General features: G+C 53.0%; 1 protein-coding gene across 8 annotated transcripts; it reads right to left on the bottom strand.

Moving 5' to 3' along the window:
- Window positions 1-10,682: 10,682 nt before the first annotated feature.
- On the bottom strand, window positions 10,683-116,886 carry SOGA1 (suppressor of glucose, autophagy associated 1). Of its 8 annotated transcripts, none has more exons than XM_043495523.1 (15): window positions 115,987-116,884; window positions 95,697-95,921; window positions 87,406-87,564; window positions 75,667-75,729; window positions 68,599-69,852; window positions 66,996-67,151; window positions 63,447-63,572; window positions 62,172-62,402; window positions 60,456-60,593; window positions 57,416-57,583; window positions 52,005-52,256; window positions 51,029-51,085; window positions 50,184-50,254; window positions 35,839-37,279; window positions 32,536-34,905 (listed from the first exon to the last, which is right to left on the bottom strand). In XM_043495523.1, the coding sequence occupies exons 1-15, from the start codon at window positions 116,650-116,652 to the stop codon at window positions 34,756-34,758; spliced, it is 5,157 nt and encodes a 1,718-aa protein (XP_043351458.1). In that variant the 5' UTR covers window positions 116,653-116,884; the 3' UTR covers window positions 32,536-34,755. The 8 variants fall into 8 exon arrangements, with proteins under 8 accessions (XP_043351461.1, XP_043351463.1, XP_043351458.1 ...); XM_043495521.1 differs by having other exon boundaries at window positions 66,996-67,154; XM_038369290.2 differs by having other exon boundaries at window positions 60,486-60,593; window positions 66,996-67,154; window positions 115,987-116,883.
- Window positions 116,887-142,593: the final 25,707 nt, after the last annotated feature.

Consider the following 142,593-nt stretch of genomic DNA (forward strand, 5'->3'; position numbering starts at 1 on the left):
GTAGCCCTTCTCTGTACCTGCTCCAGTTTGAATTCATCCTTTTTAAACATGGGAGACCAGAACTGCACACAGTATTCTAGGTGAGGTCTCACCAGTGCCTTGTATAACGGTACTAAAACCTCCTTATCCCTACTGGAAATGCCTCTCCTGATGCATCCCAAAACCGCATTAGCTTTTTCACAGCCATATCACATTGGCAGCTCATAGTCATCCTATGATCAACCAATACTCCAAGGTCCTTCTCCTCTTCCGTTACTTCTAATTGATGCGTCCCCAACTTATAGCTAAAATTCTTGTTATTAATCCCTAAATGCATAACCTTACACTTCTCACTATTAAATTTCATCCTATTACTATTACTCCAGTTTGCAAGGTAATCCAGATCCTCCTGTATAATATCCCGATCCTTCTCCGAATTGGCAATACCTCCCAGCTTTGTATCATCTGCAAACTTTATTAGCACACTCCCACTTTTTGTGCCAAGGTCAGTAACAAAAAGATTAAATAAGATTGGTCCCAAAACCGATCCCTGAGGAACTCCACTGGTAACCTCCCTCCAACCTGACAGTTCGCCTTTCAGTAGGACCCGTTGCAGTCTCCCCTTTAACCAATTCCTTATCCACCTTTTGATGTTCATATTGATCCCCATCTTCTCCAATTTAACTAATAATTCCCCATGTGGCACGGTATCAAATGCCTTACTGAAATCTAGGTAAATTAGATCCACTGCATTTCCTTATCTAAAAAATCTGTTACTTTTTCAAAAAAGGAGATTAGGTTGGTTTGGCACGATCTACCTTTTGTAAAACCATGTTGTATTTTGTCCCATTTACCATTGACTTCAATGTCCTTAACTAATTTCTCCTTCAAAATTTTTTCCAGGACCTTGCATACTACAGATGTCAAACTAACTGGCCTGTAGAGATACATCATATATGACCCTGCTTTCCTTTCCTTCCCGTTTAAACAGCTCATCTCAGCTCTTTACCCAACCCAGCCATGTTTCACCTTTGCTAGCCTAATTTCACACAGAGTTTCCAGTCTCATAAGAAATAATAGACTAAACGAAAGTGAGAGAGCTAACAGCAGAAGTATGATAAAGGAACTCAGACACTTCAGAACTTGGGGGTGACCTTACTGCCACATTGTCTCATCCTGGGCTTTGCCACTGTCAGTCGGAAGACCAATGAACTTGGCTCTGGTTCATGAGTCAACAAAAATGGTAATAAATATCAGGGACTGGCAATTTATCTCTCTGCACAGGAAAAACAATATGTTCATAATTATTTAACATCCAGATGCACTGGTAAAGGAGTCACACATATACCTATAATCTGGGAGGCAAATTACCAGTTTGATAGAACATATTAAACATGAGCCAAACAAAGAACAATCTTTTCCCTGGATTGGGACAATTAACCTTATAAAAATGCACTCGCTTCCCAGAACTGATTGTTTGTCACTAGCTGTTCTGATAGCTGTTTCTATTCAGATGGAGATTTTTAGTAAAAGTCGTGGACAGGTCACAGGCAATGAACAAAAATTCACCAAAGCCGTGACCTGTCCCTGACTTAGCTGACAAAATGGAGAGGGAGGAGGGTCCAGCCCCTTGCCCAGTGGCTGGGAGCTGGGAGGGACCCCTGACTGAGGGGCTAGGAGCTGGGGAGGGATCCCCTGCTGCCCCGCAGAACTGGGGGGATCCCCCTTGCTCTGAAGGGCTGGGAGCTGGGGTGGGGGTGCCACTGCCTGTGGCTGCTGGGTGTCCCCCACTGCTCAAGTGGCTGGGCTGCTGTGAGAGGGCCCCTCTGCTGCCAGCAGTGGCTGGGCTGCTGCAGGGCCCCAAGATTACTGAGGTCGTGGAAAGTTATGGAATCCATGACTTCCATGACCTCCGTGACATACTCGTAGCCTTAATCATGAGCACCTGGAGTCAACCCGCCGCTGAGCTGAATGAGGGCTGATCACTCCCCTCAGCTCTAGTGTGTCTGTCTGCAGATGCAAGACAAAAGCAGCACATCAGTTCAGGTTTGTTTGGGAACTTTCCTTCACAAATGTATGGTCTAGAAGCGCCATTTTTAAAAGTGAAAGCTTACACAGTGCAGGAAGAGCTGGGTGAAAAGTGAAGTGCTGGCGTGGGGTCTCCCATCTGAAGGCAAAACTGATCAAACCAAATATGTAAAACAGAAAAACCAACAGGCTTTCAGTGAGGGCCACCCTGCTGATGGAGTCCCCATTTCTGGGCCTAAACCAATAACCTCTCTGTGGAAAGGATTCCATTTCACCTTCTGCAGGGTCTTGTTATTCAAACAATAGATTTTCCTCTCCAGTGAAGCAGGGTCAATAAGGTTCCTATGGGATTGGATTAATTAACAGGGCGTGGTAACAGAAAGCAAGTTATTCTCGTGGAAAGCATTGTGCAAGTATCTGTACATACACCGTTGCCTGCCAGCCTGCACTGCGTGACTGGAGCATGATTTGGGTGTCTGGGAGTGTGAAGGGGTGCCCACCCCAGCCAAGGCCTCAAAAGGTAAAATAGGCCAATTATCCTTTAGCTGCACCTGGCGGGGAGCCAAGGCCTGGTAAGCCCAATGGATGATGATGCCCAGCTGGGGGAGAACCCAAGCAAGGCTTATAAAACCAGGATGTGAGCTGGAGGGCTGCAGTTACTCCCTAGAATGAGGAGGGGGAATTGACTACGTACACAGAGGAGTTCTAGGGGGACAGTAAGCCCCGGGGTCCTATCTTGGACTACAGACTGGCAAGTACCCAAAAGTGGATAGGAAAGAGTCCAGGGAAACACCAAAACAGGGTCGGAGTTTGAGCAGACTGTGGTTGTTGGGCATAGGGTCCCCTGGGCAGGAACGTGAAGTAGTTGGCGGGCCTGGATTCCCCTGCCAGCCACTGGGAAAGTGGCACAGACTGGGCAGTGGATTGGAAGACTGAGACGGCAGATAGATCATTTGGCCAGTGGGCCTTGGCTACCCAAAGAGGGCAGAGCACATTGACCTGGCCGGAGGATTACATGGATTACAAAGGGAGCAGGAAGGTAAGAGAGTGAGCAAAATTAGGTCCCTTCTACACTAGGTAAAGGAATCGGGATGGGGAATAACATGGTAGCACAGAAAGTAAAGGGATGTCTCAACCTTGCAGCGTGGATCAGACTGAACTGGCTTAAACTATCATGTTGCAGCTTTGGACTCTGAGGACTGAGAAGCACCCCAGTCTGTCCCAGTAGCTTTTGGCTTCTCGCAGGCATTCGGTGTAGGCAATATCCAAGTAAGATCACCTGTGCACACCTGGAGCATTCAGTGCATGGACCCTGGATGGGCAGCTGCTGCTGCACTTCAACAGAAAAAATTGGAGTCTCTTGCCCGCTGTTGGTGAACTTCTGACATTGCAGGAACATACCCGCCCCTCACACTGACAGCATGTGCTGTACAGACCCTTCCATCACCATCTCCAAGGTTTTAGCCAACCCCCATCACAGCCAGCTCTATTGCCAGGATCTGTGCCCTGCCACACGTGCAGGCATTCAGCATAGCAAGCTCCAGGGCACCCCGCTCAGGAGCTCACCCAGGGGCTGCTTCACATTTATCTTCCCTAAATTATAGTCATAGTGATTTATTTTTACAAATGGCCCAGCTTGTGTGGTGCTCTCCAGAATGGACAGACGGATGGCCTGGGCCTTCTGCCCCGAAGCCAGAATTTTCAAAAGAGCACCGCACCCATGTGTGGAGAGCTCAGCACATTGAAAGGTGAGGTGGGAGCTGAGCTCATCTGAAAATCTGGCCATGCTTGTGGGTGCTGAGCCTTTGAAATCTGGCCCCATTTTATATCCACAATCACAGGGGCTGGAACTTGGGGTGCAGGGGGTGCTGCTGCACCCCCTGGCTTATAGTCATTTCCATCATATCCAGGGTTTTACAGTTTGGTTCACTGGCTCTCGCACCCGCATTATACAAATTGTTTCAGCCCTCCCGTATGCAATATATAAATGTGAAACCTTCTGTGAATGTAGCATTAAGGATGCACACTTGAAAGGAGGAAAACAAAGTGTGAATGTGAAACCTTAACTCTGCCCCTGTAACAACCAGACAGTATTGCTAACTCTTGCTGGCTTATGATGAGATTCACAATATTTAGTATTTTCTTTACAGCTCCTGGAGTCAGGTGGTTACATAAAACTTTTGGCGTTCATTAAAAATAAAGTATGTTTCTACCTTTGTGGTTATGGAGAAAATGACACCCTGTATGGCTCAAAAACCAGGCGACAAAGACTCAAACTTTATTATTTTTTAAGATCTTGTGATTTTTTTTAGCCAATTTCATGGTTTTGGGGGGGCTTGACGCTTAATGTTTGAGCCCTTGGGCTTGGCCATGCTGTGTCAATCAGCCTTACCCACACCTTTCCTGACTGAGGCGTGTTAACTGAGCAGCCTTAGTGTTGCATTCCCAGGAGAGCTCCTTTATTTAACTCTCCTAAAGGGGTAAAAAAACCAAAGTCTATTTCTCTAGCAGGCAAAGCCCAGGCGCAGGGGTAAGCTGTATGTATGGTGCCTGCCCAGGCTGAAGGGTGAGCACTGCCTGGGAGTACTGCCAGCTAGCTGGATGTTTCCACACCCGTATGTATACTTACCCTGTAAAGGTGCAGTCTGAAACATCCTTCAGGGACATTTAGAGACTCCAACCATCTATCCAACCCTCACAGCTCCTTGCTGCCCCCTCCTCCCATTTTGGGGGGGATTTTCCCCACCCACACTTAGACATAGGGAGAAACCGTAAATACCAAATATATTCAGGGGTAAGTTGACAAGCTGCCCCCTAACTTATATCTGCAAATTCTTACACTAAATTAGTTGTCATCTCAGCAGAGTATATACAGGTATTTCTGGGAGCACTGGATCATCACTACAGTGGAAGGGGAGCTGTAGGAGCAGTCCCACCTGAGAAAACCCATTCCCCAGGCAGGGGAAGAGGAGCAGCCATCTTTTAACACAGCATAGTGAGTTCATAAGTCTCATGCTCCCTGGGCTTTGCTGATCCACTCCTGCAGCTTTTGTACATTTCACTGACACAGGTTGTGCACCGGGGGGCAGGATCTGTCCCCACAAAAGAAGCACAAACCCTGACTAGTAACTGCTCAGCTCATGAAACCCAAATCAAAAGATCCCTCCCTGAGAAATGAAACAGCACTGGCAGTGTCCCCTTCCAGAGGCTAATCCACCCATTGGAGGAGTTCCCGGTCTGTTCAGGGACAGTTCCCAAATGAGAAAGGGGCAAATGTGTTGCATATAATCTTCAGTACGAAGGGGTCAACCAGCTCTATTCAAGGCTCTAGACCAAACCATAGGAAGTCAGCTGCCAGCACATTGGGAAAAACAGAGCAACCCCCGCCTGCCTGTGACGCTTGTACCGTGGGGGAATACCCTGCACCCCCATGTTCATCCTTATAATATGATTGTGTGGTGTCCAATGCAAAGTTGTCATGCCGGGTGTCTTCGGAAGGCTCATGATGCACTGAGCATTGTTGTTATAGTAATGTTATAGGTTGTAATTTCATGTATATAGTTATGAGGTTGAAAAATGTGGCTTAAAACAAGCCCAGGCAAAACTCTCCAGGAACAAAAGGGCAGTTCACACCTCATCAGGGCATGTATGGGACAGACCCAGCCCAGCCTCACAGGAACAAAGGATGCTGACCTAGGCAGCAACAAAGGATCTGTTGGACTCTTGAGTGAGTCACCCCTCTTCCTTTGGTCAGTTTAGGACTATGATGAGGTAATGCTCACCTGACCCTGAAGTGGGGGAAGCAAAGCCAAGAGGGAAGACAGAACATGATAAAGGGGAGAGATGTTTGCCATGCTCTTCCTCTCTCTTCCACCTCTATCTACAGCCACTGCCACCAAGCAACTGAAGGAGAGAGCCTGGCTGAAGAGCAACCAGCCAGCCTGTGGTGAGAAGCATCTAAGTTTGTAAGGGCACTGAAAGTGTTAAGATGAGCTTACAATACATTTGCTTTATTGCATTTGACCAAATCTGCTTTGTTGTGCTTTGACTTATAATCACTTAAAATCTACCTTTGTAGTTAATAAATTTGTGTGTTTATTCTACCTGAAGCAGTGCATTTGGTTTGAAGCATGTCAAAGACTCCCCTTGGGATAACAAGCCTGGTACATATCCATTTCTTTGTTAAATTGACAAACTCATATAAGTTTGCAGCATCCAGTGGGCATAACTGGACACTGCAAGATGGAGGTTTCTAGGGTTGTGTCTGGGACCGGAGATATTGGCTAGTATCATTCTGTTGCACAATCCAAGCAGCAGCTGTCCAAAAGTGCTCCCTTGCTAGAGGCTGTGCGTGAACAACCTAGGAGGGAGGCTCTTACAGTGGATCAGGGTAAGGCTGGCTCCCAGAGTCGAGGATTTGAGTGACCTAGCAGATCACCAGTCCAGATAACACCAGGGGAACATCACCCCCCAACCCAAGCTGGTTTGCTAAATAGCCTGAGCAGAAATGTTCCCCAGTAGAACCCTCACTGTAGCAATCAATTCAAAACCCAGGCAAACCCTCCCAACTACACAGTCAGTGAGCACAAGCTAGACTGAGAGCAAGAACCACTGTGCAAACCATGTGTCAGAGGAGATCCTGCACTGTAAGGCATTTTCAGCCTTTGTTCAAACCACGTTCTCCAAATATCAGAAATGACAAGAAATCTCCCATAAGCAGCCTGGGAAAAATGAGTCGGAAAGAAACTAAAGAGACAGGGGAAGCAACCTGCCAGATAATCCCTGATGATAAATGGTCACAGTAAAAGTCAGCTTCTACCCCATGTGAAGCACCCTCCTAGACAGCTACTCGACTGACTATTTACTGTTAGCAGCAACAGTATCTCAGCTATGGCAGTTCAGTTCCTGAGCAGGCTTGGTGTGGAGATGAGGAGTGTGTAGGGAGGAAGAGCCAGACAGGCTGAGGGTGAAGGGGACAAGGTGCTCTGGTGGTAGGACACTGCCGGGCTCTGGAGACCCACATTCAACGACTCGACTGCAGACTTCCTTTGTAGGTTGGGCCAAGTCATTGTCCATCCTGCACCTGGGTTTTGTGGTCTGTAAAGTGGTGACGATACTTCCCAGGGTGCTGTGAGGGACAAATCCATGAACGGGTGTCAGGTGCTTGCGTCACACAGGCCATGGATGGACCCAGACAGACAGAGGGTCAGTGAAGGTTGTTGTGTCCAAAATAAAGCAGCAGGTAGTGCTTTGTGTCCTACTCAGCAGCACTTTTGGTTCCAGAGCCCTGCAATAGCAGGGGAGCATTGGGGGACTCACTGCCACTGCGGTTGTGACTTCCCTGCACAGGTAGCCCAGGTACTGCAGATCAGATCGGAGCTGGCAAACACTGAGCTTGCCCTACACAAATTACCATGTCCTCACTGGTGCTACTCTCACCTTCCTCTCTCATTAGGGCTTCTAGGGCAGCAGCTCCCTGGTTCTTTGCGTTGCTGTAAGCTGAGCCGCTCTGGAAGTATTTCCCAGTGATTGTGGGAGAACTCCTGGGTACCTGGGGAGACTCGTGGGAAGGCGTTGGAAGACTACCAGCACTTGAGTGATTTAGCCTGTGTCCTCATGGCACAGAGGATAGGTTTCCTGCCCACGTGAAAGCATCACCATGGTCCAGCCTGTATCCCCAGCCAGGCAGCTAGTTGCAGTGTAACACACCACCAAACACTGGTGCACGAGCTTGTGTGTGGCCAGGAAGCAGGCGAGGGGCAACAGCTGAGAATGAGCCGAGTAACAGCAGTGGAGACATCCCCTAAGAGCCAGGAGTTCTCACTCCCCTAAAATTCCACACAAAACAGCCCTGTAGTGTTGCTAACCCAAGCATTCAAAAGTCATGAGACTGGCTTAAAGAGAATACATTTGAGGTCTTTTTATTTGCCTGCTGGATTCTGAGCCTTTTAGCAAAAAGAAAAGGAGTACTTGTGGCACCTTAGAGACTAACAAATTATTAGAGCATAAGCTTTCGTGAGCTACAGCTCACTTCATCGGATGCATTTGGTGGAAAAAACAGAGGAGAGATTTAATATAAATCTCTCCTCTGTTTTTTCCACAAATGCATCCGATGAAGTGAGCTGTAGCTCACGAAAGCTTATGCTCTAATAAATTTGTTAGTCTCTAAGGTGCCACAAGTACTCCTTTTCTTTTTGTGAATACAGACTAACACGGGCTGCTACTCTGAAACCTGAGCCTTTTAGAGGTCACATTTTCATGAGGGCTAGAAACTTCCTCTTTTTTACATGAATGCTGCAAGTAGCAATGCAATCACCTGACAAGGAGCCAGGGCTTTAAAGAGAAACACCAAATAGCACGAGTTTCACAATAAACTTGCAAGAGTTGCCAACGGCACCCACTAGCCAAGTGGGGTTCTTGGTTTGTCTTTTCTGGCTTGCTCAGGCCCTGCAGGGCTGCAAGCTGGGCTGTGACTGGCTGTTGGAGGTGGCATTTCTCCTGTGTTCCTTTGATGGAGTGGGTTGGCAGCGGCTCAATCAGAGAAAGCTGGCATTGTCAGGAGTGCTGGACCCCAGCAATATGGACCGTAGCACTGCAGGACAGGGGAGTGTGGAAACCTGTACCAACAGAGGATTGGCTTAGCTCAGACACAGCTAAGAGGATGTCTTAGCTAAATGGATGAATGGAAGGGCTAGGCCCTATTGCAGCTGTGTGAAATCAGAGACGGGCCACTGGCCCAGCTCAAGGCCTGCGTTTTACTGCAGTCTGGTTCCTTCTGTGAGGAGATTCCTGAGTTCAGCTACTGAATGAAGCAGCAGCTGCTGTACTCTTCCAAATATGTTGAATCATCCCTGGGTGACAGAGAGCTGATGGTATAAATGACATATTTATCAGCTTACCAACCAAATCCAAGTCCCGCATCTAATTGCTGCCTGCTCAACAGACCCATCTCACTTGAAGGTTGATTACATATAACTGGACACTGGGAGGCAGTGTGTTATTACTGATCCGCTTAACATAGGCAGATTGGTGCCTCAGAGGTGTGGTCAATAATTAGAGCAGCAGACTGGTAGTCAAGACTTCTTGGTTTCTCTTCTTGACTCTCACCGCTAACGCACTTTGTGAGCTTAGGCAAGGTCCAAATCTTCGAAACACACACCAGCCTTTGCACAGGCTTGGCTGGAGCACATAGAGCATCGCCTGTGGGTGTGCAAGTCAAGCGTGTAGGTGTGCAAACCCCTGACCTGCACGTGAGACTCGGGTGTAGCCTGTGTGCAAGCCAGGCACCTGCAGAACTTGCCCGGGTACTGCTGAAAGTGTAAACCTTAACTTCTTTGCGCCTCAGTTTTCTCCACCAGTAACATTGAGATGAGGAGGCTTCCTGCCCACCTGCCATGTGGACTGTGGGGGCTCATGTCCGTCCGTCCATCACTATAAGATCTCCAGAGGGAAGCAGCTGTTGGGAGGGGGATTAATTGTAACCCTTCTGCCCATCAGAGTTGGCAGCAACAAGGGCTGGGTTCAGTATCTAGGGGTTCCGTTCCAATAACACAATACAAAACCGGCTCGAGCCCCCACACAGTGACCTGGGACAAATATATACCACCACCACCACCCCCTGGGCGCCTCTAAGAGTCAATACTTCCCTTCTCGCAAGCACTGAGTCTGTGTGTAGCAAAAGCCTCTTAATAATAGAAAAAAACAATGTGGCATTAGTTGGGGAAACACCACCAACAGGCTTCAAACACAAACCATGAGCAAAAACCTACCCCAAGCAAATTGGACCGTTGTCCTTTCCCTTTAGTTCTTGAGTCCAGCAACCCAAAAGTCACCAAAAGTCCAACAACCCCAAAGTCCAGCAACCCAAAAGTCTGTCCTTGGTGAGTCCAGAGTTCAAAAGTTCATCTACAGAGTTTTAAACCCCCCCCCACACACACACACACAGCCTGTGTGGAAATAGGAAGGGGGAAAAGTAAAGGGGCACCTTACGTGCTCTGACAGCCAACTGCCCCACCTCTCCATGGGTTTCTGCTGCAGTCTCATCACCAACCATCCTCTCCACCAACTGCTCCTCCCCAGCAGCTGTCCTGCAAGCCACTCCACCAGCCGCTCCTCTCCAGTAGCCATCCTGCAAGCCACTCACCAATATATCTTCAGGCTCCCTACTACTTAACACACTACTCAGTAATTTCAGCTCATAGAAGAGAAACCCCCAGTGCTGGTACACCATTGGCCCAAAGTGAATTCAGCTCTGCAACCAGATTCTTAATCAAATCAAAATTAGCTCTGCTATTACACAGGGGAGATAGGGCAATTGGCATTTAGGGCCCACCACACAAAGTACCCGTACCCGTACCATACCCATACCCATACCCATACCCACCCTCTCTCCATTCATGGAGTTTTGGAACCCATCTCCTTGCCTAGCGAGTGTTACTAAGTTGATGGCGAGTCCCTCCATCATCCCAAAAAGCCAAGTACAGTTCCACAGTCATTTATTCACATAATCAGGATAACAACACTTTATTCTTCCTGCCCCAATAACAGAGAAACTGGGGATCCCACAGCAGCCAAAGTGACCATCTAGGCGGGGTGGCTGTGCCTATGCAAATGAGATCAGCCCCTGAAGTTCTTTCTACAACCTGCCACAACTCACCAGCAGGTCAGGGTAGATCTCATCCTGGCTCCGCTTACATCTGGTTTCTGCTGTTCCAGAGAGGGCATGTGTGAAGCAGTCTCCTTGGAATTTCAGGGCGACATGCTGGTTTCCCACAGAGGACTCTGCACCTGGGATTTCAGAAATCCCTGTTAAAGGACATGCTATCCCTGCAGGCCCCTGCCCCTGTGACTGGCAGTGATGTAGCCCGTACTGACCCACGGACACTTGCCAGCCGAAGGAAGGGTGTGGCTTTGGGCAGAGCATGGAGGGGCTGTAACCCTGCCCATATTTCTAGCACTTTGGTTTGAGCCAACATTTCCTCTCAGTCTCTCTGTTGGCTGAAGCTGCAGATACGCGTCTCTGCTCATCTCTGCCCTGATTTCATTTTCCTCCTGCTGCTTGTTTACTGCCTGGTCCTTTACCTGTGGCAGGTCCACACTGCTCTGAAGGCCAAGGCTCTCTGCCATCGGCCATGGAAACAGAGCCTGTGGCTCCTATGGAAACGGGAGCAGCTAGAGGCTGCCTGGCCCCTATGGAGTTAAGGCTCTGGAAAGGCTGCTGCAAGCCAAGCCGGTCACATCAGCTGCCTGAACAAGCCCATTGATGTGTGGGGCTGCCCTCTCCTCTCCCCCACGGGGCCCGGCCCAGCCTCGGCCATTCCTGTAGTCCCCAGGCGGTGGCCACCTCTTCCTGACACCGCAGCCTGGCGGCGCCTGGCTGGGTCTGACTCAGGGGCATGCTGGGGATGGGTGTCTGTCTCCTTCAGGCAGGGGCTGGGTGACCTGTGCAAGGGAAACGGGCCAGACCAAGCCCTTCCCCGAGACAGGAACCAACCTGCTATGATGTCAGTACCGGGCAGTGAATCGTTCCCAGGCGCTGTGCTTCCCTGCAGAGCAGGGCCGAGTCGGGGCTGCCAGGCAGCTGTTCCCCCTCAGCGATGGCAGTTAAGTAGGGAGGATTGTCGGGGAGCCTGAAGACAAGCCGGTGTCTCACAGGCAGCGCCAGGGGACCATGTGGCTCTGACCAGTCATGCTCAGCCCAAAGGCCCTGTGGAGTTGAGGCATCAGAGAGGCCTGCAGTGTGGGGAAATCCCTGGGCTCTTCCTCCTCACTCCCATGAGATGCGCTTCCTTGGGTGAGGGGTGGGACTCCAAGGGTTCCGGACAATGTCCTTCATCTAACCCCCTTAGGGCTCACCCGGTCAGCGGCAATCTGGCACCAATTGATGGTACCGGCTCAGGCCAGGTTAGCTAGTTGCTTCCAGCATAGGGGAGAGAGAAGAATGCAGAGGAAGCCTAGTGTGTGAGGGGACAGAGGCCCAGGGGCCCCGGGGGGCGGCGCAGGCAGCGAGGGGACAGCGGGCATTAGCTTTGGCATGCCCAGGGAATGCGCGAGTGCACCAAACAGGCAAGAGGCAGGGTTTGTTAGGGCCAGCGGATGAGGTGGGTGTGGTTCTGCACAGCTGCTCAGGGAGGGGGACGCCTGGAGTCCCAGTGGTATTTTGCTGGTGAGCAGGGCGCATGACGGTGCAGTAAACAGCCTGACACGCAGGAGAACAAGCTTTATTCCCTGGCTTCAGGCTGCAGCAGCATGAACAGGCTTTGAGCCCTCTGCCCCCTTTCGGCCCGTTGCGGTTTAGGGAAGCGCTCTCCGTTTGGTTTTACGTAAGCAAGTCAGGTCTTCCGCAGCCTGTTCAACTCCATGGACAACTGGAAAAGCTGGACTAAAATTCAGTTAATTTGTGCTTGAAACTAGCCAGTGGTTTAGGCCCTCAGGATTCCTCAAGACTGGGCTGGTTTTAGACTCACGTTAGCCTAGAATTTCATAACGAAGACACGATGCAGACGGGGATGCCTTTGCATCCCTGCCACGTGTATCCCAATGCCAGGTGGTTTGTACCACAGCCACCCAGAGGGCAGGGGCAGATTTTAGTTATGGGACAGGATTAGAGCCCATGGTTTGGGCCAACTTTTAGGGGATGGGGGAGGGAATGGAGAGTCAAGTGCCCCCCAGATTGGCTTGCCGGGGGGCAAGGAGGGAGAGGGGCTCTGTCCTTCTCTCCCTGCGCCTCTCCCCCCTCCCACCCCCAGCACATTCGCCACTCTCCCTGGCAGCTGCATGGGGAGTGGGACCCGCATCTGCCTGAAAGAGCCTGGCTGGGAGGCAGCACGCCGGTAGAGGCGAGGGGTGGGCTCCGGCTCACTCAGCCCCTGTCCCCAGCAGCTGAGCCCAGGCAGGGTGCAGGCCACCGCTGCCTCCCAGCCAGGCTCTCTCAGGCAGAAGCGGCTCCGTCCTGCCCCTCATGCGCTGCCAGGGAGAGTGGCTGAAGGTGCTGGGGGGAGGCACAGGGAGAGAAGGACAGAGGTTCCCTCAGCACCCATAGGTAACATGGATGAGGAGAGTGCAATGGCCCTGGGTGGGGCACAGGGCGGGGGGGGTGTCACTGGGCAGGGGAGACATCTGGCGTCACATGTCCTCCCCCCCTCCCAGCATGGGGAAGCACAAGTTGTCTATGGTTAGAGCCCACATTTCTGACTGGACAGGATGAGAATCTAGGGTTGGGGGATCAGAAGTGGTTTACAGGCCGCTTTTTGAGATGAGATGGGGTAAGAGCCCATTGTTCAGGACTGGACTGGGTTAGAGCCCCCAGTTTGGGATGGATGGCATTAGAGCTGGCATTGTGGGATGGGATGAGGCAGAGGCCACGGTTGGGATGGGACGGACAGACTTACAGCCCAGGTTTTGGAATGGAATGAAGTTAGACCCTTATTTTAAGACAGGATATGGTGAGTGTCCCCAGTTTGGGATGGGCTGGTGACTACAGCCCACGCTCTGCGATGGGACAGGCATTAGACCTGTTGCATTGAGATGGGACACACCCAAGCACACATGTGGGTGGAAGGTAGGATAGCCCACGTTTGGGATGGAATGGGGTAAGAGCCTACAATATGCTAATGGGCTAGGCTGGGCTGGGATCAGAGGCCATGTTTTGGTCTGGGCTGGACTTACAAACAATGGTTTAAAGAAGAGATTGTTAGTGTCCTCATTTGGGGTGGGACAGCATTAGGGTTCCTGTTGTGGGCTGTGCTTAGATCTCACATTTTGGGATGGGACTGTGGTTAGAGACCCTGTTTTAGAGATGGCACAGGATTTGGTGGCTGGGTGGACGTGAGGGGGACACTCACCTGTCATGTGCCTCCTATTGTCTGGGTGCAGTGCTGTGATCTTTCCCCCCCACTCCTGGTGCCCCCATAGGTCGCTGACCTCACTAGGCAAGCCTCCAGCCTCAACTCTCTGGCCAAGTCACACAGCCAAAAATGGATGAACCCCTTCCAGGTAGCAAAGGGTTCAACCAACTGCCTGACCTCACAGGGTCCTCAGCCCTGCCTCTGGGCCCTTTAAATCCAACCATTTGCTTGGGCTTCTGAACACGCCTGGCCCCTTCTCAGGGTTAGGCCACTTGGACAGTGGGGGAGCCCAACCTGCCACTTCTCCGGGCTGCAGCCCAGGGACCTACGAACAGCAGCTATGTGCTGCTCCCTGCAATCCTCTGTTGTTGTTGCTGCTTCTTCTTCTTCTTCTTCTTCCAGTTACAGTCTCAGGCCTCTCGCTCCCAGGACCAGTAAACACAGCCTGCGGCCAGAACCAAGCCCCTTCTTCACCCCTCCACTCCCAGCCAGGGACTAAGCCACTCAACCCCTGCAGCTCCTTTTATCAGAGCCTGCTGGGCTCCAATTGGTTGCTTCCAAGAAGCCTCTCTAGGAAGGCCTGGAGGACCCACCTCCACTGCTCCTTCCTGCTGCGGGGTGTAGAAGGGCTGAAGGGCGTTCAGATCAGGGCCACAAAGTATCTGGTGCACCCTGTCCCAGTGGGATTGGGGCCCACAGCTCAGGATTTGGGAACTGGGGAGTTGGGGCCCATGGCTCGGGATTTGGGGACTGGGTGGGGCCTATGGCCCAGGTTGTATTTGAGTTCTGAGCAAAGACTAAGTGATTGCGTTTCACTGGATTTGTTTCACTATGGGGCAATGTTATCACTCGGGTCTGGCAGACCCTGGGGCTGAGTCCCCATCGAGTAGGGACACTGACATACTGGGGTAGAGCAAACAGATCTGAGAAAGGTTGAGGGGATACCCCTGTGCGTCCATAGGGGCCTGAGGGCAGGACTGGCTGCCAAGCGTCACACAGTTCTCGTTCTTCCCCTATGGGTGCATCAATGCTCCCAAAGCTCCATCAAGCAGGAGGGCAGAGCCAGGGGTCCTAGCTTGTCTCCAACTCAGCATATTCCCACCGACCCACTTGCCTCCTGCACTTCCTTCCTCCTGTTAAGGTTCCTTCCCCACTCTGAACTCTAGGGTACAGATGTGGGGACCTGCACGAAAACCTCCTAAGACTTACTTTTTACCAGCTTAGGTTAAACTTCCCCAAGGTACAAACTATTTTACCTTTTGCCCTTGGACTTTTGCTGCCACCACCAACGTCTACCGGGTTTTTATTAGGAAAGAGCCATTCGGAAACGTCTTTCCTCCCAAAATCCTCACCAAAACCTTGCACCCCACTTCCTGGGGAAGGTTTGGTAAAAAAACCTCACCAATTTGCATAGGGATCACAGACCCAAACCCTTGGATCTTAAGAACAATGAAAAAGCATTCAGTTTTCTTAAAAGAAGAATTTTAATAGAAGAAAGGTAAAAAGAATCACCTCTGTAAAATCAGGATGGTAAATACCTTACAAGGTAATTAGATTCAAAACATAAAGGTACAAAAAGACACAAAAACAGGAATATCCATTCTATTCAGCTCAGCTTATTTTCTCAGCCATTTAAAGAAATCATAATCCTAACGCATATCTAGCTAGATTACTTACTAATTCTAAGACTCCATTCCTGTTCTGTCCCCGGCGAAAGCCTCCCCGAGACAGACCCAGACCCTTAGTTTCTCCCCTTCCAGCTTTGAAAGTATCTTGTCTTCTCATTGGTCATTGTGGTCAGGTGCCAGCGAGGTTATCCTAGCTTCTTAACCCTTTACAGGTGAAATGGTTTTTCCTCTGGCTAGGAAGGATTTTAAAGGTGTTTACCCTTCCCTTTATTTTATGGACACCTCCAGACTAGCCACGGGAGATATATTGGGCTCCTGGTGGCTGGAAGAGGTGACAGCCACCATCCTGAGCCATTTAGATCAAAGATGCTAATAGCAGAGATCCGCGTTTCTGTGAACCTGCATGCGTCAAACCCTCTGTGGTGATTATTAATCAGCTCATTTGACCTTGCAGTGTTAGGGGACAAGGCCAATAGCCTTTTGATGATTCCAGAGAGACGGTGCCAGGAAGATGAAAGGGCTCCTGGGAGAGTGGATGAGCACAATGCTGATTTGAGTTTCATCAGCAAAGACCTGGGGAACAAACTAATATGGGACAGTGCTTGGCAGAGCCCCAGGCTGTGGCTAGGATGGCCCTAGCAGGGGCATGTATTGCTTGTGCTCAGAGCAGGACTGCATCTCGTCCCAGCCAGCCCTGGTGGAGAATCTCCACGTACCTGCTCATCTGAGCTGCAAAGTTCTCCCCAGCCAATGACGCCTTGGGCTGAGCTGGTTACGGCAGGTCAGTTTTCACAGCCAGTGGTACACAAGGGAGCAATGTGGCCAGCATCACATCTGCCTGCCTTTGGCTGCCCCGACCAAAGGATTGGCTACCCATGTTGCAGCTGGCTGTCCCCCATTTAACTCGCCCCCCAGCTATTCTGCTGGCCCAGACAGCTGCTGGGGGGGACATTGAGTGTCCTTTGCCCCAAGCCCACAGACCCTGCCTAGCACCAGGCCAGTCACTCCCTTCCCACGGACCCTAGCTCTTTGCCCAGGATCTTGGTGTGAAAGTTAGTGCTAGACAGGGAGCCCTGGAGCTTGAAGGCATCTCTCCATCCCCCAGGACAGGCCTGGCAAGGACAGCACCAGGGCAAGCTTCCCCAGCACACTGCCTCCCAGCGTTCTGCAGCATTGCTGTCCCCAGACAGTCAGGTAGCCTGAGGCATGCCTGCCAACGTCATGAGACTGATTTAAAAATCAAGGAGGATCAATTTCAGCTCTGCCTTCTTCGCGATCCACCACATTTGCTGGATATTCTGCTGAACTGATCCATAGTGAAATAGCTAACAATACTGACATTTATGGGTCATCGTTAGACATTTTAATTAAGACACCAGTGAGATGAATGGGGTTGTTCACACCTCACAAAGGTATTTTTTCAGGTTCTCAGCAGACTCAGGCAGACAGGTTGTATTTGAAAAGTTTTTCCCACCCAAGGGGTGTTGGAAAAAATGAAAAATTAAACCCTGCAGATACTACGGTGCCCCAAGGGGCTTTATGGCAGCCAGCAGGCTGCAGGCCAGCAGCATTGCTCTTGGGAACAGTGCAGTTGTTAGAGGTGCTGTTTGCTCTGACACAACGTTAAGAAGATTTAATGGCTCTTTTAACAGATTTATTTTAGATTTTTCTTTTCTACAATAATTCAGTGTAAAAAGTCCCAGTTCCATATACAACAGTTTGAACATTTGGAATAAGAAATCCAGCTCAGGGAGACTGTGTGACACCTAGAATCAGCTCATTTTCTAACAACACAGGTAGAGAAAACCCAATAGAAACTAACCAGAAGGAGAACATTTTCAACTGGAATGCTTTACAAATGGCAAGAAAAGCCCCTGGCCACAGCCCCAGCAACCCCCAAGTAAATATTTACAGAGGATCATCTCTTTGGACACATCCCCATGGCAGGGAAAAGGGACCCAGACAGCTGCAGCGGCCACATGCCTCGCTGAGCAGGGAGAAGGGGCAACTCCCTGGGAATCTTGTAATGGTTTACAAACGGGTTTCTCTTTTCCTCAGTGGATCCAGCGCTGGAGTTGTTCTCATAAATTTGCTGTCAAACACCCTTCTGTCCCCACATAGGCAACATCTAGCAGCCCCTGGGTACGAGGGATGAAGCAGCCCCAGGGCAAGAGGCAGTTTCCCCCCTAGGAAAGGGTATTTGCCTCCCTCCAGGTGTGCCTGTCTGCAGGTGATGAGGCAGGCTCTGTGTGCATGAAGATGTGCTTGGCACAGGCCTGGCTTCCTGGGATGACCTCAGTCGGCGTTTGCTCAGTGTGGGTTTCCTAGGAAGAACAGGAAGCATATCCTTCCCCTACAATAAGGAGCAGTCGGCATGTGGCCTATGGCCTAGTATGGGGCATGGAAAAGCCCATCGTAATGCGATGGGTAGGGAAATGTCCTCGTCCCCATTATGTCCCAGTTCTGACTATGATGCAAGCCCACAAAGAATACTGAAACTGGTTGAACACCCATGTTCCAGGGGCTCGATCTGAATGAAAATGAAGTTCTCAGTAGAAGCTACATAGTTTGGGGCAGTTTTTCTCGGCTAAGTGCAGCCGAGCGGGGCAGCCGCCAGGAAGCTGGTTATAGCTCTCTGACCCTCTCCTGGCTCTGGCTGCAGGTTAGAGCACCCTCGGGGCTGCTCTAATGTGTGGCCAGTTGGCAGTTGTCCCCAAGGAGCTGAGCACAACTGGAGTGCAAGAGACGCCACCCGCCCCGCTCTTTATCCCTCCCTGTACCCAGGTAGGAGCTGCTACCTGCTAGGGACTGCCCTCATTTTGTTAACCAGCAAGAAGTGTCCCCACATTTGGAGATATTTCTCCAGGTGAGATTTTCATGCAGACAAATTGCCATGGGCAGAAGGCTGAGGGGGCCCCAACAATCAAGGTTGGAGGGGGCGGATGCTGAGCTTGTGTACTGCTTTGGAAGAGTCTCCTGCCACATTTAAAGTCATGTCCCCTTGGCAGGATGTGTCTTGCTTGCTGTGCTGTGTTGCTTTGGCTGAGGGTTGTTTTCATGGAACAAAATTTCTCATTGGCCCGGAGGGACACTGGAAATGCAACATGTGCCTGAGGCTAAATGAGGGTGAGAAACCCCTGCCCCAAGCCTGGTCCCTGTGAGGGGTGCAGCTCACATCCATCTCTCAATCTGAGCTCCAGGAACTGTGGAAGGGGCTGGGGCTTGTGCTTTTGGGTGTCAGAGCATGGGGAGGCATGGTGGGCTCAGAGGCCTAGGAGAAACACTAAGGCATCAGGGGAGCACCAGAGTGGGAAGCCCCATGGGGAAGTCAGAGAATTTACCCAGCCCAATCTGGAGCATCATGGAGAAAAGGGATGTTTGGGAAGCTTGGAGGAAAGGAATGTGATACCAATCTTCAAGCAAAGGGAAGGAGAGAGATCCTGACAATTACTGTGCTGGAAGGGTAATTTATTATGGAATAGCCAAGGCCAGAGTGGCAAGAAGAAGAGGCTGAGGGGGAGATTACAGGGAGATGCTGCTGAGGACTACCGCAGGGAAAGGCAGCATGCTCACTCCCCAGGCAGGAGGCAAAGTGCTTCCAGCATGCACTACAAAGCCCTTCCTCTCGCTACTGCAGTACCTCAGGGGTTATTCAGCCTGCACTGGACGCAAGCTCTGGCCTAGAACTTGGGCTCTGGCCTCTGAGGGGAAATGGAAGAAGAGTTAACAGAAGGGCAGAGGCAAGTAGAGAGATGGTTGGAGAGGAGGAAACAAGGAGATCAGCTGGAGAGAGGAGGATGTACAAGAGCAGGTCACAAGACTGATGGAGTTAGTGGGGGAAGCACCAAGTGGTGGGTGGGGAGGAGGGTCATGAAGTGAGACAGATGCATGAGTGGGGTGGGGGGTCCTGGAGGAGTGAGACAAGGAAAAATGGAGGCGGCATGAGAAGGTGTGATGGAGAGAAATGGGGAAGTACAAAGGTGATTGAGTGAGCTGGGTAAGCATGAGGGAGTGATGGTGGAACCATGAGGGATGCTGTTGGGAAGTGGTGGTGGTGGAAGAAGAGAATCAGGTGGGACAGATGGCCAGGAGGAAACATGGGGGTAGGTGGGAGATGAGGAAGGTCGAGGGGACAATGATGGAGGGAGTCAGAGACACCCTGAAGTGGGGAACTCAGTGGGGAATGACAGCGGGTTATAAGGAAACCTGGTGGACAAGCAAGGGGTAGCAATGGTGGGATCTGAGGAAGCATGGAGGTGTTGTCTTGTGAGGAGCAATTTGGGAGATGAGGAAGCACTGGGTAGTCAGTGGAGAGTGATGCTGGGAGATGAGGAAGCATGAGAGGGAGTAAGGCAGGAGAGATGGCAGCTGATGAGGAAGCATGGGGACAGCTGGGAGGCAAGGAAGCACAGGGGAATGAATAAAGGGGAGAGTTGGGGCCGCTGAAGAAGTATGGGGGGATGTTAGGGGAGAGGTGGCAGCCTGGGGAGAGGTGGGAGATGAAGATGCACAGGGGAATGAATAAAGGGGAGAGATGGTGATGGATGAAGCAGCAATGTGGGGGTATCATGGGAAGATGACAGGAGATGATAAACATGGGGCAGTTGGAGTGGAGAGACAGTGCGAATGAGGAAGTCAGCTGGGGTCAGGTGGGAGAGATGGCAGGAAATGAAGCATGAGAGACACCATGAGGGAGAGGTGGCAGGAAAAGAGGGGAAAAGGACAGTGTGGGCAGAGCTGGTGGCAGATAAGGAAGCATGAGGGGGTGCTAAAGATGATAGAAGATAATGAAACATGGGGAGGGGCTTAGTGGGAAGGGAAAATGGGAAATGCAGGCACACTGGGGATTGTCAGTGGAGAGCAATAGCCATATATAAGGAGGCACAGGGGTGTGAGTAAAAACAAAATGATTGGAGGGGTGAAGAAGCACGAAGTAGAATCAAGGGGAGTGATAGCAGGACATGAGGAAACACAGAGAGGGCAGGATGGAGAGATGGGGTCATGAGGAAGCATGAGGGGGAGTCAAGTGGGAACGATGCCATGAAAGGGGATGCATGGTAGATAGGGAGGAGGAGAGGGTGTGAAATAAGGAAGCATGGGGAGGTCAGAATGGAGAGAAAGCAGGAAATGAGGAAACACGGGGTTGGGAGGTGAGGAAGCATGAGGGGTTAGTGGAGCGTAATGATTGTAGATGATGATGTATGAAGGGGAATCAAGGGGGAGTGATGGTGGGAGTCAGGCAAGAGAGATGGCACCACATGAGAAGCACGGGGACAAGTCAGTGGAAAGACGGGTAGATAAGCTGAGGAAACATGGAGGTGGTTGAGTGTGAGTGATGGAGTGAGATGGGGAAGCAGGAGGTTGGGGGTCCAGGTGAGGCCACATGGGGACATGAAGAATGCCAATGGGACTTGAGGAGGAGCAATGGAGAAAGATGGGGAAGCCTGACGAGGAATTGGAGGCAATGGTGGAGATGGGGAAGCAAGAGGAGGAATGGGGGTGCGGGTGGGAGATGGGGAAGCACAAGGAGGGAATGGGAGCAATGGTGGATGATGGGGAAGCATGAGGAGGGAATAGGGGTGAGGGTTGGAGATGGAGAAGCAGGAGGAGGGAGTCCAGGGCCGAGGGAGGGTGGGAGATGGGGAAGCATGAAGCAGGAATTAGGGGGTATGGTGGAAGATGAAGCATGAGTAGGGATCGAGGGTTAGTGAGAGAGAGAGAGAGAGAGGGGAAAATGTGAGAGATGGGGGTTAGAGGAGCAAAGAATGGAGATGGGGAAACATGATGGATGATTTAGAGGTGACTTGTAGGGGGAGGGGAAGCCTGAGTGTTTGGGGGAGTGATGCAGGAAAATGGGTTCAGGATATGGACTAAGGAACAGAGGAAATACAAAGGGGACTTACAGGAGCAATGCAGAGAGACCGGGTGGCAGGGGTGGGTTGAAGACATGATTTGGAGAGAGATGGGGAACACAGGAAGGGAGGCTGTGGGGAGCAATAGAGGGAAGCAGAAACACAGGGGTTGGCAGGGGAGAGTTACAGAGGGAGATGAAGCAGCATGAGACACAGTCAAGTGGGAGAGGTGGGAGAAAATGAGGAAGCACAAGGAAGTTTGGGGGACAGATCCTGGCAAATGAGGAACACGAGGGGTAGTGGAAAGGGGAGTGATTGTGGGAAATTAGGGAACAGGGGGAGTGAAAGGTGAGCGATGGAGGGAGATGAGGGACATGAGGGGGATGAAAGGGGAGCAATGGTGGGCGATGAGGGAACGGGGAAGTGAAAGGGGAGCGATGGAGGGAGATGAGGCAACATGAGGGGGAATGAAAGGGGAGCATGGTGGGAGATGAGGGAACGGGGGAAGTGAAAGGGGAGTGATGGAGGGAGATAGGGAACACGAGAGGGAGTGAAAGGGGAGCGATGGAGGGGATTGAGAGAACACATGGGAATGAAAGGGGAGCAATGGTGGGAGATGAGAGAACATGGGAGGAGTGTAAGGGGAACATAGTGGGAGATGAGGGAACATGGGGTGGTCATTTCAGAAACTATTGAGAGAGGATGACGAAGCACAGTGAGGAAGTGAGAGGACGAGTTTGGCTGCAAATGAGGACACATGAAGGGGAGTCAGAGAGAGATGATGGTAAATTAGAAAACTGAGGTCTTGACAGGTGTGATGGAGCAAGACAGGGTAGCACAAGGTGAAGGGGTCAAGGTAACGCCATGTGAGCAGGTGGGGAGGCACAGGGCAATTGAGGGGGAGCCATTAAAGATGGGGAAGCACAAAGGAGTTCAGTGAGAGACTTTGGAAGATGAAACATGAGTGGGGAATGGAGGGTGAACTGGCGTGAGACAGGGAACAAGAGATGGGAGATGGGGTAGCAGGAGGGAGAATGTAGGGAGTGATGGTGGGAGATGGGGTAGTAGGAGGGGCTGTACAGAGTGATGTGGGAGATGGGGTAGCAGGAGAGAGGACGTAGGCAGCGATGGTGGGAGGTGGAGACACAAGAGGGGGCTGTAGGGAGTGATGGTGAGAGATGGGGTAGCAGGAGGGGGCTGTAGGGAGTGATGGTGAGAGATGGGGTAGCAGGAGGGGGCCTGTAGGGTATGATGGTGTGAAGTGGGGTAGCAGGAGGGGGCTGTAGGAAATGATGGTGGGAGATGGGATAGCAGGGGTGGGGCTGTGGGTATGATGGGAGATGGGGTAGCAGGAGGGGGCTATAGGGAGTGATGGTAAGAGATGGGGAAGCAGCAGGGGGCTGTAGGGAGCGATGGTGGGAGATGGGGCAGCAGGAGGGAGAAAGTAGGGACTGATGGTGAGAAATAGGGTAGCAGGAGGGGGCTGAAGAGAGTGATGGTGTGAGATGGGATAACAGGAGGGGGGCCGTATGGTGTGGTGGTGGGAGATGGGGTAGCAGGAGGGGGCTATGGGGAGTGATGGTGAGAGATAGGGTAGCAGGAGGGGGCATTAGGGAGTGATGGTGAGAAATAGGGTAGCAGGAGGGGGCTTGTAGGGAGTGATGGTGGGAGATGGGATAGCAGAGGGGGTTGTGGGTATGATGGGAGATGGGGTAGCAGCAGGGGGCTGTAGGAGCGATGGTGGGAGATGGGATAGCAGGAGGGGGCTGAAGGAAGTGATGGTGGGAGATGGGATAGCAGGAGGGGGGGCCGTATGGTGTGATGGTGAGAGATAGGGTAGCAGGAGGGGGCTGTAGGGAGTGATGGTGGGAGAAGGGGTAGCAGGAGGGAGGATGTAGGAGGGTGTGATGGTGGGAGATGGGATAGCAGGAGGGGGCTATGGGGAGTGATGGTGAGAGATGGGGAAGCAGGAGGGGGTGTAGGGAGTAATGGGAGATGAGGTAGCAGGAAGGGCTGTAGGGAGTGATGGTGAGAGATGAGGTAGGAGAAGGGGGGCTGTAGGATATGATGGTGGGAGATGGGATAGCAGGAGTGGGCTGTGGGTATGATGGGAGATGGGGTAGCAGGAGGGGTCTGTAGGGTGAGATGGTGGGAGATGGGGTAGCAGGAGGAGGCCGTAGGGAGTGGTGGTGGGAGATGGGGTAGCAGGAGGGGGGGCCATAGGGAGTGATGGTGGGAGATAGGGTGGCAGGAGGGGGCACCGTAGGGAGTGATGGTGGGAGATGCGGTGGCAGGAGGGGGGCGCTGTAGGGACTGATGGTGGGAGATGGGGTAGCAGGATGGGGCTGTAGAGAGTGATGATGGGAGATGGGGTAGCAGGAGGGGGCCGTAGGGAGTGATGGTGGGAGATGGGGTAGCAGGAGGGGGCTGTAGGGAGTGATGGTGGGAGATGGGGGTAGCAGGAGGGGGGGCCCATAGGGAGTGATGGTGGGAGATGGGGAAGAATGAGGGGGGGGTAATGGAAGAGAGGGAAGCACTAGCGGGCACCCATGGGAGTGATGGAGGCTGCAGTCAGGTGGACAGAGGTGAACAGGTATGATGGGGATCAGCAGGAGGCATCAGAAGGTTGTGGGACGGGCTGGGGCAGAAATGGAGGTAGATGGGGGAAGACGGGAGGCCCAGTGCAAGTCTTTGTGGAAGCTGGGGGCAACAGAAAGGAATGAGTGGTCTGGGGAAGCGTTGGGGGGGCACATGGTGGCCTGGGGGAGTCCCATGGAAAGAGGCACATGGCTGAGCTGGAGTGGGAGCACTGGGAAGGAGAAGGAATATGGGGGGGGTGGAGGGTGAATTGAAGGGCAGGGGAAGCCCGAGGGGAGGGCCAGGGAGCAATGGGGGAGCATGGAAGCTGAAGGTGGGGTCTGGGGAGCAATGGGGGAGGTGGGAAGTCACTGGGGGACCAGAGGAAGGGCTGAGGAAGCAGCGTGGTGGGCTGTGTCCCAGGCTCACAGTGGGCATGGCGGTAAATCTCCGCACTGCCAGGTCTGGTTTCCCCGTGGCCCCTGGACTAGGCTGCGCTGGGTGGTCCAGTAGGCACAGAGCCCACTGGCTGTGCATGGCTGGGGTGTGCGGTGCCTTCCCGGCACTTGGCAGGTTCAGGTGCATTCTGGGAGCACCGGGCCAAACCCTGGCAGGTATTTAGGCTCCCAGCACCTGTGGATTTCAATGGAGTTCAGTGGGAGCTAGTCAGTAACAAAACCCATTTGAGGCCCGAGTGCTGTGGGGTCTCTGGTGAGTGTGTGGGGCAGTACGCGCATATGGGGTGTGTGCAGGTTGGGTGGGGCCCACATTTGCACTGGGCTCTGTGATGGGGGTACCTGTATGTACATGGGTTGCTGTTGTGCCCTCAGGGCTAGGCCCCTCTGTGTCACCCCTGTAACATCCCCCCCACCCCAGGGGGTGAGCTGTTCTGGGGGTGGGAAGGGTGCCAAGCATAAACACCTGCCTTGCTACAACAGTAGTCCTGGTGGGTACATACTGCCTGCCCCCCACCCTGCGGCCATGGGAATACTCTACCTGAGGCTTAGCTTGGGGACGTGGTCCCTTGGTCCCTGCAGCCCAGACCCGAGATCAGGGGTTGGCAAACTTTTTGGCCTGAGGGCCACATCTGGGTATGGAAATTGTATGGCGGGCCATGAATGCTCACAAAATAGGGGATGGGGTGCAGGAGAGGGTGAGGGCTCTGGCTGGAGGTACAGGCTCTGGAGTGGGGCCAGAAATGAGTTCAGGCTGTGGTAGGAGGCTCCGGGCTGGGGCCGGGGTGTGTGTGTGTGAGGACTCCAGCAAGGTGCAGGAAGGGGATCAGGGCTGGAGCTGGGGGGGTTCAGAGGGCAGGAGGGGGATCATGGCTGGGGAGGGAGTTGGGGCGTGGGAAGTGGTCAGGGGTGCAGGCTCTGGGTAGCACCTCAAGCAGCTCCCAGGAGCAGAAGCATGTCCCCCTTCCAGCTCCTACACGGCGGCGTGGCCAGGCATCTCTGCATGCTGCCCCGTCTGCAGATGCCGCCCCTGTGGCTCCCACTGGCCGTGGTTCCCAGCCAATGGGAACTGTGGGGGCAGCACCTGCAGACAGGGGCAGCATTTGGAGCCCCCGGCTGCCCCTACACGTAGGAGCTGGAGAGGGGACATGCCGCTGCTTCCAGGAGCTGCAGGAAGCCACAGCACGTGTGGAGTGGGGCAAGCCCCCGACCCCATGGAATCTCGAGGGCCGTATTAAAATGTCAAACAGGTGACCCATAGTTTGCCCACCCCTGCCCTAGCTGAAGGGATGCTCCAAGATGTGGGACTGGCCAAGGAGCAGCAGCTGGAGAGGGTGCAGGCCAGGGCTGAAGGGCTGCTCCAGCCAGGAGCACTTGGCAAACGTGCGAGTGTAATTGTGTGCCTGTTTGACAACGTGTGTGTAGCCGGGTGTATCCCTGGCCTGGGGCTGGTTCAGCATCTGTAACCCAGGCTGAGGCTGGCTCAGGCAGACGTTGCGGGAAGTGGCTGCTGGAAGCGGATGGGAAGGGACAGCTGGGCACCAGGGCCTTCCCGAGCCTCTCACACCTAGCTCTCGTGTGGGGTGCGGCCAGGCCAGGAGCGCTGCAGGCCTGAGGCCGACCGCCCCAGCTGGGCAGGGTTACTGGGGGCAGATGGAGGGGCAGGGGTAGTGAGAGCCAGAGCTGTGGAGGCCGTTAGGGCAGGTGTTGAACACAGAGCTGCCAGAGACCCCTGCACGCCACCCAGCCATGGTGGGAAGCTTCTGGCTGTTCAGCAATCCATGCGGCATGGTGAGGGACTGGCTCTGTGATCTCAGCTGCTCCATTTCCAGGGCAGCAGCTGGGCAGCCCCGCAGCAGGGAAGACTAACAGGAGTGGAGGATCAGCATGGCTTCCCTAGCAGAGGGAGGCCGTTCCCCATGGCACAGCATGGCATGAGCAGCTGCTCCTGTGGCCAGTGGCAGTTTGCAGCCCCCAGCCCTGGGAATTTGCTGTCATGGCTGCTGAAGGTTTCCAACCCTCCAGGATTGTCCTGGAGTCTTGCGGAATTAAAGATTAAACTTTTAAAATTGTGGCATGTGATGAAACCTCCAGCCCAAACTGGAAACCCTATGGCTGCTCCAGTTCAGGGACAAGGGAGGTGAGGCTTTATCCTTCTGCCCCATAAGCCAGTCCCTGCTGTGCCAGCCCCTGCAGCACCCTGGGCAGGCCGTCTGCTCCTGCCTCAGGACCAGCAGGGCAGCTTGGCGTAGGTGCCATGCAAAGCAGAGGGGCTTCACCGAGTCCAGCCCCATTGCGGGGCCACGCAGCAGCAGAGGTCAGCCTGGTGCTCGCACAGAAGGAAAAGGCTAAGCAGATTTTAGCACCGGGCCCTGGCTCCCTTGGTCCAGTTCTTTCTGGGATCAGCTGTGGAGGAATGGGAGCCCTGGTGCCCCTCAGCTCCCCTGCTGAGGGTGAAGTGGGGCCGCCTGGGAGGAAGGTGTGTTCCTTCCAAGGCCTGGCCAGGCAGCTGTTGCTGCTCCCAAATCAACCAGCAGGGGGCTGTACCCCAGCCCACTCTCTTCCGCTGGCCGGTTACGCCCCACTTCCAACAGCTGATGCACGGCTTCAAGGTCACCTAGAGCAGTGCTTCTCAAGCTATCTGATGTGGGGTACCGGCAATTTTTCCCCAATGTGCACACAGACTGGCACCGGTCTGCAGACCACCACTTTGAGTAGCACTGACCTAAAGGGCAAGAGAGGTTCCTGAAGCCGGAGTGCACCAGCTGGAGGCCAAAGACCCTTCCCAGCTCCTCTCTCTGTCTCCTGGGAAGAGTCTGTCAGCTCAGCAATGGAAGCACCCCTGACCTAGACCCCGGGAGCTGCTAGGGCAGCATGGAGCCAAGAGCAGGATTTTGCCTTTCCCTTGGATCGAGAGGGTGTCAGGGAGCTACTCTGGGGGCTGGGCCCCTGACCCAGGGGTCAGCCAGGCACCCTGCACACATGGACACAGAAGGTAGCTCTGGGGGTTTCATTTCAGAGCTCGCAGGCCCTTTATTTTCTACCACACAACACACAATTGTACAGACCGAGAACAGAGTGAGTGGGGAAGCCCCATCATCAGTGGCAGTGAAACTGCCCTTCATGTGTGTGGGGGGCTATGCAAAAGGAAGGGGCGAGCACATGGAACCCAGACCCGGACACCTGAGGCTGCTAGGGAAACAGCAACAGGGGCTGAGAAAACAGTCGGTAACAGCCTCTCGCCCTGCCCTATCCGTGAGCTTTGCAGCAGGACAGACCTTTGGGAAGAGCTCAGCTGGCTTTTCAAAGCCCAATGCTGCAGCAAGGAAGAGCAGGGAAAGGCTGCGATGGTGCGGGTGGCATGGACAGAGAGCTCTGCTCGGGAACAGCTTACCCGGCACGTGGCAGGGCTGCAGGGGGAATAGTCCCCCAAAGGGCAGCTCTCCTCTCCCACCCCCTGCAGGGAGAAACCCTAACCCACTGAGATGCATGGAAATGACATGAAATCAACAACACGTCCCTGTACACACACCCTTCCCCGCAGGAGACGCTGGGAAACAGGACCTGGCTGACTGAACCAAACGGGCAGGTGGGAGTTTAAGCAGCCAAACTGGCTCATCTTTAATTTCAAGTATGCTATTTTCAGAACGGCTGGCACCCCGGGCTGCAGCCAATTGAGGCTCAGCTCAGGCTGAGATTCTGCTCTTTCAGATTCCAAGCAGGGAGATGACAATGTCAAGTGAAAAGGCTGCGTATTACACACACCATGGCTCAGGGTTGCTCTCTCTGCTACTTCCCCGCATCCTTCAACTGACTTTGCTGAAGCAAAGCCTGGCTTCTTTGCACACTTGTTGTGGTGGGCCAACAGGTGGCCAAGACAAGGCCCTGGGCACATGCCCAGTGCTGTCCCTCCCAGCCACAGGGCCACACATGGCTCATCACCTCCACCCATGGCAGAAATGCCCAGCACTGCTATTTACAGGACAGGACAGACATGACGAGTATCACAAATAATTAAAAAGGCATTTGTAAAAATGAGAAACCACATTCCAAAAAGTAGATTCTTTAAAAAAACCCTAGTTACCAATGAAAATGCGAAAACCCATCCCAACAAAATATTTACAGTGGGTGTTATCGACCACATTAACAACACTCCCCCAACCCCCTCCCGGGATAGACCCCCACGCCTGCCAAACGCATGCAAAAACTAACGAGAGCTGCACTAACCACCACGCTCCCACAGCTCGTTGCCTGCTAGTAGGTTGGACAATAGCTGTCTGCTCTACCTCTTGCTCCTCTCAGGTGAGAACGTGCCCAGACCTTCTCTGGCTCTGCCAGTGGAAGGACACAACCTAAGACCCACCCATAGTCATCAGGCAGAGTAAGGCGACTTGTGCAGAACCAGCTGGGCCACTGCCCTCCCCTCACTAACAGAAGTGCACAGAGCGTAGCCCTCAGCTGCTGACAGAGAACAAGACTTGGCTGTGGTACTAGCATACACCCTGCCTGAGCGCAGAGCACAGCCTCACAGGAGGGGAAGCAGCTTCATTTGCAAGGCCCCTCTATTCAAGGGATAAATACACGAGTTTCTCCTCATCCCTAGGGTGGACTCATCCCTGGCTGCATGGCTGTTACACATTTGAGTGGATGCGTTGTCTGGCTGGAACCCTCCCCACAGGTTTGGTTGGTACCTCACACACCTACCCACTGTTGTTCTGCAAGCCCTGGTGTTCTCCACACTAACGCTCACAATCCTCTATGGGGAAGATGTCTGTACTCTCTCCCAGAGCAGTGCAAAGAGCAGCAGGCCGGTAATTGGACTTCATTAGCACCTAATGCAACGGGCATTTATTTTTAACTGCAGAAATCTGCTGGCATTGAACGCCAGGGCTTCACAATAAAGTGCTGATGCCTTCCAGGGCTCCAAGCTGATAAACACTGGCTCTTTATTAACGGGTGGCTTGTTTGCACTTCCTCCCCTCCCCTCCCCCAAATGAGACTCCATTCCCAGCCAAACAGCAGTTCTGGTCCTGCGCAGGGCAAGCCCATAGTCCAATTGGTATTTTTAACTCATCTACTATCCTCCCAATTTAGCTAATTTCATTATTTTTAAAAATTCCTTCAGCTCTAAAGTTCGTGCTGATTTAAACTGATCCTGCCTTGTGCTCCGCCCAGGCCTGCAGCCCATTAGATCAGGTCAAACCAAAAGGAAGGGATGTTTGCAAGACACTTGTAATGAGCAATTAACTAAAACAGCCCCCCAAGGAGCTGGGGTGTCCCAGCTGAGACTGTGAAACCGAGTAATGGATTCAGCAGGTGCTGTTAGCGACAGGGCCAGGGCTCCCCGGCCACCACATATCTGCTCGGGGATACAAAGGGGCTAGGGGTAGCTCTGGGGCCTGTGTTGTGTTTTTAAACATTGAAGCAAAATGCTGTCACATACGGCTCCCTGGCACAAGTAGTGGGCAGGGCGGTGGGTTGAAGAAATTATTTCCCAGTTGCAGGCTGAATTAAAACTCTGCGCACATACATACATACATACATACATACACACACACACACACACACTCTCTCTCCCTTTGCAATATTCTCAGAGACTCGGGGGAGGGAAGTCAATCAAAATGCACCAGGAGCCGTGATGATAAAATGGGCCAAAAAGGGAATTTATAGTGAGCACAGGGCTGCAATGGAGGCTGATGCTGAAACACAGCGAGGGGTGGGGGGAACCTGCCAAGGCCCGGGAACCAGCATAGAGAGGAGCAGCTGGACTCCATGTCTGATGAGGTCAGCTTTTCTCACACCACTTCCAGCACAGCTGGGCTTGGGGAGGGCTGGAAATGCAGCCAGGAAAAGGGTACCCCCCCCCCACGCAGTGGTTGCCATTGCCAGTCACAACCAGCAAGTGCTGAAAGGCAGGAAAATGGCATGCTCTCTCAGCCATTAATTAAACTCCCTCCCCCCGCGGTGCCAGGGCTGTGTTGGGGGTCAGGGCCAGCCCGCTCCATGCTGCTGGCTTGCTCTGAGGTGGGCTGTACAGCCCAGTCCAAATATCAGAGGAGCCCCCGGGGGGGATTCAAACTCACCCTAACTGCTAGGAGAGCGAAGCGGAGCACAGCATGGGGCTTGCTGTAGCATAACTAACAGCCCTGAGAAGAAGGGGCCAGGCAGTTTGTGCTGGCTGTAACACCCTCACCCACCCCCTGAATTTGAGATGTGGTTTCCAAGCACCTGGATCAAGCTGACCCGGAGCTTTGCTGTGGCAGGTCACCTGTCCCAGAGCCCCCAAGGGACAGCCCTCCCTGGCTCATTGAGCATTCCCTGCCCGAATGCACCCTGGACACTCCCCAGCAACAAAAGAGACACGAGATAGGGCAAGGCTACACTACAAAATTAAGTTGAGCGTAGGCTGTCTACACTACAGATTACTTTGGTGTAAACGTCGCTCGGCAGTGTGAATAATCCACACCCGTGTGATGCAAGTTACACTAACCTAGGCGCTGGTGTGGACAGCGCTGTGTTGGCAGGAGAGCTACTCCTGCTGACACAGCTACCGCGGCTCGCGGAGGCAGGAGTTATTAAGCCAACAGGAGAGCTCACTCCTGTCAGCTTAGAGCGTCTTCACCAGAAGTGCTACAGCGGCGCAGCTCCATCAGTGCAGTGCAGACAGTCGAAGTTGCGACGACGTACAGCCACTGCAGTAATTAAACTGCCTTTGCATGTCCACACTGTGCTCCTTGTGTCGCCAGTGCGTGTCCTCACCAGCAGTGCTTGCACCCATTTAACTATCAGTGTAGGGCATTGTGGGAAGGTTTCTGAAAGGCAGCAAAAGTGTCTATACTGACCTAACTACATCGACCTAAGTGCTCTCCCTCTCACGGAGATGAGTCATTGTCAGCATAGTGGGCGAGTTACATTGGTGGCAGCTACATTCTAGTGTAGCTGCTTACAGAGTTAGGTCGCTGTAAGCTGACTGTCATGTAGATCAGGGCTTAGAGGCCTGGGAATGGATTTAATTGCAGTATTAAATGCAGCACGAGAAGGTTGGTTACAGACCTACAATCGCTTTGCCTCGCTCACTCAATGGCAGTGCTACAGCCTCCTGCACAGACAGAAGCGTTTCTCCAGCGGTGCTGGGATGTTTAATTGATTCTAAGGCCTGAGGGGACTGTTGTGATCATCTAGTCTGGCCTCCTGCCTACCACAAGCCAGAGCTCTACCCTGCATTCATTCCTGTTAGAACTAGAGATCTTGGGGGGAAAAAAAATCCCCTTGGTTTACAAACGGCCAGAGATGGCTAATGCCCCCCCCTCCCTGGGGACTGCTCCAGCAGTTAATCACCCTCACCCCTGACAGGTGCCTGGCAGCAGAGAGCAGGGGAATGGCTGCAAGAAGACACAGAAGGCTGCAATAAATGCTGCATCTGAAGGGGGCTCAGGGAACTTGCTCCGATCCCTGGGCCCTTCACTCAGCCTTGGGCAAAGTGGGAGTCAAATGCTACTGGCTGTGAAGCTTTAGCAGAGGCAGGCTAGAGAGCTGCCATGCAGGTCTATGCACTGTGATCCCAAGTCGCCCTAGCCTTTAGTACAATGGGAGAGCCCAAAACAACCAGAGTCCCTGCTCAGCTCCAGCTGGAATGGGGCATGCTGGCAGCTGCAGTCTGCTCTGGGTTTTGCCAGCAAGGTGTGGCCTGCATTGCCAGCATACGCTGCGTGGCCCAGCCTTGCAGATTTCGCTCTGCGGAATCTTCCTTCCTCACCAGAACCTGCTGCAAAGCCAGTGAAAGCCACAACAACCTTGCCTTTGATGCTAAGTGAGCCTGGGCCTGGCTCAGCACCTGCTGCTATGGCCCCCAAAGAGGTTCAGGGATATTTAATTAGAGCTCATTAACATGGCTTGGCCTGAGAGATCTCCAGGCCATCCCCAGGCCAGCCACATAAAGCAGGTGCCACATAAAGCTGTCTGGAATAGGAGCTCGGAGTGTTTCTGTACCTTTAATACAAAGTCCAAATGCCCCCCTTCCTCTAGTGCCCAGGGCCCAATGGAAGGGCAAATAGCTCAGTGGCATCAGTGATAGGATGGAGTCTGTTCCCTGTCACAGCTCACTAAGTCCTGGAACTTTTAGTCTGGGCAACCATAGCAAGTTGGGCACTAAGCCTTGGGTGAGGATCACACTGGGAAAAAAGGCAGCCCTGACTCTCTACACCAGGAATTACCCTGGCCCATGTACTTGTACCACTCTTGTTACTGTGGTGTCTAACCAGTGCTAAGGCACAAATGCTTGGGCTTGGAGGCAGCAGTGCGTGTGCAGAGAAAACCCCATCCCTACAGAGGACACGAGCCAGAATGCAGCACCCGCACAGAGAAAGGGAGCAGAAAGGGCCAGGAAGAAGTGAGCGGAGGGATCCCTGAGGGGCCAGTGTGAGTTGCGGGGCAGAAGCAGGGGTCCTAGAGCTGTTTGGCCACTGAGTCAGAGCCAGGCTCCCAGTAATGGTCGGGGACCATCAGACTGAATTCCAGCCATGGCCCTGCTGCCCTCTGCCTCCTCCGGGACGGAGGCGCCCCCCCTCTCCAACCGACACTGCCCTGCTGGATCTCCCACACCAGCCACACTCAGACACAACCACAGCAAGCTCCAGGCTACCAGGCCAAACACACAAACAAATGACCCTGCGGAGACCTCTGCGAATTGCATCATAAACCATGCACAAATACCTTAAATAGTGAGACCCAGGAGATCCAGACGACCCTCAACATCCAACCACACCTGCCAGACACTGGGTGGGACACAACCTAGGGAAATGCTGCCACCTTGGCTTGAGCCACTGTCAGACTCACTGTAACTAGAACCTTGCTCGGACCCAGCTGCGAGGGGCAGGGGAAGGGCCCCAAGGTGTGCCTGGCTTATCTGGACCCCAGGGTTTCAGTGCTCTTGGCAATGCTCCGCAGGGGAGGGGAAGGGAGAACGCACAAACTCTCTCTCTCACACACACACACACACACACACACACACACACACACACACACACACTCTCTCTCTCTCTCCCCCTCTCCTCCCGCACAACCCCCTGGAAAAGGGAGAACACACGCTGTACTTCCCCCTGCCCTATGCTCTGCGAGGCCGCTAGGTCCCCTTTCTACTGCAGTCTATACGGTGCTTCCTGAGATCAGGCTTTCAGAGGCCAGGTGGCTGTACAGCTTCTGACTCCAGGATGCCGCTAGGCGAGCCAGAGACAAAGCGAGCTGCTGCAGCCACTCGGCCAGCGCTCTAGCTCGGGGAGCATTCCAGAGAGGGCAGCTTGCTGCAGCCTCCTGCACTGGACAGTCTGGGGCTGGGGTGGGGAGTTAAACATTGTTTGGGTGAGGAGAAGGGCCTGAGCGTGCCCCGTGCCTGCCCCCGTGATCCTCCCCTCAGCATCCCTCCAGCACAGGGGACAGGCACTGCAGCGGCTGATGCAACAGCAGGGCAATCCACTCTGGGCTGGGTTTGCACAAAGCCCCAGGCCGTGGGGGAGGGAGGAGTGTCAGCGAAGGGGCGTGCCAGTGCCACTAGAAGACAACATGGCAAGGGAGACAGAGTGAAGAGCCTCACACACAATGATCCGCTTTATACAACACGCCCCCACCTCCCCCAGGGCGCGTGCCCCCCAGGGCTCACCCCCGGCCCGCAGCCCTGTCTGTCAAGTGCAGTGACAGTATGCCCGGGGCACTTCCTCTCAGAGCTGACCCAGCTGCTCTCCGTGCTCCGGCTGCCGATTCCTCTCCAGGGCGCTTGTCAGCAGCACGGCCCGAGGGAGTCCCAGGCTCAGGGCCTTGGCTTTGCCGGCTCTCCAGAGGCTGCTGCAGGGTGGTGGTTCCTAGTTCCCGCATCCCAGGGCAGGCAGGGCCCATCTCTTCATTCCCCCCCACCCCCTGCCGGCTGTCCGTCTCCCTGAAGTGCAGGTCTCTGAGGAGCCTGAAGGGCAATGGAAATGGCCCAGAGCTCCCCACCCCAGGCGCCGGGGACGCCCTCCTCTCTCCTGGAATCATCCTTCCCTTGCAGGAGCAGTGAGGCTGGCAGGCTACTTCCTGGGGGTCAGGAGACACCCGCCCAGAGTAACTTCCCCTCCATCCCTGGAACTGGATCCAGGCGTAACGCGGGAAGCCTCCGTTCCCGACTATCCTGCAGCATCTGCTTCTTAAGCGCCCCCATCAGCTGGGGAACAGTTAGGAGACAGATGTGCATGCGCCTGTGTCTCTGCAAGAGCGAGGGGCCCACTGGGACCCCAGCACAGCTCTCTCGGGGCAGGCAGGTCCCACAGGCTGCGGTGGAGCTGGCGCAGACGGGAAGCGGGCTCTTTCGGCAGGGCCGCAGAAAGCAGACACGGCTTAGCCCAGTCCCCGCTGCCCTCACTCACTCACTCAGAGGCCCTGCCTTCTCCTCCGCCCGGCTGGGGTCAGAGGGGTGCAGCTTGCACTTGGAAGGGGAGTGCCGGACAGCTGAGCGGGAAGGCCGGGCGAAGCAGGAGGTGAGGGACTGGGAGCTGCAATCACATGCTGTGTCCTGCAAAGAGAAAGGGGGGGTGGGATTAGAGGTGTGGAGGGCTCAGGGGAGCTGCAGCTGGGACCAGTCTGATACCCAACCAAGGGCAGATCTCAGGCTAGGTGCAGTGCTAGCAGAGGGGACTCAGCAACACCCAGCTGGGAGCAGGACCCCCTAGGGCAAGCACTGGGTGAGCCCAGAGGCAGAGTGCCTGCCCCAAGAGCCAGCTCTTTAGGGCGTGAAGCCGTGACACGAGTGCAGGCTGAGGTCCCCTGGGCCGTGAGTGTCTTGACCCAGCCCCATGATTGAGAGCGTGGACCCAGCCCCCGCGTGGGGAGCAGTCTCCGCACGGGAGAAGCCAAGGGCTGAGCCAGCAGGGCCCCTCCAGGCTGCAGCACAAGCCTAGGCTGCTACTGCCTGAGCGTGTCTGGCTGTCAGATGCACACAGTGTTACAGCCAACCCCACCAGCTGCAGGAACAGGTCTCCTCTCACCCCTCCAGCCCCCGGGGTGGAGAGGGGCTGCACTACGCTTCAGGCTGGGGAGGAAGCTATCTCCTCTGGTGGGTGCAGAAGCTAAACAGATGTTTGCTTTGTCAGCCAGCTCTGTCCTGAAGTCGGTCTCATTCGCTAGGGTAAAAACAAAGCTGCCAGGAGATGTTGGGAAGGCCAAAAGTATAACTGGGCTCAAAAAAGAATGAGACAATTTCATGGAAGCTACGTCCATCCACGACTATTAGCCAGGATGGGCAAGAATACAACCCCATGGTCTGGATGTCCCTAAACCTCTGACTGCCAGAAGCTGGGCCTGAATGACAGGGGATGGATCACTTAATAAACTGCCCTGTTCTGTTCATTCCCTCGGAAGCATCTGGCACTGGCCAACTGGCAGAGACAGGATACTGGGCTAGATGGACCATTGATCTGACCCAGTCTGGCCGATCTTATGTTCTTACCTCATTGGCTATCACAGATGTGATGTCCAGGTCCCTTGGGGCCCCGTCTTTGCTCCCCTGGCTTGGGGAAGATGCCTTGGGCTCCTCGCTGCTGCTTTGCTTCAGGAGTTTCTTGTTTAAGCTCCGAGAGACGTTTTCAGATGGATGGCAGGTGACCGGCTGGGAGTGATCCTGCTTTTTGGTGCCATCATCTCCCAGTGATTCTTTCTTCTCTGGGACAGAAGTGGGGCTCTGAGCCCTCCCGCACACGTTCCTGAAGAACTCTTGCACAATGCCGTATTTCGGGGCTTCTGGTTTGGCTTTGCTCTCTGGACAGCCTGGTTTCCAGATGGACTCTGTACTCCCGGAATGCTCCACAACATTGAACAAGCTGGACAGGCCATCGTTGATGTTACTGAGGACCGGGCTGTCTCTGGTTGTGGTTGACCTAGCCCAGGCTGACCCATTTTGCTTACTCTGATGAAGATTCCACAGGCTTCTGTCCTTTGAATTGTCGAGCTTGGAGGAAGACCGTCTCTGGAGCTTCGGGGACCCATACTTGGGAGAACAACAGGGCCGTTCGATCCTGGAGTGGACTTTGTCCAGAGACGAAGAAATCTGTTTGCTACGCACAGACATCAGGGAGGAGCTGCGTGGGGACCAGCTCTTGCTGTGGAGGTTTCCCCGGGGCATGTCTGTCTGCAGACCGACGCTCACCATCTGAATGGTCTGAGTCCCAATGCTCGTCAGCCCCGTGGTCTGACTGGAGGCGCTCTTCACCTTCCTCTCCAGCGAGCTGGAGCGGATGGCCTGTCGCACACAGTTGGTGATCTCTTTCATGTCGTCGCTCATGTTGCCGGAAATCTCAAAATCGTGCAGGGAGGATGGGAACCGGGGGCTGGAGGGCCCAGCCTTGTCGGCACTGCGGCTGTCCAGCAGCTCGCGGTGCTGCTTCGAGAAGTTGCACAGCCACCTGCTGTACGTGTTCTCTGAGCTGTCGGATTCCTCCAGCTCTGTTGGCTTGGCCATTGTGAACAGGAAGCCCGGCTCAGTCATGATCTTCCCCTCCTTGTTGTGGATTAGCGGTGCCTCCAGTCTTCGCACCACCGGAGGGCTGTAATAGATGCGGATCCCGGTCTTGTCTGGTGCCGTGTAGCTCCTCTGCATTTGCTTCTGGGCTGGATCCTGCCCAGAGAGGTTGTTTGCCCGGGAATTGTCCCATGAGGAAATGCCCAGTTTGTCTTTTTCCAAGCTCTCAGGGGCAGGTTGCTCTGTAGTCACATATGTACAGTTTTTGGGGTGGACTCCTGCAGGGTCTGTTATGCCATTAGGCAGCAGCTGTGTGGCTGGGGACCCCTTGCCTCGTGAGTGGTCAGGGATCACAGGGCTGGTCTTGCCTGGAAGGTAGGGAGAACAGTCGAGCAAGCTTTCGAACTCAGACATCGAGGAAATGGACTTTGTCCTAAGTGGAGAGAAGAGGGGAGTGGTCAAAACGTGCGGGAAAGGCAGGTAAAGAACTCGCATAATGGCGGCTCTTTGAGAGCTGTGGCTCCCACTGTAAGTACACACGCGCCCCATCCACGAGACCGAAAAGTTTGGAATAGCAGTGTCGGTTAGGCCTGCACTTGTTCCCCCCTCCTGCTCATGCTCCAATACAAGGGCCCAAAGCACATGCCGCTGAGAGCCTCCTGCAGTACCCTCACAATTCAAAGCCCATGTTCCTGAGGGCTCCGAAAAGTGAGGGTGGGTCAGGTATCCATGCTGACAACAACATCTCCAAGAACCGCAGTTACTGCAGGGTAAGTAACTGTTCTTCCTTCTTCAGTGGATCTTGTGGTAGATGAATGGACCGTGGGGGTGAGGAGTTTCAGCTGTATCACTCAAACAGGGACTGAATCAGAGACTCTCAGCAAGGTAGGGCTGGCAGGGATCTCGAGGGGGTCATCTAATCCAGCCCCCCGCGCTGAGGCAGGACCAAGTAAAACCCAGACCATCCCTGGCAGGTGTTTGTCCAACCTGTTCTTACAGACCCTTAAAGACCCTTAAAGTGGGCATTCCGCAGCCTTCCTTGGAAGCCTGTTCCAGCGCTTAGCTACCCTTACTGTGCTGATTACTTTTTGTCCTACCTCCTGTGGACATGGAGAACAATTGATCAGATCTCTCTAGAACGGCCCTGAAGACTGTCTTACTCGTTTCTCAAGACTAAATATGGCCAGTTCTTTTAACCCTTCCACATAGAGCAGGTTTTTCTAAACCTTTTGTTTTTTTGCTCTCCTCTAGACTCTCTCCAATTTGTCCACATCATTCTTAAAGTGTGTTTCCCAAAACTGGACACAGTACTGCAGCTGAGGCCTCATCAGTGCTGAGTAGATACCTCCTATGTCTTACACCTCCTGTTAATACACCTCAGAATTATATTAGCCTTTTTTGCAATTGCATCATGTTGTCCAATATTCTATTTATGATCCATTATAACCCCAGATCTGTTTCTGAAGTATTACTGCTGAGCCAGTTATTCCTCATTTTGTATTTGTGCATCTGATTTTTCCTACCTATGCGCAGTATTTTGCCCTTATCTTTATTAAATTTCATCTTTTTGATTTCAGACCAATTGTCCAATTTATCATGGTCATTGTGAAGTCTAATCCTGAACTCCAAAGTCTTTGCAACCCCTCCCAGCCTGTTGTCATCTAAAAATTTTATAAGCACACTCTCCACTCCATTAGCCAACTCATTAATGAAAAATTTGACTAGTACCAGAACAGCACAGACACTGTCGGGTCCCCACTAGATAAGCTCTCCTAGTTGGACAGTGAACTCTGGAAAATGTCTCAGAGTACTGTTTTTCAACCAGTTGTGCACCCGCCTTACAGTAATTTCCTTTAGACCACACTTTCCTAGTTTGCTTATGAGAACATCACGTGGGATTGTGTCAGAAGTCTTATTAAGGTCAAGATATATCAGATCTACTGCTCTCCCCCTCCCTCATCCCATCCACTAGGCCAGTGACCCTGTCAAAGAATGGCTCTTCCAAACTCGTGATCTGCCCTGGCTGCCATGTCAAGGATGTAATATTTCTCAAAAGTCAGTGGGTTGCTCCATGTTCCAGCCTTGCCAATGTCAGAGAAGACACATTCCTGGAGCAGGTGGAAGACAGTGCCTGTGGCTTGGTGGAGTGTGTGGTGACGTATGGAGGGTGAGGCTCACCAGCCATCTGCCAGTAGATGGAAATGCACAGTGGGATCTACTTAGAGATTCTCTGTGGCAAGATGGCATGGCCTTTCGATGGGCTGGGGATGAGTCCAGAAAGGCCTGATGCCTGATGGCTGTGGTCCTGTTAAGATAGTAGAGAAAAGCTCTAGACAGGGCCAAGGAATATGGCTTCTCTTCCCTCAGGATCAAGTGGGGTTTGGGAAGGACACTAACAAGGCAATTGATGGGAATGTGGAATTCCGAGGCTGCCTTGGGGATGATGCACCATCAGGTCCATATGGAAAAATGCGTAAGGCAGCCTAGCCATGAGGGCTTGCGCAAGGATCCGCAAAGGGACTTGAGCATTGCAACACCTCACTTTTCGGCACCCAGAAATCACTGCAATCAATCCACAGAGCCTGAGCTAGGGGCCCAGGCTCCCTACGCAAGGCATGGGGGAGCTAGGCACCACAGAGTGGGATTCACAGAAGCCAGCACACTGAGCAGCGACCCGCCTAAGCTAACCCAATGGAGATGCTGACGATGAGAGGGTGTGTCCTAAGCCTGCCCCCCTCACAGATTTGGCGCCTATGGCTGCTTGTGATCCTGGAGCCAGGCGCCATTCGCACCTAACTCCACGCAAGTGAAAGGGCTCTTCCCTCATAACCATACTCCCGGCGGTTGAGGCATTCACCTGGCATGTGGGAGACCCCGGTTCAATTCCTCCCTCTGCCTGATGGGGGGGAAGGGATTGGGATGGTGTTTCCCATCTCTTGACTGAGTGCCCTAACCACTGGCTAAACATTATAAAGAGGTCCTTGTCCTCTGGCCATTGGGTGTGGAGTTAGGCGTGCTCCGGGTCCACCGACTGGATCAGGCCCTGCAGATGAGGTAGGTGTGACCCTGCCCATCTTCCCCGGCCTGAGGATTGCGCTGGGGTTAGATGTGAGACAGACATCCAGACGCCTGCCGGAAGGGAGGGGTGCTTTGCTGAGGAGGAAGGCTGGTGCCCTCTGATGTATTGGCGTGGTACTTGGGTTGCCTTGGATGGCAGGATGGCTCCACTGTCTTGATGGAGGTTGAGGATGGTATGGGGTTGGGGCATAAACCCCAGGGAGCACAAGACAGCCTTGGAATCTTAATGGGTGTAAAGCGCCATCTGTCTGCTCCTTGCCATCGAGGGACAAGGCTCAGTCATGGCCTGTTCCTCTCTCAGGGTACCAATGCCTGGGGCCACAACACTCAGTGCACTGTCACAGTGGTGGCCATAGACTGAGCTGCAGTGTCAGAGGTGTCCATCACTGATGTAAGGCCACCTTGGCCACCAACTGGCTGTTCTTAATGACCTCCCTGAACTGCTCCCTGTTGCTAGGCAGAACCTTTGAGAGGAAGGGCGCGACCCAGTACAGCCCGGCAATTAGCTACATTCAGCTGAGGCAGAGTACGATGTGCTCCCAAAGAGGTTGAGCCTTTGGGGTCCTTGTCCTTCGGGATACTCTTACTCAACTGAGACTGTTCGTGTACCACTGACATGACTGGAGAAGCCTGGGCTGGGGTGAGCAGACACACACTTGAACCCTGTCAGAGACTTCACACAGAGTGTTACTGCGGCAGGCATCTGCCACAAGGCCCTGGCCAGGCTGACGAGTCTCTCATTCAGGGGGAAGACAACCCGGGCTGGACAGATGGCAGAAGAGAGGGCCCTCAGCTGGAAGATGGGGTAACAATGCTCTGATGATGGTGAGGATCAGCTGATCCCCTCTGGAGGTGGCACTGGTGTTTATGGCACTTCTGCTACCGGGGATTGAACTGCTGAAGGCAGGTTCTTCGGCACTGATGAAGGTCCTGGTTCTCCCTGGGATGCATCCTTCATGATAGGCATCGACGCTGAGGCACCACCAGAGTCTGCCTCTGACACAGGCTGCTCGTTATCAGCAGCCCTCGGGCTGCGCTTGGCATGGTTGTTTTATCCCCAGGGGCTCTACGTGGTCTGTCCTTATGGGAGGACACTGAGCTCCACCTGGAGTCTGGCTCTGTGCTTGGAGCTTCCTCCTGGTGTGGCTTGAGAACAGGAAATGGTACCTGATTTGGCGCTGTGGGGAGTTTCAGTGGGGGTGCCAGAGCAGGGTCCCTTCTCAGCATTATCTTCTCCATGCTGGCATTTGGCACTGTGAGTCTGCTAGACGGGACACTGGATAACACAGTCTACTAGCAGGGCTCTGGGCACGATCCTCAGGCTTTGATGAGACTCCACAGATTGCTCCAGAAGATGGGCCTTCAGCCACGTCTCACAACTTGGGAGTCCTAGCCCAGAACAACAGGTACTCCAAACCCTGGCTCGGTATGTGTGACTCTCCTAGATATTTACTGTGCCCAGCTTTCAGCGGGGAGTCCTTCACAGGACGGCCAGGGCTTGACACTTTTTGAGATTTAAAGTCCACCACGTTAGGTAGCTGCATCCCAGGGGGATGTCCAGCAGGGTCTGACACTACATTATGTAGCTGTGTCCGGGGCGGATGTCTGGCGAGGTCTGACAGCACGTTAAGTAGCTGCGTCCGGAGGGATGTCCAGTGGGGTCTGAGACCATGTTCAGTAGCAGTGTCCGGGGATGTTCTGTGGGGTCTGACAGCCAATACTCAGTCCAGACGGGTCGATGTAGATTATGGCAGTCGTACATGGAAGAATTGGAAGAGCTCTCGCAGTTTGTAGAAGATTTTTGAGATGGTTCAGCCAAAGCTAAGAACTAGCAGGTCTGACACCTGCCAGATTCCATCTTTGTGCTGCAGGTGGTGAGAGGGACCTGAGGGAGGGTCATGGCTGCCCTACCCTTTATGGGAGCATGTGTAGGTGCAAGGGCAGTCCTGAGAGACTCTGCTCGTCAAGCAAACTCCGGCCTCGTGCATGAGGCGCACGCATAGGCAATGACTCCGTGGGTGCTCCAGGGCTGGTGCACCCATGGGGAAAAATTAGTGGGTGCTCAGCACCCACCAAGCTCCCTTCCCCGCCCCCCTCATCTCCTCCTCCGCCTCCTCCCCTGGGCACACCTCATCCCCGCTCCTCCGCCTACCTTCCAGTGCTTGCCGCCTCCGAACAGCTGTTTGGCGGTGTAAGAAGCTGTGGGAGAAAAGGGGGAGGAGTGGGAATGCGGCAAGCTCAGAGGAGGCGGCGGGGAAGAGATGGAGTTGGGGCAGGGATTTGGAGGAGTCAGAATAGGGACAGGGAGGGAGCGGAGTTGGGGCGGGAACTTTGGGGAAGGGGTTGGAATGGAGGCAGGGTAAGGGCAGGAAGGGGTGGATTCAGGGCGGGGCCAGGGGCAGAGGTGGGTCTAGCACCCACCAGCGTGAGCAGAAGTCGGCGCCTATGGGCGCATGAGCTCTGCAGTGGGATCCACAGCGACACACGCACAACAAACCCCTGCTGCTTCCCCTCTCCAGCTGTCCAACAACGCTCGCTAGCCAGCAGAAAAAGAACAAGCCCAGCCCAGCAAGCCTCTCTCAGCTACTTACGGAGACAAGGGCTTGGACCAGTTCTGGGCTAGGGTGAACAGCTAGGCCCCTTCTGTTCTCCCCAGAGCACTGGCCCAGTGCTCCCGGTGGCTTTGCTTCTGCTAGCCCTGGCTCCAGCTTTCTGACATACATGGCGGGCTACTGCTCTGGGGTTTGTTGGAATAACAGCTTCCATAGGTGCCGACTCTGTGGGTGCTCTGGGCCTGGAGCACCCATGGGAAAAAAAATGGTGGGTGCTGAGCACCCACCGGCAGCCCCCGTGCTAGAACCTCTCCCTCCCCCCAGCGCCTCCTGCCCACTGGCGGGCCCTGCGGATCAGCCTCTCCCTCCCCTGCCCAGTGGCTAGCGCCTGCCCTAGATCAGCTGTTTTGCAGCATCAGGAGGCACTGGGGCGGAAGGAGCGAGGGAGAAGTGCACTTGTGGGAGGGGGCAGGAAGAGACAGGGTAGGGGTGGAGCAGGGGTGGAATGGGAGCGGGGCCTGGGCAAAGCTGGGGTGAGCACCGCCCCCCGGGACATTAGAAACTTGGTGCCTATGATGGTTTCTGATGTTAGGAGCTGGGTGGCAATGCAAACTCACGCCTGCTTTTCATCTGAAAAGGAGAGGGAGGCAGGGGGACCCCCCAGGCTCAGCCCTTGGGCTCTGCTGTGCAGAGCTGCTTCCCGGAAGGGGTCTGGGTGCACGCTCCAGCTCACAGGGCTGGATGAAGACACTCACTTCCCTGGGGCCCTGAACCTGCGCTCAGTGAGGGCATCACACACCAAAGGAGTGAGCTCTGTATGCCTCTGGGTCCACCCAGCGCTGAGCGCAAGGGGGCCCTGGTCTGGACTGGGCCTCTGGGCGGTGCTGTCACACACCTGTGCTAGCGCTGTGCCAGCCTGAGGAGGAGCGCTGCCCATCAGGGGGCACCAGACAGGGATTCACTCTGGACTCTGCTCGGAGCATCAGCGGCATGTTTGTGCTAGGAAGCGCCAGAGCAGCATGGTGGGGTCCTCAACCTGACCCACTGGGCTGATCCAGAACTTGGCCACACTCAGCTACCAGTGCGTTTCTCTGCAGGGTCATCGGGGCCCCTGGGCTTTCTATAGCACCCCAAATAAACTGTCCCACCCACGCTTGCCTGTCCAAGCTGGGGAGACCCAAACAGTGATAGGCACTTCCAGCCCCTCCCACTCCAACCCCTCTTGCTCCTTCTAGGAAGTGACCCTGCTGAGCAGCCTAGTTTACTACTAGGCTCAGTGCTGCCTCTTTCTGGGGAATTCACACTGGGACTGATCTGACATTATCCTGCAATCAGAGAGAGGTGGTGGGGGAGGGAATAGCTTTTACCAGACCAGCTTCTGCTGGGGAGAGAGAAGAGATTTCGAGCCACAAAGAGCCCTTCTTCCAGTCTGGGAAAGGAACTCCCAGCCTCATAGCAAAATACAAGGTGGAACAGATTGTTTAGCATAAGTAGTTAGCATGTAATCTAAGCGACCATTCAAGGTGAATGGTTTCAGAGTAGCAGCCGTGTGAAGTGGCTGTTAACACCCCTGCAGACACAGGACAAAAAGGGGGGGCTACTGGATTACAGTTTGTTGTAATGAACCATAAATCCAAACGTCTTTGTTCAGACCACTGGTTCTCAAACGGGGTGTCGCAACCCCTCAGGGGGTCGCAACCTGGTTATGTGGGGGTCGCGAGCCCCGACCCCTGTGCCAGGCTGTGAGCCCTGACCGCGACGCATGGCTGTGAGCCCCAATCCCTGTGTGGAGCTGTGGGGCTGCAAGCCCCGACCCTCGTGTGGAGATGTGGGGCTGCGAGCCCCGACCTGGGTGCGCGGTTGTGAACCCTGACCCCTGCGGCGGGCTGTGAGCCCTGACCCCTGTGTGGAGCTGCGGGGCTATAAGCCCTGATCTGGGCACGCAGCTGTGAGCCCCGACCCCAACCCCTGTGTGGAGCTGCAAGGCTACAAGCCCCGACCCTGACCCCTGCGCCGGGCTGTGAGCCCCAACCCTGACCCCTGCACCGGGCTGTGAGCCCCAACCTGTGTGGAGCTGCGGGGCTGTGAGCCCTGACCTGAGCGCGTGGCTATAAGTCCTGACCCCAACAACTGCGCTGGGCTGTGAGCCCCGACCCCAACAGGTTTGTAAGCAGCGAGCCCCGACCCCGAGCCCCAACCCTGGCCACGAGCATGGCTGTGAGCTCCGTCTAGGCGTGGGTTGGCGAGCCCTGACTCCGACCCCCCATGGGCTGCAAGCCCAGACCCCAACCCTGGCCAGGAGCAGGGCTGTGAACTCCGGGCAGGCGCAAGGCTGCGATCCCCGAGTCCGACAGCCATGCGGGGTTGCGAGTCCTGACCCCAACCAGGAAAGGGGCTGTGAGCCCTGAGCTGGGGCATTCAGGACGCTGTGAGCCTCGACCCCTATACTGGGGTTGCCAGGCGGAGCCCGGCCATGTTGCTTCAGGTCATTAATTGCTGTCAAGTATTAAAATTCTACTTAAAAGTAACTTTTCCACTTATATTTAATTTGATAAAAATGTGGTTTAGTCTCAATTTAAAAGCAGTCAGAAAAGGTAAATTCATTTTAAGCAATAGGGTTTAAATTTAGTATTTAACATGGTGTTAAATATTAAAAATATGTTTTTAATTTCTAACGGGGGGTCGCACTCAGAGGCTTGGTGTTCGAAAGGAGTCACCAATACAAAAAGTTTGAGAACTGCTGGTTCAGAGCATGATTTTTAGTGTCTAGCAGAGTTATGCATTTAAGCTCCCAGGCTCATCTTCTGAAGGTGCTGTGCAGGTTTCCTTTGAGGATGAGGACCGAGAGGTCAGACCCAGTGATCGCTTTGGAAGAAGTCCGGTGGCACCTTAAAGACTAACAGATTTATTTGGGCATAAGCTTTTGTGGGTAAAAAACCCACTTCTTCAGATGCATGGAGTGAAAATTACAGATGCAGGCATAAGTATATATTGGCACATGAAGAGAAGCGAGTTCTGAAGAAGCTTATGCCCAAATAAATCTGTTAGTCTTTAAGGTGCCACCGGACTCCTTGTTGTTTTTGTGGATACAGACTAACCTCTCTGATATTTGGGAGAAGTTTTCACCCACAGGTGACAGGGTGATTTTGTCTTTTATCATTTTCCACCCACCTTGTCTCTCCAATACCCTAAGACCAATATAGCTACAACTACACTGCATACAATAGCCTGCAATCTCCTCGACAAACTATGGAATTAAGATAAACCTTACTGAATGAAGGGCATCACCAGGGAAACAGACTACTAACGAACATTAACCAAATACAATAAGAAACCAGACAGACTATTTGCGAGATTGTGAGGCTACAACCACACAGAGCTCTGACTCCAGCCACGGGCGGGGAGAAGGAACTGAGGGGGGGTCGGGGTGGTGCTGCCTCATATAGCCAGGGGAGGGGCCACAGCCACAAGGCACGACACCGTCCCTCTATGGGTACTGCTAGGCAAAAATTCTGGCTCCAGTGGGCTGGGCACGCACACACGTAGCCGCAAAAGATGGCTGCATCTACTCAAAGAACCACCTTACTGAATCAAGTTTAGTACCTCCCCATTGTACTGAAAATGCAAATGTTTGTGTTCTATCGAGGGGCTGTATAGGCTGAGACAGGCAGGATTAATGCAATCTCAGGGAGACACCAGGAACTTCAAAGGCCTTTTGGGGACAATACATGTGAAGTGGATTTCCTAGGAAACACTTGGAGGCAAGGGGAAGGCAAAGGCCCCACCTCAGTCCAGGCTTCTGAAGCTGCACTTTGAGCAGATACCCACTGCCCAGCTGCTGACCTGCTCTGGATCTCAGCATGCTCAGGTTCGAGCAAAGGGGGTGAGGACCTTGAACCCACAAGAAAATATCTGGGACGGTGGAAATGCTCCTGACAGAGCCATTTGGCAGCTGGGTGACCTCTGGTAGGCCTGTCTGCATGTAGGTTCTTTCATTGTTGGTAAGCTGTTTTCTCTGTAGTGCTTCTACCCTACGAATGAAATGTGCTGGTTTACAAAGGGCTGGGTGGTAACAAATACAGGGGCAATCACACACTGCACTGCTTCAGAGGAGAGAAGTGCCGCAGGCCTAGGGTGACCAGATGTCCCAGTTTTATAGAAACAGTCCTGATTTTTAGGTCTTTTTCTTATACAGGCTCCTATTACCCCCCAACCCCTGTCCCAATTTTTCACACTTGCTGTCTGGTCACCATACACAGGCCTGCTTAGGGGATAACACCACGCAGGCAGAGGACCATTCAGCCTGAAATACACTGCTCAGAAGGGAGAGAAACGTGCGAGTCTCCAGCCAAGAGAAGCCCCGGCTAGGGAGCAGGGAGCCTAGCGGGGGGTGGCCTTGCTGGACCATGAAGGAGGATCCAGGTGCAGTTGCTCTAAATTGTGAGACAACCATCTTCAGCAAGCTAGATGAGAGGTGGTTGCTCTCAGGGCTATTCACCTGGCTCTGCCAGCCAAGGCTTTGTAACTCACCAAATGAGAGAGCAAACCCAGAGAAGCGTCTAAGGCAGACACACACTGTCACTGGCGCAGCCCCAACAGCGAAGATGCTGGAGAGCAGGGAAAACCCAGAAGCAGCAGAGAGAGCCTGACAGATGAGAGCTGAAGAGGTGCCAGGAATTACAAATGCTGTAAGGAGCCTACAGCCTGGACGAGCCGAGGAAGATGAGAACACAAATGACCTGCCGCTGGGGTCATGCCAAGGAATCATTCCAGTGAGTCCCCTCTGAATGCAGCTGCTCTGGGTATGTTTCCTGCATGGCTAACAGGCTCTATCTAGGTGGGCTGGATTACACAGCTGTGATCTCGAGGAGCACACCCGGTATTTATTGCTGCTCACTCCGCTGGGCCTTTGTGCAGTGTGGTGAAATGCTGGGTGGGCTAACCAATTGCAAGGAAGGGTTCTACACCAACCCAAGCTTCCTGTCCCCAGGCAGGATTTATGGCTACAAGCCAGTACAGCAGTGCATGCAGTGGGGGAGGGACACTATCAGGTGTTGGGTGCTCCTTGCTGCAGGCCCCACCACCTTGGTACACACCACCCAAAGCAGGTGTCTTTTGGGGGGAAATGAGCATCAAGTTTAGACCTTCAGGAGCTGCCCAGAGAGGCCACCCAGGATCATCAGCTGGTGAGACCAATAAGATTTGGTCCTCCAGTGGCTAGAAGAGCCAGGAGTAGGCAGAAGCCAAACAGGGCTCAACAGTCAAGATGAAAAGGGCTGTCTGCCTGCTCCAAGTGTGCAGTTCTGGGTGACGTTGGGATCTGTCTTAACCTGAAAGCCTGGCCTGGCCCCCCACTCCCAGCACTGTTCAGCCCCAGTCAGCGAAAAGACTGTTCTGGGCCAGGTTACGCCAGGCACAGCCTGCCTGGCCATCCTGCCTTGAGTATCGTTTGGTTGTACAGATTTCAGGAGCTTGCTCTGGGAGAGGTTCCCCTGGTTCAGGTGAACCTGCCGCAGGCAGGTCCCTGGGAGAAGATGCTCCGGACCGGAAGCATGAAGCAATGGCATGTTTGGGGCAGTGCTAGCTGAATGCAAGCTGGAAACAGGGCAGAGCAGAGCAAGCCAAACCCTACAAGTCTGTTTGCAAGGGCTGGTCACAAACCTACCCTATGCATTCACCTTTGGGTTCAAACTCGAGCATCTGTCCCAAACGCACTCGAATCCCCCCAGCCCCCGCCTCCCCTGGCAGTCCTGCCCCACTCACACAGCTCTGCAGGCTCTGGGAACGCCCAGGGAGCAGATCGTGCACCTCTCCCCTGCACAGCAAAACCAGCAATGATTCTTCCCACCCTGCAGCCAGGTCCCTGTGTAAACAGGGCGCCCTCCACCCAAATCCCTCGCCCAGTAACTAGGTAACACCCTGGAGTTCCCTAGCAGCAAAGGATTCTGGGGCATCTCCCAGACCCTGCTCAATAACGGGTGCTTTAGGTTCATGTTCCTTGTGGAGGAGAAGCCAAGTTTACCTCTCTACCCCAGGGCACCAATGTTCCCTCTAGGCTGCGCTGCCCAAGAGTCAATCAAGTGCCGCGCATATCTGGCGACGTGCCCCTCCCCCCGCTGCTCTGGGGCCACCTTGCTCCTGCCCTCTGCCTTGGAGCCCCTGGGCAGCTGCTCCCGGGACCCTCCTGCTTGCTCTGCAGAGCAGGGTGGGGCGGTAGAGGGAGTGTGTGCTGATTTCAGGGTGTCCCCCTCCCCCCTGCCCATGTACCCCATCTCTGCAGAGCAGGGGTAGGGAGACAGGGCTCAGGAGCAGAACAGAGCTGCTGTGGTCTGAGTTCTGGTGAGTGCCTCTCTGCTTAACAAGACAACGCATGGTCTCTTATACACTTCCCCAGCAGCTGGCGCGCGCACACACACACACACACTCTGTCTCTGACTAGGGCCTTACCAAATTCACAGTCCCTTTTGGTCAATTTCATGGTCATAGGATTTTAAAAATCGTAAATTTCATTATTACAGCTATTTAAATCTGAAATTTCATGGTGTTGTAATCATTGTGATCCTGACCCAAGGAGGAGTTGTGTTTGTGCGGGGGGCCGGGGGGGAGGTTGCAAGGTTATTATAGGGGGGATTGTGAAACTGCTACCCTTACCATCACTGCTGCTGATGGCCGTGGCATTGCCTTCAAAACTGGGTGCCCAGCCACCAGCTGCCGCTCTCAGGCCACCCAGCTCCAAAGTCAGTGCAGAAGTAAGAGTGGCAATAGCACGACCCCCCTATAATAACTTTGTGACCCCCTTGCAACTCCCTTTTGGGTCAGGACTCCCAATTTAAGAAACACTGGTCTCCCCCATGAAATTACAGTATAGGGTAAAAGCACATAAAAGACTAGATTTTGTGGTGGGAGACCAAATTTCACAGTCCATGATGCATTTTTCATAGCCGTGAATTTGGTAGGGACCTATCTTTCACACGCATAGTCTCTCTCACCTCCCAACACATACTTGTGTTGCTATTGTTGTTACTTCTCGGTACTTCCTGCAATGCACATATATTCTCTGTAATTTTATTCTTTCAAAGTATATTATTTTAGTTTTTTGACTGGTCTGTGCATTTCATAATTTTATTTCTCTCTTATGCTTAAATTTAATTCTTTGAGTAGTGAGTTCTAACCTGTCCTGGCTGGAGTAATTATCCCTACGGTAACTTTAAAAAAAATATATAATATCTAGGTTTTTTGTTTCTACTGGTGGCGCACATCCACACATTACCTCGATATTGGTGCACATAACAAAATTTATTCCGCATATGGATGGAAAAAATTGGAGGGAACATTGCAGGGCACCATTCTAGGGGTTGGAGCAGCAGCCTCCCCCAAAGAGTCTGTAGGGGGAAGCAGATCCCTAGCACAAGCTCACTGTCAGAGTAGCAGCCGTGTTAGTCTGTAGCCGCAAAAAGAAAAGGAGTTAGTCTTTAAGGTGCCACAAGTACTCCTTTTCTTTTTGAGATAGATGTGAAGGCCATCAGATTCTGAGGAGATGAGCTGGGGGGTCCTGGCAGCATGACACCTGTAAGGAGGGCTGTGAGCCCTTCAGCGCACATTCACCAACCTGTGCCCTAGTCTGAGGCTCCTGCGCTCACCCCCCAACCCCCAGGAGGAGTGAACAGTGCCAGGCTGCCCTGTACCAAGTGGGTGTATGTGTCTCACCTTTTTAAACTGGCTCCCTTGGGGTCTGTTTCAGAAATGGTCTCTTTGTCGGTGATCTTTTCGTTGAGCGTCTAGAATGACAAAGGAGGAAGTGCTGACGTTAGCTGGCATGAGATCTGGACTTGGGAACGGTACGTCAGGCCAGGGGACTCCAAACCAAGAAGCTGCACTGGCAACTTCCCAGGAGTGAAGGAGCTGTACCTCATCCATATCGATGGCACAGTACAGCTCATCTGGCAGCCAGGACTCCTGGGTTCCATTCCCGGCTCTACAACGGCCTCATTAAGTCAGAACTTTTCAGTGCCTAAAGTTAGGAACCTAAATCTGTCTTTTGGCCCTCAGGAAAGAGACCTACAGCCCCCATGGCATCAAGTGGAGCTGCCAGTGCTCACCAAGCCTAGATCAAAAGCCATGTATTCAGGGGTCTAACTGTAGGGCCCTATGTTTGAACCTGCCCGTAATCTTGGTGCCTCATTAACCCGCCTGGTAACAATGACTCCCCCTCCCCCCCCCCCCCGCGAGATCTCAGGGTGCCAAGGGTTACATAAATGCCATGCCTGTGAGGTCCCATTCATGATCCAAGGGAGCGGACTGGTCAGACTGAGTGCTCTGGGGCAGGGACTGGCGTGTTCGTGTCTGGCACAGAGGGGCCCCGCCATGGCTGGGTGCTGGGCATGACTGTAACACAGCATGCAGTGCTCCACCCCAATCCAAGGGAAGGGGGCTGGGCTTCTCCTCTCAGAAGCAGCTGTTCCACCTTCCCAAGGAGCCAGTCTCATGCCCAGCTCACTCCCTGGGAAGCTGCTGGCAACGCCCCCTCCCCCAACAGCTGCTCTCCTGCTCACCTCTTTCCAGTTGCTGCCCTGCTTCTCCACAGCCCACCGCTCAGCTCCCTTCTGCAGCTGGGAATCGCACAGAAAAGGAGCCAGTCACTCGACACAGGAGTGGGGGAGAGGCCTTGTAAGAGCAGCTGCTGGCCTGAAGGCAGGAGCTGCCCAAAGGGCCATTCTTGCAGGCAGGGGCGGCTGAACTGGGGCTCAGCAGCACAATTGCTTTCCCATGGCCCAGAGCGCTCTCGGTCAGTGGATGTACTGGACTCCTCAGGCTCAGGGCAGGCCCAGGGCCGCACTCAACTGGGCGGGGCTGCAGGAGCCTGGCTGGAGCTGCTGGAACACAGCTGGGCTGGGGAGCTTACAGGACTGATGCATGGGGAGTGGGAGACCTAAGGACTGGGGCAGGCCTGCAAGGGGGGACAGCGAGCCAAAGGCAGAGGGGATGAGTTCCACCCTGGGGATCGTACAAACCAGCTAGCAGGGCCTGCGTTCACCCAGTCACCACAAAGTGTGAGCCACTGCCCGCAGGGGAGGGGGCTTCTGAGAGCAGTTTGGGGGATGTGTGAATGTGTATTCCTGTTAGCGTATTCCCATGAGTGTGCACTATGCAAGTGTCATGTGAGCATGTGCAAAAGCAGGCCGGGACCACTTGCGTGAGAACGTGCATGGCAGTGGCTGTACACACATACGCTCATGCGAGCATGTGCGTTCATGGGAGCAGAGAGCACTGGCGTGAGAGCTTGGGTGTATGCATGCACTCGCACGGTCACACAAAGCCCCATGAGCAACAAGCACTTTTGTGAGTGTGAGCCCAGCGACACGTACATGTATGCACATGAGGGTATGCTCCCAGGAGCATCTCTAAGCACCAGCTCACATGCATGTGCATGTACACATGCAGGAACAACGCTCCCATGAGCGTCTCTGCGAGTGTGAGCTCAGGTGCGTGTGCATGCACACTCCAGTGAGTACGTGAGTACGCCCCTACCTGGTTGATTTTGTTCTGCAGCTCTTTCACTTGCTGTTCTGCCTGCTGCTGCTCATCCTTGAACCTGCCTAGCAGCTCCACCTTCTCCTGGTTCCAGTTCTTCTCACTGATCTGGAGCTGCTTGGTGAGGTCCATGACTGCACTGTAGGACTCGGCCAGGAGGTGCTGGTGTTCCTCTCGCTCCCTCTTCAGAGCCACTTTCCAGTCCGATGGGGCTCGCTCTGGGACCCCTTTCCCAACCTTCGACTCCAGCTGCGGGGAATCCAGGGGAGAGATCAGACTACAGGCACACCCGCCTCCAGGTGAGTATTACAACCTGCCAACCACCAGCCCTTGCTAACATTGCGCTGGACCAGGGGGCTATTGCTGGGTCAGCTTCTCAGAGCCTCACCTGGCATGGAGTGTGGAGCTGCTGTGCCCACAAGGGGACAGTCTCTTTCTTAAAGGAACAGCAGGGCAGCTGCCACCATGGTCATGCAGAAGGGAAGCACAAAGCTGAACATGCAAGCTCAGGTGCTAGCAGCCTGTGGCCGGGGTGGCTCTTGGAGGGCTGGCTGGGAGGGAGAACCCAGCTCAGAGGTGCGGGCGCGAGCAGGGGGGGCATTACAGATCTTTACAGCCGATCGCTGGCTGGGACCCCATGGAGGATGTTGGGAGATGGCGCCTCTTGTACTCAAAGCAACGAGCCAGATCCCAGCTGGGCACTGACTGCACAGGGACAAACACTCCCGGATAGGACCCTCAGCGTCCCAGGCTGGGGGACTCAGTCCCAGGGTTAGTTAGTCCCAGTTCTTCGGGAAAAGTGCCATGAGATCTTCAGCTTGCCTCTGGCCCATTATCTAGTCATACCACACTCCCTGTGGCAGCGTCTGAGCCCCTCTCTGGGCACACGCCAGGAATGGGCAGAAGAAACCCAGGTTTAGCTCCTCCCAGCGCTGCATGAGGAATGGGCTTAGAACCCAGCACAGGGGTTTTGGAGCACAACCTGAGTGGGACTGGGATCACGGGGTGCCTGCACAATACAGTACTGAGGCCAGGCAGTGAGAGCAGCGGTCAGCAGACAAGCTGGCTAACATCCCACACCTGGGAGAGGGACAGCAGCAAGGAGCACTCAGGCTGAGAGCAGATGGCTGCCCCCCTCCCACGCAGCAAGGAGACTCCTAGCTGGCCGGAGACTGGACACAGACTAGCTGCACTCTGAAGGCAAGGGGCCACGCTGGGAGGAGGCAGGGCTAGGGCAGGCTATGGGAAATTCTAGAGCCCAAAGCCAGCCCATGCCTGTGCACTGGACGCGAGAGGCATGGGATACAATATCCAGGATCTCCCAAGCCCTGAGGCCAGCTCACGAGCAGGGGTGAATCTGTGTGTCTCATCCTGGGCTCAGCAGCTCAGACAGCTCACAAGGGTCTTAAGTGTGTGATGGCTTGAGAGGCAGGTTGAAACCACTGACAGCTGCTCAGAGAAAGCATCAGCAAGAGATGCTGCTGCTGCCAGAAACATCAGATCAACAGTAGGGGCAGGGGCACCGCTCGGGGACTAACCCCCGAGCAGCGTCCAGTGCCTTGGGAGGTAGCACCGAACAACAGCTGGCCATTTTGGGGTGTAAACCTAACTGGGTTCTCAGTTAGTTTCTCATGGATCTGCCTTGCAAAAAGGGAGATGAAGACCCAGGAAAAGCAATCAGAGAAGAGAACAGAGCTCAGGGCATCCGAGGGCAGGTTAGACACAGACCCCAGTGAGACGGACAAGGCAATACCACTACAGCACACAGCAGGGTCCAGCTAGCAGGGAGCCAAGGCAGGGCTCTCCTCTGGCAGACAACAGTTCAGATAGCAGAGTGGGAAATGATTATTCTAAGCTTGGTGATAAATGGGTCTGGATGCTGCATGGATGCTTAAAGCCAGGCCTGTCCAATGACACTAGGGGATACTACAGTCTGAAGGAAAGCCTAAGAATGACACCTCTGGAGCATGGGGCTGGCAAATGGTTTATCATTCATGACTTCATTAGGGCCCAGTGCATCTCTGAGCAGGCCCTGACAATCACATTAAGCTAGCATCACACTGACATGGCCCCCAGCCCCAAATAGCTCAGCGTGATGGGGATGAAACCAACAGGTAGCCTCAGGACATTTCCAAAGCAGTAAAAGTTAGACGACGGGACAGAAAAGATGCCCTGGCGTCAGAGAGTGGCCAAAGAAACCAGCTTGTTTGCCTCATGGCCTAACTGTTCTCCTGCCCCCGGCCCGTGATTTACTGCCTGCAAATTGCCTGCACACACAGCCTGCTCAGCTGGAGAGGGTCCCTGACAATTCCACTGACTGCTCCTCATGACCCCCCACCCCTGCCCCCCAAACAGAGAGCGCCCCTTTCCCAACAGGGTTAACCACCATTAGAAACAAGCTTTGCTCCCTGACTACTGACATCCCCAAGGATGCCTGGTTTGACCCTAGAGTTGCCAACTTTCTACTCACACAAAACCAAACATCCTTGCACCGCCCCTCGCTCCCACTCACTCCATTCCCCCTCCCTCTGTCACTCACTCTCCCCACCCTCACTCACTTGCTCATTTTCACCGGGCTGGGGGCGGGGGTGAGCTCTGGTGTGGAACCGGAGATGAGGGATTTGGGGTGAAGAAGGGGGCTACAAAGTGTGGGAGGGGGATGGGGATGAAAGGTTTGGGGTGCAGGAGGGTGCTCTGGGCTGAAACTGAGGGGTTTGGAGGGCGGGAGGGGGATCAGGGCTGGGGCAGGGATGCAGGGGAGAGGGCTCCAGCTGGGGGTTCAGGCTCTAGGGTGGGCCCAGGGATGAGGGATTTGGGGTGCAGGAGGGTGGTCCAGGCTGGGACCGAAGGGTTTGGAGAGCAGGAGGGAGATATGGGCTGGGGCAGAGGGTTTGGGCATGGGAGGGGGTGCAGGCTCCAGGCGGCACTTACCATAAGCAGCTCCTAGAAGCAGCAGCATGTCCCCCCTCTGGCTCCTATGCAGCAATGCGGCTAGGCGACTCTGCACGCTACTCCATCAGCAAGAGCCACCCCCGCAGCTCCCATTGGCCGCGATTCCTGGCCAATGGGAGCTGCAGAGTGGTCACTTGGGGCGTGGGCAGCGTGCAGAGCCTCCTGGCTGCCCAACGCATAGGAGTCGGAAAGGGCACATGCCGCTGCTTTCGGGAGCTGCACAGAGCCATGGCAGGCAGGGAGCCTGCCTTAGCCCCGCTGCGCCACTGACCGGACTTTTAACGGCCCGGTCAGCAGTGCCACCAGGGTCCCTTTTCAACCAGGCGTTCCGGTCGAGAACTAGACACCTGGCAACCCTATGTGACCCCTGGGACTCACACAGCACCCCCAGCAGAAGGTCTTGTCAACACACTGGCTCCAGCTCCCAAGCTCAGATGCAGTTGCAGCACTGCCGCTCCTCCTGCAAATCCTGGCCATGAAAAGGTTCTCCAAATTAATCTGTCGAGTAACACATTCTCCTGAAGCCTGGGCATTGTGGTCACCCAGCATGTATTACCTCCGGTCATTAGAACCAGCAAGGTCATAAATCCAGGCTTCATTTCCACTAGTTTGGGTTCTGCTGATCTCAACACTGCCTGCTTTGAGCTGCACGCAAGCCTGGCATGACTCTGAGCATGCGACAGCTTGGAGATGACTATTTGTAGGCCAGAGACATCAACACTGCACGGCCAAGGGACTGCAAGTGCCCTGATCCTGGAAAAGCCCACAGAGTAGACGGGTACTGGGCAAGTATTTCCAGGTGTCAGGAAAATGTGCTGATTGCCACATGAATTGGCTTTGCAAGGCTAGCAGAATGGACCCTCACTGTTAGATGGGCCAGGAATGTCACTGGAATCTGCTTGCCTTAAAGTGCAGATCTGCTCAGCAACAGCCCTTCACACTGCAGTGTGTGGATCAAAATCCAAGCTGTTGTCCTTAAGCACTAAAATCAGTCTGTGCTCCTGGCAGCCCTGCCCAGCCAGCACAGCTGACAGAGAAGGCGCTGGAGTCTGCTCACTTGCTCCCACTCAGCAACACCTGTGCTAATGCCTGCTACAGAGCCTTTATTAGTGGTTTCCTATGCATAGGAAAAAGCCCAGCTTGACTCTCTGATCCCAGGCTGATTCTCCAGGTCATGCCGTTTCCTTCTACTTGTGAACTGACATATGCGAGATGGAATCACTGAGATAAATACAGAGCCTCCTGGTTGAAAAGGTGACCCTAGTGTCACAAATGTGGTGGTGTCTGCCTGAGTCTGCAGAGAGCCTAACAAAAGAGCTCGGAGAGGGGAGTTGGTCCATGCAGCTCCATGTGTGTTAACCTACAGTCTAAAGATGGCAATGCTGTTAATTTTTTCACTGCCAATCAGCACCCAAGGAATTTCTGAAAACTGCCGACCAATTCGCTGCAAGCGGCATCTCATTTTGGCATCACATGTGGGTGGAGCATGGATTATGGGCGGAGTTTGGAGGGTACCACCTCTTTCTGTCTCCCAGAATGAGGGATTGTCAGAAGTGAGGACTTGTAGCTGCACCTGCTCAGTCTCAGGGTGCCTATTAGCACAGCAAGGCCGCCTGATGGACCATTCCACCTGACCGGCTGAGGAGGTCACCAGCCTGCTCCTATGACCATCAGCAACGACTGAATGATCTCTGGCTGCTCATCACACACGCCCGCAGCTGTGCTCTCTCTGGTGCCTGCCCTGCTCCTAGCCTTGCTCCAGCCCTGAGCCTGGCTTGTTCTCAGCATTGCTCCTGGCTTGCCCAGTCCATTTCCTACTTGCCTACTGGCTTCCTGACTCTGGTGCCTGAGTCCTGCTCCAACCACTAGGCTTGGCTGCCCACATCCCAGTTCATGACAGTGGTGCTGGAAAGCTATCCTGTTCAACCAGGGTCCCTCTGAGCATCCTCAAGGCTCACTGCATGCTCAGCCAGCCTCTCCACTGCTTCTGTTTGGGAGCTCTCCAGCCAGGATACTCCTCCCACCTGCTCTGGGTCACCAACCCAGCAATCTCTGCAAGGGAAATAATGGGCATCATTTACTCCAACAATTGGATTCTCACTGTCAGCCCTGTTGCTATAGAAACTCCCTCAGCAGCAGCAGAGATTTCCAATTAAGATTCCCACAATGCTCTGCTTTCATCCTCTGCCCCAGCCCAGCTTATCAGGCTGCAGACATCTCCTGCAGCTCTCAGCCCCTCTGATATTAGACAAGCACCGGGAAGCACACTCTGCCCTGCTGGGCTCTGAGCACACGCTGCCGTTGCATTCAAAGCCCTGCCAAGGGGGTCTGCTGGGGCCATCCTGCTGGCCTGGAAGGAGGGTCATCCTGAAGCAGGGATTTTAGGGGGAAGGGAAGCCAAAGGAGGAAACCCCCCCTCCCCCGCCAAGACTCCAGTGCGTGTCTGCAGCTCTTACCTGGGTGATGTGGCACTTGAGCTCAGTCCGCTCGACCTCCCAGGCAGCCTTGGCCTTGGCAAATTGCTGCTGCAGCTCATTCATGCCCTGCCTCTCCTCGCGCAGCTCCGTGCACAGCTCCTTCAGGATCACCTTCATGTCTGCCAGGGTCTTGACGTACTCATTGGGCTGCCGGGCAGGGGAAGGGAGAAAGGCGTGAGCGCGGGCAGCTGTTCACAGACATCTGCCCGGGAGGAGGCGCTGCCGTCCACTCTCCCGGAGCTGCGGGCGCAGGGCTCCAGGGCCCAGTGTCTGTCTATGCCAGGCAACGAGGACAGGGAGAGGCAGCTCTGCCGGCCCCAGGGGTCTGGTCTAGGTTGTGCTGCCTCCTCCCGTGGATTGAGTTTCAAGAATGTGTCTTGCCCTACAACCAGTTCAGCAGCAATGGAGCCAGCTGGGCTGTCCAGCCCCCACCACGTCCAGCCTTGGGACCTGGGGAAGGAAGGTTCACTCCAGTCCAGCACTCTAGCGAGGGGCTGTAAAAGCACCCTGCAATACACACCGGATTCATTTCATGGTCCTCAAACCTGCCGTAGAAACCCCCTGCTGAGGATGCCCACCCCATGGGAGAGGGGACACAGAAGTAACCCCGAGCCCCTTCAGGCCAGTAGGCTGCAGAGTTGGGAGGGCAGAGCACAGGACTGGGAGACAGAGCTGCACAAATCCCCCCCACCCCAGTCCCCCTCACACAAAGGGGAGAAGGACCTTGGCCAGCTGCTGGGGGGCTGGGAGAGTCCTTGCTGCGTGCAGCAGGCCAGTGTCCCTCCATCTAGGCAGTCAGGTTGGAGAACCAGCAAACGCCAGGGCAGGAAACAGCTGCAGTCCCTGCCCTGTTCACTGGGCTCCAACCCTCCCCCCACTGCCCTGTGAAGCTGCCAGGCTGCAGAGAAGTCCTGGGGAATGCCTAGGGGCTCCCTCGGTGGCACCGCCAGCCTCCAGGGAGCTGTCCTCTCCCCTTCGCCTGGCACCAGTTTGGAAAACGTGCCTCAGCCCAGCAGCAGCTCAGTCTCACACCACCACGCGCTCTCAGTGCCCATTGGCTTCCGCCCACCACCCAGCTCCCCGCTCCTGCCGGAGCAGCTCAGTCTCCCACCATCACCCGCTCTCTGTGCCCATTGGCTTCCGCCCGCCGCCCAGCTCCCCGCTCCTGCTGGAGCAGCTCAGCGTCCCACCACCACCCGCTCTCAGTGCCCATTGGCTTCCGCCCGCCACCCCACCCCTGCTGGAGCAGTTCCAGGGCAAAAGGCTGAGAAACAGTGCAGTGCAGACCCAGTTCCAGGGCAAAAGGCTGAGAAACAGTGCAGTGCAGACCCAGTTCCAGGGCAAAAGGCTGAGAAACAGTGCAGTGCAGACCCTGGGGTCAGCATGTAGAGGCTACCCCCTCCCTGGCCCGTGAGGAGGGTGAGAGGCCATTCCCCCAACCCCACAAGCTGAAGGGCCCAAGGAAGCTGCAGCAGGCGCCTGTTCCTGCAGAACTTGGCCCTGCCCACTGAGCTCACCCAGCCACCATCTCAGGAAGGCCAGGCCTGCCGGGTGGCTGGGAGGCCAGCCTCAGGGCCTCTCCCAACACCCCTGTTCGTCCCTGGAGGATCAGAGAAGAGGAGGAATGTCTGCAGAACAGGGGCAGAGGGGCATACAGGCTGGCATGCTCCACGGAGGCTCCCAGCAGAGCCTCACACACGCTGAAGGCGGGAAGGAGGTTGTCTCTTCATTGGCACTTCCGCTGTGAGATCCCAGGCAGCCAGGTGTGCAGCCCCAGGGATGGGAAGTTCAGACTCCTTTGTACTGCCGGCTACACCCAGACGCCAGGTCTTTCATAGTAAGGAGCCAGGCTTCAAGCGCACCTTGTTCTCAGCAGATAGAGCAGGAGGAAGCTGGAGCCAACAGGACACAGCAGCTCTGCCGCAAGCTAGGCCTCGAGTTTGCTGGTCAGGCCCAGCCCCTTGCTCTGCACGACACAGAAAGCATAATGCCCCAGTGCAGAGACTCCGGCCGGCCCTGGGGCCTGGCGCAGAGACTCTGGCCAGCCAGAGCTTATCCTACAGCCAGCTGCCCTGTTTGCCTGCTATGGGACATCCTGGTGGTGCGGGGAGCTGGTGACAGGTGCCCCGCACTGCAGTGTCCCTCAGAGCCCAGCACAGAAGCTGCATGCAGGCTCCCTCCCCGTCCAGCTTCTACCTTACAAGGGCTAAACACAGACATCTGGATGGCTGCTGCTCTCCAATGTAAACATGGATCGGAGCCCACGGGCCTCAGCTGGGGCAGGCTCAGAGACATCCCCCACTCAGCCTCACATCCACCCCTACGAACGCCTCCCCACAGCCCCCAGCAGCGGATGATGTTTCCAGTACAGACCTGCCCACCCCTGCACAGGATCTGCAGCCCCTGCTCTCTGAGGAACATCCACATTCCTGCCGGCACCGGGAGCTACGTCACCGGGTTCAGGGGCTCCCTCGGCTCGTCTGTGCGGCATTAACACTTTCCAATCAATCCCCAATGCTTACAAATAGCAGGAGCAGCTTGCACTGCAGCTCTGGCCCTCGCCCCCAGCACACATCAGGGCTTCTGGCCTCAGTGCCTGGGCAGCAGGGTCTGACTGTGACCAGGCCATTGGTGCTGGGCTTAGGGTGCAGCTCACCCACCCACAGTCCCTTCTGCCAGCCCAGGAGAGGGGCCTGGATGGCAGGACTGAGGGGCTGCTGCAGCAGACATGCACAGGGCCCCGGGCTGCCTGAGCTCCCAGGGAAACAGCACCCTCCCGCCCCAGCCTGGCCCTGCACAGCCTCCTGGTCCTGAGTGCGCTTGGCTCCTGGGAAACGAGAACGGAGTCGGAAAGGAAGGGGGGATGTAAGGCACCCTGCCCACAAACATGCCCAGTCTCTATGCTCGCTCTTCGCTAGAGCCAGGCACCAGCCTGTGCCCGGGGAGCCGGGCTGAGCCCAGAGACTACAGAGCACTTGCCCCACCACCACCACTCCAAGCTCAGCGCATGGGCGCCCACCGCAGCAGGCATGCCAGGGTCCCAGTTCACCGTGTTCTGGGTCCAGGTGTCTCCGGCACACGTCTTGTTATCGGCCTGCTGCTGTGGGGCGAGCTCCTCCTCCTCGATCAGCAGGTACAGCTCTTTCATGCTGTTCACCTGGAAGCACAACAAGATACAGTCGTCCCCCTCAGCCTCCAGCCACGGGCAGACGAGGGGCTCCAGGTCCAGGGGAGTGGGGGGAAGGGGCCCTGGGGCAGTGAGAAGTTGGCACCCATGGCTGCCTGTACCCAACAGAGCCCAGTGACAGGAGGTGACTGTGAGCTGGGATGGAGGGCCACCAGGAGAGCTGTGTGTGGGGCCCAGGACTGGAGTAATGGAGGAGCTGCATGCGTGGACTGAGGGCCTTCAGCAGAGCTGTAGGGTGGGGGTGATCTGGTCTCAGCACCTCCCCAGCTCGTGTTTCCGGCTCTTCCGTACCAGGCACCAGAAACCGCAGACTCATGCCAGGGCACAGAGTCATCTTTTGGCCTCAGCACAAGGCCGGGCCATAATGAGGCTGTTGTTACCAAGCCTCAGACACGGTTGCTGCCGGCCAGAGGCTGCACACTCTGTGCACGTCGTTTGCTCTCATTTGTGAAGAAGTTTAGTGCTCAGAGAAGCGAGGGACTCGAGCCCGGGCTCGGCACAAACAGGTGCTGGGCAAGCTTCCCCAAGGAGCAGCCATGCACTTAACTGGCATTAGAGCAGGGAGCAGCTGCCCTGGCATGCAGATGGGCGTCTCATGGACGTGTACATGAACAGTAATGATGCAGAGGTGCAGCCCGGAGACTAACAGGCCCTGGCCTGTCTGCTGGGATGCAGGGCTGGAGTCTGAGGGCTGACCTGTGCTGACTCCGGACTCTCCTGCTTCCTGCCCTGTGATCTCCTCCCTAGCACATGACCATTGCAGGGGAGCTGAGTGCCAGCTGACATTGTGTAACAGCTAGCAGATTTCCAGCAGCCAGCACCATTGAGAGGTGGCCCCGGGCAGCAGCATGCCCCCACCAGAAAAACCCTGTGCCAGGCACTACCTCTGACCACGGAACCATGGACACACAAGGTGCTGGGCCAGTAGCCCTGCTGTGGCTCCCACGTCTCCATGCTGCTCCCACTCCTCCCCCTGCGCCGAGCAGCCCAACTTCCCTTCTGCTGCAGAAAAGGGGGCAGGATCCAGCGCAGCCCGACCCTGGCCAGCACTGCCCAGGTGTCCCCATGCACAGCCTAAGCCTGGGGCCTTTCGGAACCCGCTCAGTCTGGGGTGAGATGTCAGCCCAGATGCAGGAAACCACCCAGGACAGAGCACAGGGTGGGGAGTAGCTGGCTCAGCAATGGGCCACGGGGCTCTTCACCTCGGGATACTGCAGGACTTTACTGCCCGGCAGCTGGTCCCTGTGGTGACCTGGGTTAAAAGAGCAGGACTCTTAGGGGGCTGCAGAATCAGCTGGCTCTACCCAGCTGATAACCCAGAGACTGCAGGTCCCAGCATGCCGAGCTCCCTCCTGGGCTGCGACTCACAGGCTCTGCAGGCCACATATCTATGTGTAGGGTCACAAAGGCTGGGATAGGCTCCACTCCATGCGACCTGCCTGTCCCCAGTTGGGACAGTGCAGCCCCGTGCCCGGCTGACTATGGGATGAGAGCTCCTGGCTGCAGCAGGGACTCCCCATGGCACGCAGGCCAGGCAGCATGCCCTACCTCCAAGAAGCCATCGCCCTCACTGTGGAGGATCTTCCCCTGCCTCCAGCGTTTGAGGAACCACTTGAGCTTCATGAAGAGAAGCAGGAAATTCTGCTTGAATTGCTGGGATTCCTGCACCAGGAGGTTCTTCTCCTGGCTCCAGAACTTCTGCTCCAGCCGCCTCTGGAGGCTCAGGCTCTGCAGCTCAAACTCCCGCCTCAGGAGAGCCTTCTGCTGGTCTTCCCGCAGCTGGGGGAGAGCCATTGTGAGAAGGACCCTCCCCTTGGCCACACGAGGGCCCCCAGTGGGTGATGCTGCAGGATCTGCGCAGGTGGCGGGACTGGGGGATTAGGCCCCTGGTGGGGAGGGCAGAGACTGGAGCAGAGCTCCTAGGGCTGTCACTCATTCCCTGGCGGTGGAAGAGGGAGGGCCCAGTCCTGTCCCAGGGGAGCTCAGAGCAGGGTCACCTGGCTCTGGAGATAGTGGTGCTGTGCCAGGGAACTGTGGGGAGCAGCAGCGGGGAGGAGGGAGAAATATGGACATGTTGGATGATTGGCCTGATGACAGGCTATGGGGCGTGTGTGCGCCCCTCACGAGCCCTGGGCACGCTAGTGGGCAAGGGGGTCCCAGGAATGCTGGTGGCTGGTGGGGAGGCCCCAGGCACGCAGGCCCCAGGCACGCTAGTGGGCAGGGGAGGGAGGGGATGGTCCCCGCGAGTGTGCTGGGGGCGGGAGGGAGGGCGTGAGTGATCCCGCAGGCCCTGGGCATGCTGTAGGGGCAGGGGCTGATCCCACGGGCGTGCTTGTAGGCGGGGGAAGAGGGCAATCCTGCGGGCCCCAGGTGTGCTAGTGTGGGGCCATAGGGAGTCATTTTGCGAGCCCCAGGCACGCTGGTGGGCAGGTGGGGGGGCGATCCCATGGGCCCGGGTATGCTGAAGGCCTCAAGGTGAGGCTGTGGCACAGCTCTGACAGCGCTGGGGGGAGATGGGTCCGAGTTGTGGGGGGGGGGGCCCTGGGTGCTGCACACTCCTCTGAAGGAGCTGACAGCCACAAGCTCTCAAGGAGACTCCCCCTCTCCTCCCAGCAGATGGGGCAGGCAGTGGCTGTCTCGTGCCTGCCCAGGAGGTGGTGGGAGTTGGGTGGGGTTCTGGGCTTGTCTCCTCCAATGTCTGTGACTATCCCCAGCCTGGCTCTTGGCTGCCCCCAGTTACCCCCACCCCAGGCAGGGACAGGTGGTCGTGGCATAGACCCCACTTGGTTGCTGCAGCAGCTCCCTGCGGCGCCTCTCACTGACCTGGCAGATCTTCTGGGAGAAGTCCTCCAGCTCCTCCTTCCTCAGTTGCCTCTCTTGGGTGAGCTGCTCCTGAAGGCCCCGCAGGCTCTCATTGGCTTCAGCCAGCACCAGCTGCAGCTCCTTGATCTGCATGGGCAGTGGACAGAGTCAGTCCCCCGGCACTCCGCTATGTCCAGGCCTCGTTCCTCTCCCCTGGAGAGCAAGGCCCAGGAGCAGGCACAAGTGCGTTGGAGGGGGCGGTGGATTCAGTTCTCCTGGGCTCCACCCCGGCCAAGGGACAGAGGAGGGGGCTCAGAGGCTGCACTCTTGGACTCTGCTCCTGACACATGCCGTGACCTGGAGCTCATCACTGCCCCTCTATGCGCCGCAGCCGAGCCAGCTTTAAAATGGGGAGGCCACGTCCTTCCCCGCCAGGTTCCTCACTAGCCAGCCAAGGCCCGTAGGCTCTGCGGCGCGCAGCTGGGAGGCGCTGCAGACAGGCACACAGGGACTCGGAGCCTGGGGCAGGTGGTCGTTTGCTGTACTGGGGCCTCACGGCAGCCACTGCTCCTGGGCATACGAGAGCAAAAAGGCCCCAGCCCTGATCATGCTGCTGTTGGGATGGGATGAGCTCACACCATTGCTGCCAAGCAGTGGTTTGGAAAGACCCTGGCCCCTAACCATAGCCCTCTCGGTTTAGCCGCAGAGCCACACCGCACTAAGGGAGCAGCTCGGAGACACTGGGCCTGGCACAGGAGCTGAGGGGTGGTGCAAGGACAGCACCCCCGTAAGCAGCGCTTGGAGGAGACACGCTGGAGGCTGGGGTGTGAACTGGCCTCTTGGAAAGTTCCCCTTCCAGGAGCTCTGCTCTCCCAGTGCACCCGTCCCTCCAAGGGTCACTGGACTTGCCTGGCAGTAGGTGGCTGCACACAGGATCCCTAGGGAGGGACAGGACCTCTAGTGAGCCATTGGGCCCATCCCCTGCCATTGGGATCCCAGCCCCACATTTTAAAGACCCTTTCCCCATGTTTGGACCTTGGTTAGTTCAGAGCAATGGAACCAACAGCCCCACTGGTGGCTGGGTGTCCCACACCCACTCGTCTGGGAGCAGGGGCCCACCGGGATCCGCAGCCCCAGGCCAACGGCTCCAACCTTTCCCGAGGCTCTGCCCTCCCCCGGCTCCGACAGGCCCTCCAGCTCACGGAGCTCAGCCCTACACAGGAACTGCAGCTGCTTGTGGGACTGTGCAGGGAGCAGCGTGCCAGGTGGCACAGCTCAAGGTTTCCAGCCACCAGCCGGGTACGGAGCAGGACTGTGCACCCAGAGGCCAGGGCATAGACACACGGCACCAGTTTGTACAGAGATTCCCGTCAGCAGAGCCAGCGTGCCAGGAACACGCCGCATCGTGAAAAGGCAGCAATGAGACTCATGCCAAGACAGCTCAGAACCCAGACCCTGCTCTGGAGAGACTGGCCAGTGCAGGGCCGGGGGGGCAGTTTGTCTCCCCCTTGTTGAGGGGCAGCCTGAAACTGGGGAGGCCTCCAGTGCAGGCCCTGCCTTGCATCACTGCTGCAGTGGTACAGAATACCTGGATCCATTCCCCTCCGACTCCAGCACGCCCCCTACCAGGGGAGGGGCAGGGCCACAGAGCTAGTACTAAGCTGGCGGAAACACCACACAGAGCCAGATCCATGCCTGCCCTAGAGTGCCCACCACTGGGGCTGCAGGGGAGCTGAGGCAGCAGCAGGCAGGGTGCTGTGAACAGCAGTCCCTCCTGAACAGTCAGGCCGAGCAGGCAATGAAGAGCAGGTGGGTTCAGCAGGGCAGCAGCTCCCAGCCTCAGCATGGGTGTGTGTGTGTCGGGAGAAAGAGTGCTAAGAGGGTGGGGAAACCCTTTTAGGCCAGGCTGGGGAAAACCCTACTACCCAGTAGCCCAAGACAAGTGTCGGGGCTCATGCCTGCTGCACAGGGACAATGGGGGCAGCTGAGGGCACTGGGCCCAGCAGTACAGAAATGCCAGTCAGAGGGGATGGGGATGGACCAAGCTGCCAATCACGCCAGCGATGTCTTGGGCAGAGGAGGTAGGACCAGGGAGCAGAGCCCAGCTGGCTGTGCCTGAGGCAGGGCCTTGCTGTGAGTGCCCTGACCCGAGCTCTGGGGCAGTGACTGGGGAGGGGAGAGGCAGGGCTTCTCAGTCATGGCTCCATCTTCTGCCACAAAGGCCAAACTGTCTGGCTTTCCAGCCAACCCAGAGTTAGCTTCAGGGCAAACTAAACCTCCATCTAGTTACATGTCCCTGCTGCAAACCACACATGGAGCTGAAACGAGGAGGGAACTGGTCTTTCAAATTTGTTACAGCTCTGCCTTGCAACCTGAGCAGCTGCTGCGGAAATGTACCATGTGCTCTACAGGGCTGCTCTTGAGACATGCACAGACTATTCCACACGCTCTGCAGAAGAGCTAGGTCCATGGATACTTCGGGAGCTGGAAACAAAAGCATGAAACCACCCTGGGTCGGGGGCTAAACCTGGCAACAAACCCGCAGCCTGGCTCAGCAGAGGGTAACGTCGAAGTTGCTGTGGCAGAGGAGCACAAAACCCATGGCACAGAGGAGGCAGCTCAGAGACAGGATGTGAACACGTTTCCCAGAGCTTGTGGAAAGCCAACTACCCCAGGCTTCATGTCAGGAAGACGGAGCACTGGATGGGCAGCTTGCAGAAAGCACAGGGAGCTCTCTGGGCAAGGCGCTCCTCGTTTGGGGCCGGCAGCACTTTCCTGCCTGTGGAGAAGCAATCAGAACCCCTCCCCGCAGACAGACAGACCCAGGGCGATCTGGGAAGAGAGGTGGGAGATGGCGAGAGGGGAAGCCCCCTTCTCCACAGCAGCTAACAGACACAGACCCATCATGCATGGGTCAGGTGCATTTTAGGGACACTCAGGTTGATGCTGCTTGTCCCTCTCGTGAGCACTGGGCTCTGACTGCACTGTGCCTGTCTGCTTAGGGAAGTGGTCCTGCTGGGAGCAGCGTGCCTGCAGTGCCCGTATCACCAGCTGGCTGAGCTCCAAGACACGAGAGGAGTTGCAGGGCTTTATGGCAGCCCGGGATCCCACAGCCCTCTCTCCTCCCAGGACAACCGGCTCCCCTCCAGGTGTTGCTGGCACATGGGGAAGGACACAGCCTGCTAGCTGGAGTCTGCTCTCTGGAAGGAGTCTACCCCATTGCCCTACTAGCTCAGCGGTGCTCTCCCCCATCACCCCATTTGCCACAGAGAGAGGAGCTCTCCCCACCCACATCTGGCAAGCTCCAGAAAGCAGCTTTCAGAGTGATCCAGCAGCCCTGTGGGCCCGTGCTCCCACTCACCCAGCTGGGCCATGGGCATGCTGAACACAGGTGCCGAGAGCTCTCCCATGGCAGATCCCCAAGGGCCCCAGCAAAGCCACTCCTGCCCCACATCAGCGCTTCCCCTTTCATATCTTCTGGCCTTCCCCCTCCCCCCGCTGACTCAGCATTTCCTAGGCCAGCCTCATCTCCTGCAGGGCGGGGAGCTCCCACCCCCTCTGTTCACCTACCTCGGTGACATAGGAGTCGTTCTCGTCAGGTCGGTAGGGCTTGTAGTTCCTGGGGAGTTTCACACTGGGGTCCACATCCATGGCGTTGTTGCTGCGGTACAGGTCAGGGGGCCGGCTCCCCGCGGCGTCCCAGTCTGGACCGTCCCTAAAGTCTGGCTGCTGCATGCATGGGCAAGTTAATGAGAACAAACCAAAAGGGCAGGAAGAAAAGAAAAACAAACAAAACAATGGGTCTCAGAAACAGCAAAGAACTACAAGACAACAAAAAGGATGAAGAGGAAGAGGAGCTTCAGCACAGTGGCATAAGACAATGTGGAAAACAAAAGGAAACACAGGATGAGGAGACACGTGGGCTGGATTGTTTGGGGTGTGGGGGGGAGAGAGAGAGAGAGGGAAAAAATGTGCAAACCCCAGTTATGGTGCCATGCAGTGACTGGTGGGGTGGGGGGCTTGGGCTGGGTTGGACTAAAATCCAGCAGCATGCAGGAAAATAGAACTCTGAACAAATGAGTGTGCGCTTCGGAAAGGGGCACTGCCACCCGGCCACCTCTGGAAATCTGCTCCCTCTTCAGAGCCCGGAGCCCTCTACCCTCCCCTGGCAATCTGCAAATTCCCAGCTATGGTCCCCCTCCTCCTGCTGCACATGGGCTGGGTGATGCGGAGCTCGGGGGGGGGGGGAAGCGTGCTGGCTGGTTTGGGGAACAGCGTGAACCCAGGGTTTTGGGCACATTCCCAGCAGGTCAGATTTTGGATGGTGGTGGCCAAGGGTCTATGCCGTGAGGAGATGGTGCTGCTGGAGACGCTCCTCAAGGCGAGCGCCACCATGCATCTCGAGGGGACTGCGTACTTTGGGACAAGCCGCATTCTGTTGCTCCAGCGGCATGGGGGGGCTGCTCCCCAGGGACAAGAGAACATGCTCAGAGTCTTACTGAAATTTGCCTTTCAGATCTTCACTCTGGAGTCTCTTGCTCATGGGCTCTCTCTGCAGCACTTAGCAAAGGGGCTAGGAAGTTCTCTCCCAAAGAATGGCTGTTAGGTGGGGTGCCACCGGGATCCTGGAGACCCAGGACAGAACCCCTTGCCCTCTCTCCCATGCACTGTACCGATTTCATATGAGCCTCCTGCCTCGCTGAGATAGGGTCTGAGCTCACTTGGAGATGTTTCACCATGACAGGAATCTGGCATCAGACCAGGCAGCTATTGCTGGGTCTGCAGAACAGTGCAGTCACCTGGGACGGACCCTGGGCATGCTGAGGTAGGACTGTACTTGAGAGCCCTTCACCTGTGGCTAGGGACAGGCTCCCTGTCAGCCAGCCCATGCCCCAAGAGTTCTGACGTGACGATGATCCAAAACAGTGTTCCTCTGCCTGCCCCATCTCCAGGGCTCCACCTTCCCCCTACGCACACTCTGTTAGAGCAGAGTCCTATCTTGTCTGTGGGTTCATTACCATGCAGTGAGTTGTTAGTTTGTCATTCACTCTAGAAAGGCACAAGGGAGGTTACATTATAGGTGGGGTTTATTTTGTTAAAGCAGGAGAAACAGCACGGCAAATAAAGCAACCACCACTGCACGGGAACGGCAATGCCATGGAAAACACCCTACCTGGAAGTCGGAGCTGAGCTCTTTGCGCAGTGCTCCTTTGGGAGAGTCCTGGGTGTCGCAGCTGGGCAGGAAGGAGAAAGGGTCCATCTGCTCTTTCCAGCAGTCCCCAATGTGATCCACCTTCCTCATGAAGGAGCTCAGCTCCTGCTGCAGGACACGGAGCCTCACAAAGATCATGTTGATCAGCTTGGAGTCACTGGTGCTTTCACTGTTGTTATCCACCGGCTCGCTCAGCACCAGGTCCAAGCAGTCATTGTCCAGACACACCTTCAGGCTGGAGGTGAAGCCATTAGAGTCCGAAATCAAGACATCGATGGCTTTGCTGACAAGTGCGGCCTGGTCCCGGATGCCGAGCAGAGTCTCCAAGTCCTTGGATTTGAACAGCCAGGTGGGGCTGTTATCCTGAGACTTCCCATTGCCGTTGCCAGGTCCTCTCTCAGGGCGGTCCTTGGCATCATTCTCTCCTCCAACGGGCACCTCTCTCCAGACAGGGGTCGGGATGCAGTCCGCAGAGTCGCCAGCCTCAGCGTCGGTCTCCATCATCGGCCTCGTGGTCTGGCAGGAGGCCAGGTCACAGCGCTGCAGGTTAGAGAGTAGCACGCGATTCTCGTACTGCAGCTTCTTCACCTTGCCGCTGAGCTCGCTGATCTGCACCTTGGCTGTGGCCAGCTCCTCTTGGGACGGCTCGCTGATCACTGAACAGCTGTCCTCTGACAGAGTGATGTCCAGGTCGTGGTCTGACTTGTACTTGTTCAGCTCATTCATGAGGAGCTTGTTTTGGTCTTCCAGCTCCATCAGTGACCTCCTCAGTAGCTCTGCCTCCTCTTCCACGAACTGCAGGTGTCGCCTCAGCTCCACCTGGCTCTCCCCAGCGTCCCCACAGCTAGTGGAGGAGAAAGCAAACCGGATATCCTGCCCCATCAGCTCTCTGTCACCTTGTCCCTTCATGTCATCCATCTCTGCCCTCAGCCCGCGGTTTTCAACCTCGAGCTCCACGATCCTCCGACTCAGGATGTTGGCTTCTTCCTCAACGAGCTTCAGATGGGCCTTCAGTTCTGCCTCTCGCGAATGAGGGGAGTCCGCCAGCTCCTCTATGGACAGAGAGCTCTCCAAGTCCCCGTACAAAGAGTGGTATTTCACCAGCTCCTCCTTCATGCTGTCGTTCTCCTTGGCTAACTTCGTCAGTTTCTTGCACATCAGAGCCGACTCTTCTTTCGCAAAATGCAGTTGACACTTTAGGTCTGCGCTGTCCTCCTAGGGGTCAAAATGGCACAGGCATTAGAAAACAGGCTGCTTCTGGTTAAAAATGAGCGTCACAGACCACGTAGGACCATTGTGATCATCTAGTCTGACATCCTGTACAACACAGGCCAGAAAATGTCCCTCAAATAATTCCCAGGACAGAGCGTTTTAATATCTATTGTTTGCAGCTCTACAAAGTTGAAGTAGTCAACCTGCCTATTTGTAATTTATCAACATACACCTGAGCCAAAGGACGAGGCCAGGAGCACAAGACATGGCTTCATATGGACTGCAGTTTATTGAGAATTAATGGGCCTACCTCAACGGTTTCATTGCCTCAGTTACACTGGGCATGTGAGAAGTCCAGGAGCTCAAATCACGAAGTGGAGCTGCGCTCTCAAACCTAAGGGCAGAATTTGGCCCTTAAAGTTGTGAATTAATTTGGGACACTGACATGGAGAAAAACCAAGTGAACTGGCCCATAGCAGACATTCTGTCTGTCAGAAAACTGTCTCTCGGGTCTGCAGAGTGCCAGTTCCTACAGGCCCTACCAAACCTCAGATACCTGGAAATACAGCTCCACGGAATTGTGGCAAACACAGGAAAAGGGTACCCAGGGAGCTGGAAAGCAGCTAATCACACAGGAGATGGGCCCCAACTGGTCTGAACTGACAAGGAGGAATTCACACCCCTGAAGCTCCATGACACTGAAATGATGTTCACACTTCACTCTAACCGGGCCAATAAAATAGAGCTAAATGTTGTTTCAGCAGCATGGGGAACAAGCTGTCAGACTCCATGTGGAAGAATAAAAACCACAAGCAGGTTTCCTCCTGAAAGCCTGGCATTGCTGTGCAAGTGCAGCAGTGTTTTGAATTAGTTCAGATTGCTACAAATCCCCCCTCTGGGCTCCCTTCTGCTGCCCAGCCAACAGGAGTCAATTGTTTCAAAACAGAGCAGCAGAGCCTCCCTCCCATTCGCTCCCTCCCCTGGGCACGTCACTCCATCCAGCCTGCAGTGTGCTCGCTGTGCTTGGACTGAGCGCGCGGGGCACAGAGACGCTCTGTGTGCTCTCGGACAGTGCTGCATACATCCCCACGGACGTTAGCAGCAGCAAACACAGATCTCATTTGTCTAAGGGTTGGAAATGTCAAAGGTACATTTTCAAAATGAGCTGGGCCTTTCGCTGTACAGCTCCCAACGGCCACTGAAACAGTCCCACCCACATCCTGACACAATGGCTGAAGTAGCTGGCCCTTTATGCCACAACTTCGTTGCATAAGCATAGATGGGGAAACCCTGATAGGTCCCATCTGCCCCCTTTCCTCCAAGGACCAATGCTGGGCTGCTCCTCTCAGCACTGCTCTCTAGTACTTTGTCCATGGGGCAGCGGGGAGGCCCCCTGTTCCCTGGGGAGACTATTCCCTACCCTCAGGAAGGTTTCCTATCGTTCCCTTTGCAGGAATTCACTCCACTGCTCTGAGAATTGCCCCACTGCTGACAATGGCATAGAGGGCCAGCACTGATCTAATACATATTCTAGGTGTCTGTCAAGTCAGCCTTCCAAAGCAGCTTGGGGGAGCCCCTTCCCCTGCTCACACCAAGAGACAGAGACACACAGAGGAGCAGGGTGCTCCCTGCGAAATGCCAAGCACATGTCTTGTGGGGAGGGGACATCAGATGCCTGAGGGGCTAGAGAGCACTTCCACTCTGTGACTTCCATCTCAAAACCCAGCAGTAAATACTAAGCCAGAAAGATGGGATGAAGCCATTGCATGTGGAATACAGGGAAAGCTGGACCTGTTCCACATCCGGAGAGACAGCCGAGGAGAAAATCTCAGCTCTGCTGTTCTTTACCATCAGTCTTTCAAAAGCCAAGCCATTAGGAATTTGGAGATTTCTTTCCTGGACTCCTCAAGTGCGTTAGGGATTTTTTTGCTCCACGAATATGACCTCATGCAAAGGGTCCGTTGGTTGTAAATCTCATTGAATGCATTTCATTTCCTGTTTTCAGGGCTGGGAGAAAGCGTGTTCCTGGGAAAACTCTGCACACTGGTGACGAATCCCTCCCACTGCGTGCCCTGTGAAGCAGTCAAGATCTTTTTTCCAGATGGCTAATACAGTTTGAAAATTCAAATTCAACAGCTACGCCTGAGCCTGCATCACCCTCAGATGAGCAGTAGCTATTAACTCTGCAAACTTCCCAGGCTGCTTTATGAAACCCCACAGTTTTTTTTTACTGCAGCCTCGTTCAGAGTGCAAAGGTGGGTGCCTGCTCCCAAGCTAGGGCACAAACCCCTGCTTGACAGGGCAGTGGGCATGATAGCCCCATGTTATCCTTCCGCCTCACTCAGAACATTTTGCAGGAGCTCACCAGCCGATTTCAGATCAGTGGAAAAACGGTGTACTGCGAAGGACAGGATATAGCCCTTACTATATCCTATGAGGGCCAAATTTTCAAGTGTTGAACACCCTCAGTTGGAGGCAGATTTCCAGGAGAGGTTTCCATTTGGTCACCTAAATAAAAGCAAGATTTTCAAAACCCACATCTCCCTGCAGCTCCCATGGGGACACTCCTGGCCAGATTTTCAAAAGATCTCAGCTCCCAAGATGTGGTACCCTTTTAAAATCTGTCCCTTGCTCAGGTGCCTGAATGGGAGTTCAGATCTTGAGAAAATTCAAGTCTTAGTCTTGAAGATCAACACACTCAGAACTGGCAAACCACTGGCCTGGAACCATCAGACCCCTAGAAGTGATGGTGAATGGTGCTCTATGAACACTCAGACGACAGATGGAAGCCCACCTATAGCAGTCTGTCTGATTTCCACCTAACACCCATTTAATTTGAATAGAGTCACATTTCATACTACACCAGTCAGATGTGAGCAGGATGTGGCCCCAGGAACTCTCTAAATCAGCAATCATGAATCAAAGCCGTCACTGGCGACAGCTCATAGCACACAAGTAGCAGTGCTGAGACTTACCCATGAACAGCACTCCCTCCCGCAGAAACAAGCAAGTGAGGAAACGAACGCAGCTAAGGGTGGGCAGAAGGACGCCATCTCTCTAGGTGTTCATGCTGCACTCGTCACGGCATACATCAGTCGCATCACGGGAAAGGACTAGTCTTGCTGAGAAATTGCTGGCCTTTCCAGTTTTACCCACAGTGCTGAGACAGGGACGGTCATAACTCACATGAGGCAGAGCCTCAAGTCCCCCAGACCCTTTCGCTCAGTAGCATGGACAGCCTAATCCCTTTGCCCACCCTTGCACACCAGCATACTGCTCACACCCTAGGGATTTCTGAAGAATCTGGGGGTCCATCTCCTGAGCTCACCCAGCTTTGCAGCAGCCATGGGGTCTTTCTTGGCTCCATGAAGATGACAGCCCGAGAAACACGAGGTTTATGTCCTGTGGTTGGAGTTGGGTTAGGGTTTGTTCCCTCTGCCCTTTGTGGTATCTCATTAGGAGAATGTGGGGATGGTTTTATATTTCAGTCTCAACAATGTCTTGTAAGAATGTTTTTGATGTTCTCAAAGGCCTGAACGTTTCCCACTAAGAGGGACAAAGATGGCAGAGGGGACAGCGTTTCCAAGTGCAGCTCAAACGTGCAAATTGGTGCACCTGACCATTAACCACAGTGCCCCAACACATGTACAGACGTGTGCTCTCAGGAACATCCAATTGTCTTGACCAAGCTCCTCCACTGATGAAATACGGGAGGACGGAAGAAAAGCCACAAATGAAAGGACAAAGAAACCAGCAGAAACAGACCTCCATTCTTCAGCATGTCCCCTCCACCAAAGAGATATGCTAACACACAAACACCCTGCAAAGGGAAATCATAGACTGCTTCCTGGTCAATGATTTCAGAACCACCACCAAGTGTGTGTCATGGTGGGCAGTGGATTATCAGATTTATCCTCACTGCACAGGTATGGGGGTGAGAGAAACTCTCAGGAGACATGGACCTTTCCCTAACTCTGCAAGTAAGATATACCCGCTATTTCAGTGGCTACTTTGTACGTGTGTGTGAATCTGTGTGCGTGCCCTCCACGGTATGCGCCCACATACAATGGCAGGCCAGATCCTCAGCTGGTGGAAATCAGCTCAACTGATGTCAGTGTAGCTATGCTGATTTACACCAACTGAGGACCATTCTCTGTGTGCGCAAATCCTGGAAGACCAATTTTATCCTCACTGCAGATTTAAGCAGGGCCGTAAGTTTAACCCTGCAATGCAATGAGTTGGAATTTCCTCTAACACTCATTCTGTTGCAGCAGACTCATGTTATTTCCTTTGTATCATTGTATCGTTCTAATGAACCCCGTTGGCATTGCTGCCAGTGACTTGGTTTATATGTAATTCAGATATTCCACTGTTATTCGGGATTAACTAATGCAGCTCAAGAACTCAACATCAAGCATTTGGACGCTGGAGACAAACCAGAGGAATGAACGATGAAGACTCTACCGGTCAGTCCTTTCCTAACTCTAAAATGCTGACATCAGCCTTTGAGAGAGGCTTTTATGAACAATAAACTGCTTTCATTTCTGCAGTGACAACACCAACTCTGAACCTTCACATGGGAGTCAGGTTATTAGAGAGTCAAAGCCACTGAACACACCAGTCACTGAGAGACGAAATCCTTCCACCAGTGGAGAGAGCCCATATCTGCTGCGTGTCCAGTGTCCTGCACAAGGCAGTGATACAGAGTGCATGATGTTCAAGAAGTTTACAAGGCCAGACTGTTGGACAGAAGCACCTCAGCTGCAGCCACTAAACCGTCTGAGCAAGATGGATACCTGAGCATGCCCGTGGGCAATGGCCCATGCTGCAGAGGCAGGTGTGAATGGGACACACACAATCACCCGATAACCAGGGCACAACACCCTCTCTGCAGGCTGAGCTTTGGGTCAGATTTTTAAATATCTCACAGTGTCAAAACTGCCCAAGTGGTGCTGGGATCACTGTTCTAGCCAGGCACGGTGCTCTCTCCACCAGGCACATGGGAACAGGATATGGGACTGGAAGGGACCTCCTGGGTCATCAGGTCCAGTCCCCTGCTATTGCAAGCAACCCTGTCATGCAATCCCCATCAATCCCATGCAGCTAGGCCCAGAGCCAAGGTCTAAAGCAAGGGCACTTAGCTATGTACTGGGTCTGAGGAGTTTTCTGGTTAATGGATCCTCGTTACCCCAGTGGAGTCTGGACTGTTCTGAGCCCCACCCCATTTCTTCAGGCTTGACTCTCCAGCTGTGTCATAAGTATCCTTCCTCCGGCCAAGGAGACCTGGCTGAGATTCCTTACAGAGCACATCACTCAGTATGCCATATGTTCATCCACCTCCCCACCCAGCCACGTGGGGGTGAGAGCATGAACTCTGTAGCACTCCCTAGAAAAGCGACTGTTAGCATCCCAGGTAGGAGCACTGCTGGGGCAGATGCTCCATTTGCTCCTCAGCCATTGGATGTTCTCCAGAGAAGAGCCCCAGCTCGTCCCAGAGAAAGTCAGCTACGTGGCTCTCTGCAGCACCAGCATCGTTCCATGGCTGAGCAGGCTGGCCAACCCACTTAGCACTTCTGGTTCCAGGCCTCGGGAGCTACGTTCCAAACCCTTTTTTAGAAACCCTTCACCCTAACCATTCCCCAGGGGCCACTCGACTCATCAGGGCCCGCAAATTAAGACATGACGTTTCCATGTGCACAGTTTTACTGCTATGCCAGGACTGGCGACCTACAAGGTGAGCATGGCTCTTTGAGTTCTACAACACCATGGATAGTCAACATGGCCCTAGGAAGGCCTGAGTGGCTACAGTCTGGGTACCTGGACTGACGGCTTCTTTTCAGTCTTCCCCACAGAACGAGATCCCCTTTTCTTCAACGAATTCTGGAAAGAGATGAGAGAAGGGTTATGCAGAGTCGTTTGCACACTGCAACGCATTTGTGAATTCGGTTATTTAATATCATGCAGACACTTGCACCAAGAGACTGCTCTATCGGCCGTGTGCCCCACCCTGAGCTAGAACCCTGCCGTTTGCTGCCAGCTTTGGTTATGGGCTGCTGAACGCAGAAAACAAACCCCCAAGTGTGAACTTTGACCTTTTTGCCACCTAGGTCAATCTAACCATTTGCAAAAACAATACCAATGCCTGACAACTGCATTACGGGTAAGGCTATGTTTATGTCACCATGGTCATCCTGACATTCTCTGCTTCAGCCCCAGGGGCTGAGGGATCAGAGCTGGCAGCTAGCAGGGCCCCGGGAGGGTTCCAGCGACAGGCAACAGCCTCCTCAGGGTTTCAGCGAAGGGCTACAGCCTCGCGCAAGGGAAGGGCAGCTCCTTGGGTGAATGGCTGGGTGTGTCCTGTTTTCTCTTTGGGAAATATGGTCACCCTGCAGCTCCCAGCCGCAGGGTGTGGAGGGAGACCGCTCCCTCCCCGGCAGCTTCCAGCTGCTGCGGGCAGTGGGGGTACCTCACAGTGGCAGAGGAAACCATGGAGCCGCAGCAGCAGAAGTCACAGACAGGTCACAGCTTCCGTGAATTTTTGTTTATTGCCCGTGACATGTCAGTGACTTTTACTAAAAATATCCATGACAAAATCTTAACCTTAATTATGGAGGCACACTGCTGCCGACTAGGAGAAATCCCATCACAACATGGTCCCCAGCTTGATTGAATGGACTTTGGCCAAGGATGTAGTTAAAGGGGAGGGAAGGTGCAGCACGTCTACCAATGCGATATATGCCATCATGTGCCAGCAATGCCCCAAACTGGACAGTCTCTATGCACAAGAATAAATGGACACAAATCTGACATCAGGAATCATAACATTCAAAAACCGATAGGAGAACACTTCAACCTCTCTGGCCACTCAGTAAAAGATTTAAGGGTGGCAATTTTGCAACAGAAAAGCTTCAAAAACAGACTCCAACAAGAAACTGCTGAGCTTGAATTAATATGCAAACTAGATACCATTAACTTGGGTTTGAATAGAGACTGGGAGTGGCTGGGTCACTACACATATTGAATCTATTTCCTTAAGTTAAGTATCCTCACACCTTCTTGTCAACTGTCTAAATGGGCCATCTTGATTATCACTACAAAAGTTTTTTTCTCCTGCTGATAATAGCTCATCTTAACTAATTACAGGTTTCAGAGTAGCAGCCCTGTTAGTCTGTATTCGCAAAAAGAAAAGAAGTACTTGTGGCACCTTAGAGACTAACAAATTTATTTGAGCATAAGCTTTCGTGAGCTACAGCTCATTTCATCGGATGCATCCGATGAAGTGAGCTGTAGCTCACGAAAGCTTATGCTCAAATAAATTTGTTAGTCTCTAAGGTGCCACAAGTACTCCTTTTCTTCTTAACTAATTAGCCTCTCACAGTTTGTATGGCAACTTCCAACTTATCTGTATGCATATATATTTCTTCTTACTATATGTTCCATTCTATGCATCCGATGAAGTGGGCTGTAGCCCACGAAAGCTTATGAAAGCTGAAGGGGGCTGCTGGCAGCTCGTTTAACACCTTGCATTCCCAGCCTCCTTCTTCTGGGGATGGAAGAGCACCAAGTACTGAGCCAATCCCCAGTGAAGCAGGGAAGTGCTGTCACAGTCAGGGTCTGCCATGGACTAGAATGGCACAGTTGGGGCTGGAGGCCAGCAGCCCTGATTCGCAGCTCCCTGTTCTACCCAATAGGCCATGCTGCCGCCCCAGGGTTTCTAGGGGCACCCCGTACCCCACGAGGAGCAGAAGCACACGAGGGAAGCTTCTGATCCTACTACCCGTTTTGGTGATAAAGGACAGCTCAGCCTGGCACCTCTCAGCAACACAGAATGTAAAGTGGACACCAGCACAAACCTCCCTGGCTTCTGATCATCGCACTTGAAAAACTTCCATGTGTACAGGAATCCTGCTGCAGGCCTTCTGGAGCCACCCGCTTTGGCCTGTCTCCCTGCAGTGCTAACACTCTGGAGGGAAGTCACTCTATCATGAGCTGCCCTGGGCTCTGTAAACCACAGACCCAGAGACAGCTGCCCTGACGAATGCTGGGTGCAGACAGTATGACCGATACAGCTGGACCAGACCTACTGATGACTTTGGAGATCAAGCCTGAGGCCTTGTACTGGTGATGGAAGTGGTTTGGAAGCTGGTGCGGGAATCGGCGCAAAGAGGAACCGTGCTCAACAGGCTGCTCTGTGAGGGGACTGGCTCCCTTAGGAATGAGACTCTGACAGCTTCAGGGCAGGGCCAGAGAGTGAACAAACCCTGTGAGGTGGTTTGCATGGCTACTTGACACAATACTGTGACTAAGCACAACGGGAGGGGCTGCAAGATCTGACCAGCTCGTGGTGGTCTGTGCAAAGCAGTGTCCTGCACCACCCACCAAGAATGTCGCAAATGCCCATGTGGTTCTAGCATCAGCTCAGAGTAGCAATAATGACCTTGGCCCAGGGCATTTCCTGGGGCTTCACAACCAGTGGCAGCTCCTCTGTTGCACCTTAGATCAGCAGCTTCTGCCAGCCAGTCATGCACCTACACTCCCGGCTTCAGTCATTCCAGTTCCAGGCCGGACTTCCTGGATTGGCTGCCCAGCTTTAGTCTTGATCACGTAGATTTGCATGGAAACAGCATCTTTATTTCTTAACTGCTCCCCCAGCTCAAGCCTGACATCACCAGCCAAAGACAGAGTCTGTCCAGGTCCTTACAGCACTCCCATGGCTAGCATGCCAGCACCAGAGCGCGATTCTTTAAACGGAGTCCAGGAACCCACAGCTACAGCCCGACAGTCTGAGGGAAGATGTCAGAGGAAGCAAGCTCAACAAAGCACTTCTCTCTTCCTACCAGCATCCCCTCAGGCTTGCCCTGAGCTTAGCTGACCTCCGCCAGGCACTGAGCAAGCGGGGAGATGGGGCTGAGCAGACACTTCAACCCAGGCTGCATCACCATGGGCCTTCCCCAGATTTAGGGCAACATGAGGAAGAGGATGGAGCTGGAAGGGACGGCTGTCTGTTGCTCAGATGCCTATAACACCACTCTGGGTTTGCTGCGAGAGCGACGACCTGAGCCAGTTCAGGGTGTTTCTGTTGATCTGTGCAGGGACTTAGAGGTGGGCTTGGACTGTCTACTGATCAAAGGCATCCACTGCAGCAGAGGCCCGATGTCACGAGCATGGAGGCACCTGTACCTGCCCACCAGACTAACGGGTGCTGTCTCTGTCTTATTCCTTGAGCTGGAGCCTGATGCAGTAGGGTCCAGCTACTTGGCCAACAGGAGAAACTGGACTCTGCTCATTTATTAGCTTCTCTATCAGCTTGTTCAGGAATATGAGGCCTGACAAGGCAGCACTGCCCAGTCGTTCCCTGGAGCAAGGATTTTGTTAGCTCTGAGCAGACTCCTGCCCGCCTGGGGAAGCATGGCAGATTCCTCTGCTCAGGCGAGATGCCCAGGTCTGGGACCATCTCTCAGGTGGGGTCCAAGAGTTCTTTATTCTTTCCCAGTCTAAAGGGGCAGACACAGGTGGTGCCCAGGTGCTACCACTGGCCCAGGAGAGGAGCAGCTTTGCTGCTAAAATTCTTTTCCCGTTGCTGCAGGAACAGAATTTGTTTTACCTGATAATTCACGTGGGCTCAGCAGGATTCCTGGGGGCGGGAGGTAAGGAGGAGTGTTTTTGGCTTTGAGGAGAGAGCATTATGTGCCTCGAGCCTGACTCCAGATGTATCCTACCAGGAGGTGTGAGCCGGTACGACATCGTGCATCAACTATGGGAAAGGGACTGAGAGACTTTTTCCATTGGACCATGTGAGCTGGAACCATAAACTCACTGATCATTAAATCCCACCAAATGAGGGTAGATCCATCCTCATCATTGTATCCGCTCATCATACTCCACAATGAACATAGCCATTATATGGACAACGTACCCCCATATCTCAATGTCTGTACTTTGACCCATTAAACTTTTACCCCCAATCAGGGAGACTGCAAATCATGTTTTCCTTACGCCACCTGCTCCTAAACTGAATTTCGCACCCCTTGATAATCTGTACCTTATTCCCTGATAACCAGAAACTTCTATGCCTAAACTCTGTACCGTTTTCTTTTTACTTCAACATTATCTTAATAAAATTTTTATTCATTGCTCTGCAGCCACTATAAAACAGATTAGATCTCAATCCCCAAGGCTGCAGCTCTATTTTACTTGCCCCAGGCAAAAGGTGAAGCACTCCTGCAGGGCTCAGAGGTCCAGTTCTCCCAGGAAGCCTCTAAAACCCCTGTCCTCCCAGCTGCCTGGCTCCGGCCCACCCAGTCCCCACAGCTGTCACCTTGGCCTCCTGGAAATCCCAGTGTAAGACTGCCAGCCACTGCAGGAAGTGACAGGTTGAGGGAATGTAGACGCTCTTGGGCTTCTCTGCCAGGGAGCAGCCCACAAATCACATCAGCTCCCCAATGTGTCAGCTCCCCTTTACACTACACATATTGGCCCATGAATCCTAGATTTATCTGTGCTGGGGACAGAGCAACTCCAGAGAAAGGCCAGAGCCCACAGCTCATTGGAATCCAGCTTCTGCCTCTGATCCCTCATACAGCATGGAAAGGACAGAGGCGTAGAGCAGCCGAATGCTGCAGACATGAAGATGGGCTTTGCGGAACGGCTGATTGAGAGCTTTATGAGATTTTAACACCCGCTTTCAGTTCCACAGCCTGCTACAGCTGCAGACCTCCCAGGAAACCAAACGGATTGCAGGCTCACGTGGTCTCCTCCCTCCCTGGAGCAGCATGGAGCTGGCAGGCCCAAGCACTTGCCAATACAAGATGTAGGGGGTTTGTTACAGATGTCCCTCCGATACCTCTACTAAATATGCAACTGCCCCAGTCACCACCACATTGTCCACAGCATGATGCCACTGAGCCCAGAACCATCACACTCCCCCAGGTAGATGAGACAAGGCAGGGCTCGAGCCTAGGACTGGGGCTATCCTGGCTCAATTTCCTGCTCTGCCTCCGACTTCCTGTGTGCCCTTAGCCATGCCCCTTAGCCTCCCGGGGCCTCAGTTCCCATCTGTGCAGGGGGCGGGGTTGTCACAAGCCTGCCCTGCCTCCCAGGGGTGTCAAGATAAATGCATGGGAGATGGTGAGGGGCTCAGATACTGTGGGGAGGGGGAGCAAGTACCTCAGGTAAACAGGAGAGACTCAGACTTGGCAGCCAGTTCCAGGCAGGACCCTCCCAGCCAAGCTGCCTGACCTGACTTTCTGCACCAGCCAGCAGGGAGTGTTTGGGCAGCAGACAGTGAATTCAGGGAAGGGACGAATGACCCAGATGACCCTCCAACACCACAACAAGTGCTCCTCACCAGCCGGCCTCTTCCTCGCCACCCGACATGGGGCAGCAGAACTGAAACCTGGGTAAGGTGTTCCACCAGCTGGCGTCGTACAGCGGGTTTCATTCTGGCCACATGCACAGCAGCCTGGCCAGCTGGTCAGACCGATCCAGCAGGGCAGCAAAGCTGCAGGCTAGCCCCGGTTCTCCACTCAGTACCCAAGAGGCCTCAGGTACAGAGGGTGAGGCGGGGTACTCCATGATGAATCTTCCCAGAGACGCCCCCACTCATCTCCTACCCCCAGCAGCTCGGACAACCCAGCTTCCAAGCACGCAGCACCTGGGGTTCTGACCTCCCTGCCCGCGGCTGCAGCTTTGGGCCGTGCTGCTCAAGAGGAGTTAAGAACAACCCACCGCCCCGCCCCACACACGCCTGCTGGGCTAGTGCTCACTCCCTAGGCCCTGCCGTGTCTGCTCGCCACACGCAGAGCAGGACCCAAGAACAGCCTGGCAGGTCAGCTGGGGAGTGGGCGCCGCCACCTGGAGGAGTCAGAGCTGGGATGGAGAGAGAAGAGGGGACCACGGTGGGGGTGGCTTGAGGAAGGGAGAAAGGTCAGCTAGGGAAGGTGGCTGTGGGGGGAGTCAGATAAGCAGGCAGGAAATGGGGGATGCCTGGGGGAAGAGGCTGCTCCCCACACACTCAGAGCAAAGACGGCCTGCTGCCTGCCCAGAGACACTGCGTGTGGGGAGAGTGGGCCGGCACCCGACGGGTGACAAGGCTGCTGGGGCCGTGGGCAAGGCAGGGGCTACTGGAGAAGGGAGCAACTGGATGGAGCAGAGAGCGGTGGGATATGGCAGGGCCCCCAGAGGTTGGGATACATTTCAGGTAAGCGGCAAAACACGCATGTGCTTATCTGAGTGAGACCCAAGATTCTCCATCTGTGCACCCACAGACCTGGGGGCTGGCCCAGCCCAGGCTCCGTGCACACCAGTGCTTGCTGCTGGTAGGGTTAGCTCCAAAACTACCCTAGCCCTGGAAGCACCAATGCTTCGCCCTGCCTAAAACCCACCTGTGACTCACCAGCTCCGAGTAGGGGAGTGAGGGAGGGGGGACGAATATCCCTTTCTCATGGCCATGTCCCTCCCACTTCCCTCACCGGCTGGGGGTGGGTCTGGCAGGTAAGCAAGGTAAGTTTAGCAGCTGCCATTTGGCAAGCCGGGCAGGAGGCAAGCCAGAAAGGAGGAAAGTGCAGTGATGGGGGGTGATGACCAGCTAGGCGCGTAGCCATTGTCACCATGGCGGATTTTCAATGTGTTGTGGCAAAGCACAAGCAGGAAGAGGAGCGAGCGCCTGGGTGGGCAGTGGGAGCCTGCGGGACAAGGACCCTCATCGCCATTGTTTCACGTGCAGGGCAGCAGACAGGATGCAGAAGCATGGCAAACCCTGCCCCCGCAAGCCCCCCAGGTAGTGTGGCGGTGAAGAGAAGGGTGTGCAGTGGCTCTGATGCTCATGATCATCAGCCCTTTGCCAAGCAGATTGCTCAGGGAGCCTCACACACAGCGGAAGTTCCTCATCATGGAGGGTGCAGAGCCAGGTCGCAGGCACGCACCATGCGCCTGACCTGCTCCTGCATTCCCTGCACGTTACCTCCTTCCTTCCCACCACTTTTCACAGCTCTTTTCAAAGCTGAATTTGATTCTTGTTTTCCAGCCACTGCTGCCTGCTCCTGATGTAGAGACCCATGGGGGAAGAGAAGCCACACTGACTCGAAGGGGACAAATTTCATGCCGCTTTAGTGGGTCTTGAGAAACCCTCCACTGTGAGCCACCAGGTCTCCTGCTCCTCCGAGATGCAGGCATTTCCCCTCGCCCGGGCGGAGCAGGCCAGCTGCCTACTCAACCCCACAGTCTCAGCAAGTGTTTGGTGAACAGCCCTGCCAGCCACACTACTAATCAGGGACACAAGCTGGTGCTGGGACCCGGCAGCCAAAGAATGCAGCTGAGCAATGCAAGCCGCTGCCTTTGCCAAGGTGCTGAGATCTAGGCCACTCCTATCAAGGACATGCCCATTGTCAGGGTTGCTGCTGCTGCTGGGAAGCCCTCATGCAGTGAGCAAACCCTCCCAAAGGAGCAGGACCATACCACGCTTACATCTCTCCCCCAGCAGCAAAATGCTCTTGTGACACCAGCATGACTCTAGAACAGGGCTGGACCCAGCTGTCCCACCCCAAGGCCAGAAAAGCGGCTGGGTAACGTCCGGAGAGGGCGTCCCTGAGCCTGCAATATCAGCACTACAGTCCTGTCCGGTTTCAGAGTAGCAGCCGTGTTAGTCTGTTTCTTTTTACAGTCCTGTCCGTCTCTGCCGCTGGGGTCATGGTGTCAGCGCGGCCATGCCGCCGGGCACCCATCCAGCACTACGGGCTGGCAGCAGGACTGTGATTGCGGGGCAGTGCTGGGTTCAGATTAACATGTCAGTCCTGGTGTGCCGAGCTCCGCCACGCGGCTCCGCTGGGCATCAGGACCAGGTCCTGTCTCATCCCCCTCCTGCCGCCAAAGGACTCAGGCGCTCCGGGAGATGCAGCCCTGGGAGGGGAGAAGATGCATGAAGCCACAGGTGTCGCGGTGCATGCGATTGGCCTTCCCATCATTTATCCAATTATGGGAGATGCCTCTTCCGGCTGGAGAAATAATCAGCCTCTAATCCCCTTAGGGGCAAACCTGTCCCTGTGCTGAGTTGTGGAGAGGGGCTTGTTTGTATTGCTATTAACCAGCTCGGCTGCTGCGCTGCCAAAATGCAACTCAGCCCAGGATGACGAGGCGGCTGAGGGCTGTTAACTCACTTGTTCAGAAATCCTAATTAGACAACCAAATGAATCACTGAAGCTGCTAATTAGGAGCTGGGACCTTGCTGGCCTCGTGGTATCCACTGCATGGGCGTGCCAGTCCAGCTCCTTTGCTGAGCCACCTCAGACAGCATCTCAGCCCAGAGGAGCATCACAGTTTGGACATATTCCAAGAACAGCGGGCTAAATAAGTTAGCAGCCAAGCATGAGTATCCCAGAGGATGCCTGCTGGAGTCAGGACCTGATCTGACCCCACCTGCAGTTCAGGTCTAAGCCATTGAAAATCACAGCTCCCAGCTGAAAAGAGATTTCGGCCCCCGCTCATCACACACCTCTGAAGTGCAGAGTCCTGAGAGCTGGCACAAGGGATGGTTCTCCCCAGCCCAGAGTGGACCCTCGCAGCCCTCTGTAAAAGAGGCAGGAGAGTTTGGCTTTAGCTAAGACACCTGCAGTGGGCAGGGGGGTGGGTGTGTGTGTGTCTCTCTCTCTCTCACACACTCCCTCCCTATAGATTTGTCTCTGGCACATCTGCAAGCTTTCAGGTGCATGGGAACAGTTTCTAGTCATGCTGGCACCTCCAGGGAACTGCACATTTGCCTCTGAGATGACAATATTCTGTGCTTATGTACTGCTTCCTCTCTCAAGCCCCTTCCCCAGGAGGGTCAGCATTAGCAGCTCCATTTCACAGATGGGAAACTGAGATAATGAGGGGGAAGCAACTTGCCCAAGGCCACAAAGCAAGTCAGCTGCAGAGAAGAGAGCACAAGCCATGTCTAACTTCAAGCTCACTACTCCATCAGATCACAACTGCCCTTGGGACAGCCCTGAGGGCCCCCAGGTCCAGGCAGATCCACCTCCCTAGCAAAGCTAAGGAGCTGCATCTTCCTGTCTGAAGGCTGTGGAGATTAACAAGAGGGACTTCAAACACCAGTGCACGGCACTGGCCTTTCCTCCCACCTGCCGCCTCCATGCACAGTTGCTCAGAATAAGAAATGAAAGGCTGAGGCAGGAAGACAAACACAGCTGGGCTGCATCAAGACTGGCGAAGAAACGCAGCAACACAAAGCCAAACTGCCTGGCAGAGGAGGCAGGAAGGTGTTTCCAGCGAGGAGGAGGAACTGACCAGACAGAGGGCATGCAGCTGCGATACCAAACCGAGAGAGCCCTGCGAATGAGGGAGAACTCTCCAGATGCAGCTCTCCTCTGTGCAGTGCTGAAAGCCTGGACAGGGCACTGCCACTCCCGCGGGGGCAATTCTGCATTGGCACTAACTGGCTGGGATTGGAGGGGTCACCCTCGCCTCTGAACAAGGAGCACTAGACAACGACACCCTGGTGCTGCATGTTCTGGCACCTCTCAGCGAGATCCTGAGTGCAGGCGACACACAAACCTTAATCCCTGGCCACTGCTAGACATCAATAACTCTCCGTCTCCTCACAGCACGCTCACATTGCAGCTTTCTCTGCCTCTCGGGATCAGGCCATAGAATTCCCCGCAGTTCTGCTCCAGCCGCTTTCCTTTGCTAGTCCATGATCTCCGGCTGCACACAAGCTAGTATCGTATGCTCACGGTTGGGCAGCACTCTGGCTGGGGAGCCATGCTCAAGGGAACACTGAGCCAAACGTGCATTGGAGGGCAAGGACAGACAGTAGGCAGCTCAAGAAGAGCCGCTGCTCTGAAATCAACCCCAGCCCTGTACAAAGAGCAGCTGGACAGGGTTTGCTAACAGGGTTTGCAAGTGTGAGATTAGTTCCGAGCTGCTCACATAACATGTAAGCAAAGTCCGCTCTTGGCCTGCAAGGACAAGGGCCATGGAAAGGGATCTGCACAGGAGGGAGCCAGGCAGGGCAGGAGGGTTACTGCACTTCACAAGGGTGGGTGGCTAGCTTGCTGGCTCCCCAGAGGGGCTGGCCTGGGCCAGTGGTGCAGGGAATGGCACTGGGGGTGAGCATGGAACCAAGGCCCCAGCATGGTGTGGGGGTGCTGTACTGTGCTGTGCGAGGCACAGTCTCGAGCGCTCATGGTCAGCAAAGGTGCCCAGCGCTGAGCCAGGCCAACGATCCTGCTGTCTGAGCTGAACGCCAGTCAGGGTAATTCCATCTGGTCCCCCCACCCACCCACACCACATATTCAGTGACTCCCCTTGCTCCTGCCCTGAACTATGTGTATTGACGTTACTGTCATAGCCCAGAGCATGACAGGGAGAGCAGGCCCTGCAGGAGGGAGAAGCAAGTCGGCTCTCAATGCTCCTCTCTGGCCTGCCCCGCAGCCGCCTCCCCTAGACAGCCCCCGGGGTCCTGCAGCCAGCCCCAGCTCCCTGGTTGAAGGCAGGGGCTCAGGGCACAACTCAGATGATACATGCTGGAGAGAGGCTATTCTGGGAGGCTGCAGGATCAGCAGTGCCCTCCCAGCCCCACGAGGCAGGGCATGGCGCTGCTGCTGACTGGGGCATGCATGCTGCTGTGAGGCAGACACATGGGGGGAGAGGCAAGGGCAGCACCAGACATTCTGGAAATGGGGAGGGAGGGGGGACTCTATGCCCAGAGTGACCCCAGACCCGGGCTGCTGCCAGGAGCCAGCTCCCCACCATGGCACATGCACGCTATCTGTCACCCCCTACATGCACTAGTTGCCCGGTGCATGCATGGACCCTCCCTCTGCAGCTCAGTCACACATGCCTCAGGCTGGAACGGAGCCCAGGGTGTCCCAGGGAAAGCCGACTGAGATTTCTAGGCTCAGGAGGGGCTGGTTTCCTCCCTCTCAGGCACCCCATTCATATGTTGGGAAAGTGTCACAGTCCCTTCCACCAGCAAACAAACACACCCCCTGAGGGAAGTCTTCTGCAGCTCCTGGACCTCCCACCCTGGCCCCACTCACCAACCGTCACAGGAGGGCGGAACAGTATTTATTAGTCCATGTCTATGGAGAGCGTCCACATGGGCAGTCAAAGCCGCTGCTGTCGAATCAGAGAGCTGGAGGCACACGGGTCAGCCCCTGCTGCTAAGGCCTCCCTGAACTGTAGCGAAGTAAATCCCAGCAGGGCTAGTGACTGGTAGGGATGGAATGGAGATCTCACAAGCAACTTAGCTGAGGCCCTAGGCCATTGAGGCTCACAGAGAGGAGATAAGCACTGCCCAGGGCTTGCAAACCCGGGGGGGTGGGGGAAGGTTACAAATATTTTGATGGCAAAGCAGCTTCCATTTAAATGAGGAGAGCAGAGAGGCCAGTGGATTCCCAAGGTACAAGAAGACAGGAAGCCTTCTACAGGCACAGCCTGTAGCCACTAACCACTAACAGCTGGGCTGGCTTCCTGGTACGCCAGGGATACATAAAATATCCCTCACCCCCACACAGCAGGGTGCATACATGCTCAGTCCCCCATGCAGCCCAGCCCTCTCACCTCACGCAGTTTGTCCATCTCGTTTTGCAGCACCTGCTTGGCCAGCTCTGTCTCGATCAGCCTCTGGCGCAGGTCTTCATTCTCCTCCTCCAGCTTGATCCTCTTCTTCTCCACTACCTCCAGCTCGTTGTGGAGCCGCACAGAGACGTCCTTGGCCACCTGCAAACAGGGCAAGGCCACGCTCAGGCTGAGGCTCATAAGAAAGAGCGGGTGCAGCATCTCTAACGCCCGTATGAAAGCAGTGCTCAGGGGGGCAGGCAGGGGGGCCCATCATGCGGGGTGCTCTACAAGCACACAAGGACCCAGACACTGCCACAAAGGGCAGACCAGGCTAGAGGGCTCTAATATTTCCTTGTGGCTGGCAATAGCTTTTCCATCCATGTAGACTGGGGATTTTAAAAACAATATGCAAACAGTAGCCACAGTTTATATAGGGCCTAAAATTTGTGATGAGCAGCAGTAACTAGCCAGCAAGCGGCAGTTCTCAGAACTGGGATGATATGCCTGCCCCTAAGCGCGTGGGAAGCCTGCCCGCTGAGCCCCCTCTGAGCTAGGGGGTTTGCTGCTCTCACTGAGACCCTTCGTTCTCTCCTGAATGGACACAGACTCTGACCCAGCCTCCCGAGAGGATGAACCGACTTTGCAGGGTGCTGTCTCCAGCAGCGCGTTAGCCGCCCTGCTGTACTGGTGGCCTGGCAGTGCTGGCGGCAGTCCCAGGAAACAGAAACTAGTCCGGGATAGCTATTCAAACCGCTTCAAACCCCAGCTCCACTGAGAATGAAGAAGGGAACAACTGACACCAGCAAGAGACATTTATTGCCACTCATGCACAGCAGGGAGTGCAAATTACAGGGGCCTCAAGTGTAGCAGCCGATGTCCCCAGTCCTACAGGCAGCCCCAGTCCCCAGGCTGGATCCCCCATGTGGCATGGAGCAGGAGCCAGCACTGATCGTTCAATGGAAACATTGGTCCAAGCAAGTGGAGAGCTCAGACATGGGGAAGAGCGCATCCCAGCCAGAGTAAAAATAGCCATGGGGGAGCCTGCAACTGCTGACATAGCCAGAGGGCAACTGGCACAGCTCCACTGTACTGGCCACAGCTCCTGGAGGGAGAAGAGTCACTAAAGTGTCAGTGGGTAACTCAGAAAGACACTCTGACAGCCACAGAGATCTCTGCAAACAGGTCACATTCCTGCAACGGGTCTGCCTAGCCAGAGTGCTTGGGCTGCCAGAAGGGCCCAAGGCAAAGGAGACCGGAGCCACAGGCGAGGAGGAAGGCCAGCTGAATGGATTTAAATCAACTGATCATGGGTTTTAAACACAACTATATCTGTCACACCAGATGGGCTCAGTCTCCTTTGCCGGGTTCCTGCTAGTCCCCCAGGGCTAGGTGTCTGTGTCTATGACCATTTTCTATAAACGAAGCACCGAATGGGGTCACAACCTAATCACCCACCGCTCACAAACCCACGCCTGCCAGTCCCAGTGATGGGTTTGGTCTCCTGGAGTACCACCCGGGCCCTGGGAAGGGACGCTGCAACCGGGTGGCACCAGGATGTGCCCTCCCCAGCAGTTTGGAGGAGGTTAGCTCTGGGCCAGGATAACACCGCAGTCCCTGTGCAATCTGCCAGAGATCAGTACACTTAATCCCGGGTGGGGGCAGCTGGCACGGGCACACGTTGCCATCACACTAAGCCTATGAGGGGGAAACCATGCCCACCACATGGCGAGCGCCTCCCAGATTCCAGCAGATCGGAGAGAGAGACAGACAAGGCTCTGATGGCAACACACACGCTAATAACCCACATGAATTTCACACGCTTGTCTCTCTGCTGGAGGGCGTAGGGTGGCTGAGAGCACCAGAGAAGGGGATTTATACTTGGGGGTCCTTCCTGTGCTGGGCAGCCAAGCCCTTTTCTCCAGGGCACCCATGGCAGTGGGGGACATCAGAGAACCACTGTGCATTCCTACACCACCATTTTGATTTGCTTCTGGCTCTTCCTTGGGCCAGCTGCTCCCCAAGCCAGGAGCCCTTCTCCAGGTGATTCCATCTCACCTCCACTCTGAGTCAGGTCTGCACCACCCCAAAGGCTGGTAAAGCCTTTTCCCCTCGATCCCAGGGTGTCACGGAGGCCCCAGGCAATGCTCTGGAACTGCTCCCTACGAAGTCAGTCAGGACTCTGGAGGAGCCTCCTCTCTGTGAGCAGACTGTCTCCAGGGCAAAAAGCTCACACCGCTTCCACCTTCCTGGGTCTGACCTCGGAGCATTCAGCATCCTCTGCCCCTCCGTGCACTTCCCACAGCGAGTCTGCCCAGGCGGGGTCCTGGGGATGCCAGAGGGTTCTGCCACCCCAACTTCACAGTCAGGCATGACTCTTAGCCCGCCGGGAACACAGAAGGTTTATTAAATGACAGGAGCATGGTCTAAAACAGAGCTTGTAGGTACAGAGAACAGGACCCCTCAGCCAGGACCATTTTGGGAGGCAGTGAGCCAGACAACCACATCTGCACTTCACTCCACATCCCCTGCCAGCCCCAACTGACTCACTCTTCCCCCCCACTTTGTCCCTTTGCAGGGACAGGAGGTCACCTGATTCCTTTGTTCTCCAACCTCTTTAGCCATCACCTTGCAGGGGGGAAGGGCCCAGGCCATCAGTTGCCAGGAGACAGAGTGTCAGCCATTTATGTACACTGGACCTTTGCTCTGCAACAATTACACCCCCTTATCCTACCACCTAGAGACTTAAGAAATGCATAGGGGAAACTGAGGCATCCCTACAGTATTCAGAGGAAACATTAAAAACAGTCCTACTTCGTCACACTGGGCATCACCCTCAGCCAGTGGCTGTGTCAGAAACGGGGGCGGCTTTCAGCTGCAATGCAGAGAGGGAACAAACGGGCGGCATCTCCATGCCAGGCCAGGCCAGCATGGGACCCTGCAACACAACAGCTGCAAAGGCTGGGGGAGGTACAGGAGGTCCCAAGGCAGCTCTGACGGGCAGGCTAGATGGGAGAGTGGGGGTGTGTGTGTGTGTGTGTGTGTGTGTGTGTGTGTAAAGACACACAACTGCCCAGTGCACAGCTGAGGGGCCAGGGGAAGGAGATGCTCCTTGTTTAACCTTCCGCAGTTATTTGTGCAACACCCCAGCGTATACTGGTCTCTGGGAACCGGCAAGTGAGATGTTAGGGCACTGCTGCATGGCAGACAGCGCCCTAGGAATGCAGGCATGGCTGTGAGCCTCCATGGGGAAGGCGGTTTGATGAGCAAAGTGCTTAATTCCTGTGCGTGGGAACATGGCCAAGAGGCAGCTGCTGGGAGCTGAGGGTGGGAGGTGTAGGGACAATACAGACTGACACACATTGGAGCAATCACTCCCAGTCCTGTTCCCAGGACAGGGCCAGCCCATGAAGCCAGGCACCCTGTCTCGCCATTCACCTCCCTGCTGTGAAACTCATGGAAAGGGAACAAGAAGATGCAGCCAATGCCTGACACACTGATCCCCACTCTCGGACCCCGACCTCCAAAGCGAAGCCAAGCCTTCCACCCTCAGAACACAAGTATCAGCATCCAGACTCATCTCCAAGGCAGAGCAAGCAGACAGTGTCAGCTAGGGTGTGCAGAACCTGGGGGAGACAGGGCCCCTGCTCACAGACCTGAGATACAGCAAGCTGATTTGACAGGCCTGAACACCCAGGCCTTGGCCAGCTGCAGAACCGGGCCTCAGCCCTGCTGCTCTGGGGGCTGCAGTCTGATGACTCCCACAGTAACACTAGGCAGCACCACTAGTCATACTTCCTGCGGGTGCCTGCCACCCAGTCCCCTGGGGCAGCTTCCGGAAGCCATGGTTTCTGGGAGATTTTGAAAGCGCTTCCAGGATACCAGGGAATTGTGGGACAAGAAATCAAATTCCCCTAATCCCTGTGGCATTGGTCACATTTCCTAACCCTGGTCTCAAAACAGAGGCCAGGGTGTGTCATGCAGATCCACAGGGGCTCGGGCACTCTCCAGGGCACTCAACCCAGCACCCAATCCACTGCACAGGGGACGTGGGAAGGCGACTGCCACTGGCTGCAGCGACACCGTCTGGCAGCACTGCACAAGGGAGCTGGGAGCACAAAGCCAGGGTTGCTGTGCGTCGGAGGAGCAGTGCAGGGGGCCCAGGAGAGGAACAGCACGGGTGCAGCAGGGAAATAAACCCATACGTTTGGCTACATTGGTTGCAGGGAGCAGAGTTCTGTTCTATCGGCTCTCGCAGGGTTTGTCCCCAGCAGGTGGGGGCAGCAAGAGACTCGCTTTTAAATACACACTCAGACTTTGCCTCATAATTACAGGCCAGTTAGCCCCGGATGCTGGGGAGGAGTCGCCATCACTCACTTGTGACGTGTTTCTTTTCCAGGATCAGCCGCTTTCTGATGCCTGGGGCACTTGCAACCCAACCCCTCCTTTGTATAAGGGCCCTTGTTTGGCTCAAACTCAGACTTTGCTCAGTTTCCTCACGCGAGGATGAAAAAGTGCTTCATGCCACAGGATGGCCAAGTGCTAATCTAAGCCGCACGGCTGCGATGCCTGCTCTTGGGAGAGCCAGCGGGGGGAGGGGAAGGTGCCGTCTGGGCTCTGGCTGTGCAAGAGAGATTACAGAGCCAGGGCATGGAGACCTCCTCCTCCGTGTGCACAGCAGGGTAGGGAGGGGAAGCCAGGCCCTGCCCAGCTGCTGCAGCGACCTTCCTCTTCTGCCGCTCAGTGACTCTGCAGTGTGAACTCTAGGAGCCAACTGGGAGACACACATCTGGCTCCCCCTCCTCCCCTGCCTTAGTCCTACATCTACCGATTGGCCCCGGGAGGGAGCACGGCCAGGCCAGGCCCTCTGCCTGCATTGGAATGGGCCCAGAGAAGAGAAAGGGAGGGGCGATGGTGTCCAGCAAGCTGCTAGGAGCAGGATCCCTACTGTCAGTGTCAGCACTGAAGACCACAGGCTGGCAAAGGCAGACCAGGGCCTTGCCCACTAACCCCACTGAGCAGCACAAAGACAGCAGGGGGACCACAGCATCTCTGACTCCAGAGAGGGGAGTGATACAGCCCTTTGGGGATCAGCAGATGCTGCAGAAAGGAAGGGTTCAGGGCCAAGCTGGGGGTAAGGGCCTGGTTCCAGCTCCAACTCTTTGCAGAGTTGTTGATTTGGAGGCCTGGGTTCTCTGGGCGACTTGGTTTGCAGGGGATCTGAAGCTGAGAACAGTGGCGTGGACTGTCGGGCGAGAGTCAGTAAAGACTTAACAATCCGGCGCTTCTGTACCCCAGCAGCTGCCTGCTCCCCTCGTTATCTGCAACCCAGTCGTTGTAGAGATCCCCATGCTCCTGCTGCAGAACCTAAGGGTATAGCTACACTCCAGCGCCTCCAGCTGCATCGCTATGGCAATGCTGTTGCCTATATCAAAGGGCTTTTTCCATTGCTGTAGTTAATGCACTCCCACCCCCTGAGAGGAGGTAGCTACGTCGGCAAGAATCCATCTGTTGACATAGGTGCATCTACACTGGGCATTAGGACGACCTAGCTACATAGCACAGGGTGCAGAATTTTCCCCCATCCCTAAGTGATATAGCCAGGCCAATGTAATATTTACCTTTAGATCGGGCCTTAGGGTTTAAAAGTTTCTACGTGTGATGGTTGTAAAGGTCACCTTCCAATGGCGAACAGCGTTTGGCTAATCCATGGTCAACTTCCCAGTGGTCCTGAAACTCTTAAAGAGCTGTGAACTGCTCCTTTCAGCTCAATGGATGTTAACAGTGAACCCTAAGGATGGCAGTTGAAGTGTCAACACTTCTCTGTTTCACTGCTGACCACTTCAGCAGGAACACCTGGTAAATGTGCCCGTCTGTTGGTCTTGGATGCAGTGATAGTTACTGAGGAGTGGGGAGCAACCAGCTGAGGGGTGCTAGGAATTAAAGCCCCACAAAATTCAGATCACTTCTGCTCTACCCAGCTCTGTAAACCAGTCTTCAGCGAAGCCAGCTACAACCAACAAGGGCTCAGCTCTGCCGGCGTGGCTGAAACATGTGGTGGGAGCCAGGACCCCCCAGCTTTAGCTCCACAAGGGCTTCACCTGGGGCTGGAGAAAAGGGGGAGCCTCTTGTCAGGAAGGCTGAGGCCTCTGTCCTAGCCAGGCTCCAGGTCACTGAGCATAGTCAGCCCCACCACGATGGGGCGAGCAGCATCTCGGAGTGACACTCCCCTGGGAGACCTGCAGGCTACAGCTCTGCAGCTGGAACAATTCCCACACACTCAGCAAGGGTCAGAAAATGCTGAAGCTTTGTGGTCTGCCCAGCTGTACCAAGCCAGCCCTCTCTCCTCCCTCTCACTCCCATCCTCTCTCCACCCCCTCCTTCCTGTTGTACTTTCTCCCTCCCCCCCAGCTCCTCCTTTCCCTGACCTCTTCCCCACTTCTGTCCCTTGCCCCCTTGCTGCTTGTGCTATTCCCAGTGTCACTATGGCCTCATCCAACTCCTATCCCTTCAGCTAGGGAAGCTCTAGCAGAGGTCCTGAGGCTGGGACCGGGCCACAGAGGGCACAAGATGACACAGCCGTCCATCCGGCAGCGTGGATGCTGCCGTGCCACGCCCGCACCATCCCCGGGGCAGCAGTGGAGCCACGCAGCCCTCTTTCCCAGCTGCCTGGGACAGTCATTAGCTAGCCCAGACCCTCAGGCAGCTCCTGGGTACAGCTCGCCCTTGCTGGTCCCTTCAGCATCTCAGCTCCAGGATTCAAAGCAGCACTGGTAGGAGAGCAAATCCCTGCCCAAGAGGCCAGGAGCCCCGGCCCCGCCACGTGGGTGGCCACACATCAGGCTGGGGCGGCACAAGCAAAGGGGCATTCGAGGGGAACAACAAAGGAAAGCGTGGCTCCTGCTGCAGCTGTGCCCTCCCGTGCCCCTCCTTTCCACGGAGAAAGATGCTGTCAAGGGAGAGGGGAGCCCAGAAATCTCAACCCAAGGTTCCACCATGCAGAGGGTCACAGTACGGTCCCCTTCCGATGATGGGGAGGGGCAGGACCTTACAGACTACCTGCAATGTGAGATGACCCCAGCAGCCCCTGGGACTGGCCAGTTCAACCCCTCACAGCCAGCCAGCATGGAGGGGGCACTGCCAACCCCCCCCGCCCATCCACCCCCCCCTCACATTGCTCCGCTCCAAAGGGCCCACTCCTCTGCACAGCCTCAGGGAAAGCAGGACAGCAGCTTGCACAGACCAGCAACTGCCACAGGGCCTCCCCATCACTCCGGCAGCGTGGGGGAGTAAGGGGGGGGAACCTCCACACCCAGCTGCCTTCAGAGTCACAGCAGCAGGATCCCCTCCCCCAGCCACCCAAAAAGCAGCAGCGGGCCCTCGCCTGGGGCAGTCTGCCCTAGTGTACACCTCTGGCTGCACGTGGTACCACCCACCCCAGAGCCAGACCCCACACATGGGCCTTGGTGCCTGGTGGCTAACGCAGCCCAGGGCATTCAGCTCCACTGGCACCGTTATGGTCACTATGGTTACGCGTATGCTGCAGTCAGGAGGTGTGACGTAGCACGGGCAGGCACCCGAGCTAGCGGGGATTCAGCTCGCTCCAAGCACGCCGGGGCACCATGCCGTGTGCTGGGATCACGCCGCCTGCTGCAGGGTCCGCACACCCGAGTCAGAAGGGGCCAGGAAGGAGCCAGAACCCTTCCCAGACTCCCGGGAACGCTCCTGGCTCTGCAGGAAACAGAGCCCTGACCCCAGGGCCTGGTGACGACTGGGGGGCCGAGATTACAGCACCTGAGCCACTCCTCCAGCCCCGGGCCATCCATGGCTGGCCTGGGCTCCTAGTACTGTCACCCACCCTCCCCACACCGGTTTGTCTCACCCACTAGTTGGGTCTTGCCCCTATTAACTGGGATTGGAAATGCTTGGGGCAGGGGCTGTCTCTCCCTGTGTGCCTGGGCAGCACCTAGCACAGCAGGGCCTGGGCCTGGCTGGAGCCCGTGGGTGCATCTTCAGTACAAAGTCCCTTGCACAACGGGGCCCCCGTCGGCCGGCCCATAGGCACTGCCACAATAAATGTGGTTAATAAGAAATAATAACCATTCAGACAGGATCACACATCAGTCCTGTGCAGCTCCAGGGTCCTGCACACACCACCAGCCCACTGGGCAGCAGGACCCCCGAGATCTCTCTGGCAAGGTCCCCATCCCTGCAGCATCTGAGCTCCCAAGACTAACAGCTTTCTGTGCCCGGATAGCAGAAGCCAGAGCAGATGTGGCTTGGGCCCGTCTTACCTTGACATCCTGCTCCAGGCTGTGGATGAGCTCGCCGTCCACCTGTCCAGTCTGTGCCACGCGCAGGCTGCGGCGCTCCGCTTTGCGCAGCCGGTACTGCAGGATGCGACAGGTCTTGCTGGCCTGGTCCAGTTGCTGCCGGAGCTCTTGCAGCTGGTAGACATCCTCCTCCATGTAGACGTCTCTCATCTCCAGCATCTCCGCACGCAGCTCCTCGATCTCATCCTGAGAGAGGGGGACACCGGCATCAGAGGGGCCCCACTCTTGACAAGAAAAGCCCCCACCACAGGTCACCCACCCAGTCCTTCTCACTTGCTGCCCTGAGCTGCCCCCCCCGGGGACACCAGGCCTCAGCCTACAGGGCAGACATCCCACAGAAAGAAGCTCCTTTCCGCCGCAGGACTGTCCATGCCATGCACCAGGTTCACCAGCCACAAGGAGGAGGGCAGCACCCCGAGCCACCCTCAGAAATTTCCAGGCCCAGGGTCCTCTGGGGGGGTCTCTGGGGAGCAGCAAAGACTGTTTCACGCCCTACCTGCAAACACACCCCACAACTACTGTTGGGATCGGACCATAACACTGCCACAGAGAGAGAGCTCTGTGCCAGCCAGACCCAGGAGGGGGGCAAAGCCCTTCCCCTGAAGCCACTAGGGTGGTGGCTGCTGACCCCCGGGGGACTTGGGCCAAACCGTACAGGCCCTCGGGATGGCTTAGAGACAAGTTAGGGGAGCTGCTGAAAGGGTGACACCTGCAGCCCAGGTAGTTCTGCGAGGCTGCCTAGGAGCCTGGAGGGGTTTGCAGAGACCACAGAGCCTATTACAAGCCACACCCGCAGTCTTCACCGGCCACCACCAGTGAGAACAGGACTTGCCCTCTGCTAGCTCTGCCCACCCACACTCTTTCTTCCAAATCCCTTGGTAAGCAATCGAAGGTGAGGAGCGCAGGCAGGCCCCTCCCCCATTTGCTTTCCCTAGACTGGATACAGGGCTGGAGGATTCAAGGTCTTAAGGCGGCTTTGTGTTTCCTGCATCTGAAATCCTCTGCGCCAGGAGAGCCTAGAGAACTGGCAGGGCCATACCAAGGGAAACCTTCAACCCCCCAGTGACAGGGGAGTGGGTTTGATCACACGGCTGGGAATGCTCTTTCTGTTTGTGTTTGACTCAAACTCTTGGGAAACAGGAGAGAAAGAATCTCTCCTTTTTAAAGATTCATTTCCCTGGTGGCCCCTTTCGAATAGAGCTGAGATAGCTCCCAACTCACAGGAGTTCTCCAAAGAGTCCCGCAGCTCCCCTTATCCTCAGCTTTCTGAGGTAAAGAAACCAAGCCCACAGCAAACAAAACAGCCCTTCTAGACCCCCCACGAAGACACAAACCCTCCTCCCAGGTCACCACTGAGCCTCAGTCCTGCTTTTTCTTTAGCATACCCAACTCACCCCACTGTAGCAGCGGTGCACCGCTGCTCATGTAGAGAGCCTGTGAAAGAACACGGCACGGACTCTCTGGGTACCTACACTCCTCCCCACACACGCAATGCCACTGCACAAACAGCAGTCCTTTGCTCACAGACAGAGAGCTGGAGGCAATTCCAGAACACCCAACTCCCCCTGCAATGACAGCACACTGAGTAACCCTGACATCCCGCAGAAACAATTCAAACCTGAGAGACGCCAGCAAGGGTGACCGTGGGGGAGGCGCAGCAAGGGGCCAAAAATATTTACAGTGAAATAAAGAGGAAGTAGGGGGTGTGGACAGGCAAAGCACAGACAGAAGCAGCAGCTAAAACAAGAGCAATGCAGGTTGACAAGGAAAAGATCTTTCGGCAATGCAGCAAGCTGCCCTGGAGGCCACTTGCTCTGGAGCGATTCACAGAGAGACTGCACTGCGCTCCAACCTCTGACCCAGGCCAGCGAAGGGATCTCATCCCAGCCCTGCTGCCTATAAGAGTCCTTGAGACACACCCCAGCACAAAGGGGATGCTCTGCTCTCCCTGCCCTCTGCTCAGCAGGACCTGTCTGGGTCTGCAGCCCCTTCAGTTTCTGGGGTTTCATTGCCATGCAGAGGCACACACCCGCACTTGGGGGGGATAGCGGGACATTTACCAGCTCTCCTCCCCCCACCGCCACCTCCACACTTCCCCCAAGCTGGAAAACAAATCAGGCCATGGCCTGCTGGGGTGACAGGCCAGCCAGTCAGTCTCAGGTGAACTCACGGCCCTGCCGCCCTCCAGGAGACATTAGCTTTGCCGGAGGAGGCCTGGCGCCCTACGGCAAAGGAGCTAACACATCAAGTAACATTAACACCAAAGTGAAAAGTTAAAGAGCAGATTGTGTGCGTGTCCCAAGGAGGGATCTCTGCTAAGCAGAGACCTCGGCTAATCCTCTAGTGGCCAGTTCAGTGAGTCTGAATCCCCTATGTCTCAGAAATGCCCCCGCAGCTCCACTCTGCCCCTGGCAAGGCAGCACAAAGTATCTCCTTTGGATTCCTCAAGCACTGGGGCCTCCTTTGCTAAGGAAAAGCTCTGGGGCAGTACTACCTAGCAGGCTGAGCTCAGGACAGGGAGCCAGGAGCTCCCAAGAGGCGATCCTGGTTCACTGGCTCAGAGATCCATGGAACTCCTGACGCATGCAGAGTCCAGGGCTGCACACCAGGCGAGTGACTGCATCTGCAAATGGCTGACCTGACACAAGCATAGGGCACTGCAGGGGTGCACAATTACACGCTTAGATTCCTTAGGAACCTGGCTGGCTGCAAGCCCTGCCACTGCTCTGCCTGAGCTCCTTTCTTCCCAGGACTGGGCTAGTCCTTAGTCAGCTCCCTCCCTTCCACATGTGTAAGAAGTGCTTTCAACGTGTATAGTGCTAGTGAGTCCCACGCAGCCGGGCGAGAGAAAAGGCCTTATTGTGCACAGAACACAGACACCAGCCATCCCCAGCACGGGTTTGCTCTTCCCACATGGGAGCAAAGGGAGGGAGAGAGAAGGCTAATATAGCTGCTTTTCCCATCCCTATTCTGCAGTGCCCTGGGTCCCCAGCCCAGCTTCTCCTGCCTCCTCCCACTGGAAGCTCAGAACCCTGCACTGGGGACATCACTGCCTGGTGCCATGGGAACAACCAAGCAGGCAAGGGCTCCAGTGCGGGATGTGGCAGGAAAGCCTGGGCCAGCTGGGAGAAGCGAAGTCCCTCCCCAGACTGACAGGTCTGAGGGCAGAGAGATGGTAATGCAGCGTCCCTCCCTGCATGGGTTCCACAATTCCCATCCAGATGGCAGCACACAACCCTAGGTGAGAGGGGAACTCCTTCCTTCGGGCTTCCTCCCGTCATTACCCATCGCCCGCTCTAGAGAGCACTCACACCAGCTGGCACTCCTGGCTGCCCCAGCTGCAGGACTCCACTGCAAACAGCAGGTCCTTGCCGGTTCCTCTGCAGGTCACACTCTTTGTTGCCTTCCCCAAAACCCTCGGGCTTTTACTGAGTGGATTTTGGGGGTGGGAGCAAGGATATAAAGTCCCTTGTTTTTCCAGGCCAATGAGTCACTTGCTGTGAACAGCCGCAGAAAGCCAGTCACGGGACAGCACCCATTAGAAAGCTTTTTGATTGAGCCAGCATGAAAAGGGGACATGAACAATGGCTTAGCAGGCCTGTCTCAGCCAGCATGTCAACTCAGATGATAAAACGAGGCATCATCTCCCAGGGCACCCACGGCTCCAGCTCGATCTGTCGTCAGGAAGCACTCGCACAGCACTCTCCCCCTCACTTCAGTTGGTGAATGTGCTACGGTACACGATGCAAACCCCTCAGCTGCCACCCCAGAGACCCATAGCATGTACACAGCCCTTCCACCAGGCATCCCAAAACTGGGCTCAGAACCCCATTCACAGATGGGGAAACAGAGGCCCCAGGTCCCAAGTCTCCCCTGTCTCCCACCATCCGAAGCCATTTTCACCTTGGCAAAGGGGGCGAGTGGAAACTCCTGCTCTGGTGGCATTTTACAAAGGTGTAAGGACAATACAAAGGGCAAGGCAGGGTCACCAAGGCACACGATTTACCCCGGTGACTAGCAGAGCCAGGAACAGAGCCCATCTCCTGCCTCCCAGCCCAGGGCCCTGGCCACACCACCTCCTTCATGCAGGGAACTTCACCACAGTAACAACAGAACAGGGCACTGGGTGAATGAACGGAGTCCTGCTCCACATCCCATGGCTGCCCTGATGGGGAGAGCCCTGGGGCACGGGGTGTCTATGTGCTGGGCAGCACATTGCTGGTGTTAAGTACAGACATAATGATACAGGTGTGCTCTGCAGACTACAGGTCCTAGCATTCCATGCTCCATCTCCCTGCACAGAGGCTACTTGCATTCCTGAGACTTGTGGTGACCAATGTGCATATTAAAAATGAGGCCAGCCACAATTTGCTCCATTTCATGCTCATTGCCAGTGAAACATGGCATGAATCTGGCCAACAGGAAGACTCCCCAAGAGCCTTCTTTGTGAGCTGCACAGTCAGGACCCACCTTCCTCCCGCATCGACAAGCCTGGTGCCTGTGGCACCCAGCCTGCCAAAAGCCTGGCCCAGGAACACCCAGAAGACTGAGACTCAGGCAGAGCACGAGGCTGGGCGGCTATGGGGGCCAGTCACTGGTGCTGTCAAATAGAGACCGTCAGCCAGGCAATCCAGGATTACCTTCCAGCAAGGCTAACCCAGCCGTTCCTCAGAGTGCAGGGAGAACAAACAACCAGATGAATGTGAACTCCTGAAATGCCAAAGGGGAGAAATCCAACCCAGCTCACGATTCCAGGTGCCGTTTCGTGCCAGGTAATTACCCACTGCCACTTGTGGGAGGCAGCAATTGGAAGAAGCACCGGGCCAGGCCATCGGGACCGGACGCATACCTCTACAGGCACACACTGGCATTAAACACTGAAAAGAAAGTCTTTGTGCCAACACGCCCCATATGACTGGCTCCCACTCACTGGGCTTTGACTGTTCCCAGGGGCTATTCTAAATCAGAGCACCAGGGCAGATATGCCATAGCTGTTTGGAAAGGAAGAACACACAGCGAGCTCTCTGGAACAGCAAGTTCCAGGGGGCAGAGCGGCCTCGTGGGAGACGTGTTTGGAGAAAAGATCCTTAGAAATGAAGCTGCCTTTTAGCAAGAAACCTGCATTGTTAAGAATCGCTGGGGCTGCGATTGCATCCAATTAAACTTAGCAAACAGCCCTGGGGAGCGGTGCAGATTGAGCAGCCGTATGCAATCATGTAATGAAAGGCTGTATCACAGGGATGCTTACCCACCTTTGACAGGTTTCAGAGTAGCTGCCATGTTAGTCTGTATTCACAAAAAGAAAAGGAGTACTTGTGGCACCTTAGAGACTAACAAATTTATTTGAGCATAAGCTTTCGTGAGCTACAGCTCACTTCATCGGATGCATTTGGTGGAAAATACAGTGGGGAGATTTATATACACACACAGAGAACATGAAACAATGGGTTTTATCATACACACTGTAAGGAGAGCCACACTATCAGAGGCTCGTTCACCTGCGCATTTACCAATGTGATATATGTCATCACGTGCCAGCAATGCCCCTCTGCCATGTACATTGGTCAAACAGGACAGTCTCTACGTAAAAGAATAAATGGACACAAATCGGACGTCAAGAATTATAACATTCAAAAACCAGTCAGAGAACACTTCAATCTCTCCGGTCACTCGATTACAGACCTGAGGGTGGCTATCCTTCAACAAAAAAAATTTCAAAAACAGACTCCAACGAGAGACTGCTGAATTGAAATTAATTTGCAAACTGGATACAATTAACTTAGGCTTGAATAGAGACTGGGAATGGATGAGTCATTACACAAAGTAAAACTATTTCCCCATGTTTTTTCTCCCCCCCCACCCCAACCTCCACTGTTCCTCAGATATTCTTGTTAACTGCTGGAAATAGCCTACCTTGCTTGTCACCATGAAAGGTTTCCCCCCCACCCCCCCGCTGGTGATGGCTCATCTTAAGTGATCACTCTCCTTACAGTAAAAAGAAAAGGAGTACTTGTGGCACCTTAGAGACTAACAAATTTATTAGAGCATAAGCTTTCGTGAGCTACAGCTCACTTCATCGGATGCATCCGATGAAGTGAGCTGTAGCTCACGAAAGCTTATGCTCTAATAAATTTGTTAGTCTCTAAGGTGCCACAAGTACTCCTTTTCTTTTTGCGAATACAGACTAAGACGGCTGCTACTCTGAAAGCTCTCCTTACAGTGTGTATGATAAAACCCATTGTTTCATGTTCTCTGTGTGTGTATATAAATCTCCCCACTGTATTTTCCACCAAATGCATCCGATGAAGTGAGCTGTAGCTCACGAAAGCTTATGTTCAAATAAATTTGTTAGTCTCTAAGGTGCCACAAGTACTCCTTTTCTTTTTACCCACCTTTGGAAAGCCCTATATAGCTTTATTATTATTATTATTATGAGTATAATAAAGGGCAAGGGCTGGAACCGTGCAGTACAGAGTACAGCAGTCCAACCCACCACCCCCTCCCAGCATCCAAGTACAGCCCGCAAGTATTTCTCTATGAAAATTCCTCCAACATAAAATCAAGGGAAGGAAATTGTTACTCCCAAGAACTCCATGTACACGCATGATCAGCTTCAGAAACCAAACAAGTCTCAGATGTCAAATTAGAGAACACCAGCCCAAAATGTAACCACTAGCTCTTCAGATGGCCTGATGCAAAAGAATCTCTTTCTTGCCCACCTGCAACATCGCAAGTGGTGCAGGCATCACTCTGTCCTGCTGCTCCACTCTTGAGGGCAGGCAGAAGATGGGAGTCCTCAGGTCTCAAGAACAAACATGATGGGCTGGAGGAGGGACAACTCAGCAGACCAACCAGGAAAGCAGCCGGGTCTAAGCTGGAGCCTTGCCTAAGTCTGCACTGCCCCTTTAAGACAGAGGTGCCCCAAATTCGCCCAACCAAGGGCCATACTGAGAGCTTGCAAGGACGCTTAAGAGCTCACCAGTTGGCATAAAATGGAGCAGATGCTCTTTAATACAGGGCAGCGTGGCCCAAAGGGACAACAAGCCCCAGCTTGCAATGCAGCCAGGTGCCTCAGCTCAGGACCAGCATTGCATTCTGGGCCTCACACCCCCATTGGTTAATTCTTGTGAAGTGGCTAGAAAGTCTAACCTGGTCTATAAATGAACATGATTGTTTCTCTGAGGGCTTGCCTACACTTGCGAGTTACAGCGCAATAAAGGAGCCCCGGGCGTACTAGCTCACTACCCATCCACACTGGCAAGGCACGAAGCGCTCTGACTCCACGGCTACAGGGCTGCTGGTACTCCACCTCGGCGAGTGGAATAATGTTTGCTGCGCCCCTCGCTGGAGCACCATGGCGCCAGTGTGCACGAGGTGTTGCTTTACTGTGCTCTGATCAGCCTCTGGAAACGTCTCATAATCCCCTTAAGTCAAGTGGCCACTCTTGTCATTGTTTGGAATCGGCGGTTGGAATGCGGAAATGCCCGTTGAAAGCTCCGTTTCTGACAGCTGGCTGCTTATCTGCTCCGAGACAAAGCAACCCTTAGTGTGGATTGCTGGGTGTGAGAGAGAGAGGCGGGGGCGGGTCTGCTGCTGTCTGAATTTATAAGACAGCACAATGACATGCTCTCAGCCCCCCCAAAACACACTCTCTCTCCCCCCACATACACAAAACACACTCCCTATCACACTCCACCCCACCCCCATTTGAAAAGCACGTTGCAGCCACTTGCATTATGGGCAGCTATCCCAGCTTGCACCGCTCCCAATGCAGCTGCAAATGCCGCAAACATGGCCACGCCAGTGCACTTGAAGCTGACAGTGTGGACAGACTGCTACGCTTTCCCTACTGCGCTCTCTGAAGGCTGGTTTAACTCAAAGCGCTCTACATCTGCAAGTGTAGCCATGCCCTGACTGAAGGGAAGAGTGCAGCAGCTCAGAGCAGGAAATTGCGTGGCCCACCTCTGGGCCAACTTGACTTGCAGCATCCCCAAATCCACACTGGAATGGTTTGAATGAGAAAAGGTACAAAATGGTAAATAAAGCCATCTGCTTCCTCGGAAGCCCAGCTTTTGGAAGTGTGAGTGAACAAGTGTACACCTGACACATGTGCCCACAGCGCTCACGCCTTATGCAGGCTGGGGATTTGTGACTACACAGCTGAGCTTTGCACGTACATGAGAAGGGCACAAACACACATTTGAAAATGTAATAGAGTCCTTCCCTCTGAGCAAACTGCTGCATCACCAGTGCCAGCGGTCTGGAGAATGACTTCTGTTCAGAGCAGCCTCCCTCCCTCTGCTCACAGAGTCAGAGTTTCCAAGGCCAGAAGGGACCATTGGAACTGACCTCCTGCATAACACAGGAGATGGGAACCTCACCCAGAAATTCCTGCATCCAGCCCACAACTTCCCTTTGAGCTACCATAATCAAAACCTTCCAGTGGAAACCATCTCGCCAGGTTTTGGTGGAATTATTGTGTTTTTTTTTTTAAATGTGTGAAGACAAAACACTAGAAAACATTAAATATCTAGAATGAAATCCTAGATTAATGATATCCATTAAATATCTAGAATGACCAAAGTCAGTGGGAGTTTTGCCACTGGCCTCAATGGCTTTGTCTACACTGCAATTAAAATGCCATGCCAGCTGACTTGGACTAAGGGGCGGTTTAACTGCAGCGTAGAAGTACAGGCTCAGCTGAGCCCAAGGACTCTCCCACCTTGCAGGGTCCTACAACCCAGGCTCCAGCCTGACCCCAAACATCTACACTGCAATTAAACAGCCCCTTAGCCAGAGCCCCACGAGCCCAAGTAAGCTGGCACAGGCTGGTTTTTAATTGCAGTGTAGACAGACCCAATGGAGGCAAGGTTTCACCTCTAGGGCATAATACAGCCATGTGCAGCCAACCCCGGGCTTATAAAGGACAGCTCTTTCCCAGAAAATTTGATTGGTTTAACAATAAAAATGACAAACTGCTTGGAAGCAGTGAGGAAAGCAGGCATGTTCAATCTGGATTTCAGTGGAGCATTCAATCTGGCATCTCATGAACCTTTTATCACCAAATTAATTCAAACTGATTTCGCTATGAACGAGCACTGCCACGCAGACTGGCTCAGGGACTCCGAGCAAATGGTGATATATCGAATTCGCGAGAGGCGTCCAGGGAGAGAAAATTACATTGATCCAAGAGCCTGGACTTAATATAGAAAATCCTGGACCAGTGCCAAAATAGAACTGCTAGCCTGAGGGACCATTTAAGGACCAGAGTTTTGTGCAGTCCACGGCTAGAAAGGAAAGCTCTCAGATTCCCAGTGGTGCCTAGTGTTCATTTATAACCCCAGTAAGTCATGGCGTATTACAGCCTCAGCCAAAATCATTCGGATCACCAGCCTGACTTTCCCACGCACCACCTACTTCAATTCTGACCTGATTTTAGTGGCCACTGAGCACTGTTAGTATATCAGGTTGGCTCTCACTCTGTGAGCTACGAACTCATCCACTTTCCAGCCATGGGTAAGCACTGATCTGTAACTCCAGGGGCTACTGAGACTATGAGCATACAAAATCCAGATGGAAGGGGAGTGAATCGGGGGCTGAAGCAGGGTAATGCTGGTTTACTGAATGTTAACAATCTAAAACAACTTCAATCGCATCACAGCAGCTAGACTTCACTGTATTCCTCACTACAACAAGCCATAGAGGCTATCAGCATCCCATGCAGCTGCTGACATGGAGAGTCCTCCTCCCCACACACACAATGGCCCCTGGAGGTGAAGTGCAGAAAAATCAGCAAATTTAGGACAAGGACTGATTTTACTCCCCCTAACTTCCCTTCAACAACCGCCCCACACACCCTCCAGCTCTGCCCCGGTACCGGTGAACAGGTGAATGCTGCACAGTTCCCACCTCTCAGAACTAGCGTGTCAGGCTTTCTGCAGACTCAGGTAGGCAGCATCAGCTTCACCTCTGGAAGGTTCACACCAAATCAAAGGCTCAAATCTTTGTGGGTTTTTTAATTCAGCAGAAACTGGCAGAAACTCTGTGCTTTAAAAAAATACTCATGTTTACATATTTACTGCCAGGATGGCATCAACTATACCAAGAAAACGTGGCCATCTCCTCATCAGAGCTCTAAAGAGCTCCCTGGATGAGACCCAGCCATGGAGTCCCAAGCCCTTCTTATTCAGGCTACCCTACCAGAGAGCACAGCTGACCCAGCAGATACCTTTGCACAAGACAATCAAGGACGCTGCCTTGTCCCGGCCTTGAGCTCCAGAGTTGGTTTGGGGCGGGGGGGGGGGAAGTGGGAGGGGAAACGGACAGGCTGCATCTAGCTTTCCAGGGACTGCGGAATCAGCCTGTGTTCCTGATGCTAACAAATCCATCAGCCATTCTGCAACCACAGCAGCAAAGCCACATAATCCCAAATTGTGGCTCTGCATATTACATGGATGGCCCATTCCTTTCGCAGCAAACTGTTCCCCTAAATTGTTCTCAACCCGCAGCTCAATCAGCGCACAGCGGCAACCCACGTGACATCCTCAGGGCCATACAGGTAGTATGGATATAGTGTGGATGAGGCCCACATAACACTGAGAGCTGCATATGCAGCCCACAATGGTAAACAGGTTGAGAACCACTGCTCTAAACCATAATAAATGGATTAGAATTAGAGGCCAGAAAAATGCTGACAAATTGGAGAGAGTTCAGAGAGAAGCCAAACAAGTCTCCCTGGGGCTGGAGGAATTGATTCCCATGAATGGAGTTCACTGGGTGCATCACAGCTTGGATAAGTGCCAATGATGGGGGAGGGGGACATGCTGACCGTCTCCATTTAGTGAAGGTTGCCCACTCCCTGGAGGAAGAGCAGTTATTTGCAGTGACACAACAGGCTTCTAATAAGGGGCTATGGAGAGACATTACAAATCGGAGGTTTTAGCCTGAATGTAAGGAACGACTTCCCACCGAGGAGATGGCCAAAGGGACGGCCGAGCAAACCCAGGTGACTGTGCACGGGGCCAAGGCAGACATTCCTGCAGAGCTGAAGTGTTCACTTGAACAGCCGTCTGCAAAGGCAAATGGTACTTCCTGCTTTTTTCATGTGTGTGTTTTAGGAGGGGTCGGGGGCTAAGCACAGCCCTTAAGTAAGAAGGGAGACAAAACAAAAAAAACAAACCAACCAAAGAGAGGATGGGAGAATGGCAGGGAACAACAGCTGGAAGAGATCCTTCAAAAACTGAGAATTCAGGTCAGGTATCACCAATACAAAGTGCCATAAACTATGACAAGTGAGATGCGGCTGGAAATTAGGAAGGCAAAGAGGGGATCAGTCAGAAGAGAAGATAGGCAGAGACATGAATACATAGGACAAGCACATCAGAAGCAGGAAGCCTGAGTCAGCCGCACCTCAGGCACTCATCCAGGAGGATGAAGACAATAAAAAGAAGCTAAATGCCTCCTTTGCATCAGTATTCACCTCAACACATATTGGGAAGATACCTCCCCCAAAGCTACTCTTCAGGTAACAAATGTGAAGTACCATCAGTTGTCAAGAGGTGCTGGAACAAGATAACTAGAGAGCAAGAAGTTTCCCAGCCCAACACACCCAAGAGTTCTAGAGAAACTTATGACTGAAGCAGCTGAGCTACCAAAAGAAGTATGAACTCTATCAGTAAAATCGCTTGTCTTTGGAAAAAGTGCTGGGGTGAACCAGGGAAGTCCCATGAGCCTTATTTAAACCACCTAAGGGACCAAGATCCAAAGGGAAAAAATGAACTCCGTTTCTACAAAGGAAAATTCAACCTCCTAGAATTCTTGTGGGAGTCAGCCAAAAAGGTGGCTAAAGGAGAACCAGAAGAGATACTACTTAGACCTCCAATAAGTCTTAGAGAGAATCCCTCACAGGAGACAATTCAGGAAATTAAGGCCTGAAAAGTTAGGTCGATTCAGATACAGCGCTCAGAGGTGTGAAAAATCCATACCCCTGAGCGACGTAGATAAGCTGGCCTAACCCCAAGTGTAGAACGTGCGAGGTTGACCTAGCTACCACCTGTTGGAGAGGTGGATTACCTACCCCAATGGGAGAACCCCTCCTGTCAGCATAGGCCGTGTCCACAATGAAACACTACAGAGGCCCAGCTGTGCTGCTATAGTGTAGACAAGCCACGGGATAAAGCTAAAGTTCGGTCATGAATTAGAAATTGATTAAGAGAAAAAACAGAAACCAACTGTTCATTTTTAGCCTGGAAGGAGGTTAACAGTGGTCCTCACAATCTTTTCTCTAATTAATGTATTGATTATGTGCAAAAAGAGCTAAATGGTGAGGTGGAAAAATTTGCAGATGACATAAATAATTTTGTGTCAAGAGTAGAGAAGAGATTGGGAGGAAATTCAGAAAGCCCTAAAAACTGAAAAATACAACAGCAGATGAAACTCAAGGTGCAAGGTGATAGCAGGGAGAGCTGGATGATCATATCCAGGGATGGGCTGCACATTAATTGTTACCACTCAGGAAAAGTCCCTTGGCATCACCTTGGGCAGCTCAATGAACAAACGAGGTCTGAGAAAGGGCTAGAAATCACACAGGACACACTTCAGAGTAGCAGCCGTGTTAGTCTGTATCCGCAAAAAGAAAAGGAGGACTTGTGGCACCTTAGAGACTAAAATTTATTTGAGCATAAATTTTCGTGAGCTACAGCTCACTTCACAAAAGCTTACGCTCAAATAAATTTGTTAGTCTCTAAGGTGCCACAAGTCCTCCTTTTCTTGTTACTGGACACACTGTATCCCTATATAAAAGCAATGCTGCAGCCTTGCTGTATCTATGGCATTCCAGTTCTGGGTCACCCTGTCTCAGGAAGGAGCACAAGTGGCAAAGGTCCAGACAACAGCAACAAAACTGATGACAGGCATAGAAAGACTTAGGTTCCAACCCTGCAAACATTTATGCGTGTGCATGACTTTACTTTTGTGAGTAGACCCACCGCATGAAATCCTGGCTCTGCGGAAGTCAACAGGATTTTGACCATTTAATTTCATGGAACTACTCACACAAGTGGTGATACAAATGCTTAGGTATTTGCAAGTACAGAGAAAATTTAAAACTGGTAAAAGGAATTTTTTTATACAGTGCATAATTAACGTGTGAGACTTGCTGGCACAAAATATTGAGACAGAGAGCTTAGTAGGAGTCAAAAGACATCAGACAGTTGTATGGATAATAAGAATATCACCTGTTATGTTAGTTAGGATGAAAATATGTAAGGGATATCAACCTTCCTGCTTCAAGGCACAAGCTAACTATTACATGCCTGGAATTACGGAAAAACTTCTCTCATGAGCCTGTTACGATAGAATTTATTACTGTTGATTACAGTAGGATGCAGAGCCTCCAATCAGGACTGAGGCCCAGCCTCACTGGATGCTGGACAATATACAATAGAAGACAGTCCTTGCATTAAGGAGCCTGCAGTCTAAATAAGGACAACACACAATGGGGAGGGGAGAAGGAAGAGAAAACAAGAGATGGTGACAATAATAGGAACAGAAGCTTGTGTATATGTTTAGCTAAGTGTGCATATACCCATTCACACTTTCCCCCAAAGCTTCTGGTACCAGACCCAGTCAGAGTTGGGTCATAGGCTAGAAGCCCCACGGATCTGATGCAGGATGGCAGTGCAGTGTGGTTGTGATCTCTCCTTGTAAAATGGGGATTACTAGCCAGGAATGACAAGGCGACATTTCCTCTGAGATTAAAGAACAAAAGCAGCAGCTTTCAATTAGTGCTAGAGAAGGGGGATCATGCTATAACTTACCAGAGAAAATGAGATGGGGATTTCCACTGGGAATTAGTAAGAAGGAAGCCGCCGAGGCTTCCGGACCCCATGCCATGCTGTATCCCAAACTCCTGGGGCCCCTGCCCCAACAGACACAGCTGACCTCTGCTGTGACAGGCCTGAGCTCTGGGCGCTGCACAGCACAAGGGGACAGCAGGTCACCTCCCCCAGCCAGAGGTTGGGATAAGATCAGCTACAAAGCACCGGCTCAAACGAAAACTCAGAATCCTCAGCCCCACCCAATGGGTGCAAGGATTGATGTATTTCAACAAGTCAGTCTGAGTGGCGGTCAACCAGCATTAGTGAGCGAAGCCGTCTGTCACCTGGGGGCTGCACAGACAGGTGAGCCAAGAGCAACCACCCAGAGATTGTGCCCCAGAATCCCAGAGGCTGCCTGAGTGGGCGAATGAAGCCTGGCACAACGCAGAGAGCACAAGCTTTCAATGCCAACACAAGCCAGGCTGCTAGCCAACTGCCATTGTTCCAGGAAGGACGTGTAGCCATCTGCCCACAGAGCAAACGGTGGGGCACAGCAATGTGCTGCAGGAGAATGGCTGTTATTTATACTGGTGGTTCTGAGACATACCTGGAAGAATGATGATAAGGGAGATCTGCCCCTATCCCTGCCCTCTCCTCTCCCTGCTCTCATTCTCCCTCTGGCTCCTCCCCAGACTGATCAGTTTCGGGCTCCTCACAAGTCTGGGGCCAAATCCTGGCTCCAGGGAAGTCAAGGCACAATTTGCCATTGACTTCAATGGGGCAGGATTTCACCCCGGGATCTAAGGCCAAGATTTTCAGAAGAGATAAGGGCCTCAAAGGGTCCTGAGTCTCAAAGTGCTGAGCACCCAACCTCTGAAAATCAGGCCCCTTTAAACCCGCTCAAGTTGGGACCTCAAAATCACTAATTGCTCTTGAAAATCTTCACCAGATCCTCCAGAGTGTTCCCCTTTTCTGCCCCCAAATAGCGATGGAAACATATTGGTTTTCGCAATATAAAAGCAATAGACTGGTGCCAGGTTGGCATAATTTATTTCAACCCTGTAATACAAGATGGGGCAGGTTGGGGCCGGAGGGAAATGGTATGATGTAACCTAGCCACATCCGGCCGAGATTGTTGTTCAGATGCGGTATGTATTCCTGTGTTGTGAAAACACAATAAGTATTCTTGAAAAGCAGTAGCTATTCTGATCTAGCCCTGGAAACCAGAAACAGTCTGTAAACCCAGGCTCCTCCTCCACTGTGCTAGGCAAATAACCAGATACAGCACATCTGTTTTACACTGATGTGCAATAATGAAAGGCTGGACTGTGCCTTCTGCACATGGCAACCTGGAAGAGATTCTCAAGTGCTGCAACACCCCACTGCATCTTGCCAGCAGATAGCACACGGCTCAGCAGAGATTAAAATGTGTTAAGGAGGGAAAAAAACAAACAATTCACAGCTTTATGCTGCCCCCATAAATTAACAGCCAAACAGTTGAGAGCTTCAATCAATGCTAACTCAAACATGCAACATTTCAAAAATAAAAAGGGGCCGCAAAGTCTCTTTCCTCACACTATGCATTCAGATCACACACAACTTGCAGGATATTCCACAAAGCACTGGCTACAGAGAGCACGATGACTTGGGTGGCCACATGCACCCAGCGTTCTACAGCAGAGCCGCAGGCACTCTCCTCTGCAGGAGGGCGAGCAAGTGGCCCGCAGAGGTGACAGGTCCCAGAATGCAACCCTCCACCTTGATGCAAGCAGAGACATGCTGGGACCTATAGCCTCCTGGTGCCACAAGGCCATGTTCTGAGATGGGAGCGGTAGCAATCTGATCCCATTAATGAAAACTAGCAGCAGCCTTGGGGGTCTTGTCATATTGCCAACAAAGCCTGGGCACCTCTGCAGGAGAGGGGCATATTGGCAGGAGCTCATCAACACATTTTGTTGGCATCTCCTGCTTCCCCCTTGTTCCGTTAGGTGAGAACACAAAACAACATCAACCAGAGCCCAGCACAAACCGTTCACATACAAAAAAAGGGCGTCGCAAGACAATACAAATCAATACAAATCAAATGCGGAAGGTTATTGGAGGGAGGAGGGGGTGCTAACAAGCCTAATTCTGGGATGAGCAGAGTCAGGTTTAAAGCCCTGGGCTGCGGCAGGTCTCAGTCCATCTGTTAATGTTTGTAGCATGACCCTTTTCTGACTGAACAGGGATTGGTCTGAAGGCTTTGCCCTCCCCTCATTCCAAACTAGATCTCCAGTCCCCATTCTTTGTCTTCACATCTCTTCACAGCTGCTGCCGTATCACATCTCACATTTTCGTATCACATCTCACATTTTCCGTTTTGCTGAGCAGGGATTCGGGGGTCCTGCTCACCACGCTGCTGGGTGACAACAAGGCAGCTGGTGAGGCTCTTAAAGGCACAGCTCCTCCAGTTGAAAAGCTCACAATCTGAACATGAATTCTGCTGTCTCTTAGGAGAAATGCTTTCAATAGAATCCGGATGGCTGAGGAGGGACAGGGCAGGTGCACACAACAGAGCTCTCACATGTATCTACAGTAGAAGCCAGAGGGGAGCAGTCCTCTCCCTCCAACACTCCTGATCAGAGAGAGGAAGAGGTATCAGCAGTCGGGTTTAGAGGTTTCAGTGACTAGCTTCTGTCCAATTGCACTGCACTTCTGGGATAATACAGCACAGGCCGGGACACACACACACCTTCAAACAGGGTCATTTTAAAGACCTTGTGCACGTTTCTGCTCCTCCCCCATACAAGATACAAATTATTACCTATCCAGTCATAAGCACAGAGCTGAGCAGAACTGAGGTGTTTGTGCAAAACCAAACCTTAGTGGCATTTTGCTTCTTGATCTCATACAAACCCTGAACATTTGGAGGTGGTCGGGAATCTAAGTGATTCTGGTTTTAGCTCATCTTACTAAAGATTAGACAACATCCCAGACCCCAAGAGCCTACAGCTTTGGTGCAGCACAGAGATCCCTTTCAGTGCTGCCAATATTTTAGCAAGGGACTCCCACAAAAATTTGCCCTCTTAGTCTTTGAAAAATCCTGTGTCCCAAGGATGCACGTGCAGCAGAAAGGAAAGAGTGAGGGGCGGAATTGGTTTATTTGTTTTCCATTTAACAAGCACTTTTTATAATCATATCCAAGGAGAGAGGCAATGCTAACTTATATGAAGCTGCACTTTGCTGGAAGTGTTTATACTTTGATGCTCATAAACATACTGTGCATAATGCTAGCATAGTCCTGCTCTACTAGGGCTGTCAGAAATGGGGCAAGGAAGGGCCTCCTCCTCAGGAATCTCTTTCTTTAATACCTGCTTTTGGTGGAAACTCGCACCATGACGAAGACAAAGCATTTGGACGTCAGTATTTTCATGAGGCCTAGAAAATAAGTGATTTATCAATAACCAAGAAGGATGAACTTGAGTCAGGAGAACCTCCAACCCTAAACTCTAGCTCAACCAGACATTGTAGGCTAGCTGCAAGAACCACTGGGGGAGATTCTTTGGACTGTCTTATACAGAAGCTCACACTCACTCGATGATCATAATGATGCTTTCTGGCCTTAAAACATAGTCGTCCATGAACACTTATTTCAATGTGGAGCCAATTTTATCAAGTGGCTCCCTAGGTCTACCATATTGTTATTCCCATACCCCTGTGGGAAAAGCTGGGCAGAATTCATGCAGCAACTTGCTTTCTTTTGCAGTGCACAGGAGGGCATGTCTGTCTGCGGTTTCGTACCAGCAGGAGCACAGTGTATTACTCCACAGGCTGAGGTTGAGGGTTCAGGAAAGGAACCTGAAATAAGCTGCTTATAACTGGATACACAAGTCAGAAAGGTGTGATCAGAACTACTGACACTCTGCCACACTCCACATGTACCGCTGCAGCAGAGCATCACTCATCCACTTGGGAGCTCTTCCCTAACGTCAGGAAATATTGCTGTACTATTATATAGCCAATTATATATTCAGCTACAGAAATGCAGGAATCGTACTATACATGAGGGCTTGAAAAAAATCCACCCACCAGTCCCAACATGGAAGTCCTCCTTGGTGAGTGCCTAACTTAACAATTCTCCCATTTTAAACAAAAAAAAAGTCTCGCCCCCATGGTTGCAAAGCAAACCTTCCAAAGGTGACCCACCTGAAATCAACATGGTGCTGACTTCCTGAGTCTGCAGACAGCAATGCCTCTGCACAACCAGATCAGTCTCACTCTACTGCAGTTTGGAAAGGTCTGAGCATCAGCATAGCTGGGCTCTAGAGTATGAATATGAAAAATGAAGTCTTCAGCAGGGAGAAATCCACCCCAGTAGAAACCCAATCCCTCTTCCTTCCCAGCAACAGGAGTGGCAAAGGGGATAGGGTGCTGCAATTGTCACTCAGGCATTGCCATGGGCCTCACAGTTGAACCCCAGTCTCTCATTTTATAACCAGTAGGATTGAATCCTTCTGCCCGTGTCTAGTAAGATGTGTAACCCTGCTACATATGCACATTGTCACCAGAAAGAGATCACAGGGATGTGTAATTATTTAAGCTGGATAGATGGAATAGTTTTCAAATACATTCCTGGGAAACTGGAGGATTCTCATCTGTATTTTCCAACTGACAGTAAATCAAAGCCCTAAAGCTCCTCCTACTAATCCTGGCAGGAGTTTGGACTCCAGCTGTGAACAAGAGCTTTGCTAACGGACAAAAGGCCTTGGGAAGCATCCCCAAGGGTTTTACTTCTGCACAGTGCTTGTCTCAGAGCTGAAATCCCAACACACTTGCAATCTTCTGGCCTCCGCATCGGAGAACTGCCCTGCCTTCCAACCTGAGGCCTCAGCAACAGCAGGTGCAAAGGCATAAAAATCACCTTTCTGAACCCACTCCTGCTGTGACATGGCTCTTCAGATTACAGAGGTGACTACATTTATCTCATCCAACATCACATCGCTTAGGCACATTTGGGGGGTAGAAGGTACCTGCAGCCCGCCTAGCCCCATTTTCTGTACTTTTCTTTAAAGTACAGTCATAGCTACAGATTTTCCTGTAGTCTCCAGCAATATTCAACCTCTGCATCACAGAGAACTTTGCTCATTGTCTCAGCCTGGATTCAGACCAGCTCCCTACAGGTAAAAGCCCCTTTATTCCATTCCCAAACACCAAGCCCTCCATCCTGTTTCATGTGTTAATGAATTAGATAGCAGAGCCACAGGCCTGGAAAATGGCCCTGAGGTGCATGCAGGCGCACATGAGAAAGAACCAATGGAAAAGTAAATGATTTGGAAAATCTGTTCCCCAAAATGAGGCCAACCGCATCAGCACATGCTCAGTGAACCAGTCATTGTGCTTCCCGACGGCAATGGGTGCATGCAAGTACTGCAAGAGCATCACCCTTGCTTAGCTGCGCTCTTGCAAGCAGACAAGCATGGCAGAGCGGCAGTATGACCCACACCACCTGGCAGACCTTATTGCATACTGACCAGCCCCAACCCCATTTCTACATCAGTTGTTAAGGGTTACACCTCCACCACACAGGCAAGGGGGCAGAGCCATGTCTGGTTAAGGATGGTGATGCTTTTCCGGAGCTGAGAAATCTCCCAAGTCACAGGTCTAATGAGCTTTGAGCAGAGTTTTTAACATGTCATTGTTTGTTTCTAAGGTCTAGGAAATGTTACATTGCCATGACAACTTTGAATATCTGCAGCAGCTCTGTATCAGGATACTGAAAGGGGCCTGTCTGCGTGAAGCCTGACTTCCTGCCAATGTGCTTTCAAAAAAAAAAAAAAAAAAAACTCATCCTACTACTTTATTTGGCTTTGCATGAACTGAGTCTAAACCAGTAATCCACAGCTTTTAAACTGGGGGGGGGGGGAAGAGAACTGCACCTCCGTAAATGGGGCAACGCCAGTGGCAATGCTTATAGCGAGCAGTAAGGCGGGGGACAGTAAGGGGCTAGTGAACCAGACCCGGAGCCTGTCCCCCCAGGCCAGGTGGACCCAAGGGCAGCGCACCCCACAGTGATCTACACAGACCCTGCTGCTCCCTCCAGCAGCTGCACCTGGCAGCCTCCTTATGGATTTTCCTACAGCACCGAGCTCCAGGCAGCCACCGGGCCGGCCCCGCGGCTGACAACGCGGAGGACGTGCGATGAACCTGGCATCACCCCAACACAAACCGAACGGCTCCGCAGCCGCTCCGCGCCCGGGGCCGTGCCCCGCCCCGGCACACCGCTGGCCTATGGGGGCGGGAGCAGCGAGAGCCCGGGGCACAACACAGCTGGGACCCGAGTGACACCTCCGCCCCCAACAGACCCCGACGTGCCGGGTCCTCCCGCCCCGGCCACTGACCCACAACCCCCGCTCCAGGTCCCCTCCGTGCCCTCCCGCGCCCGGCCAGCCCCGCACCTTGAGATAGTCGTTCTCGGAGCGCAGCTCCTCCAGCTCCCGCGCCAGGCCCTCCTGCCCCGCGTCCAGCAGCTCCTCGGTGAGGTCGGAGAAGGCCAGCGAGGTGCTGAGCTGCAGGCGGCTGCTGGCCATCGAGGCGGCGGAGGGCTCGTCGGGCGGCGGCGAGATGCCCTGGCCGGCGGGCAGGGCCGGGGCGCTGCCCGGGGACTCGGGGTCGCTGCCGCTGAGCTCCGGCGAGAGCAGCTTGGCCTCCTCCGAGCCGCTGCAGTCCGAGCCCTCCGAGCTGCTGTCCGTCAGGCTCAGGGGGGGCGGCGGCTCCTCCCCGGCTGGCCCCCGGCACCGCCCCTTCGCCTTGGCCCCGGCCCGGCCCGGAGCCCCCTTCCCGGAGCCCCGGCCGACAGCGGGCTGCGGCTGCTTCCCCTTCTTCTCGGGCCGCCCGTCTTTGCCCCCGCCCGGCCGCCGCGAGTGCCCGGGCCCCGCGCCCTGCTTCCCGCAGAGCGAGGCCGGCGAGCCGGGGTGGCTGCCGCGCCGGCTCTTGGCCAGGGACCAGCCGGGCACATCCTTGGGTCTGGCCGGGGACGGGGCCCGCTGCAGCTTCTTCTTCTCGGGCGGCGGCGCTGGGGCCGGGCAGAGGGGCTGGCTCGGCTCCGCCTCGGCCGCTTCCATGCCGGCTGCGCGCTGCTCACCGGCCCCGGAGCCTCGGGCCGGAGGCGCGCATCCCTCTGGGCGCGCCGGGGACCGCAGCGGCTCGGCCCGCTGGCCGGGAGCTCGGGATCGGCGCGCTGCTCCCTGCTACGCCCGGGAGCTGGCTGGGTGCTGGGCTCTAATCAGCGCCCGGTGGCCCTAGGCGCGTCCCTCCGCCACGCCACGGGGCTGCCGGCAGCAGCGCTGCTCCGTCTGGGTGTCTCCGCCCAGCAGCCGCAGAGACGGTGACGCGCACGGTCTGGGAACAAAAGGCGGAGAGGGGCGCCAGCGGTGGGATCCTCAAGGCAACAGCGACCCCTTCTCTGGCTGGGCTGCGAGGGGGAATTTCCTCCCGGCACAGTCAGAGCCGCGCGTCGGCACGGGGGCTGGGGAGCAGCCTCCCTCTACTGGCCTCAGCAGCAGCCAGGAAGAAAATTATTGCGCCCTGCAAGGTACCATAGGGGTTTTGACCTCTGAGACACCCCAAGGAAAAGCATCTTAGAGCCCCATCTGTCTTGTGGCACCCCATCCTTCCTGCTCAGCTGCCCCAACCTCCCCCCGTGGGCTGGGCCAGTCTGTATTCTACCTTGGTGCCACAGTCTGCCCAGGATATCAGCTGGCAGCCCCTTCATGGAGCCGAGAGCAGGGGCATGTATCTGGCACGGTTCACTCCCCTCCCAAACACCTGCCTCTTCTGCGGTGTGAGGGAGACCCTGGTGCACGTCTACCTGGAGCTTACCAGACTGCAGCCCCTTTTCCGGCTCCTCCAGAACCTTCTCCTCAGGTTCTGGTTGCACTTTCCGCCGCAGCTCCTGATCTATGCTCACCCCGTTTGTGGCCCCACAAAGTCACGAGACCACCTTGTCAACCTCCTCCTGGCGCTGGCCAGTGTGGCCATTCATCATACCAGGAGGAGGAAGGTGCTCTGTGGCTGCGGGTCCTATTTCTGCTCCTTCCTCAGATCACGTATCTGGGCAGAGTCCCTTTGGGCTGGTCCACTGGTCCCTGGAAGCCTTCGAGGAGCAGTGGGCGCTGTCCAGGGTTCTCTGCTTGGTGTCCCCTTCCTGCTCTCTGCTTTTGCCCCTGTGACCCTCACTCCTGTCCCCTGTTTGTGATTAGTTGTCCCCTGACTTCAGTTGAGAACTGGATTCAGTGGCTCCTCTCCTTAGGCTTGGAAGGGGCCTTTAGAGGAGGATGGGCTTGCACTCACTCTTCCCCAGATCTTCAGTAGGTGCCCTATCCTCCCACCCCATGTAAGTGCTTTGTGAAATGCTTATTGTCAGCTGTGGTGCAATTCTTTTTTCGATACTGACCATATCGCCACAAAAGTCTGTTCTTCAGTCTCTCTAAGAGAAACACTGTCTTTGATGTAGCTGCTACTATACAAGTTATACCCACATTGCAAACATTTACAAAACGTTGTAAACATGGGAGGACTTGGGGCATGCGAGGGGCCTGCAGAAATACAGCAAAGAAGACACAAAGAGGTAGGGGCCCTTCTATAAAGCCTCCAAAGCATTTGCATGAACAACTCTCTGAGCCCTCACTTAAGCCTTTCCCCATGCCTGGAGCCCCCCCCCCCCATCCTGCTAATCATCATGGAAATCTGTTCACTGGGATGATGGGGAAATCCATTTTGAGCCCTTTACCTTAATATGAACCCAACAAAATGTATACACAGCCTTCTGGTGGCTGGGCCCTGGCGGGTCTTTGGCTCAGTGGGAGAATTGTCCTTAGGAAAAATGTCAATTTGTTGATAACTAGGGGAAAGCCTAGGGGAGGGATATGATTTCAGAGCCTCAGGCCCTGCTCTTATACCACATCATAAATCTCAAATTGTCATTTAAAATGTTCATATTAATCCAAAAAGGGGAGCGTACTATGGGACCAGGGACCATAAACTTTATCTCACATGGTTCATACACACACTGTACTTACAGCCATGTTTTTGAACGCAGCTTCTAAAATTGCTCTTGCAAAGGGGTGTGTGTACAGAAACTCAGATTTGGATGTGCAAACTACATTTGCATGCATGCAGTTAGTAGGCCTCTAAGTGTCCAGAGGGCATGCACAGACACAGCTTTACATACACAAATCCACATTTTCAGTGTGCAGAAAAACACTTGGAGTCTGCTTTGGAAAATGCCTTGTTGCAAAGGTTCCTGTGGCTGGAGATCAGCATTGTGGAGCGAGGGAAGCCACGATATGTGGCCCGTCTAACTGCAGGGTGAAGACAGCATAGTGTCTAGCTAGTGTCATTTATACAGCACTTTGCACCATAGCCTTTAAGCACTGATTCGCTTCAGGTTTGTAATGCCAGAGAACACAGCATCCAAGCTATTTCTTTTCCTCTCTGGAGGAAAATACAAATTCAGGCAAGTACTCTAGCGAGCTGCATTCATCTTTCATTTTAAATAGAAGTCTATGCACAATAGAGTTGGTTCCTAGACACATGACAAGTCACCTATATGGCCTCCTCACGGACATAATGTTTGGGGACCCCTACTTTACAGTACCCCAGACTTGATTACCCACAAGTACAAAAAAAGCCATCTCCACACTCCTCTGCTTTCTTTAGTGCTAAAGGCTGCTGCTGAGAATCCCATGACTAGAGCAATCACTCTGGACGATCCCTGCTCATATCCAGAATGAGAGGGAGGGCCATGAAAGCCTCCCCTGCAGCCTCAGGTGATAGGACTCCACCTAGGAAGCTGCCATGGGTGACTAGGTCAACATGAGTGTGCCTCCTGGTCTTCATAAAGCAGCTTTGCATCAAGCTGAGCCCAAGGAAAACCATCATTTCATGACAAGTCCAAGAGACCCTCATTCAAAGATGAGTTCAAAGCCTTCAATATCACCTTCAGAGAGCCACAGAGCCCACCACAGGCCTATGGCAAAGCTGTCAACACACCAATGGATAATTTGAGGCCACCTCCCTGATGCCTCATTGCTAGTCACAAACCCTCCATTACAGAGGCGCACTAGGCACATAAGGATGAAGTCGTTTTTCCCCCTTTGTAAAGCTGATGCTATCACCAAGACCTTTTCTCTCCCCACAGCATGGGATGTGGTGTTTTCAGCCTGGATGGATTCTCTGGGCCAGATGAGCCAGTGCACCAGAGCATTTTACCCACTCAGATAGCAAATGAAACCTGAGTTTGCAACCCTATGACCATAGGACTGGAAGGAACCTCCTGGGTCATCAAATCCAGTCCCCTGCTATTACAGGCAATGCCATCATATCATCCCATTAATCCATTTCCAAACTCCATTCTAAGCCTAGCCAGGTTTCTTGCCCCCCACACTTCCTATTGGGAACCTGGTCCAGAACCTGGCTCCTCTGCTATTTAGAAACCATCTTCTGTTTTCCAGCCTATGTTTATTCATGGCCAGTTTATACCTATTAGTTCTTGTGCCAATGTTGTTCTTTAGCTTCAATAGCTGTTCAACCTTTAGAGAGAGCAGTTTGTATTTATAGAGAGCAATCAGATCCTCTCTCAGCCTTCCTTTTGCTAGGCTAAATGAGCCACACTCTTTTAGTTTCCTCTGGTAAGAGAGGCTCTCTATTCCTCTCATCATCCTAGTAGCCTTCTCTGCACCTGTTCCAGTTTAAATTCACTCTCATCCCAGAGACCCTGCACCGATTCCCATGTCTCCTCCTCTCACTAGTGATCCGTGCTTTGAGTTTTTCTTCACCAGATGCATGATCTGCTTTTCTTGGAGATGACCGTTATTTCCTGCCCCGTCTCTGATCTCTCCAGACCCCTTGCTGCTATTGCACAGTCCTGCTTGGTGTTCTCATTCCAATTTAGGATCAGCTGTGAATGCCATGAACATGCTGCTTGCTCCCTCTTCCAGACTGTTAGCAAAGTTATTAAACAAGACCAGGCCTAATAGAGATCCCTCAGGTACCAGAGGCCAGATGCCTTCTCACAACTCACTACTTTCCCATCACTCATTGCCTAGGCCCTGCTGCCAATGTTTAGTCCATGTAGCAGTGTTTATACCTTAGCAGATTAAAATGAATTGTGAGCAGCCTGGTTTCATGGACCTGCTTTCCCTCAATGTGTTTATAGAAGCATTTCTGGCTCCCCTGTTACCACATTCCACTTTGTTACTGCCTTAACCTTGTCCTGGAATTCTTAACAGAACTGGGCACTTTTTTTTGGTGCCTCTGCCTTCTCCCTTGCCAGGACAGAATTCCTTAACCTCTGGCCTTAAAGCAGCCCTTTACTGAGCCATTTCTTGTTCCTAGCACTGTCCCTTGTCACAGGAGTTCAACTGTTGTGCTTTCATTGTGGTTTCTTTTACTATTGCTCCACCAGTGTGTGGCCAGAGCAGGTGTGTGAGGACTTTATGAATTGATAGCAGCAGGTAACAATCCTAAACCAGACAGAAAAACAACCTCTGGACCTTAGCACGTCTTCCCTTCAGACTTTACTCACCAGATTTTTTAAAACCCATTTTATTTCATCATTAACACGTGTGACGAAGCGGGACTGTTCTTAATGTTTCCTCTGAATAGTGTGGGGGTGCCTCAGTTTCCCCTATGCAGGTCTTAAGTATCTAGGTGGTGGGATAAGGGTGTATGATCGTTGCAGAGCCCTAGAGGGCAGGTGTGTGCAGGGGTCTGGACACAGAGAATGGCCAACACCCTATTTCCTGGTGACTGATGGCCTGGCCCTTCCCCCCTGCAAGGTGAGAGCTAAAGGGTTGGAGAACAAAGAAATGGTGACCTCCTGGCCTGGGAAAGGGACAAAGCCCAGAGGAGAAGGGGCTGGAGACAGTCAGTTTGGGGCTGGCTGGGGACATGGAGTGAAGTGCAGATGTGGTTGTCTGGCTCACTTCCCCCCAAAATGGACCCAGCTGAGGGGTCCTGTTTTCTGCACCTACAAGCTCTGTGTTAGACCATGTTCCTGTCGTCTAACAAACCTGTTTTACTGGCTGGCTAAGAGTCACGTCTGACTGCGGAATTGGGGTGCAGGACCCTCTGGCTTCACCAGGACCCCGCCTGGGCAGACTCGCTGTGGGAAGCGCACAGAGGGGCAGAGGATGCTGAATGCTCCAAGGTCAGACCCAGGAAGATGGAAGCTGTGTGAGCTGTGTGTCCTGCAGACAGGCTGCTCACAGAAAGGAGACTTCCCCAGAGTCCTGACTGGCTTCATAGGGAGCAGTTCCAGAGCATCGCCTGGGGACTCCGTGACAACTGTAAAAAGAAAAGGAGTACTTGTGGCACCTTAGAGACTAACAAATTTATTTGAGCATAAGCTTTCGTGAGCTACAGCTCACTTCATCGGATGCATTGGTGAAGTGAGCTGTAGCTCATGAAAGCTTATGCTCAAATAAATGTGTTAGTTTCTAAGGTGCCACAAGTCCTCCTTTTCTTTTTGTGAATACAGACTAACACGGCTGCTACTCTGAAACGTGACAACTGTGACTCTCAGCCAGCCAGTAAAACAGAAGGTTTATTAGACGACAGGAACATAATCTAAAACAGAGCTTGTAGGTGCAGAGAACAGGGCCCTCAGCTGGGTCCATTTTGAGGGGCAGTGAGCCAGACAACCACGTCTGAAGTCTGCACTTCATTCCTCGTCCCCAGCCAGCCCCAACCTGAAACTCTCTCCAGACCTCAGGTTTCATCCGATGAAGTGAGCTGTAGCTCACGAAAGCTTATGCTCTAATAAATTTGTTAGTCTCTAAGGTGCCACAAGTACTCCTTTTCTCTCTCCAGACCCTCCTCCTCTGGGCTTTGTCCCTTTCCCGGGCCAGGAGGTCACCATTCCTCTGTTCTCCAACCCTTTAGCTCTCACCTTGCAGGGGGGAAGGGCCAGGCCATCAGTTGCCAGGAAACAGGGTGTCGGCCATTCTCTGTGTCCAGACCCCTGCACCCACCTGCTCTCTAGGGCTCTGCAACAATCATACACCCTTATCCCACCACCTAGATACTTAAGAACTGCATAGGGGAAACTGGGGCACCTCCGCAATATTCAGAGGAAACATTAAGAACAGTCCCGCTTCGTCACATCTCTCCCCCCTTCAAGACTGAACTGAGCAGGGTCACTTTAGCTGGTGATCTGGGGAAGTTCGAAGCCACCAACGTTCCCATGGATGCCCCAGCATCTCTCCCATTCCTTGGTGGGAGTTACACCAGGCCTTTCCAGTTTGATGCCCTCCCTTAGGTCGGGGGTGGTCGATAGCACTCGCATGCCGCATGTGGGAAGGTTTATGTGGCTCGTGCCTTTTTGCCACCCCAAAACTCCCGGGGGTCAAACTGGGATCCGGTCTTCTCCCAGCGCTCCAGTCTGGACACCTGCAATTCGGGCTCTCTCAAGAGCCCCCATCTTGACCTGGGCCACATACTGTTCACTTACAGAACTAGCATGGAGACATCCCTTTCTCAACAACCTTGTCTCCCCAACAAGCTGGCCAAACACAGCCACTTGGTTATAGGACTGTTTAACTTTCTTAACAGCTTTCACTTCATCTGAGACCTTCTCAAAGCTATCCCCACTGGATCTTTCAACAGGAAAGTCAGTGGCTTCATTCACAACAGAAAATTTCTGGCTGTTAGGAACTGAAACTGTCTTGATTAAATCACTTTCACACCCTTCAGTTACAATAAACTGCTTGCAAAGACTACCATGAGGATTCCTTTCCTAGGGCTTTTCTATGCAACAATTCACGCTTCACAGAAATTCTGCCCTTACCCTCTTGACCTAGGGCTTGCTCTAGAGGAACACTTTCCTGAGCAACAACAGCCTCTTTCTGGGTCTCACTTACATCCAGAATTACCTCTGGCCCATCAGGCGGATTCCTACACAATCCCCTTTCAGGCAAACTCACAGACTTCCTAGATAAAAGGTTAGAAGCATTCTCCTTCCCTTTTCCACACACAAGCTCAGGAATCTTTTCCTTCTTGTTACAGGTTTCCACACCCTCAGTAGGTAACACAATCAAATCACCTTTATGCTCGCCTTGTGCCCTGGCTAGGATCTCACCCTGATTAGACAGAGTTGCTACACCCTTTCCCAACAACACACTAGCAACTGGCAAAATACAAGTACCAGAATTGTCTGGTCTCTGGGATTTTACATAGACACTAACTGGATGCGACCTAGTTACAGGGCCATTCTCCCTAGCAGACACAAACTTAGGACCATTCGCTTCCTGGGCTTTAGCTGAATTCAGAACCAACTCTGAGACAACTGCACTATTCTCAACCATCACAGGCTGAAAGGCCCCTTCTGTCTGCTCCACAGACAAAGAAGAGCCAGACACACTTTCTTCTTTACCAGACACACAGCTCGGGATCTCATTCCCTTGGTCCCAGCACACAGGGCTGTTCACAGACAACTGCTTGGAGACCGGGGTAGCTCCCTCCATAGGCAAGTCAATACCTCTGACAGACACAGGCACATTTCCTTCACTGTCCCAATTCTCCACCCAGCTAACAGGTAAGGTACAGGGACACTCATCTTCCACTCTCCTCGCCTTCCCACACTGCTGACTAGACAAAGCCATCAGCTCTCAAGGCTCATCCAGACTTTCCTTACCAAGCACCTTGCCACCCCCAACAGATAAACTGCCCTGCCTGTGTCTCCCCACCCCCCGTCTCAGCTGGGGTCTCAGTTCCCACTCTGCTCAGCGCTGCCCTTGCTGTCCCAGTGGAGGGTAGGCAGCGAGCCCGCTGCTTTCCTCACTGCATCAGAGCCAGCGTGAGCCCCCTCTCTGGTGTGCAAGGGGGCAGGGAGCATCTCTCTGTCCCACCTAGCCCCAGGGGTCTGGTTACAGTCAGGCAGGTATCCTGAGCCTAGCAGCTCCTCCCTGCTGCCAGCCAGGTCATCTGCATTTTCACTGACCATTTCCCTCTCCACCGATTGGTTCCTTAGATTCAAATTCAAACCCTCGGCAGTTACAGGAGCAGGGCCTGGATCCTGTCCCAAAGAGACACAGTCACCCCACCACAGGGTCTCGCAGCTGGTATCCTGGAGAACTCCAACGGCCAGCCAGCCTGACCCCTCCTGTGTCTGCACAGGGATCTGGGCTACAGGCAGGGCGAGGGGCTTCATCCCTGGGACCCTTACCCAGCTCACACAGCCCCTCAGCATCTGAGGCTGAACCACACAGGGCCTGACAACAGTTCTCTCTATCCCAGGATCTCGCCACCCCAGGAATGTCTCCCCACTGACCATCACCTTCCGTTCCCACCAGAGGTCTGAGGGGCCTGAGCCCAGGAGACTCCACACAGACATACAGGCTGGGGTCAGGAGTGGGAGCCTGTCCACCACCCAACCCATCTGGCTCACGGAGTCTATGGCCTTGGGATCCAGCAAGGGAGCTAGACATTGGGGCTTTTCTGCAAGGTCCCCCTCGTTCAAATCACCAGACTGCTCAAAGGCAGTGAAATGGGCATCCACGCCCCCCCCCCCCGCTTAACCAGGGGCAGCAATTTAGTCTCAAGGTTCCCTGTGGAACTGGCACCCCGGGGTCTATCCCCACTCACCCCTGGGAGATCCCCTATGCCTCTCCACTCCACCATCGCCAGTTCATGCTGCTGCTGCTTCTGCAGCTCTTTCTTGGACTCTCGCTGTCTCTCACAGTCCTCTCGCTCTCTTGGACTCAGCTCCAATCCAGTCCGTGTCCGATCGCCCAATGGGGAACCCGATCGTGAAGACCCCCGTCTGGTCGGGGACAGGAGTCTTGGGGATGCCTGGCTCCCACTCCAGCTGCTCTCAGATCCTGCTGTAGCCCCACTGGGGTCAGGAATCTGTTCCTTAGATTGGTCATCCTCCTCCAGCTGCACGATTAACTGTGCTTTGGTGAACTTTCCAATGTGCAACCCTCTCTTTTTGCACAGGGTTACAATATCCTTCTTAAGGAGATGGTGACAGGCCATCACTCCGCTGTTCCAAGTTGTTGTGGACTCACAGGCCTGTGTGCTCTCAGCTCCCCACAGTTTCCAGGGAGAACCCCTAGTGTGCCAGCCCTTCTCGAGGTCACCACCTCTTTGCCAGGGTCAAGCTGCAGACTCCTCCGCTCCTTGGACTGCTCGTTGCAATCCCCAGGGGAACCCTGTTATTGCAAAAGTCCTTCTCTCTCCCAGGGCCAAGCCACAGCCTCCTCCGCCCCTGAGACTGCTCACCGCAGTCCCCAGGGGGGCCCCATTTCTGCACAGTCCTTCTCGCTGGTCACACACTCCCAGGGGTTAACCGTCTCCTGAAACTGCTCCTCTCTGAGCCTTCAGCACACCTGGTCCACTTCAATCCCCCTTTGTTTTACTGCTCCCCAGTCACTTACTGCAGGAAGAGCCATCCACGGGGTGCAGTACATCCCACTTCTCCCACCAGTTGTCACAGAGTCCCCGGGTGATGCTCTGGAACTGCTCCCTATGAAGCCACTCAGGACTCTGGGGGAGCCTCCTCTCTGTGAGCAGACTGTCTTCAGGACACACAGCTCACACAACTTCCACCTTCCTGGGTCTGACCTCGGAGCATTCAGCATCCTCTGCCCCTCCGTGCACTTCCCACAACGAGTCCATGCAGGCGGGCTCCTGGGGAAGCCAGAGGGTCCTGCACTCCAACTCCGCAGTCAGACATGACTCTCAGCCAGTAAAACAGAATGTTTATTAGACGACAGGAACATGGTCTAGCATGAACTTTCTATACAAGAATTAACAAACCTAATTCATAACTCGTATGTGTCACCTTTAACAGACCCACACTCACTATATTGAATTCCCCAACACTTGCTTTCTGGAGTCTAATCTCTTTGTACACAGGACTGTGAGAATTACCAGCATGGATCAGACCCAAGGTCTATGGTACCCTAGTGTCCTGTCTCTGGCAGTGGGCAGTATCAAAGGGAGGTGTAAGAACCATTTAGTGGTGATGTGGTCTCATCTCACCACATTAGATTTGCTGTGCTGTGTGCATCCTCTTTTCCTTCCTAGGATGAATTTCAGTCATTGATAATGCCTGGTTTCAGGAATATTATTTTTTCTCACCGGAGAATAGGAAGACGAGGTGGGTGAGGTAATATCTTTTATTGGACTAACTTCTGTTGATGAGAGAGAAATAGAGCTCTTCTGCAGGTCTGGGAAAGGAACAGGGAATAGAATAGGAAGGCAGGAATTGCCGGTCTAGAGATCCAGTTAGGCTGGAATCCTCTTTTCCAACAGTGACCAGGACCAGATGCTTCAAAGGAAGATACAAACCTCTCATAAGGGACATGCAATAAACATGACTATGGACTACAGTTTCTTCCTAACCAAGGTAGGTACAGCCTGATCCAAAGCCCACAGAAGTCAATGGAAAGACTCCCACTGTCTTCAGTGGGCTTTGGATCAGGCCTTAGCAATTGGTTGACGTGCTAAAGCATGAAGGTTTCTAGCATTCTTTATTTTATACCTCTGTCCCATCTCTTCTCTTTCACCTCTTCCCTACACTAACCAGTCCTACTCCTTCTCTCCTGGGCTGGAGTTATTTCCAAGCATCTAATAATTTTGGTGATGGGGGGGGAAACTGAACCACAATATTCAAGCTGAGGTTGTGTATATAATGGTGTAAGCCAGGTCCAGTATCTCGCCAGCCAGCTTTGTGTCTTGTTTGTGTGTTTGACCACTGCTGACCACTGAGCAGGTATTTTCATTGAGCTGTACACAATAATGGCTTAGTCCTTCCCTGCATGGTTGCTGTTAGTTTAGAGCCCATCACTGTCTATGAGCTGTTCATACTGTTTCCTCCAATGGACACTACTGTGCACTCATCCATATTGACTTTCATTGGCCATTATGTTGCCTAGTTGCCTAGCAGTGTAAAGTCGTTCTGAAGTTCCTCAGAATGCTCCCTAGATGTGAGCAGTCTAAATCATTTTGTGCTATCTATATATTTTGCCAACTCCTTGTTCACCCCATCGTCCAGATCTTTAAGAAATATATTAAATAACGCCGTTCCTAGCATGCATTTTTGGGACACCCCACTCCTGCAAATTGGCTATTTGTACATTTTGTTTCCTCTCTCTTGTCCAATCCTGACTGGACAGAGATGACATAGTCTGTGTCAGTTCCCTGTCATGGCAGTGTAACTCACAGAACCAGGTTTCCAAGATGAATGCTCATTTGATTTCTGCAAATATTCATCAATGTCCACTTCCAAAATTCCTGTTCCTGCAAAATTTCTGCCAGTCAACCACATATTCCCAGAAAGAGAAAGGAACATACATGCAATCAGACCAAATTCATCTACAAATTCAAATTGATGTTTGGGGAAAATAGGTTGTAGGTCAGCCTGCTCTGCATCTGTATCATTTGTATGTGGATGTCTCGTAAAATGTTACATTACCAGACTGTAAATTAAAAGGCGTATTTGACTGTACTCAGGAAGTTCCGTGAAACACACAGCAGCTGCAGGCAAAGGATGCTAAGCAATCAACGGCCCCATCTACACTACTGTTGTCATTGAGCCAAGGGACTTGGTTGTCTCCTGATCTGATTAAAACATGGGTTAAAATTGTTCTTTAAAGGGAACCTAACCATGTCTGTGTGAGCAAGTTGAAACACCAAACTGCCCAGGGTTTTAACAGGTTACGAGGAATGGTTAGAGCCAATCTACACTATAGCTTATTGCTAGGGTGCAACTGAATCAGGAGGCACTGGTGTTGCAACTGGGTCCCCTGACCTGATTGCAGCTGTAAACAGAGCCAATGTGTGCTAAGTGCACTGAGCAAAAACATCAGTTAGAGTGGAGGCCTGCTGGGGATGTGTTCTGAATGGCCAATAACGAAGAGCCTGTCTTCACCCCCACCCCTGACCCCCTTTATGAGATAAGCACAAGCTGGTAGCAGCCATGCTCTGATCAGTTCCTGTCATTCCTGGACAGCGCTTGAATTCCAGTCCAGAAACTCCTAAGCAAAGACACCGGCATTTTATTGCTCTAGATCTGAACAGTGTGAAGGTCAAAAGGAAGAATGGCAGAGAAATCCCAAGAGGTGGGATATTGCTGGCATCATCTTCTTAGGGATTGAAACCAACTGAAACCTCTGCTAGAGCCAAAGATCATAGACAGCTGAGAAGAGGTATAGAGGGATTCATGTCTAACATGAAAGCTGCTGGAGCCACAATGAAGCCAAGTGATCAGAGGACAGCTTTATTTCTTGCAGTCATTTTTTTCAACTACAGACAGATAAAGAGGAAACTTTGGATTTGGATGTGTATTGTGTGCCCAGAAAACGTGAGCCTTCTCGGAGCCATGCTGTCACAGGGCTGGCCTTACCTTGAGGCAAACTGAGGTGGCCGCCTCAGGTGCCAGACTGTGGGGGGGCACCACTAGGACCCAGAGTGTAGAAAATTGTGCGTATGGATTCTCTCTGCTGTAGATGCACAGAGATGGTGGAGTGTTGTGCTGGTGGAAGGAGGGCACTAGAGACATAATAGGCAGGCAGGAGAAAAGGTGAGAGGGAATAACAGAAAGCAGCAGGAGCTGCAGGGAGAGAGAGGAGAAGGAGCCTCTTATGTCCCTCTCTAGCACCGCCAGGAGCCTGGACTGATTAACACCAGCTCCTCAGGGAACTTCCTGTTACCTGCTGCTTCCCTGAACCCACTTGAGGGGAACAGGCAGCCAACTGAAGGAGTAGGAGCCAGTTAGGCCCTTAAGACGCTGATATCTTCCATCACTCAGGCCCAGCTACCAGCCTGCTTATTTATCCCCTTCAATTGAGTGTTGAGAGCCGCTATAGCTGGCACAGAACAGCAGTCATGAGTGAAAGAAGAAAAGGTCCCTCTGGGGCAGCATTCAAAAAAAGAAAGAAAGCAAAGGAAGCTTTTCTATCTAAGCAGGAAGAAGCTCTTCTGAGATACATAGACACAAATGTTCACGATGAGTCTTCCGGCCCCAGTGAGGATGTGAGTGGTGAGGAGATGCCTGATCTTCCAGTTAGTCAGAGTGCAGGTGACCTGGCAGCTACTGCAGCATCCATATCTCCATCTCAAATGGATGTAACCATGCACATTCCTGAAGAAAAGTGTAGATCAGAGAAGACTGTGGTGGAGGCGCAAGAAACAGCTGCTGCTGAGTTTAGTTCCTTAAGTCTAGATGATCCAGGACTGTGGATCCACTTGAGCAGTAGCCTGAGGGACTTCCTTGTACTGCATGGGCCACAGCAAGTGAAAAACTTCATGTTCTCCAAAGACAATGAAAATAGAAGTGTCCATCCAACACATTACTGTCGTGAAATCCCCAAAGGTGACAAAGTGGAGAGGTCATGGTTTAAGTACTCAAAAACCTAGAATGCTGCATACTGTTTTTGTTGGAAACTCTTCCAGTCTAATGTTCCAGCCACATTGGGTTCTACAGGAAGAAAGGACTGGAAAAATCTGGCAAGAAATCTGGCATGCCATGAGAAGGCAGCAAATCACCAGAGAGCATTCCATAGGTGGAAAGAGCTTGAGATGAGACTAAGGTTAAAGGCCACCATAGATGATCAGCCTCAAAAGAAGATTGCATTAGAATCTCTTTACTGGCAAAATGTTCTGAAAAGGCTCAATGCCATTGTGAGAATGCTTGCTACCCAAAACCTAGCACTGTGTGGCACTTCAGATCAGCTGTATGTGCCAAACAATGGAAACTTCCTTAAAATTGTGGAGCTGATGGCTGAGTTTGATCCTGTACTCCAGGAGCATCTAAGAAGAGTCACCACCCAAGAAATGTACACACACCACTACCTTGGAAAAACAATTCAAAATGAGATCATACAGTCACTGGCAACAAAAGTCAAACAGAAGATTGTGGCAGATCAGAAGTTATTCTGGACTGCACACCTGACATCAGCCATACGGAACAAATGACTTTAATGGTGTGTTTTGTAACTACAACAGAACCTTGTGAAAATGTCCCTGCATTGGTGACTGTCAGAGAGCATTTTCTAGAATTTATTGACATTGATGACTACAAGAGCTGGAATGACAAAGTGCTTCTTAAAAAGCTGGAAGATACAGGAATTGCGATAGCTGACATGAGAGGTCAGGGCTACGATAATGATGCCAACATGTATTTTTCTCTGCATCAACTCAGCAATGGCAAATTTTTAAGCAACATCTGGAAACATCCTCTCTGACACTGAAACCACTGAGTGCCATATGATGGGAAAGTCGAATGGAGGTGATAAAGCCTATCAAACACCAAATTGGGAAGCTAGATAATGCCATAGTTGCCATTATGGAGGATAATGCTATGACAGGAATTGTTCATGGGAGAACAGTGGCAGAGGGAAATGGAATCACCAGAATCATACATAACTTCAAATTTCTGTGTGGCTTAGTGTTGTGGCATGACATACTGTTTGAAATAAATGTTGTAAGCAAGAAACTCCAAGGTGTTGACCTTGATGTATCTGGAGCAATGGAACAACTGGACAAAGCAAAGTCTTACTGGTCAGATGAGGGATTTCAAAATGTTCTGAAGAGTGCACAGAAGTTGGCAGAGGAACTTCACACTGAAGCTATTTTCCCACTCATTCAAGAATACAAGAGTCGAAGAAGAAGAAGACATTTTGATTACGAGGCACAGGATAATCCCATAAGAGACCCCAAACAACAATTCAAAGTTGAATTCTTTAACCAGGTGCTAGATCGTGCAATACAGTTAGTTGAAGAACGTTTCATGTAGCTCAAGGAACACAGCGGTATATTTGGGATGTTGTATGATATTCCAAAACTCTTCACTGTACCTGAAGAAGACCTACACCAGCAATGCAGGGCACTAGAGACAGTGTTGACACATAATGATATGCACGATATTGATGTGAATGATTTAGGTGATGAACTGAAAGCCCTTTCAAGATACATTTCAGCAGGATCAACTCCAAAGGCTGTTCTGGAATGTATGTGCACAAATAAGATGACCACCCTCTTTCCAAATGCTTTTGTTGCTCTATACATACTTCTAACACTTCCTGTAACAGTTGCCAGTGGAGAATGCAGCTTCTCCAAGCTGAAGTTAATAAAAACATATCTACGCTCCACAATGACACAGGAGAGGCTGGTTGGCCTTGCAACCATCTCAATAGAGCATGAGCTGGCCCAGACTATGGACCTTCAGGAAGCAGTTCAAATCTTTGCAACCAAGAAGGCACAGAAAGCACCACTTTGATTGTTCAAATGGAAAAAAATGCCAGTGTTTACTATGCAGACAAGAAAAGTTACATTTGCTCTTCAGGCGTTTAAAAGTTAAGTGTTACTTAAAATTTTTGAACAAGTCATTTTAAGTTGTTAGTTCTCCTTTATTGGGGTAGGTAGCTGTCATAAAAATAAAGGGAAGGGTAAACACCTTTAAAATCCCTCCTGGCCAGAGGAAAAACCCTTTCACCTGTAAAGGATTAAGAAGCTAGGATAACCTTGCTGGCAGCTGACCAAAATGACCAATGAGGAGACAAGATACTTTCAAAAGCTGGAGGGAGGGAGAAACAAAGGGTCTGTCTGTCTGTGTGATGCTTTTGCTGGGGACAGAACTGGAATGGAGTCTTAGAACTTAGTAAGTAATCTAGCTAGATATGCGTTAGATTATGATTTCTTTAAATGGCTGAGAAAATAAACTGTGCTGAATAGAATGGATATTCCCGTCTTTGTGTCTTTTTGTAACTTAAGGTTTTGCCTAGAGGGATTCTCTATGTTTTGAATCTAATTACCCTGTAAGGTATTTACCATCCTGATTTTACAGAGGTGATTCTTTTTACCTTTTCTTATATTAAAATTCTTCTTGTAAGAAACTGAATGCTTTTTTCATTGTTCTTAAGATCCAAGGGTTTGGGTCTGTGTTCACCTATGCAAATTGGTGAGGATTTTTATCAAGCCTTCCCCAGGAAGGGGGGTGCAAGGTTTTGGTGAGGATTTTGGGGGGAAAGACGTTTCCAAACAACTCTTTCCCAGTAACCGATTAAACGTTTGGTGGTGGCAGCAAAAGTCCAAGGGCAAAGGGTAAAATAGTTTGTACTTTGGCGAAGTTTTAACCTAAGCTGGTAAAAGTAAGTTTAGGAGGTTTTCATGCAGGTCCCCACATCTGTACCCTAGAGTTCAGAGTGGGGAAGGAACCTTGACATGGTGTCAGAGTGGTGGGATCAACTTGAAATCATTTTGCGATTTTTTTGAACCAGAAGCACAGATTTGAAAATATTTTTTTTTCCTTTGGGCTGCTGGAAAGCAGGTTAAACTGAAAACAGTTAGAATTGTTTTTTTCTCTGCTTTGGGGCCAGAGCAGAGACAAAAGGGAATTGTCTTTTGTGAGCTGGAGTTTTCTCTACCTAAAGGCAGGGTAGTTAACCTCCTGCAGGGAAATTCACAAGTCTTCACAGACCTGAAGTTATATTTTTTACCTAAGAGCAACTAGAGGGGTTTTCTGCCTATTTGCCTGGAGACCAAGGTGTTAGGGGTTTTTTTGTTTTGTTTTTTTTTTAGGATTTCTCTGTAGGCTGGCAATCACTATCAGAGAATATAGGTATCATATTACAGCACAGCAAAATATTACAAGCCAAGTTTTTTGTTTTGTTTTCTTTTCTTTTTAACTCTCGGGTGTAAAGTTAGTTAAAAACAGAGAGGTTAGGATGACAGACTCCACGGTTCAACAAAAGCTGGAATTAGCCAGATTTGAGGCTGAGGAAAAACAAAAGGAATATGAAAGACGGATAGAACTCATGCAGATGGAGATGGATGCACATGCGGCCAGGGAAAAAGAAAGGGAGGCTGCCCACAGGAGGGAAATGGAGGCAAGGGACAAAGAAAGGGAGGCAAGGGCCAAAGAACTAGAAGGAAAAAGAGAGGAAGCATGTGGAGGAGGAGAAGGAAAAAGAGAGGAAGCATGCACTGGAGATGGAGAAGGCAAAGGCTCAGCAGAATATACGAACAAACCCCAGCAATCCTTCTCCAGGTACCACTTCCCATCCCAGAAAGTTCCCCACCTACAAGGCAGGTGATGATACCGAGGCCTTCTTAGAAAACTTCAAAAGGGCCTGCCTTTGGTACAGCATCTCTACAGACCAATACATGGTAGAGCTGAGGCTGCAGCTCAGTGGACCCTTAGCTGAGGTAGCAGCTGAAATGCCTAAGGAACACATGAACCAGTATGAACTGTTTAAACCAAGGCGAGAGTCAGAATGGGGCTAACACCCAAGCACCCTTCAAGTCCAATTCTTTCAGTTTGCCTACAGCCAAGTTGCCTGTCCAGTACAAGGGCTAATCAGGAATGTGTACTTTTGCAGTCTATGATGATTATCCCATCCCCATGCTTCTGGGGGAAGACTTGGCCAATCATGTGAAGTCAGCCAAGAGGGTGGGAATGGTCACCCGCAGCCAGACTAAACCAGCCATCATGCCTAGCGCTGTTCTGGAAACTTCTACCAGGACCCGGTCAGAGGTGATGGACCCGGACCCCAGGCCAATGTCTGCACAGCAGTAGTGGATCCAGTCCCAGAAACCCAGACAGAGCCAGTCCCAGAACCGGAGCTGGCAGAACAACTAGCACTAGACCCATTGCCAGCACTGAACCCAATACTTGCAACCCCAAAACCAGAGGGCCCCACCGAACCTGAACCGGCAGCAGCCGATAACCTACACAAGAGGATCAGCCGGAGCCTGAAACCCAACATAGTGCACCAGGGAGAGCGGTTCACAGTCAACGGAAACGCCCCCATCCCCTACATCACTTCCAGAGGGACCAAGCATAGGTCCACAATTCAATGAGGAACTGATGTCTCCAGCATCAAGGGAACAGTTCGAGATCGAACAGGAAGTAGATGAAAGCCTCCAGAGAGCTTGGACGGCAGCACGGAGCAACCCACCGCCTCTCAGCTCTTCTAATCGATCCAGGTTTGTTGTAGAAAGAGGACTTTTATACAAGGAAACTCTTTCTGGTGGACACCAGGAAACCTGGCATCCTCAGAGACAGTTGGTAGTTCCAACTAAGTACCGGGTCAAGCTCTTGAACTTAGCCCATGATTATCCTAGTGTCCATGCTGGGGTGAACAGGACCAAAGACTGGTTGGGGAAGTCATTCCAATGGGAGGGAATGAGCAAGGATGTTTCTACCTATGTCTGGTCTTGTGAGGTATGCCAAAAAGTGGGAAAACCCCAAGACCAGGTCAAAGCCCCTCTCCAGCCACTCCCCATCATTGAAGTTCCATTTCAGCGAGTAGGTGTGGATATTCTGGGTCCTTTTCCAAAAAAGACACCCAGAGGAAAGCAGTACATACTGACTTTCATGGATTTTGCCACCTGATGGCCGGAAGCAGTAGCTCTAAGCAACACCAGGGCTAAAAGTGTGTGCCAGGCACTAGCAGACATTTTTGCCAGGGTAGGTTGGCCCTCCGACATTCTCACAGGTGCAGGAACTAATTTCCTGGCAGGAACTATGGAAAGCCTTTGGGAAGCTCATGGGGTAAATCACTTGGTTGCCACTCCTTACCACCATCAAACAAATGGCATGGTGGAGAAGTTTAATGGAACTTTGGGGGCCATGATACATAAATTCGTAAATGAGCACTCCAATGATTGGGACCTAGTGTTGCAGCAGTTGCTCTTTGCCTACAGAGCTGTACCCCATCCCAGTTTAGGGTTTTCACCATTTGAACTTCTATATGGCCGCGAGGTTAAGGGGTCATTACAGTTGGTGAAGCAGCAATGGGAAGGATTTACACCTTCTCCAGGAACTAACATTCTGGACTTTGTAACCAACCTACAAAACACCCTCCGAACCTCTCTAGCCCTTACTAAAGAAAACCTACAGGATGCTCAAAAAGAGCAAAAAGCCTGGTATGATAAACATGCCAGAGAGCGTTCCTTCAAATTAGGAGACCAGGTCATGGTCTTAAAGGCGCTCCAGGCCCATAAAATGGAAGCGTCGTGGGAAGGCCCATTCACGGTCCAGGAGCACCTGGGAGCTGTTAATTATCTCATAGCATTCCCCGCCTCCGACCAAAAGCTTAAGGTATACCATATTAATTTTCTAAAGCCTTTTTATTCCAGAGAATTAAAGGTTTGTCAGTTTACAGTCCAAGGAGGAGATGACGCTGAGTGACCTGAAGGTGTCTACTACGAAGGGAAAAGTGCTGGTGATGTGGAAGAGGTAAACCTCTCCATGACCCTTGGGCATATGCAGTGACAGCAGATCCAAAAGCTGTGCACTAGCTACACGCCGACGTTCTCAGCCAATCCAGGATTGACTGAACGGGCATACCACTCCATTGACACAGGTAATGCTCACCCAATTAAAGTCCAACCTTACTGGGTGTCTCCTCAAGCTAAAACTGCTGTAGAACGGGAGATCCAGGATATGTTACAGATGGGTGTAATCCGCCCCTCTGGCAGTGCATGGGCATCTCCAGTGGTTCTAGTTCCCAAACCAGATGGGGAGATACGTTTTTGTGTGGACTACCGTAAGCTAAATGCTGTATCTCACCCAGACAACTATCCATGCCACGCACAGATGAACTATTAGAGAAACTGGGACGGGCCCAGTTCATGTCTACTTTGGATTTAACCAAGGGGTACTGGCAGGTACTGCTAGTTGAATCCACCAAAGAAAGGTCAGCCTTCACCACACATGTCAGGCTGTATGAATTTAATGTGACTCCCTTTTAGGCTGCAGAATGCACCCGCCACCTTCAAAAGACTTGTAGATGGTCTCCTAGTGGGATTAAGAAAATATGCAGTCGCCTACCTTGACGATGTGGCCATATTTTCGGATTCCTGGGCAGAACACCTGGAACATCTACAAAAAGTCTTCGAACGCATAAGGGAGGCAGGACTAACTGTTAAGGCTAAGAAGTATCAAATAGGCCTAAACAGAGTGACTTACCTTGGACACCAGGTGGGTCAAGGAACTATCAACCCCCTACAGGCCAAAGTGGATGCTATCCAAAAGTGGCCTGTCCCAAAGTCAAAGAAACAGGTTCAATCCTTCTTAGGCTTGACGGTTATTACAGATGATTTGTACCGCAATACAGCCAAATTGCCGCCCCACTGACAGACCTAACCAAAAAGAAACAGCCAAATGCCGTTCAGTGGACCGAAGAGTGTCAGAAGGCCTTTAACCAGCTTAAAGCGACACTCATGTCTGACCCTGTACTAAGGGCCCCAGGCTTTGACAAACCTTTCCTAGTAACCACAGATGCGTCCGAGCGTGGTGTGGGAGCAGTTTTAATGCAGGAAGGACCGGATCAAGAATTCCACCCTGTAGTGTTTCTCAGCAAAAAACTGTCTGAGAGGGAAAGCAACTGGTCAGTCAGTGAAAAAGAATGTTACGCCATTGTCTACGCTCTGGAAAAGCTATGCCCATATGTTTGGGGTAGGCGTTTCCACCTGCAAACCAACCATGCTGTGCTACAGTGGCTTCATACTGCCACGGGGAAATAACAAAAAACTTATTCGGTGAAGTTTAGCTCTCCAAGATTTTGATTTCGACATCCAACACGTCTCAGGAGCTTCTAACAAAGTGACTGATGCACTCTCCCGTGAAAGTTTCCCAGAATCAATTGGTTAAAATCATCATTGAGATGTGGAAAATATTGTTAGTCTTTATATACTTGGTAGTATATTTAGAGGTGCATGTGTCTTATTAACTCTCTTTTTTCCTAGAGCTCCAGGACGAAATCCCAGCCAGCGTATCACCCTACCTGTGATTTGGGGGGCGTATCATAAAAATAAAGGGAAGGGTAAACCCCTTTAAATCCCTCCTGGCCAGAGGAAAAACCCTTTCACCTGTAAAGAGTTAAGAAGCTAGGATAACTTCGCTGGCACCTGACCAAAATGACCAATGAGGAGACAAGATACTTCCAAAAGCTGGAGGGAGGGAGAAACAAAGGGTCTGTCTGTCTGTCTGTGTGATGCTTTTGCCAGGGATAGAACTGGAATGGAGTCTTAGAATTTAGTAAGTAATCTAGCTAGATATGCGTTAGATTATGATTTCTTTAAATGGCTGAGAAAATAAGCTGTGCAGAATTGGATGGATATTCCTGTCTTTGTGTCTTTTTGTAACTTAAGGTTTTGCCTAGAGGGATTCTCTATGTTTTGAATCTAATTACCCTGTAAGGTATTTACCATCCTGATTTTACAGAGGTGATTCTTTTTACCTTTTCTTATATTAAAATTCTTCTTGTAAGAAACTGAATGCTTTTTTCATTGTTCTTAAGATCCAAGGGTTTGGGTCTGTGTTCACCTATGCAAATTGGTGAGGATTTTTATCAAGCCTTCCCCAGGAAGGGGGGTGCAAGGTTTTGGTGAGGATTTTGGGGGGAAAGACGTTTCCAAACAACTCTTTCCCAGTAACCGATTAAACGTTTGGTGGTGGCAGCAAAAGTCCAAGGGCAAAGGGTAAAATAGTTTGTACTTTGGCGAAGTTTTAACCTAAGCTGGTAAAAGTAAGTTTAGGAGATTTTCATGCAGGTCCCCACATCTGTACCCTAGAGTTCAGAGTGGGGAAGGACCTTGACAGTAGCAGAGCAGTACCATGAATGGAGTAGAACAGGAAAAAGGCAGAACTGAGACCTTTCAAAGTTTTGGCCCAAACGAGGGGACATGGGGAGGTCATTTGAGCTCCCTGCCTCAGGTGCCAAAATGTTGTGGGCTGGGCTGGCCCTGCATTGTCAGCTTGTGAATGGCACTCTGGTGGGAGCACCAGGAAGGTTTGTAATTGATCTGAAGAACAAAACCCAGTCATGCAGCCCTGGAGTTGTAGGGGAATTATTTACTAGAGATGAAGCATTGAGAAAAGAAATGAGGAATGTTTTATGGGAAGTTAGATGACGCTGGAGCATGCAATCCAAATCCAGACAGACTGCAGAGTGCCCTGAAGTCACTGGAACTGATTTGCAAGATTTTCTGGTTAGTGTAGGTTTGAACCCATCTTTTCACATCCAAGATACCCGCAAGCTAATGTGTAAGGCCATACAGGGTCAAACCAGTGGACCATCTAGCCCGGTATCCTGTCTCTGACAGTAGCCAGTACCAGCGCTTCAGGGGAGCATGTAGAACAGAGTGATCCACCCCTGTCTTCCCCTCCAGGCTTCACTCTGTGTCTGACCTCTCAATCCTAATCCTCAAAGGAAACCTGCACAACCCTTTCAAAAGACGAGCCTGGGAGCTTAAATGCATAACTCTGCTAGACATTAAAAAGGCACTGGATTTATGGCTCATTACAACAATTTGTAATCCATTACCCCCCTTTTTGTCCTATGCCTGCAGAGGTGTTAACAGGCTACTTCACCTTGAATGGTCCCTAGATTGTGTGCTAACTACTTATGCTAAACTGTCTGTTCCATCTTGTATTTAGACTCTACGAGTATCTTTCCCAGACATGAAGAAGGGCTCTGTGTAAACATGAAAGCTTGTCTCTCTCCCCAACAGAAGCTGGTCCAATAGAAGATATCACCTCCCCTACCTCGTTTCTCCAATATCCTGTGACCAATAAGGCTACCACTACACTGCATATCTCCTGGCTTTTGGCAGTCAGAGACTTAGGGTTTTCCAGAGCATGGAGTTGCATCCCTGACCATCTTGGTCATTGAAGGATCTGTCCTCCATGAGCTTATCGAATTCTTTTTTGAACCCAGTTATACTTCTGGCCATCACAACATCCCACAGCAGTTAGTTCCATAGGTTAATTATGTGTTGTGTGAAAAAGTGTTTCCTTATTTGTATTAAACCTGCTGCCTATTAATTTAATTGGGTGTGTGATGGGTTGGATCACAGAAACCCCCTGGGGACTGCCAACTGATGTGCCAAGACTACTTCTGCCCCTGCTTTCCTTCCCTGGCAGCTTGGGACTCCAGTGCGCTGCCTGGCTTGAGCCAGACCCGCTAGCCTGCTGCAAACCCACACCCAGATCTGAACCACATCCTCTAACAGCTGTAGCCTTAATTGGAAGCAGCTTAAGAAGTGTTCCTGTCTTTAACACTCAGATGCCCAGCTCCCAATGGGGTCCAAACCCCAAATAAATCCATTTTACCATGTATAAAGCTTATACAGGGTAAACTCATAAATTGTTCACCCTCTATAACACTGATAGAGAGATATGCGTAGGTGCTTCCCCCCTCCCCAAGTATTAATACATACTCTGAGTTAATTAATAAGTAAAAAGAGATTTTATTAAATACAGAAAGTATGATTTAAGTGGTTCCAAGTAGTAACAGACAGAACAAAGTGAATTACCAAGCAAAATAAAATAGAACCCGCAAGTCTATATCTAATACAGTAAGAAAACTGAATACAGATAAAACCTCACCCTCAGAGGTGTTCTAGTAAGATTCCTTTTACAGACTAGTCTCCTTCTAGTCTGGGTCCAGCAATCACTCACAACCCCTGTAGTCATTGTTCTTTGTTCCAGTTTCTTTGGGGTGGAGAGGCTATCTCTTGAGCCAGCTGAAGACAAAATGGAGGGATCTTCCAGGGTTTTAAATAGACTTTCTCTTGTGGGTGGACACCCCTCCCTCCCCCAGTGTTGGATCCAGCTACAACATGGAGTTTTGGGGTCACATGGGCAAGTCACATGTCCATGCATGACTTAGTTTTTACAGGCAGCAGCCATTGCCCACATGTTATCTTTAATGTCTCCAGGAAGACTTCTTATGTGGGTTGGAGCTTTCCAAGATCCATTGTTCATTAAATGCTTCTTGACTGGGCACTTTATTTGCACATTCCTTTCTCAAGAAGCTGAGCAAATGCTTTACTAAGGCTACTTATAAATCAAGCAAGTACACAGCCGATATTCATAACTTTGAATACAAAAATGATACATGCATACAAATAGGATAAATAGATTCAGTAGATCATAACCTTTACAGAGATAAGTTACATGGCATATGTAGCATAAAACATATTCTAGTTATGTCATATATACATTCATAAGCATATTTCCATAAAGCCTTATGGGGTGCACCATCACAGGGTGACCCCTGTTTTTTGTCAAGAATAAATGGTACTTTTCTATTCACTTTTTCCACAACATTCATGATTTTATAGACCTCTGTCATATCCTCCCATAGTTGTGTCTTTTCTAAGCAAACAGCCCTAATCTTTTTAGTCTCTCCTCATATAGAAGCTGTTCCATACCTCTGGTCATCTTTGTTACCCTTCTCTGAACCTTTTCCAGTTCCACTACATCTTTTTTGAGCTGGGGTGACCAGAACTGGCTACTGTATTCAAGGTGTGGATTCACCATGTATTTTATAGTGTTTTTATTTGTTGCTAAAAATAATATTAATAAAAAATAAATGAAAAATTATGATTTTATAGACCAAAGCCCTGAGGTAAGTGCGGAAGTGGGATACCAGAAGGAAGCAGAAGCAGGAGAGCGCGAGAGAGGGGGGCTCCTGCCTCATACTGAGAAAGCGGAACAATCAGCGAGTTATCTTAAGTGCCTATATACAAATGCAAGAAGCCTGGGAAACAAGCAGGGAGAACTGGAAATCCTGGCACAGTCAAGGAATTATGATGTGATTGGAATAACAGAGACTTGGTGGGATAACTCACATGACTGCAGTACTGTCATGGATGGATATAAACTGTTCAGGAAGGAAGGCAGGGCAGAAAAGGTGGGGGAGTTGCATTGTATGTAAGAGAGTAGTATGACTGCTCAGAGCTCCGGTACGAAACTGGAGAAAAACCTGAGTGACTCTGGATTAAGTTTAGAAGTATGAGCAACAAGGGTGATGTCGTGGTGGGAGTCTGCTATAGACCACCGGACCAGGGGGATGAGATGGACGAGACTTTTTTCTGGCAACTAACGGAAGTTACTAGATCACAGGCCCTTGGTTCTCATTAGAGACTTCAATCACCCTGATATCTGCTGGGAGAGCAATACAGCAGTACACAGACAATCCAGGAAGTTTTTGGAAAGTGTAGGGGACAATTTCCTGGTGCAAGTGCTGGAGGAACCAACTAGGGGCAGAGCTCTTCTTGACCTGCTGCTCACAAACTGGGAAGAATTAGTAGGGGAAGCAAAAGTGGATGGGAACCTGGGAGGCAATGACCATGAGATGGCCAAGTTCAGGATCCTGACACAAGGAAGAAAGGAGAGCAGCAGAATATGGACCCTGGACTTCAGAAAAGCAGACTTTGACTCCTGCAGGGAACTGATGATCAGGATCCCCTGGGAGAATAACATGAGGGGGAAAGATGTCCAGGAGAGCTGGCTGTATTTTAAAGAATCCTTATTGAGGTTACAGGGACAAACCATCCCGATGTGTAGAAAGAATAGTAAATATGGCAGGCGACCAGCTTGGCTTAACAGTGCAGTGCTTGTTGATCTTAAACACAAAAAAGAAGCTTACAAGAAGTGAAAGATTGGACAAATGACCAGGGAAGAGTATAAAAATATTGCTCGGGCATGCAGGAGTGAAATCAGGAAGGCCAAATCACACTTGGAGTTGCAGCTCGCAAGAGATGTTAAGAGTAACAAGAAGGGTTTCCTCAGGTATGTTAGCAACAAGAAGAAAGTCAAGGAAAGTGTGGGCCCCTTGCTGAATGAGGGAGGCAACCTAGTGACAGAAGATGTGGAAAAAGCTAATGTACTCAGTGCTTTTTTTGCCTCTGTCTTCACGAACAAGGTCAACTCCCAGACTACTGCACTGGGCAGCACAACATGGGGAGGAGGTGACCAGCCCTCTGTGGAGAAAGAAGTGGTTCGGAACTATTTAGAAAAGCTGGATGAGCACAAGTCCATGGGGCCGGATGCGCTGCATCCGAGAGTGCTCAAGGAGTTGGTGAATGTGATTGCAGAGCCATTGGCCATTATCTTTGAAAACTGATGGCGATCAGGGGAGGTCCCAGACAACTGGAAAAAAGGCTAATATATAGTGCCCATCTTTAAAAAAGGGAAGAAGGAGGATCTGGGGAACTACAGGCCAGTCAGCCTCACCTCAGTCCCTGGAAAAATCATGGAGCAG

Source organism: Dermochelys coriacea, chromosome 13 (genome assembly GCF_009764565.3).
Source record: "Dermochelys coriacea isolate rDerCor1 chromosome 13, rDerCor1.pri.v4, whole genome shotgun sequence".
Lineage (NCBI taxonomy): Eukaryota > Metazoa > Chordata > Testudines > Dermochelyidae > Dermochelys > Dermochelys coriacea.

What these genes read in the sequence shown, in the direction of transcription:
- SOGA1 (XM_043495521.1), bottom strand. Translation starts at nt 116,652, where the DNA reads ATGGAAGCGGCCGAGGCGGAGCCGAGCCAGCCCCTCTGCCCGGCCCCA. An exon ending in TCTCCCAGAAGATCTGCCAG is followed by an intron (nt 62,403 to 63,446) that starts GTCAGTGAGAGG and finishes GCTCTCCCCCAG; the next exon opens with CTGCGGGAAGACCAGCAGAA. An exon ending in AAGGGAGCCAGTTTAAAAAG is followed by an intron (nt 37,280 to 50,183) that starts GTGAGACACATA and finishes CTCTCCACTTAG; the next exon opens with GACAAAGTCCATTTCCTCGA.